General features: G+C 44.6%; 1 protein-coding gene and 2 long non-coding RNA genes across 4 annotated transcripts; 1 reads left to right on the top strand and 2 right to left on the bottom strand.

The window, feature by feature from the left end:
• Positions 1 to 65664: 65664 nt before the first annotated feature.
• Positions 65665 to 66408, bottom strand: LOC119802591. Its single transcript, XR_005283474.1, has 2 exons — positions 66314 to 66408; positions 65665 to 66090 (listed from the first exon to the last, which is right to left on the bottom strand). It is a non-coding gene; the product is annotated as an uncharacterized LOC119802591 (long non-coding RNA).
• Positions 66409 to 88255: 21847 nt separating this feature from the next.
• On the bottom strand, positions 88256 to 119605 carry LOC119802590. Its single transcript, XR_005283473.1, has 4 exons — positions 119421 to 119605; positions 115116 to 115176; positions 112685 to 112845; positions 88256 to 88414 (listed from the first exon to the last, which is right to left on the bottom strand). It is a non-coding gene; the product is annotated as an uncharacterized LOC119802590 (long non-coding RNA).
• Eed (embryonic ectoderm development) lies at positions 119204 to 143620 on the top strand. 2 transcript variants are annotated; one of them, XM_038313603.1, is made up of 12 exons: positions 119204 to 119835; positions 123114 to 123266; positions 127192 to 127284; positions 128252 to 128317; positions 129357 to 129482; positions 132068 to 132149; positions 133004 to 133095; positions 136684 to 136817; positions 139129 to 139234; positions 141967 to 142036; positions 142731 to 142804; positions 143222 to 143356. In XM_038313603.1, exons 1-11 carry the CDS (start codon positions 119722 to 119724, stop codon positions 142796 to 142798), a joined length of 1104 nt encoding a protein of 367 aa, XP_038169531.1. In that variant the 5' UTR covers positions 119204 to 119721; the 3' UTR covers positions 142799 to 142804; positions 143222 to 143356. The 2 variants fall into 2 exon arrangements, with proteins under 2 accessions (XP_038169531.1, XP_038169530.1); XM_038313602.2 differs by having other exon boundaries at positions 119212 to 119835; positions 141967 to 142125; positions 143222 to 143620.
• Positions 143621 to 144179: the final 559 nt, after the last annotated feature.

Raw genomic sequence — 144179 nt, 5'->3', positions numbered from 1 at the left:
ACCTATGGGAAGAGACTTGTCACCAAATATCCCTTTCAGGAATTCACAGATCATCTTGTTAAACCTGCACCAGGGTCTCCGCCATACAGAAGAGCCAGGTTTCAGCTGTGGCTACCACAGGGATTTTCTATACAAGAAAAATAAAGCGAGGGCAGTGGTGGCACAGGCATTTGATCCCAGCACTCAGGAGGCAGAGACAGGCAGATCTCTGTGAGTTCAAGGCCAGCCTGGACTACACAGAGAGTTTAAGACCAGCCAAGGATAAAGAGTGAGACCTTGCCGCAAAAAATAAAGTAAATCTAATTAAACCTGTTTTCAAAAAAGAAAGGAAAAAAATTAACAGAGAAAAAAATGGGACACACAGTTTGACTATAGCCAGCGAATTACTTCTTCAAAGTTCCAATCCAAACTCTAAGGAGATTGTTTTTTTCCTTACAACTATCTTTGTTTTCTCTTTTTCCTTTTTGTTTGTTTTGAGACAGTATCAATGTGTAGCCTTGGCTAACCTGGAACCCATTTTGTAGACCAGGCTAGCCTAGAAGAATTTACAGAGACCCACCTGCCTCTGCCTGTGAGTTTTGGGATTAAAGCCACATACCACCATGCCTGACACTATTGGAGATTTACTATTTAATTCAGACTGACCTTGTATTTGCTAAGTAATCCAGGCTAGCCTGGAACCCATGGTTTTCCTGCCTCAGCTTCCTGAGTGCTGAGATTATGGGCATGAGCCACCACACCCAGCTTCCACCCTCATATTTTATTTAATCCTCTATGAAATTTAGGCTTTAGTTTCCTTGTTCACGCAGACAGGTTTCACTATGTATCTGATGTTAGCTCGGAGTAGCCTAGTTCAGGGTAAACTCAAACTCTCTATTCTCCTGCCTTCACTTTTAGAATGCTGCATTATAGACATGTACTACTGTGCCAGGTTTCTAATATTTTAATTACAAATTTTAAATTAATATTTAATAATTCTTTTATGAGTACACTTTCTGTCAAGTCCTTCTGTTGAATCTTTTGTTATCTAAATGTCCTGGTCACACTAATATGAAAACAATTAGTTTACATATATCAAAATTTATTTTAATGAATTTCATCTATATTTAAATTTTTTCATTTATAGTATTTTTTAACTGAAATCGCTTTTGAGGAACCAAATACATAAAGTAAGAATGCTGGAGATGAGACGGGAATGCCATTTTTTTCAAGCAGAAACCCTCTTTGCCACACATGGCTTTAATTTTATGCATTTGCAATCTTGTTGAATCAATTTCTTTTAAAGGTATTCTCCACCCAAGGACTAGAACTCTGTGTACTTGTATCTGAAATGTGTCTATATCTGAGAAACATTTTCGACCTAGATTTTCAGCTTTGCATATTACACCACATTCTATCTGTATGTCAAGTGTAGCTACAGATAGAAATAGGTAGTTGGAAGTATTTCGTAGACAAATGTTAACTGTTCTGAGAAACGACTTCCTCTGTAAGCCACAAGTGTCTAGACACATCGTAATGTGTAATATAGATGTCCAAGGAATGCCTGCCATGGTCTCCCAAGACAAGGATTTAGCTCTCTGGAAACATCAGACATGATTACAAAGGCATCCTGTTGGCAAACATGTCTGCTTCCTTTTCTGACAGACCCTTAATTTAGCCCACAACCGAGCTGTACGCATGAGAGAGAATAGAAGTGTCCTGAAATAGTCAGGCAACTGGACTTGTTACGTGTCCCCACATGGGCATCTCATGAGTTTATTATGATTACCATGACTACAGTAGATACCAACCCCCTTAAACAAGTCTTAATCCTGCCTTTCCTAGCCTAGTAAATGGTGCCACTTACCCACATTCTCACTCAAACATACTGCTCATTCTGGCTTCCTGTTTGCTTGGTTTTCCAAATTCAATGGACCATCAGCACCTCCGAAATAAATCCCAAATTTCACCATCACCATCACAATCTCCAAAGCCATTGTCACCCACGTGGACCTCTGCAAAAGCCAGTTTTCATACGCTTCAATGCTCCATACAAAAGATGTCTTTTTTTTTTGCATTTGTTGCCAATCATGGTGACACACACCTTTAATCCTTGTAGTCAAAAGCAGAGACAAATCTCTGTGAGTTCAAGGCTAGCCTGGTCTACAGAGCAAGACCCTGTATCACCTCCTGCAAACTACACTTAATCATTTATTTTGTGTGTCAGGGGCGTTACATGTGCCACACTGTGGGTGTGGAGGTCAGAGGACAACTTGTAGGAGTCAGCGTTCTCCTTCTACCATGTGGTTCCCGGAGAATGAACTCCCGTCATCAGGCTTGGTAGAAAGCACCTTTACCAACTCCGAGTCAGCTCGCCAGCTCAGCCATCATCTTCTGAAGACAAAAATGGGGGGTCTGAAAAGATAGCAAAGTGCTTGTCGTACAAGTGTAAGGACCTGAGTTCAGTGCCCAGCACCTCTAAAAGCTGGGTGCAGCATGTGTCTGTAATCTCCAGAGCTGAAAAGAGCAGAGACTATCAGTCCCTGGGACTGTCTAGACAGCCAGGCCGAGCCTGATTGGGGAGCCCCAACTCCCACCAAGAGACCTTGTCTCAGGAATATAAAGAAGGTAGCTTCTGAGGCTGACCTCTGGTCTACACACACCTGAGCTCACACAAACACAGATATGTACACATCTCTGTGGACAAGTGCACGCACACGCAAAGTCCATATCTCTTTCTTGCTTAATCCAACTCTGACCATAGGCTCTCCCTGTAATTAGAACCAGTTTTGCCATACGCGGTGAAACTTTACACGACCTGCTTCCATCTGTCCCTTTGACCTCACTTCCTGTCTTACTTCTTTATTCAGCTGGGCTCAAGCACGTTGTACTCTTTTCCTTCCCAGGCTCCTTTGCCCCAGGACCTTTGGACTGCTGCTCCCTCTGCCCGATATGATTGTCCTCTGCTTCTCAGGGCTGTCACCCACGTTCACATCACAGGAGCTTCTCGGGGGGAGCCTTCCTCTCCTTTCCCTACTCATTAGACTTCCAAAATATTAGATGTGGATTTTATTCGCAAGTTAAGATTTAAAAAAAGTAAATATGAAAATAAACCAAATACTCTCTCTAGTCACTATTATGGAGCTCTGTTTTCTCTCCTGAAGCCGATATCTGAATTTCTATTCTTTGTGTACATGTCTGTTGATTGTACTTCGCAGCACAGTGTAAGCCATGGGAGAATGAGGGTTTGTTCCAGGGACCCTAGGACTGCCTTGCTGAACCAGTGCCTCCCAGCGCGTACAAGGCCTTGTAAACTGTAGATTTTTTTCAATACGTATTTGTTAAATGAATGGATTTCAATCATCCAAGAGACAAACAGTGCCCCTTTGACTGATGACGCTTGCATGCAAAAACTTGAAATATATTTTAACTAGATCTTTTGCTCAGTTTAGGTTTTGTCTATGAAGCTATTGTCACCAGTACCTGAGCAGACAATTCAGATGAGAAACTGTCAATGTTTGTACAGAGACTGCAACAGTGGAAAATAGGTTAGCATCCTTGCCAATGCTGAGTTCGTAGCATTCATAGCAAAGTGAACGCCGGAAGGCAAAAATCAATGTTGCTGTCAATGGGAAGGCTAACGCGTGGCTCTGCTTTCCAGGCAGCAGGGAAACTGCGGGATGGCTGCAGTGCGGCTGAGCTAGAGCTTGAGAATGCGCCAAGATGGTTTGCAGCACAGCAAGGTGGGAATTAAGAGGAAAAAAAACGACAGCGTGGCCCGGGGTGGCTTCAAAGGTTGCATGGATACCTTGGGTCTGGGCTGCCACCCATGGGTCTGGGGCCATGTTGGTGTTCGAGGGCCATGGCTCCACCAAGGCCAGGCAGATCTGGGTGGCCTGTGTTGCCCTACTGCAGCCAGGGTCTGACGTCCATGTTCCTGTTAACATGGAAGGCTGTGCGGACGCCCAGGGTATGGGCCACCACTGAGGCCATATTGGTTCCTGAGGGCTACTCTGTTGCTAGGGCCATGCAAATCTGAGTAGCCTGGCTGCCACCTGGAACCATGGTGACACCCTGGTCTGGGTTGTTGCTGAGGACCATGAGCATGAGAGAGTTGAGCCCAATAGTGTGGGCATAGGAGACCTGGCTCTGCCCCTAGCCTGAGGAGGCATGGTCCTATGCGGGCCTGAACTGACCAACTCAGCTACCACCCAAGCCCACATCCAGTGCTTTGAGTTGGCCCATTCTACCCCATCTATGACCTGCTAGAGCGCGTTAAGGGACTGGTCTGTGGAACCAAAGCCAAAGGATCTCCATGGCTGGGGTAACAGCAGGGTATCCAAGAAGTTTTGGGAAGGGTCCAGTAATGATGGTGTGCCAGAAGCCAGAGGCCTTGAACCAGATAACCAACTCATCACAATGAACATTTGCAAGCAAAGCTGTTTGGGCAAAAGGGCCTTCAGTGTGCTACACCACAGCTCCCAGCACCGCAGGTGAATGAGGAGGTGGTAGAGAGGCGGGGAAGATGGCGGACTGATGTGGGTTTGTTTTTAATTAATATCTTCATTTTGTAATTTTCTTTTGGAGGGGACACTGCAAGGGTAAAGGGCAGATATGGAGGGGCCAGGTAATGAGTGGAATTGTGGCACATTATGTGAAATTTCCAAGGAGTCAATAAAAAATGATGTTTAAAAAAAGAGGAAAGGACAAGCCAGCTTGAGACACGTGGTTAGGTTAAAATGAGAATTTGGTTTTGACTTGGAACTTCTACCTCTCTTGGATGGAGTGGCCTCTGTGTGCCTGGCTGTTGTCTTTAATTCTTACAGAAATCCCAATGGCAGCTGTATTTCCCTACTTCACAACAAGTAAAATGAAAATTAGGATTTTAAAAACTTACCAAAGCCATATAGCTGTGCTTCAAAGTGAGCCAACGGTGCAGGCTGGAGGTTTTTTTTTTTTTTTTTTTTTTTTTACATCCCAAAGCACGCCTTTTCCCATGCTGCCTTCTTTTACAATGGCATAGCACATTCCATCAATTTCTTTGACTCTGGGCACCAATTATAGAGTTTGGCATTGAACCCTGATAGAAACCCGCCAAGCCGAACAGCAAACGCCTCAGCTGCTATTGGAAGGGCAACTAAGGGGAATGTCCGAGCCAAATGGAATCTAACGTGTGCTGACTAAGCAGATCTCTCAACTCATGCTCACATCTCTTCTTCCCCATGTGCTTTCTCACCATCCATTGAGAGCTCAGCTAGGCTCGGGTGTCCCAGTGTCCACCGCGGCAGGCATCTCCCAGATGTTAGCGAGAACTTTACTGTGATGTGAAGGAAAGCAGCAGCTGGGCAAAACCCCGCTGAGAGCCTGGGCTCACTAGGCAGCATGATCTAAAGCACCGAGAAAAAAAAGGGCCAAACGCTAAACCAAAGACAGAGATAAGCAGAGGAGGAAAATCTGACAGAGATGAGTTAGTTGCAGGACTCACTCCTCACGGGAAGAGACCGCTCCGTTCCCTGAGTGGAGACTGTCTGATGGAAGACAGTGTGTGAGAGGGGCGTCGGAGGGCGGAGGGATCAATGATTAATCCGTGCTTTCTCCTCCTGAGTTTTATGAAGATAAATAAAGCATTTTAAAATGAAGGGAGAAATAAAAATGAAGGAATGGGGCCGACCACAATGATGAAGGACAAGGCATTTGGCCCTCGTGGTGAGTGAGGAAAATGGCTTCTTCCGATTGGGGAGCGCACAGGTAACTAGCTCAGACACTTGAATTCAGAGTTCAGGCTTAAGCAGTTACCATTTGTATGTACGTCAGCAAATCACTTATCCCCTTAAAGCAACAAAATAAGACCAGTACTCTACCTCGTTAGGTCATTTCTTGCTAGAAAATATAGATAACTTCATTGCAGATGGTCCTGGCGATGCTAGGATAACCCACAGAAGGAAAGGTACCTAGGGTTTAGTGAGCACCCAGTAATAACAATAGTTATTATTGAGGTTTGGCTTTCTGGAGAAGGGACTGTGTTTGGGTCATTACCAAGGTCACATCATGAGGTCAGTTCTTCCCTTTAAGTGGTGTCCCCTAGGTTTAATGACTTGTGTCAGTAGCCGATGTCATCTACGTTGTCTTGGCTTCAGTCTTACAGGAAAGATGAAGTCCAAACGTGATAAGTATCACCTCTAAGCCCAAACGAGCTTGCCAGACAACAGCTCAACCCATTCGTTACTCTGACTCATTCTGCAGATAAAGCCGTCTCCCCACAGAGGAGGGCTCTGAGCACAGGAGATAATGCTAATGACACTGTACATTTAACAGTCTTGCCTGGGAAAGGGTACTACCTTCATTTTATGCATGAAGGAACAAACGGAGAAGAAGCAACTCAAAATGACATTAGTGATTGGTCGGTCTGTGGAGCCGGAACCTCCCCGGCTCCTCTAAGGCTGGGTTGGTTTGCTTTGTCTGCTTGTTGCTGTTCGTTTTGTTTTAATTGTTTGTTTTTGTCCATGCTGAGGGTTAAGAGCAAGGACTCCCGAAAGCTAGGCAAGCGGGCTTCTACTAAGCCACATCCCTAGTCACTCTAAGGCTCTGCCATGTATCAGATACCGTGGGTGACATGAACAGGCTGAAAATTCTTACGGTCACATCAACAGATGTTTATAACATTAATATTTACTTACGAAAGAAAACGAAAGTTTATAAAAAAAAAAAAAAAACCTGTTTGAGATCAACTGCCTTGGGCTGGGGGTGTAGCTTAGTGGCAGTGTGCTTACACAGCCCTGTGCATGGTCCTGGGTCCCATGCCCAGCACTGAAAAAAGATTAGAACACCTGTCTCATGTCTCCAAAAAGTGTCCAGAGGCCCGGGGAGGCTAGGTCACTTACCTGCGTCTCCTAACCACCGAGAGGCAAAGCTAAGTCCTGCATTCAGTCTTTAATCATCTGCATGTTTGATAAGCATGTCATACGTGGCCTCATTCCCTGAGCATTTTCCTTCGAGAACCTCAGGCAAGCCACGGGGGAGAAACTGGCTCTTAATGTTAGCCTCTCCTGTTGACTCAGAAGGTGATGGCCAGTCAACGTGTCTCCAAGTTCTCAGTTTTTCTAGGCTCAGGAGGTTTAGACAGCTCTCAGTGAGTGCAGCCTGCTGTGACAGGGGTAGGAGAAGAAGCCATGAGGTTGCTGGGGGTTCTGCCAGGAAAGGAGACACACGTGATAAATCCAGTGTCTTACTGTTTACAAACGTCTGCCAGGAGTGTCACTGCCCCAGAGCTGATACCAGGCACATACCATCCTCATTAATCTGCCATTCTTCATCTGGAGGGTGAGGAGGTTTGTAGCCACCTTGGCCACTATGTGTTTGTAAGACAGCTTCAGAACTTCCTGTCACCTGGCTTTCTGCAGAGACCGGGACATCTCACTGCCTGCTTGGTGGGCAGTGGATTTAGACTGACTGCTCTTTATTTGACACAAAGGCAGCTATCTCTCAGAGAGTTCTAGAGCCAGGCTGGATCACAGGCCTTGTGGGAGGGTTGGTGTGTTTGGAAAGTTCCCACCCACCTGTCAGTTTCTCCTCATTAAATATGGAGTAGCTAGAATCCCAGGCCGCTGCTGGAAGCTGCCTAATGTGCTTGTGATCTCGGTCAAGCTGTTCTCCAAACTTCAGCATTCTTGCTTGTACCTTTTCCACCTCAGAGAAGTGGCAAGGATCAGAAGAGCAAGCCCAAGGAGAGTAAACTGCAGCCTTAAGCAAGACAGATAAAACTAGAGGCTCAGTTACCTTCTTGCTTAGCATTGTCAAAGGACAGTAAAGACATATTTCCAAGTAAAAGCATTTTATTTCAAAATAAAACCAAACGGCCTTCGTCAAAATTACACTCTTAAGTACCACAAATTTCTTTGTATTTTTTTAAAAATACTTTGAAACAAGGTCTCATTCTGAAGCCCAGGCTGGCCTGAAACTCACAATGTAGCCTATGCAGGCCTCTACTTCTTCACAGCACTCCCCGTGCCTCAGCTACGGAACGTTTGGATTACAGATGTGAACCAGGTGTCTGCCAAACTTCCAACTGCCTCACCGGCAGGGGTTTCTCAATGTACTCATGATGATGCTTCCAAAAGTCTGGGCCTCGTTTTCACTACACAGACAACCCAGCCGCAGAAGCCAAGCAGTATTCTAAGACTGCAGTATTTACTAATGGACGTCTGGCTAGAAGCAGTGTTGGCAGGATCCTGGCAGAGGCGCTGACTCTCTCTAATGATACGGAACTGGGCTGCATGACTATGTCCACTTGGATTAAGTCTCCTCCAGACTGCCATGTGTTGCAATGGAACCAGAAACGAGCACCCGCCCCGTGCCACAGCATTGGGATTGTCCTGCAATGACATCAGAACATCAGAACTTGTTCAGACATTCCCGAAATCTTCACCCAGCCGTTCGTTTCATTTTGGAACGTTACACAACTGGCTTCACATAGTACCACAGGCATCATTTTGTTTTATAGAATATTTTGTCCTAAGGATAGTGTGTACCATAAATATGATCCTGGGTCAGAAAAAACACCTTGGGGAAAGCACTATGTATTCTTGGATATATATTAACATATTCCTAAAATAGAAGGACGTGCTCCAGAAAAGCGATTGCCTGTTAGGCATCATCCGTTTCTTTTCTAGCTGTTCCTGAGACTACAAGCATCTGTACTTATTTATCTCTAAGGAAGAAAGACAAAGCCTGGCAAGTGGCTCTGTGACGGACTCGCCATGTGAGCGTGAGGACCTGAACTTGATCACTTCCCCTGTCTAGTGACCACCCCCCAAAAGCTGGGCACAGACAGCCTCAAAAGCCTATAATCCTATCGCTGAGGAGGTGGAAACAGGAGGTATGGCTGAATAAGTGAGCTTCAGGACCAGTGGCTCATCAGATCGCAATTATGTTTTCAGTAGAGACTGGACTCTGAAGCATCTGAAGTTGGAGTCCCTCCACAACTCCTCTAATGCTGTGTCTCCCTTTCAAAATAATGGTGTGTCTCCCTTTCAAAATAAATGATCACCACTCTCTGGTGGGTGAGGGGTAAAGACCAATTAAGGAAGACACCAGACATCGACTTCTGCTCCCCACATACGTGTGCACCTGCCCACACACCCATACACACACACACAGAGAGAGAGAGAGAGAGAGAGAGAGAGAGAGAGAGAGAGAGAGAAGAGGGGAGAGAGATGCGGACACATCAACAAACACAAAAAAGGGGAAGGGATAATAACAATCATTGGCTGCCTGAATATTGTTACTGAATTGCTACCTAGTTTTATGTCAACATTAGTATAAGCTGTAATCATTCTGGAAGAGGGAGCCTCAACTGAGAAAATAGCCCCGCCAGATTGTCTTGTGGGCAAGTCTCTGGTTCATTTTTTTAAATATTTATTTATTTATTTATTATGTATACAATATTCTCTCTACATGTATGCCTGAAGGCCAGAAGAGGGCACCAGACCTCATTACAGATGGTTGTGAGCCACCATGTGGTTGCTGGGAATTGAACTCAGGACCTTTGGAAGAGCAGGCAATGCTCTTAACCGCTGAGCCATCTCTCCAGCTCCTCTGGTGCATTTTTTGACGGATGGCTCCTACGGGGCATCCGGCCCACTGTGAGTGGCACTGTTCCTGGGCTGGTAATTCTGGATACTAGAAGAACTCAGGCTGAGCAAGCCACAAGAGCAAACTAGTAAGCAGCACTCTTCCCTGGCCTCTGCTTTGGTTCCTGCCTCCAGTTCCATGCCTTTAATTCCTGCTCTGGTTTCCTTAGTTGAGGGACTATGGCCTGAGATTTATAGGCTGGAATAAACCCTTTCCTCCCCAAGCTGCTTTTGGTCATGGTGTTTTATCACAGCAATGGAAACCCTAACTAAGACACTGTATCAGACTTCTGGGAAAATGTATTTTTCCCTATTAAAAGAGTTAGATTCCAAACTTAGATGAGGGAAAAGCATGTGCTTTTATTTGAATCCAAGTCATGCATATAGCCTCAAGAAATGAAAATTAATAAGGCATTAGGCCAGGGAAGTGGATAACAGCAAGCCTTTAAAATGGAAATCCTTAGAAGGAAGGAATAACTCTTATGATTATATTAATATTATTCAGGATTGAAGATGTCAAGACAGTGTTACCAGATTTCATACCCACTAGTTTCTAGAGCTCCACAGAGCTTTCAGTCCACTTGTGAAGTAAAATGCTGCCTCAAAGACTTTAAACACGAACCATGATGTAAAGATGCTAAAGAATTAACTTCTGTAGATTGCTATTAAATATATTTATCCTGTATTAATGACAATACTTATCAGATATTTTAAAGATACAGCTATTTTGGAACTATTCATGATCTAAACCCAAATATTATGACTATTTCAAGTGAATTAGAAAAACTTTCTCTCTCTCTCTCCCTCTCCCTCTGAGAGAGGGAGATGCAGGCTAGGCGAGCCTTAAACTCCTCCTACCTCTACCATTGAGAGTACTGGGATTTTAGGCATTTGACACCATGCATGCCTTCCTCTATTGACGTCGAGGTAACTGGAGATTAGTTCTGCTGAACACCATGGCTCACTGATGTAATCAAAGTCTGGTAGAACAACGAAGTTGAAGCCAGCTTGAACCCTGCCTCCGAAAAGGAAAAGCCATCCCTTTAATCGTTAACACTGTCTAAGTTAATACATATCCTTTCCTTTCCAACATGGTCAATGTTTACATAAACCTTTTAATTTTTAACACCACCAAAGTTAATATAACTCCACGAATGCGTTGCAGCTGGTCAAACACAGGAATGATCACTATGAACCGGTTGTGGCGGGAGATTTTCCAGTCAGCGGCCAGTACATTAGGGGATGTGGCACGGTGATTAAGGCCCACCCTAACAATTCAGTTTCAGCTGCATCACTTCCTCTGACGATCCTCTTCTCCACATAAGGTCACCGTGATGGTCGATCTTTTCCATGTGACAGTGTTTAGAGTCAACGTGGAAACAAACCTCTGGACATATCTGTCACGAGTATCTAGATAGTGTCCTTGGGGTAGGAAGATCCACTCCCAGGCTGCCTGGACTTCCTCGTCACAGACTGCAAACCAAAATAAAACTTTCCTTCTTTAAGTTAATTTCATCAGACATGTTGTCCCAGCAACGAGCCAAGTAACTAATACAGTAACATCCTGAGGTCCCAGGTTAAAGACTGGAGACGGGTACATAAGAGACGCACACAGGAGAGAGAAACCTCAGAGGAAGTGTTCTGTGCTACCGTAATGGAATCTGGTGACTATACCTAGGACAAGGCCTGACCATCTTCCTGCTTCTGGTTTGTCCTGGTACCGTGGCTTTCAGGCAGTTTATCTCTCTTTAGGGGCAGAAATTTAACAGCACATCTCTCTTTCTCTGTGTGGTGATAAATTATGCCAATTTGACAAGGTCCAGGGTGCCCAGGTAACTGGACATGGTGTTTCTGCAAGGGTGTTTTTAGATGAGATTAGTCAGCAGGCCAGTCTCAGCAACAGATGCTTCTGCCACTCTGTATATCTGTATTTCTCCCTGTCTGTCTCTTTGTCTCATTATTTCTGTATGTCTGTCTCTCTGTGTGTCTCTGTGTGTCCCTCCTTGTCCTTCTGTGCTCTCTGTCTCTCCCTTCTCTGTGACTCGGTCTCTCTCTGTGTCTCTCCCTGTGTGTGTGTGTCTGGGTGCATATGTGTGTGTGTTTCTCTGTCTCTGTTTTTCTCTTCCCCACTCTCTTCCTCTCACACAATGAAGAAAAATCACAACCTATCAGCCTTTCAGAATCAAATCTTCATCATGCTAAACACAGTCTTCAACTTCCCTAATCTGAAACCCCTCCATCGGGGTTATTCCTCTAGGTTTTAGTAATCTTGAGGCCTAGGATATGCCCCAAATTATTCTGGCAGAATAAAACAAGAGCCTTCCAAAGTAACTTCTGGCTGCCAATATTTTTAGTGCACTCGTGAATTAAGAAATACTGAGGTCCGAATTCAGAACATTCTAATTTCATGTACAATACTTCTTATGTATTCTTTACATATGTTTTGGGTCATTGGGAAATTCGAATCCTTTCTATTTCTACGTGTTATTCTGAGGAACTCAGATTCTTGTTATCTTATTTACTTAGAGTTTTATAAGTGACTAGAAAACAGGCTTTACCAACTGGGTTTTGTAGCTTAATAGTGTATATATGACTGTTTTGTAAAGTGGACTTGACTAATTAAGACCATACACAAAACCTCCAGAAACACACCAGAAAAAGCTGAATCAGTCTTGAGAGTTTCCACGTTAGAAAGGCTACCCCACTTCCCTGACTTTCCTCTCGGCATGGAGTACAGCCTAGAGTCTCCGTGCCACTCTGTCACCTACCCACTGCTCTTCTGAAGCTCCTTTAAAACCTTCAGCATGGACGAACATGTCTTCCCTTGACAAACCTGACTGATATTTTTCAAGAACAGCTTTTACTAAACATGAGGGAAAACAGAAAAGAAATAATTACAGAAAACATACAGAGTCTAAAAATAGCCATGTTCCCAACTGCAGGTCTCTACTTCTAAAAATCACGCTGGAAACAGGAAAGTTGTGTTGGGCACAAAGCACTTTCAGCCTTAGTGAACCACGTCCCTTCCTTCCCCGTGGTCCTGCTGGGATGCTGCCTCCCACTGGTACCTCGCCCATCTCTGAACCCCACCATCTTAAGCAACTAGCTTAAATTTTTGAATCCATATCTCAAAGAAAAAAATTTTTAAAAACCACAAGTACTAATACAGGACTGTCCTCATACTAGACTCACAACGAACCCCCAAAATGCTGGTTTATTAGACACTTGCAAGTTTTGCCACTTAAAAGCCATTAAGTTTTAGGCATCAGCCCCTCCAAATACCAGCATAAACTACACAGTGTGCTCTAAAAATTATTCCCAGAAGAACCGAGTTACTATACAACGGTGGGTCAGATCATGTATTTGAATTAATTTTAGGAGTACTGTGTGAAGATAATCTGTGCAATTTTCTCCACCATATAATTTTTGAAGGCTCTGCATGGACACAACACGTCTTTCTTGAGCATTGACAATGTGCTTGGTATGAGGAAACTCAGCGAAGGTGAACAAGGTAGCTGGAATGTTGTCAGCTGTGGCCTTGCAGAATTCCTGCTAGGTGAGATTAGCACGGAAAACTGAGCGTTTCAAATACTGATAAGGAAGCCTGCAAGCGGTGATGTTGCCAAGATTAACTGGAAGTGGTGAAATCCAAATACCTGGCAAGACAAAGTTTGGCGTGTTGGAGAAAGAGAAAGAAACCTGGGACCTGCCACTGAGTAACTAGGGAGGAAATTACAAAAGATGAGATTTGATCTCAGAGAATAAAGTAATATGCAGCGGGGGGGGGCAGGGGAGCTACTTGAAAAGTTTTGAGGCTTCACATAACACTATTTGAAAAAGAAAACTCTCACCTGGCGATGGTGGCGCGCACCTTTAATCCCAGCACTAGGGAGGCAGAGACAAGCAGATCTCTGTCTGAATTTAAGGACAGCCTGATCTACAGAGTGAGTTCGGGACAGCCAGGACTACACAGCGTAACCCTGTCTTGAAAAAGGGAAGACATTCTCCCCAGTTGATCTGTGGAGAAGGGAATTTAGGGGCGTAGACTGTAAGTGACAGTGGTTTTACAGTAAGTCTGAGAGGTGATGAGGGGTGTGTCTGTCGACGGCTCAGGGGGGTACAGACTGGGGGGGGCAAAGGCTTAAAGGGTGAAGTGAATCAAGATACTGCCTTATTTAAGTTCAAGATAACTACACATAGAAGAGGTACTATGGGGGGGGAGAGAGAGAGAGAGAGAGAGAGAGAGAGAGAAAGAGAGAGAGAGGAGATTCCTAAAGATGCCTCAGACCCCAGTAACTCCATAGTATCAGATGGGTTTTCCCTTTCAGTAATTCCTTGAGAGGTGTGTGTGTGTGTGTGTGTGTGTGTGTGTGTGTGTGTGTATTCATTTTCAGGCTTCTGAGTAGTTTCTATTCCTTACAGGCAAACGGCTCCTCACTAGAAATTTGGGGAGGGGGAGAATTATATAAATTCCTGAGACTAATGCCTAAGACTGCTGTCTTAGGTGCTTATCTGTTTTGTCCAGGTGGAGGAAAGCTAGATGGGAAAAAGGTGTTCTGGTATGGCGTGTGTTGGGGAGCCACACCTACATGCCAGTATCCCCCAAAAGTTATACACTTCACAGCAAAAAAAATAAAGGTCATCTATTTCCTTTGCCTTATCTTAGGAGCTCCATTGAACCCTCCTCCTCCACCACCAAAATGCTATGGCAAATATGGAGCATGGCAAAAGCTTGCCAGGGTGAGGTTGTGTCGGCAAGGCTACAAAGCGACAGCTCTCTTCTCAGTACCGTTGACCCATGTCTGCCTCCTGGTCTGGGGCCCGGGGCCTGGAAGCGGCATCTTGCTTAGCAGCAGATGGGCTTCTGTGAGAGCATTTCTCTGACTGCTTCAGCCCCTTTAGAACGCTGGTTCTCAACCGTCCTAACACTAGGACCCTGTAGAGTTCCTCATGCTGTAGTGACCGGCAACCGCCAAATTATTTCAGTGATACTTTGTAACTGTAGTCTTGCTACTGTTGTGAATCTTTTGGTTTGTTTTGTTCTTTGATTTTTCAGGACAGGGTTTGTTTCTTTACACAGCCAGGTGTAACTCTGGCTGTCCTGGAACTCACTCTGTGGACCAGACTGCCCTGGAACTCAGAGATCTGCCTGCCTCTGCTTCCCGAGTTAAAGGCATACGCCACCATCAGGCTATGACTCTTAATATAAATATCTGATATGCAGGATATCTGATGTTCAACCCCTGTGACAGGGTTGTTCAACCCCCAAGGGGGCCATGACCTACAGGTTGAGAACTGCTGTCTTAGGCGCTTATCTGTTTTGCCCAGGTGGAGGAAAGCTAGATGGGAAAAAGTATTTCCCAGATTATTTTCATTAGGAACAGCCTTTTAAGAGGCTATGTGGCACTGGGCAGTAGTGGCACTTGCCTTTAATTCCAGCACTTGGGAGGCAGAGGCAGGTGGATCTCAGTGAGTTTGAGGCCAGCCTGGTCTGCCAGTTCCAGGACAGCCAGGACTGTTTCGAAGAGAAACCTTGTCTCAAAAAAAAAAAAAAAAAAAAAAAAAAAAAAAAGAAAAGAAAAGAAAAAGAAAAAAAATAAAGAAAGAAAATTTAAAAATTACAAACTTTAAAAAAGATGCTATGTGGCAAAATGGTCCAAGGTGAAATACATTTGGGATATGCTGCCTCTGCATTTGCCTCTCCTGGAATCATGATGCACAGAAACATGTTGAAAGTCTCCTTCGTTGGCTCTTGTCTCTACCAGGTTCCAGAATTTAAAGTGCCTTGGGGTTTGGCTCTGGGCCTTAGCCGCTTTCCACGCCCTCTCCTCAGGTGAGCTCCTCCACATCCATAGCTTTACCCACCGTCTGTCTGCTGATAGCTTTCCTACTTTGTAGCTCAAACCCTTTGCCTAAACTGTAGGTCCATTTATAATCCCTCCCTCCCTCCCCCCTCCCTCCCTCCCTCCCCTCCTCCCTCCCTCCCCCCCTCCCTCCCTCCCTCCCTCCCTTTTTCTCTCCTCTGCTCCTTCTGTTGCACAAACCTGTACAGCCTCACAGAGACTTAGGAGCTTTACGGCCTTGCTTTCACAGCATCTCTGATGCCTCTTCTATTTTACAGTTATAGGCTAGGAAATAGAAATCAAAGTCTCTGCTTCTGCACATTATAATCCACGTAGACTCCATAAAGGGAAGACCAATACCCATGGAGGGGAGACACGACCCAGTGGAGGCAGTCCTGGATGGGTTTGTTAACCTGAATTCTGCTCCTATGTGGTAATAGGTAAGTAACTTCATCTGAGTCTCAGATGGGGAAGAGTAGAGCTGGCGTGGCCGCTCCTTAAACTAAGTGATTAAATATGAGGACCTGAGACCAGATCCCCACCAAGCACATAAAATGTTAAGAACCATGGTGCTTACCGGTAATCACAGTGCTGGGGAAGTAGATAGTTGGAGCTTCCTGGCCGAACTACTGACCAGTCAGTGGGCTCGGGATTCAGTGAATGGCTGTAGCTCAAAAATGTACCCCTGGGTTCCTTGTGCGAGCACACTGACATACACATGTGTACACACTGACACAGGACATGTACAAGAGAGAGAGAGAGAGAGAGAGAGAGAGAGAGAGAGAGATTGTGTGTGGAGGGAAAGGGATTGGATAGAAACAGCTGATCTCTGTGATGATCTCACAGAGTGACTGGGCAGTAGTCATCGTCCGATCATGGCAGAGCAGAGGACAGCTCTCCCGCAACCTGGTCCAGAGTCTGTTTTCATCACACCCTACTACATGGAAATGGAAACTTTTGGTTTTATCCTAACTCATTTTTCTGAGCTCCTTTGGATCTCTGAAAGTGCGGTAAGAAGGTAGCATGCCACAGCGAACCAAGTAGACGTTTTGAGAACAGAAAGATCAAGTTTTGTCCCGGTCTACTTTTGGACAACTCTTTCTCAGCCTGAGTTTTGTTACCTGTCACATGTGAACATGACACGCAACAGGGCTGCTGGTCAGATTCAGTGAGACCGTGTCTACAAATTGCTATGGACATAAGCAGATAAAACCTTTCACCTCCCATCCCATGTGTTTCTCTTCCTTAAATACGGGGGAGATAAGGGAATGAACTGATGACTTCGTTTTCCGTATAAGCAGGGTTTACACAGGGAAACATCTTGGTTCTGTTCTTCTTGATAACTTGATCCATGTTCCCCCTCTGGAAAATACACACTATCAACACAATAGAATCTTCCTTGATTCTTGAAGGCTATGCCATGATTTATTATTACAATGCTGAGCTTCATTCAAATTATCCAGCTGCTGAGACAAGCGCACAGAAGGTATAACACTTTGTTGGAATGTATTGCACTTAGGAAATCTTCTGAGAGTCTATTGCTTGTTTTGAATTGAAATTCTTGTTAACAATTTCTCTGTGGTTCACATTTTCCAAATAGTATGAACATTAAATGTATAGTAGAAGACGCTGGAAAATATTCTGTGGTTGAACAAACTTTTAAAGGCTAACTCTGTGGAGGCACTTTAGACAGAAAGAATTATAAAGACTAGTTTGCTGCGGGACATGGAGGGGCATGCCTGTAATCCCAACACTTGGGAGGTTGAGACAGAATGATGGCCACGATTTCAAAATCATCTTAGGCTACGTAGAGCTCTCTAGGCCTGCCTGGGCCTAGAGCATGGGGGTCCTACCTTAATAATAAAACCAGCAAGAAAGAGGTGTTTATGCTCACTTTTGAGTGAGGAGGTGGATTGGAAGCCATGGTTGGTACAACCGGATGAAAAGTGGGATTTAAAAAATAATAATAAGCCATTAAATGCTACACGAGACACTGTCCTTCATTTTCAAAGGTCCTATTCACATAGAGAAAGGGCTAGAGAAGCAGGGATGAGTCTGAGTAGGAGTTTCTCTGCAAAGCAGCAGCTGAGCTGTCTGCACCATGCTGTACTGTGCTGCTGTGCTAGCCAATGTTAGCAGTAACCGAGAGGCAAGTGCCTTGGGGAGGGAGAGAGAAGGTCCCCTGTGTACAAATGCAACCAGAGGCTGGGCCTGTGGGCCCAATGAGACATCTGAAGCAGAAGTGTAATGCAGAAGCCTGAAGCTGAAACAAGGAGACTTCTGCTAGAGAGGGCAGACCACACACACACACACACACACGCATACATGCACACATACATGCACACGCACATACATGCACATACATGCACATACGCAGTCACACACGTGCATGCACACACGCATACACACACATGCACACACACATACACACATATGTACACACAAAAATACATGCTTGCAGACACACGTGCACACATGTACACCCGTGCACACACACAGGCACACACATATGCACAAACACAAACATTGTGTTGGCGAGTTACATGGGATCGTGGGATGTGTGCTGCCAAACTTGGCTCAGTAACCTCCCTGGATTGATAAAGGCAAACACAGGCCTGCCCGCCTTCCACACCCCTTAGAGCCTCAGTCCCAGAAAGTCCTTGGTGTGGAAAGAATGATTCCCCAAATGCCAGAGATGAGGTCGTAATTTGCAGGCAGAGAGCCTCAGACTGGAGAATTCTGGCAGAATCCTTCTCATCTGGCAGGACACGCTGACTGCGTTATCTGGATCCTCCCCCGACCTGTGAAGGATGTTACAAAAGGCCATCCAGTGACAGAGAAACACCCCAATGAGGAAGAAATTCTGACCGACTTAATAATCATGTGTTTGATTTTATTGCCTAATTTAATTGTACGTATTTCTCTACACTTTTCTACTTTCTGGTTGTTCGGTGCTTGTGTCTCCCCAGAAAGGGCTTTCAGAGCTCTTCTCTCTGCGCCTACTGCACGCTGCTAGGATGTCTCACGCCTCTAACGCAGCTGGTATCATTCTTTTCCTTTCCCCATTCCGTTCCCTCTTCACTTAACTACTTAACTATCAATGCCTTTACTCTAAGAAGAACTATAAACTGCTTTCCCATCCCCTCCCCAAAGCAATTCCCTTTGCTGCCGTCCCTGAATCTCACTGGGGACACATGTGAAGTCTACAGGGTCTCCAGCAAGCTAATACAGGGACTGCTGTCACATCATTGGGTCTGCAAATTGACTTCCCAGCTACATGATATGAGAAAACATAAATCCAAATGAAGATGAGTCAGTAGAGGGACTCACATAAAACAAGCGAAAGGGGGGCAAAGTTTGGTCCAGGGCTCACTAGGGAACCTAAAACAGAGTGTGAAAAGGAAAAAAAAAAAAAAAGGATGCCCGGAGAACACATCCATCTCAACAGATGTGCAAGACAGCTTCAAAACAACTCAGTAGGGCATAGCCACAAGTTCACAGCTGCATAATACTGCAAACCCAAAGGAATGAGATAGCTGAAATTCCAGAAAGAGACTCAAAAGTCCTACTTTGGAAAAGAATAACTAGACACAGGACTTAAGCAAACTCATGAATACAGTAAGGAACATAATTCAAGACCTAGACAAGCAAAGTACCTAAATGGATAAGACAGTTATTGTAGAATATTATTTTAAGATGTATGATATTTGTTTATGTTGTTGAACATATGTTTAGTGATGCGAAGATGTGTTGCATTCTTTTATGTTCTTTTATGTTTTTGCTAAACTCGGTGAACTTTGCCTGTATAAAACACCTGATTGAATAAAGAGCTGAACGGCCAATAGCAAGGCAGGAGAAAGGACAGGTGGGGCTGGAAGGCAGAGCAAATAAATAGAAGGAGAAAAAGAGAAAAAAAACCAGACAGGAGAACCAATGGAACCAATCGAAGACACAGATATCAACCCATACACTTACGAACACCTGATTTTTGATAAAGAAGCAAAAACTATAAAACGGAAAAGGAAATCATCTACAACAAGTGGTGCTGGCATAACTGGATATCAACATGTAGAAAAATGAAAATAGATTCATATCTATCGTCATGCACAAAAGTCAAGTCCAAATGGATCAAAGACCTCAACATAAAGCTAGCCACACTGAACCTTATAGAAGAGAAAGTGGGAAATACACTTGAATGCATTGGCACAGGAGACTACTTCCTAATATAACTCCAGTAGCACAGACACTGAGAGAGACTATTAATAAATGGGACCTCCTGAAACTAAAAAGCTTCTGTAAAGCAAAGGATATGGTCAACAAGACAAAACAGCCTACAGAATGTGAAAAGATCTTCACCAACCCCACATAGGACAGAGGGCTGATCTCCAAAATATATAAAGAACTCAAGAAATTGGTCATCAAAAGAACAAATAATTCAATAAAAATTGGGGTACAGACCTAAACAGAGAACTCTCAACAGATAAATCTAAAATGGCTGAAAGACACTTAAGGAAATGCTCAACATCCTTAGCCACCAGAGAAATGCAAATCAAAACAACTCTGAGATTCCATCTTACACCTGTAAGAATGGCCAAGATCAAAAACACTGATGACACCTTATGCTGGAAAGGATGTGGGGTAAAGGGAACACTCCTGCATTGCTGGTGGGAGTGCAAGCTGGGACAGCCTCTTTGGATATCAGTATGGTGATTTCTCAGAAAATTAGGAAACAGCCTTCCTCAAGACCTAGCAATACCTCTTTTGGGTATATATCCAAAGGATGCTCAATCATGCCACAAGGACATGTGCTCAACTATGTTCGTAGCAGCTTTGTTTGTCATAACCAGAACCTGGAAACAACCTAAATGCCCCTCGACCAAAGAATGGATAAGGAAAATGTGGTACATTTATACAATGGAGTACTACACAGCAGAAAAAAATCTTGAAATTTGCAGGCAAATGGATGGAGCTAGAAAACACTATATTGAGTGAGTTAACCCAGACCCAGAAAGACAATTATCATATGTACTCACTCATAAGTGGTTTTTAAACATAAAGCAAAGAAAACCAGCCCAGAGAACGTAGACAACAATTAGGACCCTAAGAGAGACATACATGGATCTAATTTACATGGGAAGTAGAAAAAGACAAGATCTCCTGAGTAAATTGGGAGCATGGGACCATGGGAGAAGGCTGAAGGGGAGGGGAGAAGCAGGGAGGAGAGCAGAGAAAAATATATAACTCAATAGAATCAATTAAAAAAAAGAAACCAACCAAGCTAAGGCTGGGCATTTATAAGAAAGAATAAGGCCCTGTGTGATTTATTTTGGAGCTGGGTGGCAGGCTTCCCTAAAAGAATTTTAAAAAAACCCTACAGACAGTAATTTAAAAAAAGAATTTTTTCTAAATTTAGGAAAAATGAGCAAGGAAATATAGACTCTGTGGTGATTTGAATAAGAACGGCCCCCATAGGCTTATATATTTGAATGCTTAGTTGTCAGGGAGTGGCACTATTTGAAACAAATTAGGAGGTGTGACCTTGTCGGAGGAAGTGTGTCACTGAGGATGGACTTTGAGGTTTCAAAATCCCACACCAAGCACAGAGAATCACCCACAGGTCAAGCTACCGCTCCAGCAACCATGCCTGTCTACCACCATGCTCCCTGCCATGATAATAATGGGCTAAGCCTCCAGAGCGATAGTAAGTCCCCAGTTCAATTCTTTCATTTATGAGAATTGCTGTGATCATGTATTTCTTCCCAGCAACACAACAGTGACTAAGACAGGCTCTGAAAAAGAACTGGATAGAAATCCTGGCAATGAAGACTAAATCTAATTTTCAAACACAGTAAGGCTAAGTACATGGTTCAGCAGACAAAAGTGCCTGCCACACAAGCTCGATGACCTGAGTTCAGTATCAGGGACCCACATAAACTTAGAAAGAGGACTGAGACACGAAAGTCATCCTCTGACATCCACATGGTGCCAGTACACACATCACACACATCACACACACACACACACACACACACACACACACACACACACGGCAGGCAGGGGGATCATTAATAAACGTTACAAAGCCATGCAGAATGAATTTCAGAGATGGATGACAAGATCAAGACAATAATGCAAGTAGATAAAGCAAGAGAAAAGTTAGAAAAAGCGCATGGGGAGAGGAAACCTGAATTTATCTGTGATCATTAAAGCTGGCACAAGAAACTTAGTTTGAACATTTTTGTAGCTTGTTTTTGTGAGTTTTCCATTTTTATTTTATTTTTTTAATTTTGGGTCAGAGTCTCAGTCCGTAGGCCAGACTGCCCTTGACCTCATTATAATCCTCCTACCTTACCCTGCCAAGTGCTGGTATTACAGATGTGTGCCATCACGTTCAACTACATTCCTAGGTTCTGATAGCATGTACTGAACATCCAGATACCTGCGTGCTTCTCAGGCATCTGCAGTGATGAGAGACTGATCTGTTGTCATACATTCTTTTGTAAGCTACTTTACTGTCATGGGCGGATACTATGTCAATCAAAGAGAGTTACAGAAGCAGCGTGTTTGCTTCCTGTTTGAGGCCTAGATCCATCTGGTGGACACCAGACATGCCCAAAGTGACCATCAGCGCTACCGAGATCTGTTCTCCTTTCTAGAAAAACTTAAGGGATCTGGGACGTGTCTCATGCTTGGTTGCGTACTGTCCTTCCTTAAACCTTAAACCAGCCAGGAGTGTGGAGGAGGGAGAGAAACAGGTTCCTCTAACTTGCTCTCCACTTGGGTCACTTCCCCTTGTTTGTCAGATCAGCCTTCTTTTTTTTTTTTTTTTTTTTTTTTTGGTTTTTCGAGACAGGGTTTCTCTGTGGCTTTAGAGCCTGTCCTGGAACTAGCTCTTGTAGACCAGGCTGGTCTCGAACTCACAGAGATCCGCCTGCCTCTGCCTCCCGAGTGCTGGGATTAAAGGCGTGCGCCACCATCGCCCGGCTCAGATCAGCCTTCTACCCATTTCTATCACCCTGGAAACAAGACCATTTTTCTCAGAGGGAAAGAAGCATTTGACCAAATAGTCAACCCGTTTACATATTCCCTCTTTATGGAAAGTGTGAGCAAGGGGATGGTCTCTGAGCGCCCTAGTGTTTAGGACATAACTCGGCCAGCTTTGCTGAAGCCAACATTCCCAGCAGAGGTGAAAAGATACGTGAGGGTGACTTGGGCTCCACACTGCAGCATTGGGGCAGTGCCTTGTTGACGGTTGCTAGGTATATACTTTCGCAAACATTTCTAAGGACTGATCGTGTGCGTTCACAGACCCTGTAGCCTCTTTTGTGACTCCCAGAAATCAGGCCACGGCTCTCCCCTGTAGTCTGTTCATTAGGACAAAGAACTGGCAGGTGCAATGGTGTGACTGTCACTAGTACTCGGGTATTGGTAGAGATGGTACCCTGCTACCTAGGACAAAGGCAACTTTGAACTACAGTCCACCAGTGCTTGCCCCCATGAGATGGAATATGAAGCTTTCCTGTCCCCCGAAAACTCTAAGAGGGGCTAGGGAGATGGCTCAGGGGCTAAGAGCACTTGCTGCTCTCGTAGATGACATAGGTTCTGCTCTCTCTGACGTTTGAGAGCACAGGGTATGCATGAGCTCACACACATACATACAGGGTATGCATGAGCTCACACACATACATACAGGCAAGGCATTCATATACAGAAACTAACTAACAAAACCTTATAAAAACAAAACTGTAAGAGTCATGCCGGGAGACAAACCGATAGATAACCTTTCTGAGACACGTGGCAAGAAAACAGACTACACCAAGGAATGTAGTGGTTTGGGTGTTAGAGGCGTGACTGTTTCACGTGCGCGACACCTACCAGGGAAGGCGCTCTCCCTAGGCTTTCCTCTTGGCTGCTGTTTCCCACACCTGTCTTCTCGGTTCCTGCCCTTCCTTAACTTTCATTAGTAATCCAAATTCTTCCTGGTTTCATGAAAAATCCATTTCCTAACATGGATCTAGGTTAGAGTAGAAGTGAAATGGACTTAGGGGTCACTGGATTCGCCTCACTGGTCTCTGAGATGAGGAAAAGACCCAAAGAGAGAAAGTGGGCAAGGACTGTGGCTGTGGATGGATAGAGATAAAGCGAATGGTGTGTGTGGGGGGAGGGGGTCATGAGGTCAGTTATGCCGTGTTTTGTGGCTTTGCAGAGTGCTCTCAGACAAGGCTGTGACAAGAACGCTGAAGCTGTTGGCAGTGTTACAATTCCGTGTTTCAAACTCACAGTCTGAGACCCAAAGAAACCTGCTGTAAACGGGGCACACCTGCTTTCTCACCAGGGAGCAACCTGTGGCAAAGCCAGGGGCTCTGAAGTGCTGACCCACTAGGAGAGTGATGTTTACCAAGCCTCATAAGACACGCCTTCCCTAAGGACACAAACAAGGCCCCACTGTGCTGTGAAAATCTCAGAAGGGCTGTATACCCCACAGCCCTTTGACTCTCCTAAACACGGCTCCCTGCAGACCTCGGGAAGGGCCACCCGTTCTGCAGAGAGACCACATTTTAATCTGCACAAACTGAGCATCTCTGAGAGCTGACAAGTGAACAAGTTAAAGCTGGCTCAGGGGTAGGAGTTTAATTTAGAATGGGGGTATGATGGAGATGAACCGGGGGTTTCATCCTTGGACTTCTCTCTCTCTCTCTCTCTCTCTCTCTCTCTCTCTCTCTCTCTCTCTCTCTCTCTCTGTAGTACTCACTTTGGTGACCCTACTTTTTTTTTCAGTGTGATTCTTAATAGCCATTTCTTAGAAATTCTCACTACTTAGAAAAACTTACTATTGAACTACCATGGTAATTTCGTGCCAACTGAAGGGAAAAGTCCTGGTCCAAACTTTGCAAGTGTATGCAGGGCCATGCCATTACATGGAGTTCGGTGACCAAGGTCATGATGTAAGGTCAGAACCTGACATGACATTGTAACAGTCTTCAAAGGAACACTAATATTCTAAAGGAACGTGTATGTGCCTCTCCCTTTGGCTATCAAGCTATTGAAACAATAGTCCCCAAGAAACTGGAATTTCCCCAGAAGTCTCATGCTGGGAGAAGGAAAAGGCTGAGGTCCTGGCAGCAGCCAGAGGAAGAACTGGTCTCCAGTTAAGACTTATCAGGGGGCCCTGCATGGTAGACTGGAGCCGAGAGGATGGTGATGGCAGAAGCCACACTTAAATGTCCGTACCTCCGGCTTCCTATGTAAACCTAACCCATGTATCAGTGCCCCAAAGGCAGACTTGTTCTTCCCAGTGTGGTCACGCTGAACGAATCTCCTTACTCTGCTTTCCCTTACCACTTGTTTGCTGAATTGCTTTATTGAGGATGGGTGCCCTAAACCTGGCTCGTTAGGATACTGTAAAGGCTCAGGCTCTAATCCCAATAATATAATTTGATTAACTTATCATCCTAGACCGAGAATGTCACAAATGAGACCCTGGGTTTGGTCTCCAGTGTGGAAAGGAAACCAATGCCCTTCCATTGCTTCTTCTCCAAACTGCGTTGCCTTTCTCCACGCCTGTCTTTGTGACAAACTGAAGCTCGTGTGACATAAGGCGCAGAGGTGGTCTGTAAATATCTGGGAAGCCTTTCTGTGCTGAAGCCAAGATGACTTTCCTTCACTGGGTGACATTTTGCTTTCCGGACTCCGCTGTTCATTTTTCTACTCTCTCCCCCAGAAGCCGGGTTTCTAACACTGCCCACCGATTCTCCTGAACTCCGTGCACTCGGTGTAGCAGACCCGACACCTTGCTTCGGTGTCTGCCTTTTCTGTTCTTTGTGTTGGAAGATAAGGTCTGACTGTGCACTCTGGCTAGCTAGCGATCCTCCTGCCTCTGCCTCCTGAGTGCTGGGATTTCAGGTGCCTGCCACCGCACCTGACTCCCTTTCTCTTTTAAATGAAGATAGTGAAGTATAGTGAGCAAAAGATAAAACATTACAATCAAGCTGGGCAGTGTTGGTGCACACCTTTAATCCCAGCACTGGGGTGGGGGACAGAGGCAGGCAGATCTCTGGGAGTTCGAGGCCAGCCTTGTCTACAGAGTTAGTGCCAGGACAGCTAGGGTTGTTACACAGAGAAACCCTGTCTCTAATAAAAAAACAAAAAAAAATTACAGTCAGATTAGTCTGATGTTCAACTTCTCAACTGGAGCCCCAGTTTTCATTAACTGCTGTAAGAAGATAATACCTGTTAGTTTACAGACCTTCAAACTGCACGTTTCCTAGCCCAGAAACCTCACACCCTCCCACACCCTCTCCAGGCAGAGCTGATAAGAACCCCTTCCCTCCCTCTAGCAACTGAATAAGTTTCTGGTTCTAATCAGTGCCTGCTGCCTTCCTCGTCGCGCTGGCTAGGCCGGGCTGGGTCACGTGGTGTGCAACACCCCTGACTCCTTGAAAGCCTTTGCACCGGAAACTCCCGTCTTAGGGAACTGAAGGATCTCTGTCCCTTCATGCCCACTATTCCACCTCTGTGTGATGCTATTTCTCTTAGTATTCTGGGAACCAAAGGCTCTGTCTTCCTTCGGTCCCTACTGCACCATCCACGGCGCAATGCCCTAACTCTCTCTTGATGATTTCTCGCTTCAGGGTCTCATCATGGCTGGCGATGGTCATGAGCCTATAATTCTCCTAATAACATTCTTCCGCAGGGTAATGCCATGTCAGCTTCTTCCTATGAACATGAAAAAGGTCTAACAGCATCACCTCTCCTCATCACCGCTGATTGTCCTGTCAGCCGGGACCATGTGTTTGTTATTCTTCCTTTTAGCTCGTAGGCTGATTCAAAGCACGGCAACAGATGTGCCGTGTGCCTCCTCCATTAGACACGGCCATCTATGCGTCGTGAGATGGGGAGCGTTTGTGTTAAAAGGAAATCAAAGGCCTGTCAAGTACTGTGGCAGCACAAATCTAGTTGGCGGGACCCACTCTCTGCTTCTCCCCTGAAGTAACAGAAACGGCATCTTCCCTCTGAGGACCTTTCCTGAACCGAGCTTCGCGGTTCTCATCGGAGCTCTCTGGCAAGCCACCGCCATTCAGCGTGGGACGGTTGTGGGACGGTTTGGCTGTAGTGTAGCCTCAGCGTAAGTCAGGGAGCTGCTGTATGGATCTGCACGCTCTTTGTCTCTGGCTCTATTTCCTGCTCGAGTTCTAACAAGTGACAAAGCCTTTGAGCCAAGGAGTAAGCACCAGGGAAATCTTTGGCGAGCACAGAGGAAGGGTCTTATTGTAGTGGCTGTTTGGGGTAAGTATAGAACAAAGGACTTCCTGTTCTTTCGACTGTCTCTAGGGCAGTTCAGACGGCAGACCAATTTACTCTCTACACTCTTACCAAAATGCTTGTTCAGAGAATGGTGTAAGATTCCAGGGATGTAGAGGATAAAATAAAGGTTCTGTCTTAGGGCTTTTTCACCCACAAGCTGACTGGGGTGTGGGGTGCGGTAAGCTAACAGATAAGCTTGGATCTCTGCAAGAGCACATGAAGACTCATTGCCCAGGAAAGTGGTAGAGGGCCTAACTCATCTTCCTCCTGGGCTGATTCTCCCGAGAGGAGCCGTAGCTCTTCCAGGCAATAGAGGCCAGCTGCTTGTAGGAGCATAGAGCAGCAAACATAGGAACTAGCAAACAAGAACACAGAGGACTGTGAAAGGGATCAATGTCAGGAGAGGGACCTGAAGAGAAGCAAAGGCAAGGGAGGGAGCAGTATCTGGAGACCGACCGGAAGACAAGCAAAGCAGCTTGCTTCGAAGGAGTCTACGAAGGCCAATCATAACATGATGGAAGGATAGAATGATCTTCAGGGGATCAAAGGAAGTGCAGGGAACCGTGACTTGCCACTAGGCTAGGGAATCACACCAGTGACGTCAGGCTAATTGCAGTTGGTCCTTCTCTTACTGCTGGAATTCAAGGAGACTTCAAAAGATCTTCAGTGTAACTACCTGCTTGGCCATGCTCTCCTTGAGTTATAAATATAACTTATTAACGCTGCCGTTAAAACCCTAACATGCTCCCCAGTGTGACATCCATTCCTATTATGTAATATATCCCGGATTCTTCTCCACTCTCTAACTTGGCATCTAGGAGGTGATGGCTAAGTACTTGTTGAATCTGTCTTGTAAGTGATGGATTTTCACCCCAACAACTACACCCTGTAAACTTCTTTCTAGGAGTCTGTTGGTTATACACCTGGATTTCTAACTTAGGAAGTATGGTCATGGAACACACAGATGCAGCCGAGGCAGGCTTCAGGCTCATTTTCAGAAACTGCCCCTCCCCGTGTCAGCTAGAGTGCTCAGGTGGAGGGAGCAAAGAAATGTGGTTAGTGAGACTATACCATTTCTGGGCGGGTGGCCTCAGCCCCTCCCTTCTGTGTGGTTGGCTGCCCATGCGCTCTTAGACCTGGCCAGCTATTGTCTTGTTCTCTGCCCACTGAAGAGGCTTTGAGAATTGTGAGCAAAAGCAGAAAGCATTAGCATTTTGGAAAGGATGTAGCCGGAGCACTTGTGGCCTCACTTGGCCCTTCCAGAACTCCGTTTTGTAAAGAGGAAAGAGCGTCCTGTGTACAGACTTAGGAACCTGCAGACACTGCTCAGAAGGTAACATTTAACATGCTTGATTAGCATCCTCAAAGGGAGCCTCAGCGAACACCATTACCAACCCTGGGTGTCCTGTTTTATCTTTTTTTTTTTTATGTTTCCAGTTCTGTTCAATTTTAGGTTCAGGTGTGAAATTTTTGGGCGTACCCAGATTTTACTGTGAACTAAAAAAGAGGCTTCTCTTATATTCTGAGTTTTCGCAATGCATTTTTATTGCTCCTTGAACGGTTTGAAACCCTTCTGTATTTATAAAACAATAGAGAAAGCAGTCTCTCTTAGTGGGTATGCCTCCCCACACCACAATGGAGTCTGACTTTCCCCCTCCACTTCTCATGCCACTCCATCCCTGAGGCATCTCCAATCCACCCCAAAAATTATTCTCACATGTGTCTCTGTCTCTTCTTGTCCCAGATACAGACAAGACTCTCAGGACGGGTTATTCTATTCGTCTCTAATCTAACCTCCCTCACCTCAGAATCCCTTTATCAAGCCAGTGTGTGCACTGCCGTCTAACTGAACTCTCTAAAATACAGCATGGACCAGGGCTGAAGCTATAGGCAGTTTCTTATCTTATCGCATAGAGAATAAACTACAAAATGACCAGGCATTATTTTGAAATGGAAAATGAGTAGAAGAAAAACATTTATAAAATAGACCAAATATATAAATATAAATGTAAAAATTATTGTTCAAAAAAATCTACCACAAAAAGAACATGCCTGGGAGTCTGGCTTGGCAGTAGAGCAGTTGCCTAGTTCTATGAAGGCTCTAGTTCAATCTCTGATACTCCATGTCCAGTGCATATGTGTTTGTGTGTGCCTATGCATGTAGAGAGATGCCACAATATAATTAGAGGTTGCAAGGTCATTAGGTTTTCAGACAAACTATTCAATGTATACTTGTGAACACACAACAGAATATGTAGCATTTAAAAATATTCTATAATGCCAGTAAATAGGAAAACTATTGAAGCTAAAATGAATTTAAAGTAATATACTTTATTATATTAGTCCTGCCCCTGGAAGTGGTCTAAGAAGCAGAGAATCCCATCTGTCCCATAGCAAACACCTCCTACATGCTTACAACGTACCAGGTCCAGTTCTAAAAGCTTGTGAAATATCACCTTGATCTTATAACCTTGTAAAAATAGATATTATCTCCCCCATTTTGCAGGAAATTGCGCACAAGGAAGCTGGCTTTCCCACAGTCATACAGGAATGCTAAATGCAGGACTGGAGGGGGCTTGGTTCTAGAAGTTCTTGTTGTCAATGAAAGCCTGGCATTAGCTAGAAAGCTATTGGGAAGAGTTAAGACCAGTGACTAACCCTCTAAGGCTGCCAAGACAAGAGGGGATGAGGAGCAAAGCAGGGTAGTTGGACAGTTTGGCTGTAGGACTATCTCCTTCTAACTAGATTTCACAGCGCCTGCGAGAGGCTCTGTGCAGGCTGCAGAGGACAGAAAGGGTGCCAGTGATATCCCCACAGCCAACCCTACATGCTAAAATACGGATCTGCCAGGCAAGCTGTGCCCATGGCTGCATTATTGGAGTGAAAGTGGCAGGGGTAACAGCCAACTGCTCCTGGATTGACTTTGAGGTCTGATCCACAGGGAGGAATTCAGGGCTGGTGCTGTCAGCTTGCTCAAAATCCCATGGCTGGGGCAGTCATAAGCCCTAGGGAGGAATCTCTGACTGCTGGTTTGCTTAAACTACATGTTGTAAACTGCCTTATAAATATTTCTCTTATATCCATGGATTAGTGATGCCCTCAACCTTGGCCGGAGAAGCTTCTCTCCATCATGGGTAGAAGTTAACGCAAGGACTCATAACAGGTCAAATGCTAAGAATAAGTGTCTATTGAGTGTTCAGGACATCTCAATCAAGCCTCCAAGGATCAGGAAACACCAGAGAAGAGGGGTGAGCTGGGCAGTGGTGGCGCACGCCTTTAATCCCAGCACTTGGAGGCAGAGGCAGGCGGATCTCTGTGAGTTCGAGGTCAGCCTGGTTGACAGAGTGAGTTCCAGGTCAGCCAGGGCTTTTACACAGAGAAACCCCATCTCAAAAAACAAACAAACAAAAAAAAAAAAAAAACAAATGGGGGGTGTGTGAAAAGAAAGTAAGAGCCAGAAGACGGGGATGAGTGTTGTGGAGGGCTGTCTCTGGGACATGACTCAGCCATGGTACTTACGAACTCTCTGCAGCTACCATGATGTGTGCAATATCAGTCCCAAGTCAGCAACATCATTTGACATCCCAACAGGCAGCACTAGGTGGACATAGTGGGTTATTAACAAAAACAGAAGGCCGGTGAGAACAAGAAGTGAGGAGGGGGATCTTGTGGGTCTAACAGGGGTAATGGGAAGTTGGGGTGCATATGATCAAGATGTATCATTCACATAGTTGAAATCATCAAAGAGTATGTAAAAATATTCTATTTTTAAAACTAGGTAGTTGGGTTTTGGTATTTGGTATGCAACACTACATTTGGGCAATTTTAATGCTGATAACATTTCAATGTTCGTGTTATAAGTAAAAGCCATTAAAATTTTAGTTTCTAACCAGGTGTGGTGGTGCACGCCTTTAATCCCAGTGCTCGGGAGATAGAGGCAGGAGGATCTCTGTGCTTCTACAGAGCTAGTTCCAGGACAGCTAGAGCTGTTACACAGAGAAGCCCTGTCTTGACGTGATGGCCAGAAGGGAAAGTTAAAAAAGAGACTGGTAAAGTTTAGAATTGGGGTCACATGGGTAATTAGAATAATGTTTAATATTTGCTTTATTTTATGTGTTAGGGTGTTTTTCCTGCGTATCTCTCTATATACCATGTGTAAGCCTAGTTAGTGTTCAGGGAGGCCAGGAAAAGGCATTGATTGGATCTTCTGGAGTTGGAATTATAGATGACGGTGAGCCACATCGTAGGTGCAGGAAGTCAAATGCAGGTCCTCTGGAAGAGCAGCCAGTGTTCTTAACTACTGAGCCATCTCCCCAGCCCCATGGGCTCGTTTTTGAAAAGGGTCATTTGCTAGCATGTTTTTAAGGTTACGGCATTTCCGATGTGTAAAAAATGAAAACATTCTACTTCAAAGAGAGGCACGCTGGACAAAGAGACTCAAATAGATATCTGCAGTCCGTCTTGGGGAGTCACAAAGGAAGCCTCTGGCTAAGCGACAGAAGGGAAGTCACTCTGTTCCGCTTTGTCAAATAGGGGGAAAAATCAAAACAACACTTTTGCAATGGAGGAGTTTGCAAAATTGTGGGAGGTGTGACACAAGATGTTTTGGAAACATCTTTAGTCTCTCTATTCTTTGAATTATTTCCCATTGGAAGAGTAAGGTTGTTAGTGAAGGGGCTCTCTCCTGGCGCTGTCTTGGCACCTATATAAATACCCAGACATGTGTATGTGTGTGTGAGAGAGTTAAAAAAAAAAAAAAAAAAACAACTGGAATACCCAACCTTGTCCAAACCCAGGCTCTGCCACTCTCCAGATGCGGGTTTAGTCAAACCTCAACCCCTGTAAGCATCAGCTCCATTACTACTTAAAGAGAGGAAATACAGCGTCCTAAGTCTTGGGGTTGTTACAGGTCTGAGACTGCCTCACCAAATGAGCAGTCATTTGACAAAGATCCAGGGGGACTACTGGTGAGGGGCATTTGGTGGGGGTGGGGATGGAAAATTAGTCCAGTGAAAACTTCCTGGACCCTACAAGGGTGGCCCTATCGAGGACTCCTAGTGATGGAAGATGTGGAGCCTGGACCAGTCATCTTCCTGAATCAGGCTACCTCCCAGTTTGACTCAGATACCAATCCAGCCACAAAACCTTTGATCTACAACCTGTCCGGTCGGCAGGATGTGCTGGGGCAATGGTGGCTCAGAGTTTGTGGGAGTGGCCAACCAATGGCTTGCCTGTTGAGGCCCACTCCATGAAAGGGAGCCCATCCATGCCCGACACCGTCTGGAGGCCCAGAAACCGAAAACTGGATGGACTAGAGATACCGGGTACAAGCAAACATGACTGACCAAAAGAAAAACAAATAAATACAAATTTTAAAGTGAGTGAAATGATTTTCAATGATGTTCCACTATCCTCACAGATCAGGGCCTTGTCCAGTTGTCCTCAGAGAGGCTTCCTCCAGCAACTGATGGGAACAGATGCAGAGACCCATAGCCAAACATTAGGTGGAGCTCAGGGGTCCCCATGGAGGATGAGGAGGAAGGACTGTAGGAGCCAGAGGAGTTGAGGGCCCCAGGAGAACACAGCCCACAGCAGAATCAACTCAGCAGGGCTCAAAGGGGCCCACAGAGACCGAAGCGGCCACAGAGCCTGCCTGAGTCTGCGCTAGGTCCTGTGCATACTTGGTGCGGTTATTTAGCTTGGGGATTTTGTGAGATTCGGGGTTATCTCTGAGGCTTTTTGCCTGCTTTTGGAATCCTTTTTCCCCTACTGGGTTGCCTCATCCAGTCTTGATATGAGGGTTTGTGCTCAGTCTTACTGCATCTTGTCATGCCATGTTCAGTTGGTACCCCTGGGAGACCAGATCGTTTTGGAAGGGAAACAGAGGAGCAGTGTGTCTGGGGGCGGGGGGGGGGGGGGGATGGTTGCTGGGTGGGGGATTGGGGGCAGGGCAGGGGCGGGGCGCTGGGAGTAGTGGAGGGAGAGAAGGCTGTGGTTGGGATGTACTGTATGAAAGAAGAATAAATAAGTCATAAATAAAAACAGGAGGGATTGGTGGGATTATAAGTAATCGTCCATTCTACTTCTCTATATTTCTCATATTTTCTACCATGAAGTTTTGTTGCCTTTTGTATCTAGAAACAAACAAATGAACAAAAGCGATAGAATGTATTCTTAGAAAGGAAAGACAAAAGGTTCCCATTCTCCTTTTGCCCTCCCTCCTTTGCCTCCTCCTGTGTCTTGGCTGTTGGGCTGTTAAGCCCATCTCTTTCCCCTGCAGCAACCTTCAAAAGACTTCACGAGATGGCAATTACTCTGCATCCTCCAGGAGGCCGCTACTGAGGTCAACTCTAGACCAGGCCTGCAGCCCTTCCATCAGCCTGAGCTGAGTGAGAGCTCAGAGCCCACTGGGAGCTCTGTTCTATTGCTCTTCCATTCCGGCCCTGCTGCTCCCTCTCTGAGCCACACCGCAGCCTGTGCTCCTAGCCACCCCTGGTCCTCAGAGGGCTCCCCTCCCTGCCCCACTTAGTTCCTTTTATTCAGATCAAGGACTGGAAGCAACATGGGAGCAGAGCCTGCAATCGGTCTTTGGGAACAGCAAGAGTGGGGGTGAGTTACATTAACTGAAGAAAAAGCTCTGGCAGGAAATCAGCTTCTAATCTTGAAGCTCCCCATGGTTCTTTTCTTTTCCTTTATAATTCTATGTTTTTGTGTCCCTGATCCCCTTTTGCCTTTCTGGAGTTGCTTTAGCAGTAACAGGAGGAAAAAAGTAGACACCAAGACTTAGAACCAAGTTACTCTAGCGCCAGGCAGCACACACCGAGGCTCCGTCACGTTTGAAGCTATCTGGTTTGCCCACTGCTCTCGAGCACTGGGCCTATGCTCAGAGACATGAAGACACGGGGTGAACCGAAGGGCCGGGATCTTCTGGATGTGTGGGCTGTCAGAGCGCACGCAGTGTTCACCAGCTTCTTCTCCAGCCCACTCTTTCTGGCTGTTCCCATCTCACAAAAGGTTGCTGCCTTGACCCACCCAGCTGATACCAGAGATCTGGAGTTAGCCCTAACCGTTTTCCCTTTCCAATCCCATACCTAGCAGCGCGTGCCACCCTCCTTCTTCCCTCTCCCTTTGAGATTCTTTCTTTTTTTTTTTTTTTTTTTTTGGTTTTTTCGAGACAGGGTTTCTCTGCAGCTTTAGAGCCTGTCCTGGAGCTAGCTCTTGTAGACCAGGCTGGTCTCGAACTCACAGAGATCCGCCTGCCTCTGCCTCCCGAGTGCTGGGATTAAAGGCGTGCGCCACCACCGCCCAGCTTTTGAGATTCTATTTCCACTCCTACCAACTAGTTTGGACAATTACGCCTACAGTCTTTGTCAGGTTATTTGGTTGGTTAGTATGTGTGTGTGTGTGTTCGAGTATATATTCACAAGTGTGTGTAAGCGTGCATGCCCATGTATGCATGTTCATATGGAGGCCAGAGCCAATGTTGGTTATCTTTCTTAATCTACCCCTATCTTAATTTGTTTTGTTTTTGAAATAGGGACTTACTCTGCATCCAAGGCTGACCTCGAACTCATGATATTCCTGCCATAGCCTCTTGGGTGCTGGAATTGAAGGTATATGTCACATGTTTGGCTTCAACTGTATTCTCATCTCTATAACTGGCGTCCTCCATTAAAACAGTTATTTGAATGTTAGCCAGCTCCAAATGACAGCTAGAAAAGTGAAGAAGCATGGGAAGGCCACACACAGTCTGTTCTTTGGATTTACAGAACAAGACTCTCTTGTGGTCTGGATGAACCAGGCTTTGCAAAGATGCTTATGTCTCTCATCATTATCTGAGCATCTCTGCTAAATCCTCCTTGCCTCCTTTACGTGACAACGGAGTTATACCCCCACTCACTCTATAGAAGTTAGGAAAGAACCTTCACATAAACAAGATTACGTGCCTGATTCTCTCATACTAGATACAGGTACCATGTGACTGCAGAGCCACACTTTCTACCTTCCCAGCAATTCACTGTGCACATAACTCTGGGCAGCCTTGAAACAAGGACACCAACATTACCATTCACAAACTGGAGCTGATTATATTGATCTTTCAGGCTGATTGTATTAAGAGAGATCATGAGTGTTGTTAAACACCTCAACAAGCATTGACTGAATGCCAATCATGTCCTGGATGCTGTTTTGGATTCCTGGTGGAACATCATCCTGAAGAAGATAGAAAAAAATCTCCACTTTTATAAATCATATAGTCTACAGCTTGAATATGAGCAGCATTCTAAGGGTTGTATAGCTTGAACAGAAGCCAAGGAGTGCCCTGGAAGGAAGTTTCTGAGACTTAAGCTAGAAATTCAAAAGTGATACCCACTATGATAGTTGTTATGCTAGAGGAAGATGGAGCCATATGAATGTCACCGAAGCCTTTGGGTGTTGTAATTTCCTCATGAGAATCATGCTTTCAGAAAAAAAGATGAAAGTCTCCATTGCTATTTCTGGGGCATAATAGCCATTACATCAACCATTGTTTCAAGTTGTCTTGGAAACTCTTTCTTTCCCATAAATCAAGTTCCATGGTAATTGGGTTTGCTTCCACAGTATGATTGATTGCTCAGATCTGAACCGCTGTCTTGACTTGGTGAGCAGAATGCGACATTCTAGTGCAGTGAGCAGCATCACTGAGGGGAAAATGCTATTGCATTCACAAGAGCAGCACCAAGCCCCCTTCTCCTGACTGCTAGAACCACTGCCCAAAGTCGGCTTCAGCCATCCTCTTGCTCAGGATGCTATAGAGACAGAATTGCCTTCTGACATCAAGGATGCTTTCAGCTTTTCCAAGAGCTATATGTCTCAGCTTCCTTATCACCCGACATCACAGCGTTCTCATTTCTTGGTCAAGTAGTGGAGGTTATTTACTGTAAATTACGTAGTCCTCTTTCTGGGTGAAAGCCATTCTTCCTGTTTCTCTGCTCCTGGGTGGGGAGAGTATGAAACCACCACCTAGCATTCGGCTAGGGGAGGGGAGTGACCACAGGATGTCACCATGTGTGTCAGAAGTATGCAAGTATTTAACAGGAAGCACCCTACATTTTCCAGTAGAGCAGAGTTGCACATCTAGGAAGGTGTTCGGGATGGCCAGCATTGCTATCAAGTTAAGGCCACTTTCGATCTCACCTCCAGACCCACTTTCAAAATCATGGACCGACTCACTCTGTAGGCCTACAAGATTTCTTAACACTGTCTACATCTTTGTGCGTTGATCTTCATGGTATTTCCTTATTTTTTAAATTTATTTTGAGTTATATGTGAGTGTATGTTTGTACATATTTGTTATTCATTACTATGCTCCTCCCCACAGAGCAGAGCACCACTGGATCAATAAATGGTTTTTAAGTAAAAATATACAGCGTAAATTCAATCCCGAGCACTTTCCAAATCAAAATAAAAAACAAACACACATGTGTGAAAAACAGAATATAAAATTATAACTTGGATGTTTGGACCCTAGTACAAAATTACAGAAAGGCCTTCCCTTACCCTCTTTTTTTTTTAAAAAAAAAATCTATCTATCTGTCTGTCTTTCTGTCTGTCTGTCTGTCTACACTCAATACAAAGTGCATGTGGAGGCCAGAGGACAGCTTTGGGAGTCAGTTCTCTCCATCATGTGGACTTGGGGATTGAACTCAGGTCATTGGTCTTGCCAGCAAGCACCTTCACCCAGTGAGCCCAAGGCCTTCTTTTTTCTTTTTTTGTTTTTTGTTTTGTTTTTCGAGACAGGGTTTCTCTGCAGCTTTAGAGCCTGTCCTGGAGCTAGCTCTTGTAGACCAGGCTGGTCTCGAACTCACTGAGATCCGCCTGCCTCTGCCTCCCGAGTGCTGGGATTAAAGGCGTGCGCCACCACCGCCCGGCCAAGGCCTTCTTTTTTAAGATGACTAAGGAATCACGTCAATGTATGTAATCAGCATGCTGCTAGCATCGCAAAGGCTGAACAAGAAAGCCCTTTTCGCGGTGGTTAGAAATCACACATCCTCCTGTCCAAAGCCGGGAAGGACAGAACCCTTCCATTCTCAGTCTGCCTCTCTGAAGACATGCAATTCATATATGGGGAAAAAAAAGTGTCGATCTTTGGTTCCACATAGGAAGCAGTGTGCATTACTAAGCAAGGGGTGAACCAAAAACCTCTTCCCTATATCTAAAGTGGGCCTCCTTTGGAGCAGATGCAGAAAGGCAGGGTTCCCTCCTAACTGTTCCAACTTGCCCTCCTGACTCTTGAAAGTAGCTCTCCAACTGGGATGGAAGACGCATATAAGACATGGCTGGATAGGGATCAGCAAGCCAAGAAGAAGGCAGATGAAGCGTTAACAAGGACCCACAGTACTGAGGGCTTCCTGTGCACCAGACACACTCGTGTTCTTTGTTTTAATCCTTGTATGAGTCTGAGGGCTAGGTGTATTTTATATGCAGCACTGAAGTTTGCAGAAGTTGAGTAACTTGCTCAGTTTCGCCCAGTTGGTAGCTGTAGAGCCGACTGCATCTGAGCTACAACTCAGATCTAGCTGACTCCAACTCAAAACTCTCAGCCATTAATGCTAATTTTTAACAACGCTTAATGAACCATGTTATTTGTTCCTTGGTGAGCAAGGACTGGGGGCTGGTTACTAACATATCGTTACACATTATCAATTGTCATTCTTTACAATTATGCAGAAGACAGGTGTCATTCACGTTACAGAGTTTATTGTTTTGTTATTAACCCAAGTGCTGGGGTGGTAACCTTTGCTATATAACATACAGGGACATCTGAGCTAACAGCCCCAAACTGACAAGTTTGCTCAAGAAACAGTTGTGAGTTGACATACTAGATAAGCAGCACTTGTTGGCTGGGCCTGGCAAAAACTACCATTTGTCTCACATAATTGATAGAGTAGATTATGGTCTGCAAGGTATAGACAAAATAATTATAGAATATTATCTCTCATACAGGGAAGGAACTTTGTCCCAAATTATAAAATTAGTAAATGGTAAAACCAGGACCTGACACCTGGGAATCCAAATCCAAATAAACGGATTTCCAGCTCTGTAAGCAGGTAGGACCTATGCTCCATCTGATTCTATTGGAGCTTCAGTTTTTCCCATCTGTCAAAACAAGACTGAGGACTTGTCCATCGCGGGGCTGCAGATTTGATCCAGATTTGTCCACAGGACATTACAATAAAGTAAGAACAGGATAGACACAGAGTCTATTCTCCTAGAGATCCTACTCTGGTGATTGGAGGAGGGAGTGAACGCATTCGGCTGACGATTACACTTAGCTGTCAAATTCCAGTAATAAAGAGGGAAGGAAAGAGCTGGAGAGATGGCTCAGCAGTTAAGACCTTGCAGAGGACCCAGGTTCAGTTCCCAGCACCCTTGGGAGGCAGCTCATAAGCCTGACACTTCTGGAAAACCAGTTTACCCGTTCTTTCAGTTGGACAAATGAGCAAACATTTATTAAGCATGAACTATGTACCCAGCACCGTGTTGGCCCTGTGTTTTAGGAATTTACAGTATGGTGAAGAATAGGCCATGAATCTAAACCAACCACAACACTAGGATCTGTACTGAAGAAGCAGCAGAATGGAGTCACAGGGCTAAGACTCAGAGAAAGGGTTCGCAGAATTTACTAGACACGGTGTGTGCTCAGGAGATACATGATGGGAGGAGTAAAGTGTGAGCAGTTGAAGGATAAGGGGCAATGGAGTGGGCAGAGTAAGAGGAACAGTGAACACATTAGACCACAGATAAGGAAATAATTTGTAGTGGTCTCTTGAGATTATTTAATCAACAGTAAACTGGATGGGCTGAAACGGAAAGATTATAGTCCAGGAGGCGAGGAACCCCAGGATGGCGAGGGACTCCAGGATGGCAAGCCTGGCCCAAACAGAGGAGGAGAGTGGTCTTCTCTCAGCAGCAGCGGAGACGACATTGCATTTCCTCAGCGTTAGACTGCACTGGGCAGCAGCATGTCTGGCCTGTGAATGGTCTGTGCATTGCTCCATGGAACAATGCTTGCTCTCCCTAACACGGTGGCGAGCATCTCAGCTTCTGAAGTCCTTACAGGATCTAGTGGTGTGCGCTGAATGCCGCGCAAACGTTGATTCCTGAGCTGAGGTGGGAGGGAGTGGGGCTGGCAAAGGTGGTGTCAAAGGGCTTGCCATTATCTTAATTTTTTTCAAAAGTATACATGCCTATATTTGTTTCAACTTGATAACCTTTAAAGATAAGAAAGTCACTAAGGATCACTGCATTGCTTTGAATAGTGAAAGGCTTTAAATACCTAAATATCCATCAAGAGAAGAATAGCAGAATTGAATAAGGTCAAGATTTTGAGGTGCGGTCACTGATGAAGTGAAGTTAGTAATTTACAATTCTGCTCCAGAGGAAGCAGATACTAATTATCATGTTCTCAATCATCCCATTGATGTTAAGAAAACATGCATGGGAAGTTTGAGATGATTTTAGATGATGCTCATACTTGTTTTTGTTATCAGTAGGAATATGGTTGCTCTTTCTTTTCCTTTCTAACCTCTGACCCCAGTTATCCCTTGTGTACTTTTTCTAACCCCCAGATTTTTTTGTTGTAAAACCATGATTTCTAAAATCCTGTTGTTAAAAAAAAAAGGTAAATGAAGTGAAAGACAAAGAGTCAAACTGGAAGAAATAGGTGGTGATGAACGGGAAGAGAGAGAGAGAATGTAAGGGAAAGATGTGCTTAGGGGATTGGAAGAAAAAGGCCATATTTTCCAGCAAGTTAAGAAGGAAAATATTTTTGTTCTCAGAGTTTTTTAGTGTGCTTTCTAAGCCATGGCATTCCTAAATATAACCAAGGATGACCGTTACAGAAGTCAGCCAACGCAAACACAGCAGATGTTTATACTCCAACATTAACAACGTGACATCGGAACTGCAGAGGAGCTTTTAAGTTGGATATATTCTATTTTTCTCAAAATGTTCCATTCCGAGTCCTCCTTTACCATCCACCCTCCCCCCTCATCAGGACCTTGAGGTGTCAAGGAGAGGCAGGAATGGGAAGGAAGGGGCAAGGAGGGATGGCAGAAGACTCGCCATTTCTGGGCAATGGGAAGAGGGAAGAAGTTTCCTCTGTCTTAACTTACAGCCGAGCTACTGGAACATCAGTGTGCCTCTGGTTCGCCAGGCGCTTATTAAAATGCCGTCTTTGGTGAGACCCTAGGTAAAGCTCTTGCCAGCGGAGCATCCAGCCTTGAGGAATTTAGGAATTTTCCAACCCAGTCTTATCTCACACTGGAAAGCTCCAGATGCCACGACCTCTTATCTCACCAAATAGTTTCATTCTGTTTGTTTTTGTTTGGGGTTAAAACACCAAATAGTGAAACTTCTCAGAAAGACAGTTTGTCAAGAATAAGTTATAGTTCAAGATCCTGTATGAAAGTGAGTGAGATAAAAAAAAAAAAATAGGACAGGGAATGGGCAAGAGGCCCTGCCATACAAAGTCACACGCGGCGAGGAGTTGTGGGGCAGGGGTGGGGTGGGGGAGAAGCCCTAAAGCATTATCTGAGGACTGAGTTTCCATCCAAGAAACACAGACTAACTTTATGTTCTTGAGCTTCAGTTTTGTGTGTGGTTCAGCTTTATTTCCTCTCAGAATTGATAGGAAATCAGAATTGATCTCCACTACTTCTAAAATCTTTTCGACTCTGATACTTCAGGAGTCTGTAGAGGAGAAATCCTTTATTGATGTCAAGGAAGATAAAGAAGGCGGCATATTGCCAGGGATCCTGAGCATCTGATATTATAATGCTGGAAATTCCCTCTTGTCTGCCTAAATGCGGAAATGTTATTGGGATGACAGCCTGGGGAACTTGCCTGGTCTGAAACCCTAGTGCCCTGTCTTCCTGGTTTTGGCAACCTCCTCTTGGGACTCCTCTCAAGCCCTGTGACGTTCGGCAGATGTTAGAGTCAGGCCTTCTAAGGGTAGGTGTCGCACCTCAACATTCACGCTTCTCAGTACTCAGTCCTCAATTCGAAGGTCATCCTCTGTTGCCTGACCCCTTCCTCCAAACTGGCCAACAGGCAAGTCTGCACCCTCTTGCCTAAGGTCAGCCAAATGGCTCAAATCAGTTATGCCAGGGACTAAGACGCTTGCCGACAGCACCTTACTAGACTGAGTCTCCCAGACACTGCAGATTCCATTCAGCCCCGTGGCAGCCAAGCCTCCAGGACATGGGCAGCTTGGGAGGGGACACAACCTTCCCTGTGTTTAAGATAATACCCTGTATAAAGGGAGAAACAGCCCCTCCTACGATAAGCACTGGGTGAGAGAGGGACCTGCCGGCGTGAGATTACCCAGACTCTGCGTGCCGTTCTACCTCCTGCCTCAGAGGCTTGGCCTCCTTGACCTGAATCTACTGGACTGTCCTGCTCCCCAACTCACCAGTCCCTGTAAGCATGCCAGCTCCAGGCGGCTGTGCGGGGTTTCCTGAAGGCTCTGGGAAGGGCTACCCATTCCATCTACATTCTTGAGGTCTTCTCCCCCAGCTGAACCGCCTCCTGAGGTGCCTACTGGGCCCACGGCCCACGACTGAAGTTGTTATTTTTACTTCCCCAGCGGAGACCAGCCTGAATCATGTGGCTGGCGGGTACAAAGGCCGCTTTTTATAATGTTCCTCACTGGAATTTTTTGGTGTCTGGAGAGGACCCCCTTTCCTCCCACGGTTAGTTAACAACATCACACCGTTTCCTTTTCCTCCACACAAAGTCCATGCTCGCCCCTGAGGCCAGGCAGAGAGGGTCGCAGGGGTGGCTAAACACTCCTTGAGGTTAACCTCAAACTTAAGCTTTAGGGCCACAGTTTGGCTAGAAGGAGTGCGAAGTGCAGGGCAGCTTCCATTCTGGACGGAGCTGGAGAGTGGGCACACACCCAGGGCAAGTCAGGGACTTGTTTTTTGGTGCCCCAGTCAAGTGAGGGATGAGAGAAGAGGGTGGGGAACCAATGTGTGTTTGGCACATTTGTAAATTGTTTCTTCAACAAAGACGTCTAAAAAAACCCAACAGAGTGAAGCTTTATATGCGTGAATGAGAGGCGCACAAAAGAATGCATTGTCCTGAGACTTGCATGAGTAATGGTGGATGACTTCAGTCTTCCCGTTGAAATGTTGTTAGGATGATTGTGGGCATTCCAGCATTTTCAATGGGGGTGGGGGGGAAGGAGTTCTGAGGAAGGCAGGCTGAGCTCTAGTAAAACAGATTGGGAAGCCTGGGTCTGAGGCACTCTGCTGGGTCCTGTTGCTTGTTTGTTTGTTTTTGGGTTTGGGTTTTGGTTTTCTTTTCTTTCTTTCTTTCTTTTTTTTTTTTTTTTTTTTTTTTTTGCTTCAATTTAATTGAAGCTCTTCCTCCTACTTCCCACCTCTGCCTCCCCACTTATCACTTCTCTTCATATTTATCTCCTGACATTCCACTGTTTACTGAACTATGTTATAGTCAGCCACAGAATAGTGAGTGCTGTCCCCGAATCCACACTTGGCCAGATGTGTTACGCTGGGCAAGCTAATGATCCTTTCTCAGCTTCATCTACACAATAAGGATAATACCTACTTCCAGGGCTGTTGAGGGGTTACATGTGTTCATATGTGTAAGATTTAACACAACACCTGAAACATTGCATGCCCTCAATAAAAGCAGGATTATTTGTGACCCTACTTGTTAGATCATGTGTCACAGATCAGTGGTTTTCATCTTGTGTGTCAAACTTGCTTAAGGTGCTTTAAAAGGGCAAGGACCAAGGCTCCATGACTTTAGGAGTGAACGTAGCTAATGGAATTTTGAAGTTTCCCTGGACGATTATAGTAGACAGCCAGGCTGAGAATCAGGCACACCATGACTGTTCAGTGAGCGCATGAATAAACCGAGTGGGACCAGGAAGAACAAACCCAGGGTGTCCATCTTTATGGACATCAGACATGAGCCTGTCTCGTCTCTGAACTAACAGAGTGACCCAGAAGCTAAGAGGAGACATCAGAAAGTGTGTCATCGTCCCGTTTGTCTATACAGACTTATTGATCAGGGTTTGGAAGAACTCCAGCCAGAAGCTGAACTTTGAGCTTTCCTCCAGTTTTCCTGACTTCATTTTTTTCACCCAATATTTAGTTTAGTGGACATAATAGAAACCTTAAAGACCAGTCCCACTCTAATGTGTAATCATGCACAGATAGCAGCTTAATGGTAATTAACTGTGCTACCTAGTTGGCCCACAAAATGTACATTGATGGCTGCTTGTCAAATATTTTGGGGTAGCTAAACAGAAGCAAGAGTCTACAGCCAAAGAAACCCTCCCCCACCCCCGTGAATTATATGTTAATGCAAGGAGTAAAGATAAACACTTCCAAGAGGAGAGAAAATAAATATGACAGAAGTAGGCCATAGCAATGTAAACTGTAGGGCTTTAGAGTCAGATCTGGAGCCAGTTTGTGTCTGTGCCCTTCACCTACCTGAACCTTAGGTCTCTCATTTGCTAAAGGTGGCTCGTGTCTCTTTCCATTTTTGAGACAAAGAATAGGAGCTGTGAGTTATTAATATTACACGGCCTTCTACTAGTCATCAGAGTTATTAATATTAATACAGCCTTCTGAGCAACAGGTTCGGCTCCTCTGGCCTCTGCCTCAGAGAGCTTTAGTAATGTGTGGACACACATGTGCTTGTGTGTGCATGCATACGTGTGTCATATGTGGGAGAGAGGCCATAAAGTAATAAGATGCCTGTGTTGGGAAGGCGGCTACCTGGCTGTGAGAGCCAATGAATAAAGAGGACTAGGACTGACTGGCTGTGAGCCTGGCACTCTTACACACACAGAGGAAGGAGGGCTGTCGCTGCCTCTCACCCCTGTCAGTTGCATCTTCATCTAAGTAAAGGCCAAGGGTAGAGAGGACACTGATCCTCAAACCTTCTAGCCCTTGTGCATCTTACAGGGAAGCTCTCCGACCTAAAGAGTCCAGACTAAGCTTCCAGTCACCAGGGAGTCCTGGACGAAAATAAGTATCTCAGCACTGGCATTACAAAGTTGAACAGCATGCCCACTAACTAATACGCCCTCTGAAATAGACAGGAAGAGGAAACCCAGGATCACCGGATGCCCGAGGAAACCCAACTGTTTCAGAAAGAACAGAGATGAGCAAATTGGAAGCTAAGCCTAGAGGAAAGATGGGTGATCGTAGAGGCAATCACTGTCAGTAGCATCATCCTTAAAGAAGCCGGGGATATTGTGCAGGTTGCTATGGAAAAGAACAAATAAAGGAGGGGGGGGGAAGGAGGTTGAAAAGTAAAATAGTAAAACTAAATAAAGTAGTGGATGGGTTGACAAATGGAATATATGGGGAGGGGGAGCGAAGAAATGAATGATTCAAAAGCTAAGAAAGAAAAAAATACAGAAAGAATGGAAAATGTGAAAATTGACAGTGCTTTGAATTATGCCCCATCGCTATCTGTATGTTGACGCTCTACACACGTTCATATGTACACACACTGCACAGCGTGTCACTACATTTGCAGGTACGAGCTGTGTGGAGTCTACAAATGTTAAATGAGATCATAGGGTGGAGTCCAATCCAACATGGGGAGGAAGAAGAGAAAACTAGGCTTGTTTATTTGTTTTATTTTTCTGTGCTGGGTAAGGATATGGGCAGAAGAGAACTGTATGCAAGCAGGCAACAAACCCTTGCCAGAGAGTGACTGGGCCGGCACCAAAGCGCTGGCCTTCCCAGCCTCTAGAACTGAGAAAAGACATTTGGGATCCTGAAACCACCCAAGGTTCTGTGGCATCTGGTTAAGACAGCCCTAACAATGCAGAGTCACAGAGGATGGGTACAAAAGCCTCCTTCCTTTTGAAAGAGCAAAGCACAGCTTGTTAGGGAAGAGACTCACAGAGCAGTAATGGGAAGATGATCCAACCCAAGCAAGGCTCAGGGCTTCCCTGTGAACCACCCGAGTATCAGGTGAGATAAACTCTTGACAATCTTTACTCAGATAAATCCTAGGGACATTTCAGAGCCCAGAAAGGACAAAAAAAAAAAAGCTTTAGACACATCCAGAAAAGAGATACACATTACCAACAAGAAATAAAAATGAGATTGCTTTTCGGGTAACCGAATGTGGGATAGCAAGGGAAGCTTGGATTTAAAAGAAAATAATCTTTAAAAATTTTTAAATTTATTTTTTATGTGTATAGGTTTGGCCTATATGTCTATACACGCACAATGTACATTTCTGATGCCTGCAGAGGTCAGAAGAGGTCATCAAAGCCCATTAGAGCCACTGTGTGGGTGCTGAGACCAAAACCCCAGGTATCTAGGTAAGAGGGACCAGTGCTCTTAACCCCTGAGCCATCTATCTCTTTACCCCTCAACAAAGAAAAGACGCTTGAGTTTTGAGCTGTAGACTCTGCTGGCCACAGTGGCATTCAAATAAGATAGCAACACACGGGCATTTTCTAATCTGCAAGGATTCAAAACTTTTGCCTCCTGTGTACTCTCTCCTAAGAATGGTTTCCCTTCCAGTCTTAGTACATGTGCTGCTGAAGCCAGCACGCCCTAAATCCTAGAAGGGAAGATACTGGACACATGGAACAGTGGTCAGGAGAGAAGCTTGTGATGCACAGTTGTTGGTTAGTTCTTATGCCCAATGTGGGGGGGGGGGGGAAGTAACAACCTATAATCAATCTCAAGTGGAGAAAACACAGCCAGTGTTGGGGAGGAAGAGTCTGGTAAAAATATGATTGGAAAATTCATACTGTGTGAAAAGTAATTTCTCTCAAATACCTAAACCTGGGGGCCCGTGGCTTCGCTGACGAACAGTCAGAAATTACAGACGGCTGGAAGAGGTGGATCTCAGAGGGTGGAGGGGCTTGCCGTGCGAGCCTGACAGCCTGCGTTCAATCCCCAGCACCCACATAAAGACAGAGAGGACCAACCCTACAGAGCTGTCTTCCAACCTTCTGCAAGCACAGGTATGTCTGCGCACAGACAAAATAAATAGTAAATATATAAAGATCTCATGACCGCAGGTATGAACCATGCTCTTGGATGGAGTTCAGTTCTCCTTGAATTGATCATTAAACCTAATAAGATCTTGATTAAAAACTGGAAGTTTGAGTGGGTGGGCGGGGCATGGGGGAGACTTGGTGAGCTGATTCCTATAGCCCATCTGGAAGAGACAGGTGGGCAAGGCTTCCACTGAGCTCAAGTTTCAGTGAGCCAACAGCACAGGCTCAGTAAGTTCAATGGGACTCTTGATTTCCCCTCCTGCTCCCTGCCCCCAGCCTGATATGCAGCAGCAGCAGCAGCAGCAGCAGTGGAGTTAGACTGGGCCTCTGATAGCCATCCTGCTGAGGCCAGCACCTAGCACACACAGAACATGGTAAGCCCAGGTCCTGAAAATGGAACCGCCGAGAGCTGAGAGGAGGAGGGGAATGAGACTGCAGATGAGAAAAGAGTTTGCCGGGAAACTGGGGTGGGAGTGGGAGGGGCTGTTAAGTGGAAAAGAGAAGTTGGGGCGAGCGATGCTCACAGAACGTCTCATGGCCAGTAAAGGAAGTGGGAGAGGGGTAAGAACTAGATGTACAAAAAGTCTGAGTCTTAACTGTGAGAAATACATACATACAAACATTATATTTTATTGTATATAATATGTGAACATATAATATATGAAATATATTGTGATATTGAATATTATAATAAATATAAAGGTAAATGCATGGATTCATCACAAAGCAGGCCAATTAAATAATCAAATACCCTAGTGGTCCCCAGAGTGTTATAGTGAAGAACAGGGGAAGGACACGGGGCACAGCAGTGTGAATTTTACCTCTTAGTCTGGGTCCTTCTAAGCATCGAGTGAGTACAGAGAAGCAGCGTTTCCAGCCCTTTTCATCCGCTGCTCTTTCTCCTTCCATCAAAGCTCATCCCCTGCAGTCTGTCACTACCCAGTCATGGCCCAAACGAGCCTGATTAGATCCCTAGCGTTGGCAAGTGTGTGTTCTTTGCGGGCTGTGTTCTAAGTTTGTGTAGTGAAGTGCTCAGTCCTCATGATAACCCTGTGATGTAAATAAATTATCATTCCCAATTTACAAACGTGAAAATTTTAGGATCAAAGTCATTAAGTAATTTGCCCCAACAGCTCAGAGAATGAAGAGGGGCTCTAACCGGACAGCCCGTGATCTGCAGCACTTAACTGTACTCCTTCCCAATGAAAAGGCAGGAAGTAGAAAGCCAAGCCATCGCAAGGCCTGGTGGAGGCACTGATGGAGGGGGGCTCCGTCGGTGTGGGATCAGATGCCCGAGGAAGCTTCTAGAAATTCAGGTAGTGATATCTGAGGGGAACACTACTGCCAGAATGACGTCATAACACCCCTCAGGGCACTCTGAAGGTCTAAGGTGGCTCAGAGAGGATGCTAATCCCAGACACAGTCAGGATAAAGCTGTAGCTGGTCATATCGCCTCATATTTTGAAAGTGTCTTGAAATCTAGGAGTGCTGTGTGGTAATAAGTCCAAACAGAAAAGGCGGGGGTCAGGGAGCAGGCTGAACTAAACCAAGCTGAAGTTGGTCCATGTGTCCGCTGTACTGTTCACTCTACTTCAAAATGGTCAGTCCAGGGGCTGTGGATGAAAACCCCTGGGAAGAGGGGAGGAAAGGAGATGCTGTCTAGGGAAGACACACATACAAAACCAAGCAAAACCTAAAAGAAATGGCTGTGTCATCTATTCCGGCATTAATGTGTGCATGTGATACCTGTGTTTCAGATATCGTGTCTTGACCCTGTAACATTTTCAGTGTACCCTGAATTCACTGAGTTTCCTTTAAGTCTCCATCACTTTATTAAATATGAGGGCATAACACCAGGGAGAGAGGCACACTATACACGGCGCTGTCTTTCAGACAGACGGACCCTCTGCCCACTCCTGGTGGTACATTGTACGAGTGGATAGTAGTTATTGGTCATCGTCTCCAAGTAGGGTAGACTTGAGGAACCACATCAGGCCAAGTGGGGTCTAATTTAAGCAGGTGTAACTAATCAGCCTGTCCATTCTCAGATTCCTCTTATGCAAAAATGTTGTAAGCTTATGGATGTTTGTTTCTTTCATGCCGCTAAGTTCTGGTGGTGATTTGTTTTGCAATAACAGATAAGCAACATGGTGCTTGCTCTTTGTCCTTAGAGCATCCTGCTCCTCCTGAAAGGGCCCTTGCACGCGGTAGTGTAATTACCCATTTGCTTGTTTATCTCATCACACTCTGTGCTAAGGGAGATCTTATTTCCATTGCCTTTGCACCCTGACCACCTGGCACGCATCAAAGCGTGTTGTTGGATAAATAGCTTTCACTAGGGCTGAGTACTAGGACTGAAAAGGCATTCATGTTTTTAATGCTCTCATCTACTCCACAGGCAACCCTCAGAGGTCCGTACACACAGTCGTGGGAATCGAGACCTAGTCGGCAACTAATAAAATCAAGACTCCAACCCTAGTCACCCAGTTCCTAGTCTGTGCTCCTTCTCCCAAGCAGCTGCTCTCGATTCGCTGAGTGTAGAGGAAAAACTAAGAAATCAGTGTTACCCAGCAACGGGCAGAGCTCCACAGAAGAGATACTAGTTAAGAACTGGCTCATTTATGGGACTGGAGATGGTTCAGTGGTTAAGAGCACTGGCTGCTCTTCTAGAGGTCCTGGGTTCAATTCCCAGCACCCACATGGTGGCTCACAACCACTTATAATGGGATCAATGTCCTCTTATGCTGTGCAGATGGATATGCAAAGCACTGTATACACAGATAAATAAACTTAGTGGACGAAAGAAGCTCATTTGTGAGTTGATGGGTTCTGCAAGCTTCACTCTCCAAAACATTCAAAGTCCCCTTGAATGCTTATAGCGATTCTGAGACGAGACCATGAGTTCTTCTTTTGGGGGTAAAGAAATGAAGGCAGGATTTCACATCTATGCAGAGGCCCTTAGTCCCAAACATAATTGAACTCTGGTTCAAGGCTATTTTTAAATTTTTTACTTACTTTATGTGTGTGAGTGGGGGTTTTGATTGTTTTATTTTATTTTATTTTTCCCCTTCCATACTCTGCCATGTGTCATCTCAGCCTTCACTCTCTTTCAGATTTATGATCTCTTTTTCTTTCATTGTGTTATAGATAAACAGATAGATAGACAGATATGTACTTATGTCTAAATTCATAAAGGCATCCTGCTCTATCTGTATAATATTACTTGAATGTACGTTCAAGGGCTTTGGATAACCAACTGGTGTGCTCTTCTCTGGGGAAGATTGTTCCTCCCGATCTCAGCATTCTTTAGCTGCCTGTAGCTCTTTGTCTAGGGTTGAGGTGTCAGGAGCAAAATTTTCCCCATCCATGTTAGCATGCCTGTTGGTGCCATCCCTATTCAGGTCATGTTTAGGCAGCCATGTTGGTGCCCAAGGAGGCCAGAAAAAAGTGCTGGATCCCCTGGTACTGGAGTTATGGATGGTTGTTAACTGCTGGGTGGGTGCTTGGAATCAAACCTGAGTCCTCTGGAAGAAAAGCTGTGTTCTTAACCTCTGAGTCATCTCACCAACCCCAAAACTGCTTCCTTTCCCCTCAACACGGGTAGATTTCAGCTCCAAATCTAATTCCTGATTACATTAGCGGCACATGGAACAAGACCACAGCCTCAGACCTGTGCAAAGCAAAGACACTACCTGTATGGCCATGTTCTGTCTCATCTACATGCTAGGCTCCTATCACCAACACTTGGGACCAGGGCCAATGCGTTATATTGTTGTGTTGGTCAAAGAAGAGAAACACACTATTTTGCCTGGAGACTTTTTCATTTTGCATACCTTGAAAATGGAAAAAATGATTACAGTGATGATCAAATGAGATTTCGGTTTCGGTTTTCGTTTTGAGTTTTTGTTTTTTGAGACAGGGTCTATCTATGTAACCCTGGCTGTCCTGGAGCCATGTAGACCAGGCTGGCTTTGAACTCACAGAGGTCCATCTGCCTCTGGCTCCCAAGTGCCAGGCTTAAAGGCATGCACCACCATGCCCAGTGAGAAGATTTTTTTTAAATGTGTACACACACACACACACACACACACACACAAACACCCATCTCTGTGTGTGTGCATACAGGTACATGAGTATATACACAAATGTTAAGGTGTGCACGCACACACACAGTGGCCAGAAGAAGGCACAGGATCCCTGGAGTCAGACTTACAGGAAATCGTGAGCTGCCCAATGTGTGCGCTGGGTAATGAGCTGTGGTCCTCTGCAAAAGCAGCAGGCACGCTTAACTGCTGGACCAGCTCTCCGGCCCCCACGTGGTGCTTCGGAGACAGGGTCTCTTACTGGCCCAAGAGCCCCAAGAATCTCTCTACTTCTCCAGCACTTGGGTTATGAGCCTGTGCCACCATGCCTGGCTTGGCGGTCAGGGTAGGGTGTTGTTGTTTTTCTAGGCAATCATTTTACCAACTGATTTCACCCCAGCCTGAGAAGGGCATATTTTAAATGGCTATCACACAAAGTAGGCATTCACAAGCATATTTACATTCTTCTCTTCCTCTGGCTGTCTCCCGTGTTCTGCTTTTTGGGACAAGAACGCACACCCTTTGGGGAGCCTCTCTTCTCTACTGGAAGCTGAAAGCTCAGCAGCAGGTGCAAAAGGCAAAAGTGGAAACTCGTCAGGGCCTCGTCCAGCCTCCAGTCTGCAGAGAGCTCCGCCGTAAGAGTTTCCCATTCTGCAGCTGTGCAGTGGGGCTGGAGACCTCTGCCCTCGGAGGGCAAGTCTTCTGAGGAGTCAGACACGGGGTAAGCCTCAGCTGCTCTGCAGGACATAGTGGAATGTGGCTCAGAGCTGTCTGATGCCATGCAGAGTTGGGTAAATCTGGTCTGTTCTCATCCCTCCAAGAGACCTTTCACCTTGAGGGTTCAGCGACTAGAACATTTCAGGAGTCAACAGCTTCACATTCCCCAGTGAGCCATGGAGCAGACTGTTGCTGGCTGGATATCAGGCCAAACCTATGAATGTGAGAGGGGACGCCCATCTGATCCCAGGGAACCGAGAGCCTGATTTTCATCGACCTCGTCAATGTAGTTCAGGGAAGTTAACCAAGCAAGACCCAGTAGGTCCAAGTGTCTGGGGAAGCATGGTATTGTGAGATGGACATTGTCCTAAACGTTCGAGAAGCTTCTGCTTAAGTACTGCTCTCCCACCTCCTATTCTTAGAGAAGATAACACTGGGGCTGGAGAGGTGGTTCTGGGGTTTAGAGCACTCGTTGTTCTTGTAGAGAACCCAGATTCGGTTCCCAGCACCATCACGGCAGCTCCAGAAGGATCCAATGCTCTCTCTGGCCTTCACTGGTACCAGGAGCACATGTGGTGCACATGTGGTACATATATGTACATGATGACCAAACGCTCATACATACAAAATAAATAAACTGAAAAAAATTGTCAAAAAGAAAAGATACCTACCGTGTTCAGCCTTAGTTCTCTTACCTGTAAAGTGATAGAGATAGGATTGCCTGGTTTGCAAGTCAGAGATAAAAACCACACGGCATTACCAAATGTAAAGGGCGGCGTTCAGTCATTTATTTTACATTCCACTTGGAAGGAGGTGAATAACGGTCACAGTTGGGGGCAGTACATGTAAAATTCCGTGTAACTCATTTGACTTGTTTCAGCCAGCATCTGTTGGAGACCGCCTACGCGCTCACACGTTGATAATGAACGACCTTTGGACTAAAGGGGCTCATGCTTTTGTGACTGAGACAGATGGGTGAGTTAGCAGATTATTTCCATCAGGGTGACTGGTGATAAACACAGCGAAGATGCCCCAGGAGAAGAGTGGAGGCGGTGCTTACACATCTTGGGGAGACAGGGGAGGGAGGGAGAGCTTGCTGAGGAAGCAACTCTTGGATTCTGAGGACTGGGTTTTAAACAATGACCAAGCAGGAATTCACCCGCTGGAGTGACCGGACGTTGTTGTGATTCCCTTAAGAGTGTGAAGAAAAAGCACAGAAGGAGGAAAGCTCGCTGTGAGGGAGGGGCGTGGAGTAGCTGGCCTATCGGTAATACAGTTGAGTATAATCAGCCACAAGGTGTTCCCAGAAGACCTAGCCTGCTAAAGAGACAGGCTTTGCTCTGCAGACAACAAGGGGGCAAAAATGATTGATCTGTGCATGTACATGTGTGTGTGCGTGTGCACTGGCATACAGGCGTGTGTGTGTGTGTGTGTGTGTGTGTCTGTGTGTGCGTGTGTTGAGAGGGGGATTCACTATCTAGCCCAGGCTGTTCTCTTAACTCATGGCAGCCTTCCTGTTCCAGTCTCCCGAGTGTTGCGATTACAGGACATATAACTACCATATACAGCAATTAATTTTTTTCAAGAAAAATAACTGAGTATAGAATGAGTACAAAGGGGGAAGAGGCCAAGAGCCTAGAAGCCCGTGGAGATGAGCTACCCATCTAAGCTTAGTTTCTGAACGACTTTTCCATGATGAGAGAGCACGACGATCCCTCCACTTTGTGCGTGACTACCAGGTAGCTGATGGCATTTGCCCTGTGAGAGGTGTCTGCATTCAACATTGTTTTGAGTGAGGCACACGCTGTCACCATTTTCCCGAGTACACTCTCTTCATGGGTTTTTGTGACATTCCCTTCTCTGAAATTGCCACCTACCTTTTGGCAGCCTCCTTAATAAAGGTCTGTCATGATACTTGTCATACTCGGTGTTTTAACCATCTGTCTATTTTGGTCCTCCCACCAGAAAAAACCTCAGTGGCCTACTCATTTTTCTCCTCTAGCTCCTACACATGGTGATATCAATTAATATTTGAAGAATGAATGGATTAGTAAAGGAATGGACAGAAGTCTTTAGAACAGGTTTCTATAAACAGAACATTACTCTACAGGTAAGAATGCTACACAGGGGGCTGGGGAGATGGCTCAACAGTTAAGAGAACTGCCTGTTCATCCACATGGGAGCTCACACCTGTTTGTAACTCCAGTTCCAGGACGTCTGACAGCCTCACACAGTCATACGTATCCACAGGCAAAACACCAATGATCATAAAAATTAAAAAAAAAAATGCTTCACAGAAGTGGATGGGGGTACACACCTTTAATCCCAATAGTCAGGAGGCAGAATCCGGAAGATCTCTGAGTTCAAGCCCAGCCAGAGCCAGTCCCAGGACAGCCAGGGCTACACAGAGAACCTCTCTTTTGGGAAAAAGAAAAGAATGCCACACAGAAGAGATCACAGTTGAGACTTACTTACACCCCTGCCCTGTATGAAAGGCCTGTGTATGCACAGCCTGTCAGCAGTTTTCTCCAAGATCAAAATACTTCATCTTCCAGGGGAACTCCTTAAGATAGAAGAGGAATAACTCAAGATGGCTTCAGGAAGTCCCCGAAACTGACCAGATCCACTAGGCCCCTCCTTCTCAGGATGAGTAAGCAATAAAGATTGCTGAGCCAAGCCAAGCTGCAAAGAAAACTGAAAAAAGACCAGCTCCCTGGAAGAAGCAGAGCTGGTGGATTGACCTGTAAGAGGCTTAGGTCAACTGATTGACCTGGAAGGATCCTCCCCAACCTGTTGAGCTGTCTGCAGGTGTGCAGTGTGCTCCAAGTTCCCGCTTTGTGAGCAGCTGTCTTTGAGTCATTTCTGCTTCTATATGTAAACCCCTTACCCATATTCTTGTAAGCAGTCACTGCACAACTCACAGGTTCACCAGTTCACCAGGCTGGACTTTGGTGATATCTGTACTTTGTTCTGTTGTAGGATCCCTATCTGGGATGAGTAGACATGTGTGCATGCATGTGTGTGTGTGTGCATGTGTGTGTGCACGCGTGCGCGTGCATGTGTGCATGTGCATGCATGCCTGGGGGGGGGTGGAGGTTACATCATCCTGGGAAGTCACAGAAAACCTGGATCTTGAGTTAGTCATGAGAAAGATGCTATTTCAGAGAGCAGAGAGAAGACAATATCTTGGACTTTAATTGCTTTGGGTCCTGTCTGTCCTCATTTCTCCAGGCCCAGTTCTTTGGGCCTGTGCTACTTTGTATGACTCTTATTCATGAACTAAGTCCTATTAATGAGACATTGCTTGACCTAAATTTTGCCTCAACATTAATGCAGTAGAAATCACCAAAGAGAAGTAAATTAAAGTTAGTACTCACTGAAAAGAAATGACTAGTCTCTGGCTTATTATTAGAACTGACCTTCAATCTAATTTTTTTAATAGTAAGATCAAAAATACTAAGAAATCTGACTGCCTAGCCATGCACACCATATGCTAGGAGTCCTCAGCCAAGGCCAAATATGGGAAAAGTCAAATGGCGTACAGGAAACAAATAAATGAATCACAGTGTTGGGTAAACTGCAATTTGGCATAGACCCATGAACACAAACCAAAGAAGTCTCTGTGAAGATAGAAGAAATAGCTTTGGAAACGTTTCAGGGAGGGATTTGAATTTGACCCAAAGAACTGACTACAGCTGAACCTTGTCCTGTGAGCCCAGTACCAAATGTTTTCCACCAGTTCATGTTTGCTCATCGGTTTGTTCATGGATCATCGGTGAGGCTCCCTGCGGAGGGAACTGTGCTCAAGATGACACTGGCCTGCCTACCCGAGCCAGGCTGATCCCTGGCTGTGGGAAGCAAAGATAACGCAGTCTAAAAGCTGAGCAGTGCAGCAAGCTCTGGGCTCAAGTCCGCAGCTATACAGTTTGGTCTAATATCTGATTTATCGCTTAGAGATAATGGGTTGTTTTAGTTTATGGAATATTATGACTGAAGTCACCTCGTGAATAAGCAGAACCAAAAGGAGGAAAAGAATGTGGGCCTAAGTTTTTCTAAACACATCAAATTTTGTTCTGGACCCAAAAGGAAATACAAAAATGACAAGGTACAAATCCTCCTGTCTCGAGAACTATAGGGGAGATTGGGAGATTGCTTAGTGGCTTGCTGCACACATGAGAGGGATCAAGTTTAGACTCAACACACGGATGGAAAAAGCTGAATGTGGGGGCAGGGAGATGGCTCAGTGGTTAAGAGCACTTGCTGCTTTTCCAGAGGGCCAGAGTTCAATTACCAACACCCATATCAGGTAGCTCACAACTGCCTGTGACGCAAGCTCTAGCAAATTCAACACTCTACACCCATCCCCCCCCCCACACACACACATCAGGCGGTCCACAACTGCCTATATCTCTAGTGCTGTTGGATCTGTTGCCCTCATCTGGATTCTGAAGGCACCCACACACGTGGAAAATACACATACATAAGTAAACTGGGGTAGCGTTTTTGCTTCCCCACTGCCCAGTCCCAAAATAATTACACAAAAGCTTAATATTAATTACCAACTCATGATTTTACCTGTGGTCTAGGACATCTTGTTACTCCAGGGGCTGGCTAGCATCTCCTAGACTCCGCCCTTCTATCTCCCTATATTTTCAATTTGGCCTTCCTACCTGGCTTTCTGCCTTGCTATAGGCCAAATCAGCTTCTTTATTAACCAATGGGAATAAAACATACAGCAAAAAGAAGGGTTATCCCACAATACAAATATACAAAAAAAACCCAAATATTTTAAAAAATAGCTAGACACAAATGTAAACCCAGTGTTGGGGTGGTGGAGACAGGGACATTCCAAGGGTTTATGGTCATATAACCTAGCTAAAGCAACAAACTCCAGATTCCATGAGAGATCTTATCTCAAAAAGTAAAATAGATAGTAATAGATGAAGATATCCAATGTCTACCTCTGGCCTCCACTTGAACATACACGGGTGCATGAACCTGCACATGCAAGTGCATACACATACATGCAATACACATGCACTCACATGTCCTAACAAACAAATAGACTAAAGAATTGCAGAGTCCAGGAGGGAACGCAGGATAGAAATTATACATGTAATATACAGGAGAAGAGTTACGATCGCGTCATGTATTAAACGTTCACTACAGGCAAGGCACTGTTCTAAATGCTAGATGCTTTGTCGTCTCATTGAAATGTAACAGGGACCAGATGAGGTAAAAACTGCCCACAGGTCTGTTTTACAGATGAAGAAAAGTGTTTTCTTATTTTCAACTTGCCCCAAATTATATTGTTGACAATCCCTGGGGATCTAAATTTGAGCACAGTAACTGTTGGTGCCTGGGTCGTTCTGGGAGGGATCTTATAAGATGTGGGTTATGATTGAGATATGGCTTGTCCCCCAAAAGTTAGAAGCTTGGAGGTAGAAGAGAGAGAGGATGGGGTCTTGCGGTGTGTAGCTAAGTTACAAAGGTTTTATGCTCATGAATGGAATGGAACTCAGTTCGTTACTGAAGAGTTGGTTACTATAAGTGAATTTGGCATCCCTTTGGAATCCATATTCTGAGTGTGCAACTTACCCTGCTTGTACACCGCCCTCTCCATGTATGACCTCCACTAAAAGGAGCTCACTAAAGCCAAGCACATAGCAAGCCTCAACCTTGAATTCTCCAAACCAGGGTCTCAATAAACCTCTTTCCTTTATGAAGTCTCCAGGCTCAAACATTTTGCTACAGAAACGTAAAATGGCCCAAGAAAAGCACATACACAAAAATGTCTGGACAAATCAGGTATGGTATACTGTAATCTTAGTACTCAGGAAGTGTGTGTTGTGCTTGTGGCTATCCTGGGCTACATTAAGAAACCCCGTGTCAAAAAAAATAAACAAAGACAAACAAACAAACAAACAAAAACAACAACAAAAACCCACCACCAACAACAACAAAACAAAGCTAGGCGGTGGTGGCGCACGCCTTTAATCCCAGAATTTGGGAGGCAGAAGCAGGTGGATCTCTGTGAGTTCAGGGCCAGACTGGTCTACAGAATGAGTTCCAGAACACAGAGAAATCCTGTCTTAAAAAACAAACAAAAAGCAAGTCCTGGAAGTTCAACGGAGTGGGATGTTTGCTCCATCAGAGGAGAAAGACCACACGTACTTGTCCACTAACCCAAGGGCAAGGAAGATTTAAGCTGTACAGAGTGGGAACAAGAGTGAAGGAAGAATTCAGAGATAAGGAGAGAAGTGTACACTCTGGAAAGAGTAACATTAGAAAAACACGTAAGCTTGGGCTGCTGAGACAGCTCAGTAGGTGAGAAGCACACAAGCCAGATGATCTGAGTTTAGTCCCTAGAACACACACATACACACATACACATGCACATGGATGCAAGTGCACATACACGCTCACACATGCAATACACAAACACACAATGTGCACACACATGCACACACGCACACACAAGTAGATTTTAAAATAAAACAAAAATTTTAATAGTTTTAAAAAGAAAAAAAGGATGATCTGTAAAGAGATGCGAAAACATCCAGACCAGATCGGCTGGGCTGTGTTAGAAGACACAGAAGCAAGCAGAGGGGAAGAGAATTGAGAGTAAGCCAGGGCCTGGCTGGAAAGGTTCACTCGTAACGAGCGTCTTTTCTAATCTAGTCTCGGTTCACTGCCAAACTGTAGAGCCAAAAATCATGCCTCGAGAAAAACTTGACAAGATAATTAAACAAATGAGACAGTTCAAAGTAAAGAGATCAGTCTGTTCTGGAGATCGAAAAGGGCAAGGGGACAGTGTGTCTCAGTCCTCATTCCAGCTTTCTGTGTGTCAACTGTGAGCATCTTCCCAGATGGCCCAGGACTGTAGAGTCCACTGGATAAATGCTCACACATGGCAGTCGTAGATGGAAGTCACATGTGAGGCAAGAGTCCTCAATTATCATGCGACCTTTTAAGGCTTCTCCAGAAATAGTAGGGGTGTGGCTTACTGCCATAACACAATATGTAATTACATATTGCCTCTGTACTTATTTTAGAACTGATGGGGCCTTTAGAAATCGTGCCATCTTTACCCAGCTCTTTTGCAGATGAAGCTAAATTGGTTAAATGGATTGACTTAAAGTAACCCAGGAAATCAATAGTAAAGTAATGTGTTTAACACAGACTATTATTTGGGGTAGATGTGCGTGTTGGTAAATCTCCAACCCTAATAAGTGGTACGTCTAATAAGATAATCTTCCTGTGTGTCATGGCTGATAAATTTTGCTGCACTTTGCTTTGTTTAGTTTAGCTTATGTTTTGTTTAGTCAAAATCTCAGTATCTGTTAGAGACTTTTAGTTGCTCTTAGAAGAATGTGTTCCTCCCAGGACAGTGACCGTCAAATGTATGTTTTATTCTAAGTGAAGCCTACTTGATTCCTCTGGGATCCAAAGCAGGAAGGAGTCCAGGGTCTTAAAAAGTTGTACTTGGTCTGTCCTAAGGCCCAGTCCACTGCTCTGCTCAACTCCTCTTTGTCTTCTACTTACAAATAAATATCAAGGACTCAGTACATCAGTGATCTTGAGTAGATTGCCAGTCCAATTGCTGCGGCAATTGAGAGGTTGTGTGGCAAGTCAAGACGGCTCAGCAGGTAAAAACACTTATTGCACAGCCTGGTAACTTGAGTCTGATCCCAGAGCCCATAGTGGAAGGAGAGAATCAATTTTCAAAAGTTATTCTCTTTTCCAAAATCAGTTTCCAATGTTGCCCCACACACGCATGCCCACTCTCACCCATCATATCCATACAATGAAACATGTTTTTTTTAAGAAATGTATTTCTGGTGCAAACACACAATCCTTTGTGTTCCTACCATCTCTCATCTGTTGCCAGAATTACTCTAAAAACTCCTAAATCTTCAAGCATCTAACCCCAAATCTTTCAATCCTCTGAATTTCAATTTCTCTTTAAATGAACCACGTCGGTCCTCTCATCTGAAATCTGGGATGGCTCAGCACTGCCAACAGAATAGAACCCACAGCCAAGCACAGTGTCCATCCCCCCACCAACTGGTACCTTCAGAACCTGATATTTAATAGAGGGATGACCACTGTCTATGCAGAGAGCCTTTTGCCAGCATCTCCACGCTGGTATCAACAATCAAATTTAGTACATGCCCCACAATGTGTTGAATATTTGTTGTTATTTTGGGTGTTCTGTTTTGTGCTGGGGTTTTTTGTTTGTTTCTTTATCTTTTGAGACAGGGTCTCTTACAACAGAGGCTGGCCCTGAACTTAATATGTGGCCAAGGCTGGCTTTGATTTCCTGATCCTCCTAATTCTACCTCCCAAGTGTTGGGATAACAAGAGATCGCCCCCACGCCTGGCCTCAGTGTGCTGGATACAAATAATGATTATTTTATCATAGGGAAATGCAAAGAAACGAGGACCTAGAATTTAGAGTTCTGCCTTTGGCGACAGTACCGGCCTTTCCAGGGAGCCTCCTTGGTTTCTCTGTCTGTGTAGTAACGGGTAGAGACAAATGATCCATAAGGGCCTATGGTCCCTGATGCTAGCTAGAATCCTCTTGAAGATGGAACCAGGAATGTTAACCGGCAGCCAGCCAGAATTGAGCCACACAGCTAACTCCCAGTTCAGTGGCTTTACGTCACCTTACTATGTCCCCTGCATCCCCTCTCACTACCTCTCAGGGTCTCCTCATTCGTGGCAGCAGAACTCAAAGGTTCACTGTGATGGACAGACAGAAGAGCTCTCCACACCTTCAGCCGTGACTCCATCTTCTGACCATGAGAAAAGGGAACGTTGTGGGTAAAATGCTTGCCTCAGTTCGTACCTAAACCTACAGTTTTAAGAAGACAGACAAGGCTGCATACACTTGTAACCCATCTCTGGGGAGGTGGATTCCTGGGGTTTACTGTCCAGCCAGACTTAACTGATGACTTTCCGGCAAACAAAATAAAGCACACACAAGAAAAGGGAAAAAAGAGGCTGGAGAGGGGGGGCTCAGCAGTTAAGAGCACTGACTGCTCTTCCTAGAGGACCCAAGTTCAGTTCCCAGCACACACATAGGAGCTCACAACTGTCCGTAACTCCAGTTCCAAGGAATCCAACACTCACAGAGGCATGCATGGAGGCAAAACAGCAATGCACATAAAATAAAATAAAAAGTTTAAAAACGGTGGCGGAAAGCGCCTGAGACTCCCATCTAGCCTCCACATATGTACACGCATGTACAAATGCGCCCTCACATATACACATGTGTAGAGAGGGGGCATGGGATTAAAAAGAGATGGCTCAGCGGTTAAGTAAATATGTTTGCTGCCAAGCGTACTGGCCTGCATTTGACCACTGAGACCCACACGGCAGAAAAAGAGAACTGGCTCCCATAAGCCGTCCTCTGACCTCCGCACGAGCACAGAGGCATGCACGTGCCCACACACCAAGTAAGTAAGTAAATGCATAAATACATAAAAGGGAAAAGACAGAGAGGAGGAAAAAAGAATACTGGCTCCAGGAAGTGCTAATGCTGACTCAGTATGCTGTAGGCCCGGAATTGGAGCAGGAAGGCTGTGGAGACCTGAGAGGGCCTTGCGGGCTTATGTAAGAATGAGAGGAAAAGGTCAAATAAGAAAAAAAAAAGTCCTGAAGGGGGAATTTTTTAGAAGGCAGGAAGGGCTTTGGGGATTCCCATTTGGGGGAAGTTTCTGTATATGAGATCCCACCGTCCTCGGTGGTTGTCCCTGCCAGTCAGGCATGTCCTTCTTATTTCCAGCTGGGAAATCCAAGGCCCTGATGAAATTTCCAAAAATCAAAACTGATAAATAACCATGGGGTTCAAATGTATCTCTCTAAGGACCTGCGTTCTTAGTTTTGCACAGCCCAGGGAAGCATCTGAAAGGTATTAAGGAAGCCCCCAAGAGAAAGACTACGCGCTCAGGGCCCACTCTGTGTAAGGAAATGGGCACTGTACTAATGAGATAATACTGAACCCGAAAGCACAGACATCAGCCACAGGAAAAGGTAGAATTACAGTCACCGTGCTAAATAGCTTTAGGTCATGAAAGAATCCGCGTTCCTCCGGAAAGACAAAATGGCATTACTAATTCCCTAAGTGTGAGTGTGGCTAATGGGCTGGGTGCGGCAGCGAGCATCTTGCCCATAGCTGTCTGAGCAGGCTCATCTCTGCTGGGAGGTGCGACTGCTGTCTGCACGGTGACTGCCCAGTCACAGCCTCCCGCCGGAGATGACCCTGCTGTCTGCCCGGTGACATGCTGCTGTTGGATCTCCCGGCTTCACAGTGAGCTTAACATTTTGCTGAGTCTGTCTCACTCTCTCCCAAGCCTCAGTTGTTCTGAGCCAGTGTGGACTTCTTTTGCAGTTGGCCTATTAGAAGAAACCAAGAATGTTGGTGTCGGAACTCCCTTCCAACTACTTTAGAAGTCACCTACTACGACCCCTTCATGAGAAAGCGAGCCCCAGATGAGGCTTTTCCATGTCTTGTTTGAATGGGATGGGTCTAGGGATGAGGCGCGGAGGGACCTCAGCAACAGAGCCTGTAGGGAGGAAGGGGAAAGGTGGGAGTGGGCAAACCTGTGGCTACCGACGCCGCCTCTGCTGTGGGGCTACCCGGCCTGGAGCGGATCACTGGGCGTAGACCCAACCCTCTGGAAGAATGGGTTGTGTCAGCAAAGCAGCGTCAGGAAGTAAGCCAGGCAGTCTGAAGTTCAAGGCAGGGCTTCTGTCCAAGCAGGGAAATGTGAGGGTGAATCAGGCTGAAGGTCACTTAGGAAAACCAGGCCAACATGTCCAGTAGGGTGAGAGGGTACAGAGAACAATGAGAAAAGTGGTTCCTCAGACTGTGAGGGTATATGAAGTTCACCGGAGGTGTGAGGAACTCCCCTCCCCTCCTTTTCACGGGGAGGGTTGATTTAAGACAGAGTCTCACTGTCTCACCTTGGAATGTGCTGTGTAGATCAGGCTGGCCTTGATCCACCTGCCTCTGCCTCCTGGATGGTGGGATTAAAAGTGTCCTTGGCCCCTAGTCTTAATGTTCCTCTTCAACCTGCACTCATAGAATTTAGCCATCTACCAAGGCTAGGTCAGAAGATACCAGCTCTCTGAGGTGGTGCTTTTGAAGGCAGATCATGCCCACTCCCGAACCGGAATAGATTTTTTTTTTAAGGCCTAACTGTTGGGGCAGGGGAGTCAATTTTGGAGTCAGTTTTCTTCATGGGGTAGGCACTGGAAGGTCACCCATGCCCAGGGGATGAGCTCATATTCATGTACATATGAGCAGCACAAATTGGACTCAGTGACTATATTTTTTTAAATATAAAAAAAGATCTGAAGCTGGAAGAAAATATTTGGGAAGGAATGGGTTTCAAAGACTAATTTTTTTAAAAAAATAAATGACCTGGAAACCCCCTAGAGAATCAACAGCAATGGGAATCTGGAACACGCAATTCTGGACTCTTAGTTTATCATCCCTTGGGGTTTGCACACGGCTGCAACCAAACCAAACAGTAATGTGCCACCATCAGCCACCCAGCTGTCAGCTGGAAGACTTCCTGAATGGTTCCTGACCTTGTGAGCGAGGGAGCGCTTACAGACCTAACGGGAAGGGAGGGTGGAGCCAAAAAAGTGTGAAATGTGGCATAGGGGGTGTACATATGACCAACTCTATCATCTTGCCAGGAAACAAGGAGGGGGGAAGGAATCGTGGTAGGATTAAGAACAGCTATACCAAGGACTGACATCTGAGATGACTCACGGGGACTGTAATCTGATAATAAAGGAAACTTACATTTGAATAGATAAAGTACTGTCACATAGATGACCTCATTTAATTTGCAGCCAACCCTGGGACAGAGGGCGCTGTGCATGGACCCCCCAATGCATCTGTACACACAGTGTTGTTATAAGCTTCTCTTTACAGGGATGACCAAATCTCTGACAGAGGTGACATGACAAATGCCAGCTGCTCCTGAATGATGCTAGAAGCAAGTCTTCTAGTCTCCTGGTCCAAAGCCATGATGGGCGGCTTTTAAGAATGAGGAAGCCCTGGGGGGTGGGGGGGTAGTGGTACAGCCAGGCAGTGGTAGAGCCTGCCTCTAATGCCAGCACTTGGGGCACAGAGGCAGGCGGATCTCTGTGAGCTCAAGGCCAGTCTGGTCAACAGAGCCAGTTCCAGGACAGGCTCCAAAGCTCCAGAGAGAAGCCCTGTCTCAAAAACATCAACAAGAAAAGATGAGGCTGCTCCTCTGACCCGGAAGCCGGAGAAGCCTTTTAAAATCAAACAGGATGACATGCAGGTTTTTCTCTGAGGTATGACTCAGAGGGATTCTCAGCGAACTACTAACTTTTCTAGGTTGTTTTATAATAAAGATAGAAAGCCATTAGTCAGCTGGATTCGCAGAGAGTTCCCTGATAGAGAGCAAATCTCTGCTTGAAGCAGGCAAGGCTTGCCTGGACCAGAGAATCTGGGGCGAGAGAGAAGAAAGAGCAAGGGCAGTTATTTCTTACCTGCTGGGGGCCATAGAGGGTGACCAAGGAGCACCCTGATGCTGAGCTATTGGGTCAACTCCAGACACACACAGAGGAAGCTTCAGGGAGGTGGGATGGAACCAAGAGAGGCTGCTGAGCTGGTCCCCCTCTCAGCTCGGGTCCATCAGAACCTGCAAACACCGCGAGAAGTGTGCTTGCGGGTGGGTCAGGGAGAAGACACTGTTAGGAAGCTGGGATGGAGCCGTGATAGCAATGGGTATCTATGATTCTAGAGCCGGGACGGCTCACACCACAGACAGGCTCTACAGGCCATTCTGTGTTATTTAAGCAGAACACAGCTCTGTCTCCCAATCTACAGTGTGCCCCTCAGAGGCACAGAATTAGTTTAAATAATTTGATGCTGTGATGCACATCTCTGTATAAAACAAATTTTACAAAGTTTATAAAACTACAACAAGAATTTCATTTTTGCTTTTAAAACATCTTTTACCAGAACTTGGGAGGTAGAGGCAGATGAATCTCTTGAGTTCAAGGCTAGCCTGGTCTACAAAGTGAGACCTTGTCTCAAAAAAAAATGTCTTTTTTTATACCTACACAGGATGAGATTCCTCAATTTACTGTCTCCCTCACAAAAATTACCTTGTTAATTTTTACTAAGCTTTGAATCTGAAATGTCCCCACAGGTTGAACGCTTGTTCCTCAGCTGAGGGGGCTGTTTTGGAAGGCTTTAGAACCTCTTTAGCTGACAGAAGTCACCAAGGACAAGCTTTTTGAGCCGCCTGCCTCATTCCCTCCGCTCCCCAGCTGTGATCTCCCACTCCCACAGAGGGAGCCTGTCTTCCTTGCCACCACTAGAGTACTAGATAGCAAACCCTCTGAAACAGTCCGCCAAAGCCAGGATCCTCCCCCTGCGTGTTGTTTCCGCGGGAAACGTGACTTCGGTTTTGCTAAAGCAACAGATGCAGGTTTCAAAGAATAGTCACCCACCCAACACCACTCTTACCGAGCTTAAGCATTCCTATTCAAGAAGTATAGCCCGGGCAAGGAAGATATGCTGGCGGAGGAATGAATCCTTGCGTGTAAAACCATTCATGGGGTGAATTCGGGGTCCTAGAAGTTCAGAATTTCGGCAAGGGACCCCGCCCCCAGAAGCCAGGGCCCTAGAAACCCATTACAGGGAGTTAAGAGAAGAAACACCCTAGCTCCAAAGGTCTGTGCTTGCAACTCTGCTCTACCAAGTCTCTCTGAAAGAAGAACGTCTTTGGTTTCTGGATTTCCCTTTTCTTCATCTAGGAAACAGGAGGAAATCATTAAGGCTGAGAGTCCTCATTTTCCAAACTAGCCTTCTAATTCTAATGTTTCTGTCTGCCTGGTGGTTCCATCTTTTCTGGAATTTCTTTCATCTCCTTTGATGCTGATGCATTGTGGGGCTCAGTACCATGCAGGCCTTCGGTGCAATGGGTTGATGCTGATGCATTGTGGGGCTCAGTACCATGCAGGCCTTCGGTGCAATGGGTTGATGCTGATGTATTGTGGGGCTCAGTACCTACCATGCAGGCCTTCAATGCAGTGGGTCTCCCAGCAACTGGCATTCACACAACTACTTTGGAATTCTGCTATAAACCGAGGTTATTAAAAAATTCAACTTATACTATTACAATGGTTAACTTATGTCAGCTTTCCTTGGTCACAGGGCCCGGATATTTGCACGAACATGATTTTGGATGTTCCTTTGAGAACATTTTGGAGGCAATCAACATTTACATTTGCGGACTCTGAGTGAAAGAAGATCCTAACGTGGCGGGCCTTCCCCAGTTAGTTGAAAGCCTGAAAAGAGCAAAACCCTAGCTTCCTCTGAGCTGGGGAAAAAAATCACAGCAGAGGATCTTCAGACTTGGGTTGCCGCTCTGGCTCTCTCCGGGGTCTGCAGCTGGCAGGCTATCCTGCAGACTCAAGCCTTGTCAGCATATAGCTTGAGTTGATTCTGGAGAGATGGTTCAGGGGTTAAGAGCACTGATTGCTCTTTCAGGGAACCTGGGCTCAATTTCCGGTACCCACATGGTGACTCACAACTACCTGTAACTCTAGTCTTGAAGGATCTGATGCCCTCTGGCAACAGGCATTGCATACAGTATACAGATATGCATGCAGGCAAAACAACCATGCACGTAAAATACAATAGAAGAAAGAAATTTAAAATGAAACTTCTCCCTGTCTCTCCTTGTCCGTATCTGTCTCTGTCTCTGTTTCTCCTCTCTCTCTCTCTCTCTCTCTCTCTCTCTCTCTCTCTCTCTCTCTCTCTTTCTCTCTCTGTCGCGTACACACACGCACACACAGGCCTGGAGAATCCTGACTAAGAAAAATGTGGCCGGGATTTCTTATCTACGATGTTTTCTGGCAGAAGGCTGACATATATTGCTTCCTATGGAAAATCAAAACTCAGGAGCAGTGTATTTTCCGTGACTCTTGGTTTCCACTCCTAAAACTGAGTGCCTTGGTGGAGGTGTGGAGTTGACAAAGGATGTAGAAGAAGCAGGTCCAGAGAATGAAGAAACTGATTTATTACTAACAGACCATACTTAGTGTGTAGAAAAATACTTTCTCCGATAACCAAAAACCAAAGAAAAAGACTGAACTGGAACATAGGGAGAGAGACATAATGCCCTTCCTGGCCTCCTGGGTGACCTCAGATCAACATCTTAACTGAAAAGTAGAAGTCGTTTAGTGTGTGGCTTGGCAATGAAGCTGACGTGTGACCATCAGCAGACATGCTAGGTGACTGGATGAGATGTTCAGTATGGAAAACCAGGGCACCCTGTCAAACAGGATTGCTCTTCTCGGAAGGATTTGCTGTCCAAACACAGAGTATGGTGAAAAGACAGCCTTCAGCTCCCAGTGCCTTCTGTTTGTCCCAGCTGCAGGAGATCAGTTCACCCTAGACCGACTGGTGAGTGCCCAGGCACCTGTGGTAAAAGGATCCAGTCAGATGCCCTGGAGGACAGCGTATACCCCAGAGCCTTTCCTGAGAGTGGAGGCTCTCTCAGGCCCTCTGTGAAGCCGGACTTCCTCCTCTCTGCCCTCCACATCCTCCCTTCACACATATTGATCCCTAACATATACCCAATCCCATTTCCCTGAGAACCTGCTTCCAAAGAAACCAGCCTGTGACACTCGTAGGGCAGTTACCTTCATCGCAGGCAGACTATGAGGAAATGTATTGTGGCCATGAAAGCACACTCAGGGAGATGCTCGTTAGTGAGAATCCCAGTTTTATATAGATCTGGGGGCAGAAAATTAGTGAATTAGCTGAAAGGGAAATGTTTCATTAAGAATCAGGGCTCTTATGGAATTCATTTGTCAATAGTTAATGGAAATTATCAAAAACTAAACCTCTCTCCCCCTACTCCCCACCTCTTCCTCTCTATCTCCTCCCCGATTTCTTTCTATTTCCCATTCATTGTGGTACCTTGTCTGTGTTTTTTGTGTTAGATCCAATCTTCCTTATTTCTTTACAATTTATTTTTTGTGTGTGTTAGCGTGTACTCATGCATGTGTGTCATGTGTGTGCTTCCAAACTCCACATGAGAGGTCATGGGAGACCCTCTGTGTGCTGTGGAATATTATTTTAACTAGGCAAAGGTGTGTTACATTTGTTTATGCTGTGGAATATTACTTTATGTGGCGATGTGTTACATTTGTTTTGCAGTTCATTTATTTAATTATGTAAAGATGTGTTGGTGTGGGGGCTGGAGAGATGGCTCAGCAGTTAAGAGCATAACCTGCTCTTCCAAAGGTCCTGAATTCAATTCCCAGCAACCACATGGTGGCTGACAACCATCTATAATGAGGTCTGGTGCCCTCTTCTGGCATGAAGGCATACATACAGACAGAATATTGTATACATAATAAATAAATATTTTTTTTAAAAAGATGTGCTGCTGTTTCACCTTACCTGCCTAAGGCATCTGATTGGTCTAATAAAAAGCTGAATGGCCAATAGCTAGGCAGAAGAGGGATAGGCAGGACTGGTGGGCAGAGAGAATAAAAATAGGAGGGGATATATAGACTCGAGAGAAAAGAGGGGGAAGAGAACGAGGGAGGAAGAGAGGGACACGCCCAGGGCCAGAAGTCAGACAGCTGCCAGACAGAGAGACTGGAGAAGCAGGAAAGAAGGACAGACAGGAAGAAAGAAAGGTAAAAAGCACCAAGGCAAAACATAGATGAAGAGAATCAGGTTAAATTAAGTTATATGAGCTAGTGGGTCAAGCATATGATAAGGCCAAGCATTCAACACTAATAATAAGTCTCTATGTCATGAGTTGAGAGCTGGTTGGTAGACAAAAGAAAAGACCTGGTACATTTAGCCCAGGTCCTCTACAAGAGCTAGTGACTCTAACTGCTGAATATCTATCTACTCTTAGAGCTTATCAAATCACATACCCCCCCCCCAAACAGAAAGCCCAGAATATCAGGCTCGGTGACCCTATTCTCTGTTACCTTAGAGGATCAGAGCCTGTGGCCAGCTGATCATCTCTCTGAATTCCCAGGTAAGTACCGACCTGGCTTGCTCCTCAGCCATCAACTGTGGCCAGAGACTCCATCATTTGGAATGGAGAGCTACCCTCTTCCTAAGGTTGTAGATAGATTATCTTCTAAGAAGAGGATGTGAGAGCGAGACGGGCATCTCTAGCACAAGCGCTCACCGCTACGATGCAGTGGAAGAGATGCCCAGCTTTGAAGTCGGATGGTCAGTTCGGAGTTCTTTCTCTACCACCTTGTTGTTGCACTAAACTGAAGAGAGTCAGTTAATGCTGATCCTGCTTCCTCAGCTGAAACATAGGGATAGGGATAATTCTTCTGGTTCAACGGCATTTTTAAAATTGGTTTACTTTTTAAAAATGACTTTACATTTTGTTTGTTTTTCAAGACAAGGTTTCTCTGTGTAGCCCTGTCTGTCCTGGAACTCAGTCTGTAGATGAGGCTGACCTCAAACTCACAGAGATCCATCTACCTCTACTCTCCTGAGTGCTGGGATTAAAGGCATACATCACTGCTGTCTGGCAAAAAAAAAAAAAAAAAAAAAAAAAAAAGGTTTTACAATTTTAAAAGTCAGGTGCTAAGATATGCACCAGAAAAACAGAAGTAAGATACAGTTTCTGCTGTAGACAGATGTCTTCATTCTCATGGGGGGGGGGGGGGGGGGAAGAGAGCACATAATTACGGTCCTAGGTGACATGCAGTGGAAGAGAAAAACATACCTGGGTTAGGTGTCCTCCCTGCGTGCCCTAGGTATGTGTATTTGTGTGATATAGACAGAAAAGAAAAAAGAGGAAGAATGGAAAAGGCTTGCAGAAGAGATAAACCTGAGTAGAGGCTTGACAAGCAGGAGAAAGAACTCTATGGAGGACATCCATGTGAGCATGTCATGGGTTGGATTCAAACGTGTGAGAGATTGGCCAATTTCAGAGACGTGACAATGGGTGAGCGGGACGAAATAAAAGTCAGCATCTAGCATGGCACCAGATTCGAGAAGAGGCTGCACTAGAGATGAAGCTGGGTCAACACAGCTTCTCTGAGAAACAAGAAGTGAAACTGTATGTGGGGAGCACTCTGCAACCAGAAGTGAATCCAGACGTACCAGCGCCCAGCACCGCACAGAAGGGCTCCAGACATACCAGCACCCAGCCCCGCACAGAAGGAGTCCAGACATACCAGGGCCCGGCTCAGCACAGAAGGGCTCCAGACATACCAGGCACCACACAGAAGGGTTCCAGACATATCAGTGCCCAGCCCCACACTGGTTATATGTCAGGAATTATATGTCTCATGAATGTGTCTCTGGGAGAAAAGTAATATCATCTTTCTTGTGCAGGACTTGATTTGAATAATTTCCCCAAGTGCACCTGGTATCTTGGTTAGGATCCCCAGGAGCAAACTGCGGGAACAGAAGTTAATTGTCAGTGGTTTATTTTGGAGGCGATCCCAGAAAAACAAAACAAAACAAAAACCCAGTTGGCAAGTAGAAACATGAGGCAGAGAAGGGAAGGGTTATGGGATATTTTGTCCTATCAAGCAGGTCACCACCAAGGGTACCTGAAGCTAAATCCCACTGACATTGACAAATAGGGCTCAAAGTCACTTCCAACAGGAGATGAGGCCAGGCCACTTCTCCACTAGTCTCACTGGTATTGCTGTTTCGGGTTTGTTTTTCACGGTGTTTACTCCAGCATTATCAGTTTTCTGGCACACTCTTCAGGCAGGGTCAACAGGTATTCTCAGTAAGCGGTGCTCAGCGTATGGAGGTGTGAGCTAAGAGGTGTCTGGCAACACACACCACTGTAAGTAACAAGTCAGACCATCAGTTTGGCTTTTATATTGATGACTTTCATCATCAGTCTGCCAGTATGGGAAGAGCGTGGTAGAGCCGAGCGATTCCCATGGCAGTGGTCAGGAAGTAGAAAGAGAGGCAGGAAACAGAGAAGAGGCAGGGTCAGGGATGATATACCTCCAAAAACGTACTCCTACTGACTAAACTCCTCCAGCTAGGTCTCACCTCTTTTAGGTTTAGAACGTCCCCAAATGGAACCAGCCATTCTTCTGCAAATAGGAGTACGGGAGGGGGAAGGGAGACAAGCAGTCCAAGTTGGTTTTGAACTTATGACTCTCCTGCCCCCACCTCTTGCGTGCTGTCCTTACAGGTGTGTTCCAGACTTTTTTTTTTAGAGTGCATATCCACTATTATTACATCATTCTGCTTTTGCCCCACTAGGCAGCTGAAGTCAATAGAGCGTTTCCCTTCATGACCCTGTGGGAGCAATCTACCCCCCAAAAAATTGAGTTCACAATTTGACAACTTTGCACCCTAAAACTTGTGATGCCTGGGATCTGGCCAATCCTTTGGACGCCTTCAAAATAGCTTTCCTATTTTCCCAGGGAAAGTGTTTCTCCTTCTCCCCTTTCTCTTCCTTTTCTTGCTAACTTTAACAGCACTAAGCTCTGTGATACTATATCTCAGTGAAAGCACACCTCCTTCAAACTTCTCTGCACTTTTTGCTCCTGAATCTTGCTGTGAACCTGACTAAAAGTATCCAAAAATAATGGTGCCACATCTCAAATGCTCTCCTTTCATGGAATTTCCCCTACCAAACCACTCTGCCATTTTTAAAGTTGGCTTCCCATTAAGTTGCAGGGCACTGACAAAGCAGAGACAGATCCCGTGGCCTCTACAGAGAGGTGTGTTCCAGTTCCCTACAGAGATGTGTCTCCTCTGAAACTCCACTAAGTGCAAACACGACTGTCCACATTTCTCCTTTTTCTTCTCCTTCCTTTCCTTCTCCTTTTAATTTTATATGCTTAGGTGTTTTGCCTGTGCATTATGATTGTGCACCATTTACATACCTGGTGCCAAGAGGGCTGTTGGATTCCCTAGAATTGGAGTTACAGACAGGAGTGAGCATAGGTCCTCTAGTAGAGATGCCAGTGTTCCTAACCTCTCAGCCATCTCTAGCCCTACATCTCTTAGTCCACATTTCTAACAGCGTTCTTTCTTCTGCGCTCGCAGGAGAATTGCCTATTCATCTCTGCTTGCAGATTTTCTTTTTTTCTTTTTTCTTTTTTTGGTTTTTCGAGACAGGGTTTCTCTGCAGCTTTTTTAGAGCCTGTCCTGGAACTAGCTCTTGTAGACCAGGCTGGCCTCGAACTCGCAGAGATCCGCCTGCCTCTGCCTCCCGAGTGCTGGGATTAAAGGCGTGCGCCACCACCGCCCGGCTCTGCTTGCAGATTTTCATCACCTACCTCTCCAAACTCTTCTCCCAAAAACCAGTTTCACAGTGGGTGAGTCTTCCCACCTCAATTCATCTAACCAAGGCGATCGATCCCTCATCATGCCTATTCCCACCTCAGTCTAACCAAGGCGATCGACCCCTCATCATGCCTATTCCCACCTCAGTCTAACCAAGGCGATCGACCCCTCATCATGCCTATTCCCACCTCAGTCTAATCAAGGCGATCGACCCCTCATCGTGCCTATTCCCACCTCAGTCTAATCAAGGCGATCCCTTACTTCCATCATGCCTATTCCCACCTCAGTCTAACCAAGGCGATCCCTCATCATGCCTATTCCCACCTCAGTCTAACCAAGGCGATCGATCCCTCATCATGCCTATTCCCACCTCAGTCTAACCAAGGCGATCGATCCCTCATCATGCCTATTCCCACCTCAGTCTAACCAAGGCGATCCCTCATCATGCCTATTCCTACCTCAATTCATCTAACCAAGGCGATTGATCCCTCATCATGCCTATTCCCACCTCAATTCATCTAACCAAGGCGATCGATCCCTCATCATGCCTATTCCCACCTCAGTCTAATCAAGGCGATCCCTTACTTCCATCATGCCTAGCGACATGATTCAAGTTGACAATTGGGACTGACCATCGAAATAATCATACTTTCTAGAAAACACAACATGTCCTGATAAATGACAGACACATAATTGAAGGTTAGTGAATATTTGTGGATGAATTTATTAAGCCAATACAAATTAATCATTTAGTATTATTTTCGCTATAAAAATGCCTTAAGGGGGAATCAGGAGGTTTGGAAATTAGGCAATTTGGAGACCTCCCCCACTTCGACAGGGAACTTAGAGAGGCTGTTTAGATTTATCAAGCTTTACTTATCCAATCTTCAAACCTTGTTTTATTGCCTGCCCCACCCACCGCAGTTAAGGTTTTGAGAAGGAGTATGAGAAGATAAAAGCGCAGCAAAGGAGTTGGTTTTTCCATATCTCTGTCTTGGATGTGGATCAGAGTTAGATATTTGTTGACCTTTGGATCCCCATTATCTAAGACTAAATATTTTGAGGTTGTTGAATTTATTAGCCAAGCCTTTTAATTGCAAAAAACAAAACAAAACAAACTCAAAAACAACCAACCAAATAAACAAACAAACAAAAACCCCAGAAACAAATTCTGGCTAATGTAATCAAAACAGATTTGGGGGGCTCACAGAAGTGGGTCTCCTCCACCTTGACTGAAGGGCAGAGCTTAAACCTACTCTTGTTCTTTCAAATTATTGCCAAGAGGTCTGACTTAAGGAGTCGCTACAAACAAGATATCCTGACCTAGGGTGTGGTTACTTGGTGTTTTGGATATTAAGATGGCCCACAGAGGTGGATCTGCTCCTCTTGACCAAATGTCAGAGAATTCAAGCCTATTCCTGCTCCTTCAAGGCTATGACAGGAGGTTTGACCCAGGGAGTGGCTGCCTACAGGATACTTGGTCTAAGGTGTAGTCACTGCTTGTCCTGCCTAAAACAACAGAATGCTTAACTCAGGATAAAAACAGTGGCTTGATGTTTAAAGCATTGAGGCAGGTAACTGTTCTGGTTGTCCTTTGAGTCATGTTAAAGCAGTCTTTTGTCTTCTTCTCCCCCTTTTGAAGTTGGGGCGTATAAGCATATGGAAAATAAATGTGAGTGTATTCAGTATTCACTGGATGGCCCTCTCCGCTCTATCCAATGTCTCTGTGTTTCTTTTGTAACTATGTTCCTCCTATCCAATGTTTCTAATCTACATGCCCCTACCCTGGAATGTGCAAACCCCATCAAGGCTGGACCCCAGCAAATAGGAGTTCATTGGTGGGTACCTCGAAGGTCTCAGAATAGACAGAATTCTTAAATGATGACAGGGAACGCAGGTAAGATAACACCACAGAAGCATGCCAGTTAGAGCACTCTATACACATCACTGTGCAGTGCATGTCGGTACTACCAGTAGCCCAAATGCTAAACTTTCCAAGGTTTTTAAGTCATTCTACTTCAAATTTGGGTTCTTCAGTAAGACTGGGTCTTATGCTCCAACCGCCATGACTGCAGAAGGTGGCTGGCTTCTTCCAATTTCCATAAGTGGAAGATGTACTCTCTCATTCTGTGTTGTAAAAATAGCAGTTTTCCCAGGTATGGGAAGGGAGCTTATAGGCTAAGCAGCCAATAAGAATGCCAGTCCCAGCCAAGACAGGATGTAAAGGAAATGAGATACTAAAGGAAACTGCGGAACTGAGACTAGGAAAAGGGCATCAATTATTGAGAAGGAACACTGACTTGAGACTTTGCTAGGTGGTGCGAGGCCCTGGGTACAAAGACACAGTCTCAAGGTGCTTAGCCAGCTAAGAAACACAATAGCACCACGGTAACCAAGGAAAGGCTGTAGCCAAGCTATGACAGAAGACAGTGGAGCACAGAGCAAAGAATTGGTTCTAGAAAGCATACGGCTTCTCAGAAAAGCTCTCAGGGATGAGACGGGCCTTGGAGGACTGCGTTAGAAGCAGAGCCAGCTCTGGTATTTGCTACTCTCACTCATGAGCCAGAATCTGGGTCATGGCATTTCCTGCTCAGTCCTTTCCTGTGGCCACCAACCACAATGCACATGCTATTACAGTTAAGGTCTAAAATTAGCATTACGAGGGCCCCAGAGTTATTAGGGTTCTGCTTGTACCTGTGTTTTCGTCCTTTGCTCTCCCCAAGTTTTGACAATAGCCAAACTTAATGGCTGCTTTTTCGTTATTTTAGCTGTACGTGTATACTCAGAACCAGCATCGAATAACAGCTCAGCCACGGACTGCTGATATGATCTCCCGAAGACCTAATACCTCAAAGATAAAACAGGAATGAAAAATATTCACCTCCCAGAACCACGGTGGGGGTTAACTGGGGAGAGTTCCTGGGAGAGTTAGTATGTTGGCCATTAGCAGGCAGAAGCAGCTCACGCATCTGTGGGGCTGAGGATGCCTCTCTGTTCTTCCCCCTTTGGCTTAGGGGGTTGCAGCGGAGGTGCTACCAGGAGAAAATGTCTTCCAGGAAAGCAGGGACCCAGAGACTGTGCCAAACATGTAAGACTGCTGGAGTAAAGAAGAAGTGGACAGAAGTCTCTCTTGGGCTATGGGACCACCCCCCCCCCAACACCTGCCTCATGGTAGCACCGAGAGCCTGGCTCCTGGGTTTTGTGAGGCCTTCCAGTCCTATGAGAATGATTTCAAAAACAGCTGTCCTGGCTCCAGGAAGGCCCGTCTCTGTAGTTTATGAGGAAAAAAAAATGATGTACCCAGATGCCGGCCAGGGCAGGCTCCCTTCTATATCAAGATCTCGGAAGGGTGGAGAACAGAGCATCCACTAAGACGACATTGTCACACGCTGTCCCCACAACATCTGGAAACTGTGCAGAACAGCAGGTTGAATGGCCTTGGGGTGGGGTGGGGGCAGCTCTCTGCCCTGTCTGGATAAGCACAATATATGAAGAGTATGTGCCACAGGCTGAAGAAATTTAATAAAGGCTAGCTGCAGACGTAAACATGCTATGCGGCTTGGAACAGACAGTGAAGTGCAGCGTGTGAATTTAAATCTCCTTTCTGAGAGCCCTTGAGTGTAATTTAGGAGCCTCTTCTTGCCGATAGGTCATGATGTTCCCTTCTAACCTGGAAGTTCCGAGTAAATTCTGGTCCTTTATTCCTGACAGCCGGGCATTGAGGACTCAAACCATTCCAGGCACTGGAGGGACTCATGGGGTTTCGGGTCTTGTGCTAAGAAAGGACAGGAAGCTGCTTTGTAAAAATTCAGGCTCCTCCTTTTGAACATCATTTGTGGTGAAGGGTGACTGCCTCTCTCGAGTACATATGGAGAAAATAATTTCATGCAGAGAAGCTTAGTTCTGGTGTTTGCCAAGCTCCTCATCCCATCTGGGGGCAAGCCCAGGACTGGGAGCAACAGAGCCACAGAACATGTTGCCATGGTAACTTGGCATCACACACCTTTGCTCCTTTGTGTCAGCCTCCCCCAACCCCAAACCTCCAAATTACCTTTATCACTAGCGTACCTTTTCAGAATATTGAAATATTTTCTTAATTCCCACACAGACAGTTATAAAGACATTTTTCAAGACACTGGGGCACAGGGACAGGGCTTCCTTTTGAAGGCTGAGGCTCCGTTGAGTTTGCTTCCTGGCACACAACTGCATAACTGAGACCCAGACTAGCTTATCGCCTATGGAAGATTTCCCTTTCAAATTCTCTTCATAGGTTAGTGGACCTTGTCACCATCTTGTTTTAACCTCATCCTTAAACAACCCTGCAAGAAAATGAGCTCATTGAACATGCTGTGCCTAGGAACATCCAAGTGAGGTAGAACTCATTTTCCTACTTTACAAATGGAGAAATTAAATTGAATGGTCACCGAGCAGTAGCATGAGGGATTGGTGAGCGGGTGAGACGGGTCCGTGGATAAGGTACCTGCTGCTGAGGCTAAGGACCTGGATTCGAGGCTTCTAAAAGTTGTTACCTGACCTCTACAAGCATGCTACGGCATGCATGCATCTGTGCATTCATGCACATGCATGAGCGCATGTACACACCCACATCCACCCCCACGCCCCCCCACACAAATCAGTATAAAAATATTGTACAAGGGGCTGGAGAGATGGATCAGTGGTTAAGAGCACTGGCTGCTCATCCAGAGAACCCAGGTTCAATTCCCAGCACCCACATGACAGCTCACAACTATTTGTAACTCCAAGATCTGACATCCTCACACAGACACACGTGGGCAAAACAAATAAATAATTAAAAAATATTTCAAAAAAATATTGTACAAATGTACAATACAACAATTTTTAAAATGTTTAAGTTGAAGCTGGGATGATTCACTTGCTGTGCAGTTTTGCCCACTTGAAACCTATACCCTAACCATTTTCAATATCTCCGCAGAGTTGTACAACGATAACCACCATAAATGTTAGAACATGTGTATTATCTCAAAAAGAAACCAAAGATCATTTGGCTGTTACTCCCAATCAATTGTCCCACACCCACTTCTATGCCCAAGCCATAAGCAACCACTAATACACTTTGAATCCCTATAACTTTTCCCATTCTGGCACTTAAGATTAATGGGTGTGTGTGTGTGTGTGTGTGTGTGTGTCTTTCTTCATGACTGCCTTTTACTAAGCATAATGTTTTCAAAGTTCATCCATGTTTGGATGTGATAGCATGGCCAAGCGGTATGGCACGTTGGTGGACGTCTGGGTTGTCGCTGTACCTGTTGCTGTGAGATGTTGCTATGGATGTTGGTGTATCACTTTTTGTGTGGAGCTGTGGTTTTCATTTCTTTTAGTTTATGCCTAGGAGTGGTCCAGCAGGACCAAATGATAATTCTGCACACTGCCAGACTGTTTCCCACGGTAATTTTTATCATCTTCTATCCTTCTATGAACGCATACAAATTCCAGTTTCTCCACACCCTTGCCATCATTTGGTGAGATTCAATTTGTTTTTGCCTCATTTTATTTCCCAGTTGCGTTTCCACATCTAGATGGTTATCACATTGGAGGGTTACAAGGTGTTCTGTGTCCGTTGGTGTGCAACCGGTTGTTTAATCACAGCTTTGAGGCGGAGGCTTTGGATCTTGTCCAGTTTCAAACTGTTATAAACCATGGGACCCGACTTACACCATTTACTACATTTCTCCCTTAGTCTCTTCCTTTGATGTATGTTCCAGAACAAACAATGGATATGCACAGGTTTGATATGGCTTCTCAGATTACTCTACACATAAGTTATCTGTATGTAAAATGCCACCAGCAGGGCTGGTGCCTGCCGCCCTTCCCGCAGCCCCCATGAACCAAAAAGGCTTTACCTCCTTACTCAGGGGCACTAATAACACAGGTAGATTGTGTAAAAGAACCATAGGTTGCTTTGATTTGCGTTGCTTTCACTGTTGGGAACTTAGAACATTCAACGGCCATCAGATAGCCCAGTTGAGTCACTGAGCCAAAGAAACCAGGCAGTGCAAGAAAGCCCAGGGGATCAAAGCCGGGGAGTTGAAAGAAATTCCCTGGGTGTGGGTGACCGGGTCAGTGCTAATGGATGGGTAGCTGCAAATGAAGAGGCTGGAGGGAGGGCTGCTGAGCTGATCTAGACACGCCCTCCTCCAACACCCGCTTCATTCTGCACCTTTCCTGGCCCTGCTTCTCTCTCTCTCTCTCTCTCTCTCTCTCTCTCTCTCTCTCTCTCTCTCTCTCTCTCTCTCTCTCTCTCTCTCTCTCTCCCTCATTAACTATTCCTTCTCATCTTGAGAGTTTTCCCCATCACTTCCTTCTGACATTGGTATTCTCTAGAATTCCATTCCTGGATTCTTCTCTTCAGACATCCTGTGAGTCTTCTTTCTGAGGAAGCATTAATGCTATGCAAATTCCAGAAGCTCCCATCTAGTAGCCTCCAGCTCAGGTTTTTCTCCCTGAGTTCCCGCTCCCTAACTTACTGAACAGCTCTCTCCATGGGAACTCGTCTGGGTACTTCAAGCCCAGTGTTTCTTCTTAGACCCCTTCTTTCTTATATGTCCTGTCTTCAGTAGCAACAAGGATCCCATCTCCTCAAGCCAGGAAACTGTTCCAAACTCTCCCCTACAGCAAATACTCCCAACTCTACAGGGTTTTCTCCCCAAACCTACCAGACTAGTTTGATTTGTGTTTTCACTATTTCTCCCAATGATTGTGGCACCATGGCACACATGAGAGGTGTATTGGTGGAAACTGTCACCTCAGGAAGGAAAGTAAGACTGAACTGAACAACACGGACATAGAATGAAGGTATACTCACCGTGGGCAGGCAGCCTTCACACAGTTCCACAGGCTTCAGCAGAAACGGGGGTTTCCTGGACCCTTCTCTGTAGGGTCTACATCAAGGGTGACTTGGTTGTGATAATGTTAGACCCCATGGTTCAAATTTTCTAGGGAGCTTGAAGACCAACACAGGTTAAGAAAGTAGGGGAGGCTGAGGGAGTTCTTGATGCAAGAAGAGCTGCGGAGAAAGACCCTAGGGTAATAAAGGCATTTATCAGGAGGAAGGAGCTGGCAATGAGACAGGTAACCTTTCCAGAAGCTCTCTGCCACATGGCGTGACCTCAGGCCAGTCCTTTTGCTTCTAGTTTTATCCTCCACTAACCCATATTCTGCCACAATGATCTTCCACAATTCAAGTCAGAGAGAAAGTGTAGACTTTGAAATCCTTACTCAGGTCTTAGCAGGTTGGGAGGTGTGGAGGGTGTGCTTAGAGCGACACCAGCTTCCATTTACCTGAGACCACCACCCCTTTCCACTCCAGCAAAACCTTCCCGACGATTATTGTTAGGAATATTTTCTAACCGCACCACTCCGCTGACGCAAAATAATCCCAATCAAACCAAATCAGACCAAATTAAAAGAAACCCAGGTTTAATTAGTCATCTGCACTCCCGGGTAGCCCAGAGGGGAAACGAGAAGCCATCAATGTGACTACTGGAGGGGAAAAGGGATAACCACGAGTTTGGGGTTTTTTTCCCGGGGGGGGGGGGGGAGCAGTTTAAATAGCCTGTGGGAGTGGTCTTGACCTTTCCTGGGGAGGGCTCAAGGTTTGGCAGGCTACCTTGACCCTTCTCGGGGAGGGGCCTCCAAAGATGGGATTACAATTTTGTCTACTCTTCCTGAGAGTGCCACATCTAACAAGGTGCACTTAGTATGCAAAAGCAGCAGCGGCTGAGAGGTGGAAGGAATTAGGAAGACTGTCCTAGGGCGGACGACACCAACCTCACCCCACCAGTTATATGGTTGTGCAGTGCAAAGGCTCAAAAGCAGGGTTTTGTGCCTGCTAGGTGATCACGCTATCCACTGAGCTAGATCCTCAGCCCCAGCACAGGTTTTCTCGTGATGAAACATACATTTCTCCACGTACATATGCTCTTGGATAACTTACTTCCGCTCTAAGCCTCCATTTTTCTATCTGAAGAATAAGCATAATAAAATGGTACCCACACTTTTGCGAGACTCAAATGGCATAGCCCATGGAAAGCACTTAGAAGTTATCTATAATTAACACTGTGAATACCCCCTGAATTCTCCCGCTGGTTTAGTCATGACTCCCCCACACACACCCCTCCCCGACTTCTAGCAACTGAATCATCTCATCAGCCTTCCTGTTCTGTCTGTGTGTCCGTCAATTCTGCTGCACTGACCAGACGTTAAGATCAGGAGCTCAGCCAGCCCCTTCCACGTCCCTAGCACACGCTTGACCAGACGTTAAGATCAGGAGCTCAGCCAGCCCCTTCCACGTCCCTAGCACACGCTTGAATACAGAGCAGTTGTGTTTACCGAAGCAAAATAGGAAAACGCAGTCTCGGGGGAACACAAGGCTAAGTCTATTCTTGGATTGCTTCTTTAAAACGCTCATTCCATTCTTCTCTTCCTGCAGCGCCGGCCTTAAAATACTTCATTTGTCTGCGCCACACAGACAACACCTACCCCATTGGGCCCGTTTCCTTCTGTCTTCCTTTGTTCTAGCCACTTCCTCTCTCTCTTGTTTCTTTCTCCTTCCTGCTGAAGCTCATCTCCTGCTGCCTCAGGTTTCCCTCTCTTTTGTTTTTGTTGGTGCTAAGAGACTTTTCCCTAAAATTCACCTCGTTGCAGGCTTCCCAGAAATTCGTGGAGAGTTACTGTAATGGGGGAAGCTCCACCCTTCCTTTCCCCCCTCCTGCAGCAGCAAGTCCTTGAGGCCTCAGAATATCTGCCGCCTGAGCGTGGAGTCAGCCTGATTTCCCTCTTCCTCCAGCAGGATATGGGCCTGTAAACATTTGACTCAGAGTGAGTGTGCCCAGCCACACAGTCAGAAATTCTGAGATGTCTAGGGTAGCTTAGGCCTCTCCACCCCGAGCTCAAATGTGAAGTTGTAGCATTATCAAATAGATTCACAAAATCTTCTGCGTGGGCTTCACAAAGATCTGAATTCTATTTAACCCTTTCTTTGAAGTCCAGTCTTGAATAGCCCCCAAATAAGGGCTTGTCACCTGATGATGGACCCAATACCAATAATTATCCTGATCTGCCTATAATTTAATCTGGACTATTTGATCTATAAACATTAACCAAAGATATGCCTGGCATATCTTTAATCCCACCATTTGGGAGGCAGAGGCAAGCAAATCCCTGTGAGTTCAAGGCCAGCCTGGCCTACAAGAGCTAGTTCCAGGATAGGCTCCAAAGCTACAGAGAAAAGATAAAAGCCAAAAAAGAAAAAAAAAAAAAAACATTAAACAAAGTACAAGATTGAATGGAACTAAACATACTAGATGGACACGTGCCTTCAATCCCAGCACTGCAGGAGGGCAAATCTCTTGGAGTTGGAAATCGGCCTGGTTTGCAGTGACCAGCCAGCTACATATTGAGACCCCATCTCAACGGAAAACAACGATGGAATGTAATACAGTATCGCTGGGAAAGAAAAGACAGTAAGGGGTCGTTAGAAGGAGACGAGGTTTAAGACACCCAGAATGTTTTCTTTGTTGCACTTAGGTTAGCAATGGCTTTTCACCATGGTCTCTGCATATATATGAAGACACTTAGATTCTGCTTCCAGCTGCCACTATTAGTAGAGTACTGGCCGAGTCTCACAACCTCTACTATTAAACTAAAGGGTTATTCAGTATGACATCAAAGAGAACTTTGAACTCTGCGCTTGAGAGCGATGTAAGGAGGAGGAAGGGAGAGAGCTCTTTGGCTAGGGTTTGCTATGCCGGTCTCGCTGAGGGAAATGAGCCTTAAAGCCATGAGGGGTTTCTGAGGGAAGAGAACAGAAGAACGCCGTGGAGCTGCAGATGAAAGCGGCTGTTCAAACCAGGCGGCAGGAGCATTCAGACACAGCAAATTCAGAATACAAGTACTCGTGAGCTGTGGGAAGGGCTGGATGGGCAGGCTGTGAGAGGTGCTGTTGGATACGAAGCCGCAGCTCATAATGGAGCCTGAGGAAGGGAGGAAGGAGAAACCAGCTCCTAAGAGCTGTCTTTGGACTTTCACACGCAGCGTGGGGCGGCGCAGAAGTCCCGCCATTTACGCACGCACATAAACATGAGATAAAATACACAAACAGATTTTGTTCCTCAAATGTTTTATGAACACTTAAAATTTTTTATTCTATGTGTATTTGTACATGTCTATGCACCATGTATGCGCCTGGTGCCCAAGGAGATCGTGGGCGGGGGAGGGGGCGGGAGTATCAGATTCCCTGGAACTAGAGTTACAGATATTTGTTAGCCGCCTCGTGGGTGTTGGGAACCGAAACTGGGTCCTTTGCAAGAGGAGTCAGTGATTTTTGACTTCTGTAGTTTCACTTCTGGCTAAGTGTTCTTGTTAACTGAAGTATGTCAAGCTAGAATGCGGTTTTTTTTTTTTTTTTTTTTTTTTTTTTTTTTTTTTTTTTTTTTTTTTTTTTTTTTTGTCCTTAAATGCTTACCCTGAGAAAGGCTCCGGGCTATCTGGGATCCCGCGTGTAGTCGCAGTCCAGCTAATAAAGACTTTCTTTTGGCTTGAACCTGTGTCTGAGTAGCATTCTCTGGTAAATACCCTACGATACAACCCCGACAGGAGCAAGTTGTTTTGTATTTTTTTTGTTCTTTCTCCCCTTTACTTTATTTTTGATTGTGAGTGTGAGTGTGCCTCTCTGTGTACGTGTGCAAGACAGCAGTACATGACCACGGAGGGCGAAGCATTGAATGCCCTTTACCACTGAAGTTCCAGGCTGAGCTGCCAGATCTGGGTGCTGGGACATGAACTCTGCCTGAGCCGGATGTACTTTTAAAGCTCTGAACCTTACCTCCCCGCTCCCCTTCAGCGCTAAGTGTTCTTTGCTAGGGGGAAAAACCAATAGTTAAAGCACTCTCTGCCCTTCTTGGCGCCTGAGGTCCCACTCCCTTCCTTCTCTAGGAAGACTCAGCCCCCTCTGTGCGGTTTGCCCTTCCTTCCCACCGCTTCACTTCCTCAGCGCTCAGCACGTAAGATGATCCGCAGGCCAACAAGCAGCAGGCAAACAGCACATATTACCCAGTCTGTTGTTTGTTCTTTCTGACTCTCATTGGCCGGCTACCCTGATTTTCAGTCTGTAACATCCTATGAATTGTTGACTGGTTAATTCTGGTGAGAGGGGCTCCACCTTTGTATCCGAATTCCACAGAACTCTCTGAATCTCGGATAGAGACGATCACGACCACCCTCTGCATGAAGATCCTGTGTTTGTTCTTGCATGTCATTCTCCTGCCCATGATATCCTTACTCATGATTAGCAGGCCGTGCATATCCAGACATTGCTAACCCACTGACAGATACTAGGTTTGATGCAATTGACTCAGTTTTAGTTACATTGAAGTAGATCTTGGTCCATAATTACACTTACTAGACCTTTGCTCTCATCTAGAAAAAAGGAATATGCTACAAATACATTAAAATACAATTTTTCTGGTTACTTTTCTACTTCTTACTTCCTGTGTTGCAATCTAGTATTATTGTTTGTTTATTTATACCACATCCCCTCTCTCTCTCTCTCTCTCTCTCTCTCTCTCTCTCTCTCTCTCTCTCTCTCTCTCTCTCTCTCTCTCTCTGTTTCCTTTCTTTCTTTTTCTTAGAAGAGAGACCTTAATCTACTGAGATAGAATTACAAATAAAACAAATAACTTAAGGGGTTAGAGAGATGGCTCAGTGGTTAAGAGCATCGGCTGCTCTTCCAGAGGTCCTGGGTTCAATTCCTAGAAAGCACAGGGCAGCTCACAACCATCTGTAGCTCAAGTTCCAAAGACTCTGATGCCCTCTCTTGGCCTCCATATGCATTAACCAAGCATGTGGTACACAGATATGCATTCAGGCAAAACATTCAAACATATAAAATTAAAACACACACAGAATAAAACAAATAACCTCAGAGGTACCTGTTCCGGGGACCTTCATCTAATACTGTGGGACTAGTTCTGGGAGAGAAAGAGTTCTGTTACTCTTTCTCTCCTGCCCGCCAGTTCCTGAATAACCACTCTGAGGCTTAATATTCATTTCAAACTGTTTGGTTCAGGTTTATTATTAACTAGCTCTTACAACTTCAGTCAATCCGTTTCTACTATTCTATATGTTACCACTAGGCTCGCCACTTTGTTACTTCACATCTTGTTTCCCTGGCAGCGCTGGCATCTCCCCGACTCTGCCTTCTTCCTCCCTGTATCTGTTTGGATTTCCCACCTGGCTCTATTCTGCCCTGTGATGGGCCAAAGAGGCTTCTTTATTAACCAGTGGCAATAAAACATATTCACAGCATACAGAGGGGCATCCCACATCAGAACACAACCCAGTCTTAGGGAGGAGCAAACACACCCAGAAGAGTTGGGAGCACAACCAGTATCTTTGTTTGTTTTCTGAAACTAGGTTTCTCTGTGTAACAAACTTTGCTGACCTAGAACTCACTATGTAGACCAGGCTTGCCTCTGCCTCCTGAGCGCTGGGACTGAAAGTGTGTGCCACCACGTCCTGCCTTATTTCTGAAGCTTATGTGAGCTACACTTAGAACCCCCAAGAATACCTGGTGAGCTGAAAGAGGGTGACACTCAGCACCACTTGTAAGACCTGAAGAATTCTGTGAATGGCAAGAGGGATATAGCCCTTACTGCAGCTACTTCCTGTCCCCTCCCTTAGGACATTATTGACAGTTCATTTTCATTTCCTGTTACTGTGTGTCCTCAACATTGGAATAAGGCTGGCTAGGTGCTTCAGTGGGTGCTAGCCCCAAGACCCACATGGTTGAAGGAGAGAACCAACTCACACATGTTGCCTTCTCTGCTTTTTATTTAAGCCATGATATGTACATGTACACACATGCACACACACATACACATACACCTCAATAAATAACTCATAAATGCAATTAAAGAAATCTTTTAAATATCATAATAACTTTGATTATGTAAACCTAAAGAAAAAGACGCTCTTATTAGTTTACTGCAACACCTTCTGGCCCAGATACCAGCTGGGAGACAGCAAAGTTTGGCTGAACCACATCATCCTGCACTGTACTTATTTTGTAGGAAACAAAGGAAATGCTCTAAAGTACCATACGTTCAAGCCTTCGTGGCCCTCTATCAGAATGGAGGTCTATACAAAGAGAAAACAGAAGATGGGCATCTCTGATACCCTAGATCGCCTCTGTATCCAAATCCTGTTCCAGAGGGAGAACAGCAGAAACAAGGCTCCGGAGGCGAAACCTCTTCTCCCTCTCTGTGCAGCTCCTTGTCAGCTCTATAACCTTTCACTTAGCCAAGTGACCAAAAAGAAGGAGACCAAACTTTGAACTTCCTGTCATCCATATGCTTCTACGCCTGCAGCACTCCTCATAAGGGAAATGCTTAGACCCTTGAAGACATTTAGAACCTGTGTATCTTTCACAATTTTGGACCTTTAACAATACTAAGAGAAAATGGGAAGTCACTTTGAGGACATATCTCAATTTACTAGTAACTTTCAGACCTTAGCATCATCTTTGATCTTACAGGGTAACCTAGTCTTAGTTCCAATCACTTGGCTGTACCAAGTAGAAACCCAAGCTGTGAAAGGAAGCTCAGAAGCATGCACACAAGCCATGCATTCAGAATCCTGCTGGGCTGGCGTTCAGACCCATCGCAGCCAGGAAGCAGCTGCTCAGGATTGCAACAACACAGCAGGAAACCTACAGATGCAGGACGATGATACAATCTCATCACGAGGACAGAAGTTTTTATCAAGAAACCTGTTGGGCTAGAGAGATGACTCAGGGCTTAAGAGTGTTTGCCGAGCTTGCTTGAGAGAAGGCTCAATGGAGGGAAGAGTGGAGCCGTGTGACTAGCCTGTCACAATGGTGCCATCATGAGACAAGCCCGTGTAATGGGAAAAGTGAGAGAGGAAACAGAAACTCTGAGTGAAGACCACACGGCCAAAAGCTACAAAGCCCTGCCAGCCCCCTCTTGATTCACAGCATGGACACCAAATGCACCTCGTGAACACACACGTGCCTCATCTGTCTTAAGTGTGCAAAGCAAGTTGAAGAGTAAATCTCTACTCTGTCCTTTATATGAATGCGCTCAGATTTTAAGTTCATTTCCACAGCCCCGGTAAAAAGTAAACACTATCCGTCCCCCATGGAGGCAGCCTTTATTTTTATTTTTTTAATATATAATTTGTTTTTATTTTATGTGCATTTGTCTTTTGCCTATGTGTGTATGTCTATGTGAGGGTGTCAGAAACCCTGGAACTGAAGTTCCAGACAGGTGTGAGCTGCCACGTGGGTTCTGGAAATTGAATTCAAGTCCCTGGAAATATAGCCAGTGCTCTTAACCACTAAGCTATCTCTCCAGCCCCCAGCTTTTATATATAATAAGGATTTATGCATTTTTGGTTCCTGGCACACAGCTTCTAAAATGATAGGAACTGCTGGGATCCTAAGTATCTCTTGTCTATTAATGACATGGCTGGTGGTCAAGAGTCCTTCGGCAGACTTCAGGTTGGGGACTAGGAGGTAGAAAGCCTTGATTTGAAGCATAAAACCTTCAGCCCTGTCCCTAAACTCTGGGACAGAGAGGATGGAGACTGACCTCAACCACCAATGGCAAAATGACATAGTGATCACATCTACTTAATTAAAACTTCATGAAAACCCCAGCACAATGGGTTTGGGTAGCTTCTCAGCTGGCAAACACGTTTACCACCACTCTGTGGTCAGAGTCCTTATGCTTCGGACCCTCTGAACCTTGTTCTCTGTGCTTAGGGACCCTCTGAACCTTGTTCTCTGTGCTTAGAGCCCCTCTGAACCTTGTCCTCTGTGGTAGGGACCTTCTGGACCTTGTCCTCTGTGCTTAGGGTCCTCTGGACCTTGTCCTCTGTGCTTTCCACCTGGTTGCTCATTTGTAGCCTTTAAAACAGACTCAGAAATGTAAATAATGACCCCTCCTAAATTCTGTGAAACATTCTAGCAAATTATCAAGCCCCCAAACAGAGAGGAACAAAGGAAAGGCAGCCTGAACAGGATTAAGACCAGGAGTTACACCTTCAGTGACCCGTTTCCCCTGAGTAGGCTCATCTCTAGAAGTGTCTGCCACCTCTCAATAATGCCACCAGTGATTCCGTCAGTGGACTAACCCATATGTGCAAAGAGACCCCGCCAGATCCCACACTGCCCCAAAGTGCCACACCTCTGAGCATTGTAGCGGAGACCATTACATAGCATTGCACTGTGAGTCTTTTTGAAAGAAAATTCATATATAAATCATCAAATTACCTGAACAGACATTTTTTACAAAGAAGATATAAAAGTGGCCAATAGGTACATAAAAAAATTCTCAAGATCACTAATCACCGGAGAAATGCAAGCTAAAACCATAACAATGGACTAGAGCAATGGCCCCAGTGTACATGCCGATCTTGCAGAGAACCCGGGTTCAGTCTCCAGCACCGCCATGGCACCTGTCCATAACGCCAATATCCTGTCTGGCTCTGTGGGCACAAGGCCTGCAGACAGTGCACACATACACGTATATAGAGGTGAACACTCATGCCCATAAAATAAAAATAGAAACCTTAAAAAAATAAAGAAAATCAGAGTGAAATATTACCTTACACCCGTTAGAATAGAATTATTGAGGAGGTAAAAAAAATAGTATAGATGAGGATTGTAGAAAGAAAGCCCCCACGCACTGCTGGGCAGTGGGAAAAGAAAGCCCCCACGCACTGCTGGGCAGTGGGAAAAGAAAGTCCCCACGCACTGCTGGGCAGTGGGTGAACTGACAGAGGCAGTATGAGAAGCCGCACGAAAGTGCCTCAAAAATTAGAAATAGCACAACTATATGATCCGGAAATCTCACGACTGGGTATATACATCACCAAAGAACCTGAAATCAGTGAGCTAATGAAATGTTTGCATTTGTTTCACCTTTGCGATATTATTTACAGTCGCCAAGCTATGGAACCCACCGTCTGTCAACAGATGAATAGATAGAGAAAATGTGACACACAAGCTCCTAGAAATAAATCTCACCGTTTGCGACTGTTCACAGAAACTTGCAGGATATTGTGCTAAGTGAAGCAAGCCAGGGATAGAAAGACAAATACTGAAAGGTTTCTCTGTGTGCAAACTGAACAAGAAGCAGAATGTAGAGCGACGGCGGCCAGGGTCTAGAGGTGGAGGAAGAGGAATATAGCGACATTGGATGATGAATCCAGTTTAGGTTAGACAGGGAGGCCAGGTCGCTAAGCTCTATTGTATAGCATGGTGACCACGGTTAATAAGAAATATTATTTGTCTGAACGTCCCTGGAAGAGTAGATCATAAGTGTCCTTACCATACAAAAACGTGGTGGATGGATCTGTCAGTGGGTACATATATCAAATCCTCATAGTGCATACTATAAATCGATACATCTTTTACTCCTGTACTCCACGCTCCTCTCTAGGAGAATGGCGTGATCTGGCATTGTGACTGGCATCTGAGCTGTAAACCTGGAGTCTGATACTAGTTCTTGGCAATTAATGCCAGATGTAAGTGACTGCTTGGAGACACTGCTAGTGTCCAAAGAGTTGGGGAATCAGTTGCTGTGAAGTGGTGCGGGAGAATTGTCTGTATTCTGTCAATCATGTTTTAAATAAACGCTGATTGGTCAGGCAGGAAGTATAGGTGGGAAAACCAGACAGGAAGTAGAAATGATGTAATGAGAACAGGAGAATTCTGGGAAGGAGGAAGCTGATTCCTCCCACTCCTGCCCAGATCACCAAAGCAGCAGGATGTGATCTGCCCAACTGAAAAAGGTACTGAGCCACATGGCTAACATAGATCAGAAAAATGGGTTAATCAAGATGTGAGAGTTAGCCAGTAAGAGGCTAGAGCTAATGGGCCAATCAGCTTTATAAATTATAGAGATCTCTGTATGATTTTTCTTTGGGGCTTGCCGGCTGTGGGGGACCTGGTGGGAGGCCAGAAACCCCAACAAGCAGGCCCCTTCATGTTACAGTGAAGTTAGAGAAAACATCGATATTTGGTGAGCCAAAATAGATTGTCATGGATTAAACATATCTGTTTGGGGGAGGGAGACAAAAGAAAAAGAAAACACTAATACAGGTATCCCCAGAATTTCCCAAATGTTCTCTCCCCCGACTATGTGTGTGTGTGTGTGTGTACGTGTACCTAAGGAGTTGAAAACAGTGTTTCTAGTAGTAGACACTAGGGTACACTGCATTGCCTTTTCTCTGTTACAGGTCAAGATTTAATAATTTCTGCATTGTTTTCTTTATTTCCTTCATTTCCCTCTGGCAAATGTCAAGCAAACTCACGGTTTGGAGGTCAGCCCCGCCTCCTTTTGGTTCTGTCATACACTCCACTTTCCAGCACGTTCTGTATGGCAGAGACTATGATGAACGTTGCCATGTGATTCAAGAAAGCCCTATGGAACACAAATTTGAAGACAGAATTTGCTAGAGTCTGTTTCGCATACCCAACCATGTTGATCTTTGGTATCTACTCCTTTATTTCCCATTTCTGGACTCACACATATTCAATGCCACCATCCCCTGACCACCTAGAATGAGCACCTCTTAGGGGTAGGGGTGGGGGACGTTTTACCTGTCCCTTAGGGTTTCTAGTGCTGCGAAGAGACACCATGACCACAGCAGCTCTTATAAAGGAAAACATGTAGTTGAGGTGGCAGCTTACAGTTCAGAGGTTCCGCTCACTATCATCACCGTGGAGAGCACAGCAGCGGGGAGCATGGCAGACATGATGCCGGCTACACCTTGATCAGAAGGCAACAGGAAGTGGAACTGTTTCACTGAGCAAAGCTTAAGCATAGGAGACCTCAAAGCCCGCCCCCACAGTGACACACTTGCTTCAAAAAGGCCACACCTCCCAAGACTGCCACTCCCTGTGAGCTTATGGAGGTCAGTTGCATTCAAGGTACCACAACCTGCATAAGGTCTGTATACTGCTTGTGCTCCTAGCACCCATGGAGGCCAGAAGAGGGTGTCAGATTCCCTGAGGCTAGAGTTAGAGATGGTTGTCAGTCTCCAAGAGGGTGCCAGGGATTGGGCTCTTACCAGAGCCATTATCTCTCCGCCCCCTCTCGTTGCTCTTCACGCTGCTATGCCGTATCCTCTGCTTTTTTGTTCCATCTGCTTGTTAATCCACTGAGTATATTCAGCTCTGTTTTCTTTCCTTTCCTTTTCTTTCTTTTTTACAAAAATACTCACAAAATGCTATGGATTTAGGAAAGCAAAAAGTGGTGCGTGGTAATTCGTATTTTGCCTAAACAGAAATAAGTGCTCAGATCCGTGATTCTTAGCCCCAGAATCAGAACCACCTGTGAGGTTTTTCCAACGGCAAAACATCTCCTGTCTCACATAATTTTGTCACTCCAAGCTGTATGTAAAGATGTGCCATTTCAAAAACCTTGTCAAGAATTCGACTGTCAGGGACTGGGACCCACAGAACATGCTGAGCAGGAAGGATACTGAAACCTGGAAACGTTGGACACGCGTCACGTTGAGCTTTAAATTGCGTGCGGACGGCAGGGCAGCTTTCCAGGTGAATAGCATTCCAGAAGAAGGGAGACCGAGAGCCTAAACTCAAGGCAGCTGTCTTGATCAGTATAAATTTTCTAATTCACAAGGAGAAGATGAGTGGAAGACTCACCAAGGAGTCACCATCATGCAGGCTAGCCATGGAATTTGGAGGCTCGGAGATGCCTTTATTCTTACGCATAGATGCAATTAATACACAGAACAGTAATGATTAGATTTATACACCTAGTTTCTTTCTACAAATTAGGAATCTTCTCAAGAAGCACATGTGCATTTCAGCATTTGATATCCTGCGATTGATGTACACTAGATTTTATTTTCCTCAAGACAGGGTTTTACTGTGTATCTCTGGCTGACCAAGAACTTTTTCTAGACATTGGACTGACCTTAAATTCACAGAGTATGCGCTTCTGCCTCCTGGGGTTAAAGGTGTGTACCCGCAGCCTCTGTAGTAGAGTTTTAATCCACAGGTGTTGACGGAATTAATGATAGTGTCAGCCTGAGAGAGCAGATACATACATGTGAGCACTCGTGAAGCATGCAAGAATGACCTGGTTTCTGTCTACACATTATGACCATGTTTTGAAATATCCCAAACTGAGCCATTTTTGGCAAAAGAGTATATTGATTTTCCATTATATACCAGACCACATACTTGTATATGTTCTCAAAATGATATAATTTCCTTTGCACTGTGTGTGTAGGGTTCCTCTCCTACCACTGTTCTTGTTAGTGTTTATAGATAAAAAGATGGCTAACCAGAAGATACAAGACCCAAGCTCCTGCGGCCCATGGGTGGATTTGAACCTAGCTTTGTTTTCCTTTAAAGCACAGGACCATTTCTTCACCCTGTACGACTGTTGGGTTAATCCAAAGACAGTTATAAGACTAAGCAGGTTGTTGGTAAATACTGTTAAATATACAAGTGAGGTCAGATCTGAAACGGAGCCCATGCGGCCCAAATCAGGTGTTTGCTTTAAACTACATTAGGGCTGAAGAAACAGCTCAATTAGTGAAGTGTTTGCCTTACAGGCACGAGGTCCTATTCGATCACCAGAATCCACATGGTAAAATTTAAAAGCCAACTGTAATGGCATGCACTTGTAATCTGGAGAAGCAAAGACAAGTGGACCCCAGGGCTCACTGGGCAACCAGCTTAACCTTCGTGGTAAGCACCAAGACCAGTTGAGAGACCGGTGTTTTTGTCTGTTTCTTTGTTTCTGTTTATCTCTTTGTTCAAGACAGGGTTTCTCTGTAGCTTTGGAGCCTGTCCTGGAACTCACAGAGTCCAGGCTGGCCTCGAACTCACAGAGATCTGCCTGACTCTGCCTCCTGTGTGCTGGAATGAAAGACTTGGGCCACCGCTGCTCAGCTGAGAGACTGGGGCCTGTGATGCCAATACTTGCGAAGCAGAAGCAGGAGGATTAGGAAAGAGTTCTAGGCCAGTTTACATTATATAGGGAGTTTGAGGTCAACTTGGGTCATGTGAGATCCTATATCAAAAATGACAACAGCAAACAAGGAGTAACAGGAGACTGAGGGTACTAGGTGTGTGTGTGTTCATGTGTGCGTGTGCATGTGTAGGTGTGTGTACGTGTGTGAGTGTGTGTACGTGTGTGAGTGTGTGTACGTGTGTGCGTGTGTGTGTGTGTGTGTGCCTTGCTTTTTTAAGACAGGGTCTCTCAGCTGAGCAGTGGTGGTGGCACAGTTTGAGTGGGGGGAGGGGTACTGTCTAAGCACAAGAATAAGATGAGTAGACCCACCACCCCCTCAGAGTTAGCAATCACCTCAAAGAAGCAATGAGGTGGAGAAAGAAGCCCTGAACTCTGGTGTCAAACCCAAGAACCAGGGAATATCTCTGGGCTCATCAGAGGAAAACAAACAAAAAGTAGAGATGACCAAGTTGAAGAAATGGCTCTCCTGGCAGGTTCTCTGGACCTGAGAAGAAGGGGGCTATCCCAGTATACTTCCTGGGCATAGATCAGCGTTCTACTTTTGATCTGGGTATCATTTTTTTTCCTTTAAAGTCACTTTGTGCTGACTTGCTCTTATCCATTACGTAATGGTTAGTTTTCATCAAATCTGAGCTCTGCTGCTGTCTGTATTCTACTCACACTGAACGAGATGGAAACAAACCCCTCAGCTGATATGTCTTTGCCAAGGCATGACAGCAAATTCTGGTCTTTGTTAAAATTCTAACACTACATGCCCTTGAATGAGTCATTTAACATTATTTCTCTAAGATTAAGTTTTTCTCCTTATAAAATGAGAATAATAAAATATCACAAATCGTTAAGGAGATTAAATGAGATGGATATATGGTAAAGTCTTAAACCAGTGTCCACATGAGGAAGCTTCACAAATGTTAGCCTCTGTTCCTTTCTTTACCATTGTAGCTTTAAATTTCAGGAAGCACCACCACACACAGTTCTCATTGGAGCTACGCATTTAGGGTTTACACACAGGGCTATACAGAGGTCAAGATGGAGGCTGGTCAAGGAAGAAAACCTGGAAAAGAGAGATACCTGCCTCTCCTTGCTTTGGCTTTAATGCTCAATAAAGTTTCTAAGCCGTCCTAACACTCCAGATCTCATGCATTCATACATTCTCCCTCAGTTCTCTCTCAGGGGCTTTCGGCTCCTCTCCTAATTCCGTGGTTGGACTGCCACGACATCCACGCTGCCACGTTACTGCTCCACCACGTCACCTGTCCCGTCACTTAGTCATGGGGGCCTTCTCCATCTTAATCAGAAAAAGCTGGGCGAGCCCCCCCGCCATTGAGGGCGGCAAGGGCTCCCCCCTCACCCACAGGCTCAGCATGTAAGCAGGGCCTCTTTCTCTTGGGGGATGCCCAGTGCAGTGAGAGTCTCCGTCTTCTCTTTGCTTGGGGCTTCTCTAGTCATCTGGGAAAGCCCAGCTCGCTCATCTCGTAAGATCTCTTAACTAAGATATTGATTTTACCCTGTGGTTGCCTTTGGTGGGTAGAGAGAGCTGAAGTAAGCGTCCCCACCTACACCTAACATTTACCACTGATCTACGTAAGCTCTACAGAATTTTCAGTCTTCTGTAAGGCCTGCCCCGTCATGCCCAAATTAGTAGGAGCCATTAACGTGCAGGAATTCTTTCTCAAACAATGAGCAACATAACTCAAGTGTCCTCTACTTCAGGCTAAAGGGATACTCCCTGCCCAAGTCCTTTGACAAAATTTCTTTAAGGACTTTAGAAAATAGACTTAATAAATGTTTTTATGGAGGAGTGCTATGAAAGCCCAGAGCAAGATCAGTGGATTGGAGAGAATAACAGCTGCGACTCTGCCTGCTCATATTGTCCCCTCTCCATCCTTGATAATAGCACATGAAGGCTGGTCCAGCTTACTTCTTGCTATGCTACTTAAAACAGAGAAATATTAGGTCGGGCTGATACTGCAACCCTTTAATCTCAGCGGCTTAGGAGACTGGGATTTTAGGTTCACAAGTTCAAGGTCTGTCTGGGCTACAGAGTGAGTTCCAGCCCAGTCCACATAAGTTAGTAAAACTCTTGTCTCAAAATAAAAAGGAGAGAGAGAGAGAGAGAGAGAGAGAGAGAGAGAGAGAGAGAGAGAGAGAGAGAGAGAGAGAGAGAGAGAGAGAGAGAGAGAGAGAGAGAGCTGGAGATATACCATGGGGTTAAAGCACTTGGCTTGTATATGTAAAGCCCTAGCTTCAATACCATTTTAAAAATATATATTAAACAATATTAAAGAGATTGTAGGGAGGCCCCCACAATCAACTAACCTGGACTCACAGGGGCTCACAGAGATTGAACCAACCACTAGTGAGCCTGCATGAGGCTGACCTAGGCCCTCTGAGTATCTGTTACAGTTGTGTAGCTTGGTCCTCTTATGGAACCCCTAACAACAGGAACAGGGGCTGTCTCTGACTCTTTTTTTAAATATAATTTATTCATTTTTTTATTTAATACACATTATTGTTTTGGCTATATGTACAACATATAGAGGTTCACTGGCTCCCAGAAGAACCCATAAAATGTGAGTCCCTGGATCAAGGAGAGACCTTGTCTCCAAGAAATAAGCAGAGAGTGACAGAAGACTAACTCCAGTGCCCTCTTCCGGCTCCTGCACTCGGGCAGGGCCTTATGGACCTTCACACACGTGTGCCCCTACACATGGGCACACAGTCACACACAAAGACACATCCACAAATATATAAATGTTTTTAAAATGTTAACGAGCTTGATTGGTAGACTCCAATGAGTAAGTACATGAAATTAGCAGGTAGATTGTGAAAGTTCAAAATCCCCTGTGCCACCAAAGCCCTGATTTCTCAGATGTCCTTCACCTTGCTCATGGTTGTCAGGGATACCAGGAAGCTCTCTGGAGCAGCATCTGTCAAGCCTTTGACCAGGCTGCTCTGGTCCATTGTGCCTTTGGCTCTTGCTTTGGATCTGAGTTCTGGGTACCATTTCTTTTCTTTTCTTTGAGACAGAGTCTCCCTATGTAGCCTGGAAATCACTGTACAGATCACTCCATGGGCTTTGACTCATAGAGATCGATCTTGTTTCTGCCTCCTCACTGCTGGGGTTAAAGGTGTGTGCCACCCCGCCCACCAGGTATCATTTCCTATTGCACCATCCTGGACAGTCTCAGTCTAAGCAGCCCAAAACACTGGAAATCCACAGCCCATATACAGAACACTCAAACCCCAATGTGACCGGTTTATTTTTTATCTCCCAATCTGACATACCAACATTAGCTAAGCTGTTATCTTCCAGAAAAAGCAACCGACTTTAGGGCTGATCCTCTTTGAAGATTTTCTCTACTCCCTTTCTCCTATGAATCAGTGGGAATGCCACCCCCACCATCCGAGACAGCAGCTGTGGCTCAATAATGACCACTAAAAGATTTCCCGGAAGCCGCAAATGCTGTCATATTTGATTTTAAAAACAAAGGTTGGGTGGTTCAGACATGATTAATTTAAAGACCTTAGGCTGGGGGGAGTACCCTGTATTACCTGGGTAGAACCTGTCTGCTTCCTACGTGTCTTCATAAGACAGACTTGACATATGGAGAATCTAGTATGTTTTGTACTTTCCCAATTGATTCTCCCATCAATTAACCAAAACCTCGGTAACCATCAGCATGAGGACATTCTTTATACCAATACCCTGAAAACACTGGGGAGCCCTGAAACATTTTCCAAGATACCGAAGGCTAAAACGTACTGATTTCTGTCTATTCCGAGCCAAAGAACAGCCGTTGGGTTCATCTGGGTCACCGGAGTGCGTTCAGGTGACTCTGAAAGAGTCAGCAGCCTGGAGGCTGGTGGCACGAGGAACAAGGGAAGTGTCCAAGGGTCAGCATCCTTGATGCGTGCTAGCCAAGGCAGAGGGAAGAGGGCGGGATAAGCAGGACAAGCAGAGGAGCTTAAGAGCTGGCAGGATTTGAGGGTTGGAGCTTTTGTGGGTGCTGAGGCCAGAGGCTTGAGAAGGATTGATTTGGGAGCTTAAGGAAAGCAAGATAACAGCACTTAGCGGTCACCGGGTCTTGGAAATGAAGAGTGAGGAGCAGTCTCTAAGATACTGAGTGTGTCTAGGATATGTGGATTCAGGACACTGAGTGTGTCTAGGATATGTGAATTCGGGACACTGAGTGTGTCTAGGATATGTGGATTCGGGACACTGAGTGTGTCTAGGATATACGAATTCAGGACACAGATTGAAGAAAGAAGAAAGACACTCCCCAGGCAGAGAAAAGGCTTTGATAATATTCAAGCTGAAATTTGTACTTATTTATAGAGTATCGTATTATAATTCAGTACAACTCTATACTATACAAAAAGAATCGAAATGGGATAATTAGTGTATCTCCTCAAAAATCACTTCCTTGAGTTGGGAACTTTCAGACTCTAATTATTTTAAATGTATACTCCTCCTCCCTTCCTGCCTTCTAATTTGCTTCTATTCTATCATCTACTCTAAATGATCAGTTGCTTTTTAGCTTCCGCAGATGGGCTTGTGTGAAGCACTCGTCTTTCTGTGCCTGGCTCTATGTGATGCTAGCGACAGAGGCTGCCGTGCAGCTCTGCGCTGGAGCCCTTGCCTGGCATATCCAAGGCCCCGCGTTAGCTCCCCAGCAACGCGATGGTGGTGGACGAGAGGGTGGTATCTGTGGGGACCAGTGTTGAGGCTTTCCAATAAAGCCAGCCAGAGCAAGCAGTGGGGGTGGTGGGATGTCCAAAAAAGGCTTTTGTTGTTGTTGTTTTGTTTTCTCATAAGCTAGGATGGGTGAGAGAAGAGGAAACAGCATGAGAAGCTGGTAAAGTCGCGGTTAGGGGGTTATTAATGGAACTTCAAAGTGGCAGTTACCACATGAAGCTAAAAAGCTAGTATTCTCAAAGCCTTCCTCTCAAGCTGGGTGTGGGGACACGCACCTTCAATCCCAGCGCTTCCCAGGCAGAGACAGGTGGATCTCTGAGTTTCCAGGCCACCACAGGGTACATAGTGAGACCCTGCCTCAAGCGGGTGTTTATGACAAACCAAAGATGCTGTGGGACATTTTGATTGCATTCTGACACTCCCAAGACTGACGATAAAGTTAACCTTCAATCAGAGGGTGGGGCTAGCTAGCTGCTAGTGGACCAAAATTAGCCATCGAGGTTCTGGAGGACCCAGGACATGTAGAGACACAGGAAGCAGTAGGGAGAGGCTTAGAAAGAGGTTTGGCCCTTTTGGATCGAGGAAGGAGAGAGAGAGGAAGTCACTGGTTGCTTTTCTGCCTCTTCTCTCAGGTTTTTACCCTGATATTTGACTCCTGAGGTTTTATTAATAAAGAATAATTAGATAAACACTACATTTGGTTCCCAAAACTCAGCATGTAAATCCACATAAGGCCTGAGAAAGCTGGGGGTGGGGGAAGGTAGGTTCTATGCTTGTGGCTTTACAGAGGCACGGCTCTCCTTGGCCGCAGGAGACCAGGTAAAAATGCCTGTTGCAATGTGGATCCAGAAATTCCCAGAGCTGGCTCAATAGACTGGGTCAATAGACTGGCTCCCTCCTGGGGCCCACAGGGATGAAGCTCAGCTCTCACTGACCCAGAGGGGGCAGAGCCAGCCCCCAGGCCACTTAGCAGTTTAAAGTTTGGTTTATACACCAGAGAATGCTGCAAGTGTGTGGCTATAGGCACAGAGAAAATCAGGTCCAGATCGAGAAAACCTCTAAACAGGTGTAGTATGCTTTAAAATGTGCTTAGATACTGAAGAAAGAAAAGAAAATGGATATAGACAGTCATAGAAAAATACACAGTCTAAAAGTAATCAAGAGAAGTCTTTAAAGAGAGAATAAAAAAAATAAGCCCCATAAGGATGGGAACTACACAAGGCACCTGGATCCTGTATGTTGCTTTGCTGACTTGGACAGTTTTAAATGCTGATGAGGGAGTGGCAGCAGCTGAGAGACACTGAATTATGGAAGGGACTGCTGAGCTAAACCAGCCTATGTCCTTTAGGAATAAATGTCTTGACTTCAGAACGGAAGTTGGGAAATGTGTTGCATGGGGGAGAGGTCGTGCTTTTGCTTGCACAGGAAATGGAAAATCTATGGATTCCTTCGAAATTAACAAGACTAGATTTGACCCGGGGAGAACTCCTGAGAATCTTGCCTACCGATGTGAGGGAGGAAGCCAGGAATGACTAAGGGACAAGTGACATGTATGCTGAGATTCTTGCCTACCGATGTGAGGGAGGAAGCCAGGAATGACTAAGGGACAAGTGACATGTATGCTGATCCCTTTGCATGGGAAGAACTCTGAGACTGGATGAGACATGATAAATCCTGGTGGCTACAGAGTCCTCCTAACAGTTTGGTTACACAGTCCAAATGGACATGTGCAGTAGACAGATGCCTTTCACCTGCTCAAACATAGAACAAAAAGTCATCTTTAACTGACTTGTGCATATCACACATTCCATGCTTGTCTTGATGCAGATATGTATGTTACCTTTAAAAGTTTGTCTGTTTTCAGAACAAAAGGACTAGACACCCATGAAGACGAGTAGCCCGGGTGATCCAGGCTCTCAGATGCCTCTGTTGCAGTTTCCTCAGAATTCTGCATCCAGGACAATTTCAAAGCTGCTAGTTGAGATGGTCCAGCCCCACGCACAACTCCAGTCAGGACTTCAGATAAGCCCTACACTTTCCCATTACACAGAGACTGGACAACAAATAATTCAGCTAGCTCTCCCAGGACTTGAGCATTATCTCAAATTTCTCAGGGTCCCCTAGAGATGAAAGAAGCAGTTTAGAGAACATCACACCCCCAGACAACAGGAAGCAGTCTGGAGAACATAACACCCACATTCCCAAAAGGTGGGATGGGTGGTTTTGGTTGTTCTATGGATTATATATGTTTATTGTTGTTTGGTGGGGGGTTGGTTGCAAATTGTTACTAGTCATGGTAAGGGAAGAAACTAAGCAAAGGAGACTGGATTTAAGAATCTCTTTCTAAAAAGAAAAAGGGAGATATGAATAAGACAGAATAAAAGAGTAGATTACTGAGTCTACTTTAAACTAAAAAGCAACTATTAATCTCAAATAATTTAAATTGGTATGGATTTTTGTATATTGATACAAATTTAAGGTTATTTTTGTTAGAACATACTCTCTATATGTTTCTACTATTTCTTAAGATATTTTTGTATATTTATGCAAATTTAAGGTTATTTTTGTTATCTGTATATATGTTTCAACTCTTGTTTATAATATTGTACTTATACAGCTTATTTTAAAATGTAGTGTATAATTAAATACAGGTTAGTAGTTAGTTATCTACAATAATCAAACTTGTAATCCTGTTAGGTTTTATTTTGGTGTTAAACAGATATATTTTAGATAGGTGGTGTTCAAACTCTTCAGAGACCTATAGGATATGGCTTTTAAGATGTTTTAGTAACCTAAGGCTTTTCATGACAGTGAGACATGTCTGCTCCTGGCAGCATCAATTTACTTCAAGAATGGATGGTGGGCATTGAAGAACCTCCATATGGAGTTTGCTTTTATTGTGGCAAAGTTATCCACTGGGCAAGAAACTGCCCTCTTCTCAACTGCTGATAGTATGTTGTCCAAACTAGACAAACACGGTACAAAAGAAAGCAACTGCTGAACTTTGCCAAGACAAGGGAAGAGTTCTTCTAAAATCCCTGCTTCACAGAAAAGTCTGTCAGATATTCTTGGATGCCCCAATGTTGCAGAAATGTCCAGACAGCCAGATGTCTCTGTCATTTATGTAGTTTTGGTTTGGAAGTTGCTTGCTCTATACTTCCTGTTTACTCACGTAATATTTTATCCTTCTTAGGCCTCTGATGAGGTGGAAGACTAGATAGTTATAGTTACAGTTTTTCTTGTTGCCAAATTCAGAAAAGAAACACAAAAGAGATGTGTATAAGGTTGAGAGACATAAAAGCTTATGTTATTTATCCAAGAAAATGGTTTTAGGTCTAAGAAGATGGTTTTAGGTCTAAAAAGTTATTCTTTAGGATGATAATACAAGTTATGATAGAAAATGGTTTAGGTATAAAACTTTGGAGTCTCCAAGATAGAATAGATAATGAAGTAATTTCTCTGAATTTGCCAAGTACAAATGGACTGAATATTGTAAATGTAATTGTGATCTGATAATTGTTCTTATTGTATATCATTTTACTATGTAATGTTAAAACACTTCCTTTTTATTCAGACAAAAAGGGGGAAATGTTGAGGGATACTTTTACACTGTGTGAAGATTGCTGTGATTGGTGTAATAAAAAGCTGAATGGCCAATAGCTAGGCAGGAGGTGTAGGCAGGACTTCTGGGGAGAGAGAGAAAGAACTCTGGAAGAAGAAAGGTGGAGCTGCCAGCCAGAGGTGTAGGAAACAGGACATGCAGGAGGAGAGCTAACAGCTACAAGCAATGTGGCGGGAGGTAGGTTAATAGAAATTGGTTAATTGTGTTATAAGAACTAGTTAGGGGGGCTGGAGAGATGGCTCAGAGGTTAAAAGCACTGGTTTTTCTTCCAGAGGTCCTGAGTTCAATTCCCAGCAATCTCATGGTGGCTCACAACCACCTGTAATGAGATCTGGTGCCCTCTTCTGGCCTGCAGACATATATGCAGGCAGAATACTGTATATGTAATAAATAAGTAAATAAATTAATAAATAGACAGATAAATAAATAAATCTTAAAAAGAAAAAGAACTAGTTAGGAACAAGCCTAAGCTATAGACCAAGCTTTCAACATTTATAATAAGTTTTTGGGTCATTATTTGTGGGCTGGCAGTTGTGACGAGAAAGTACAATGAAAGAACCACACACCTTACTCTACCAACTCCTTTGCCTCCTGGACTCCATAAAAGGAAGCCCCAAATAATAAGTAGATACCCTTGAACTCAAGAACTCAAGGAGCCTGCTGCTTTCTTGCTGTGCATGTGATCTGCTCTTCCCTCTCAGTAGACTTTCCTTGCCAGTTTGCCATCTGTGGGCAGTGGTTTGACTGAGAGTGGCTCCCATAGGCTCCCATATGACTTCTTAGTCATCAGGGAGTGGCACTACTTGAGAAGGATTAGGAGGTGTGCTCTTGTTGGAGTAAGTGTGTCACTGGAGGCAGGCTTTGAGGTTCCAAATGCTCAAGCTAAGCCCAAAGTCTTCTCTTCCTGCTGCCTGCTCATCTAGATGTAGAACTCTCAGCTCCTTCTCCAGCACACTGCCTGTATGCTGCCGTGCTCCCCACTTTGGCGGTAAATCCTAGTATTTCTTTGAATCATAAGCCAGCCCCAATTAAATGCTTTCTCTTACAAGTATTGCCTTGGTCATGGTGTCTCTTCACAGCAATAGAACAGTGACTAAGACCTTGAGTGTTTCTTCACTTCTTTGAAGATGACATCAAGAACCTGGAAACGGTAGAGACATAGGACTCCTACCACAACAAAAGGGAAGGTATCTCAGATAAAGTGATGGGAAAACAACCTAAATCTTTTTTTTTTTTTTTTTTTTTTTGGTTTTTCGAGACAGGGTTTCTCTGTGGCTTTGGAGCCTGTCCTGGAACTAGCTCTTGTAGACCAGGCTGGTCTCGAACTCACAGAGATCCGCCTGCCTCTGCCTCCCGAGTGCTGGGATTAAAGGCGCGCGCCACCACCGCCCGGCTAACCTAAATCTTTTAAATAGGCAATAAATATAAACAGTCTATTTATGGAAGAAATATAAGTGACCAATTAACATTAAAAATGTTGAAATAATTATCAAATAAGTGAGGCCTCTTAAGACTTAGATGCCATAGTCATTTATAGAATACATGATTTTACCAGGCAGTTTGTCAACAGATATCAAAACCTTTAAAATGTGTGCACTCTTTGAGTACCAATTCTGCTTTTAGGAATTTACACTTGGAAAGTAATCCAGAGGAGTAACTGGGTCATAAAAGGAATGTTTAAAATGCTCTCAGTGTGCAGTAAAAAAAAAAGATAAAAAAATGTTTCAGGTAAATTGGCAGAGGTGACACATCCTTTAATTCCAGCACTTGGGGGGAGGGCAGAGGCAGGCAAATCTCTGAGTTCGAGGCGAGAGTGAGTTCCAGGACAGCCAGAGCTTCACAGAGAATCTCCCTACCTCAAAAACCCAAAAACCAACTAAACAAACAAATGTTAAGGTTAAAATCGTGACGTTCAGACACCAGCATGTGACCGAGTGTCTAATACCTGGGCAGTAAGCACCTCTCTGGGCTAGTAAAACTGAGCATGGGTACCAGCGGCACCTCTTTGTGTCACGCACCGGTGCCCTCCATTCCTTCAGATCAACCACCTTTCAGGATCCTAGATTTATACCATCCTTTGTTAGAAGCATTCCCTGTCTGTTCTGAGACACAGTCTTGTAGGCTATGTAGCCCAGGATGGCCTCACTCTTGAGATCCTCCTGCCTCAGCTTCCAGACTGCGGGCTTCACAGGCATGCAGCAGCGCAGCCAATTGCTCCTAGTGTTTCTATTTTTTCTCTCCGAAACTGAACAAAGGTTTCTCTACCCGAGGACACATTCTGTTTGTAAGTGAGGTGCCTACAAAATAGCTCAGATCTGGCCCTGCGTTCCTTAGATTGCCAGACATCCTGGACAGCTTATTCTAGGCACTGAAGAGGTCGGACTTGGCTCTGTATTTGAGGGATGGAGCCTCACAAATGTGCAGGCAGTTTTTCAACAGTACTCTTTCTTTCTGCCCATCTTCCACCCTCGGTTTTTTTTTTTTTTTTTTTTTTTTTTTTTAAAGGCAAGTTCTCACGATGTCGTCCTAGCTGGCCTGGAACTTGCTGTGTAGACCCGGCTAGCCTCTATCTCTCAGAGATCCGTGTGGTTCTGCCTCTAGTGCTGGCATTAAAGGTATGCGCCACCACTCCTGGCTTCTCAAGGGTACCATTCCCAGCACTGGAAATAGGTTTGCTTCTCTGCTTTGGAGCCACTAATCAAAGCTTGGTTGCGGTCCTCTCATCAAGAATCATGCCCATCAATTCCCTGCTTCCAAAATTCTGCTTCTCTCTACCAGCTTCATACATTAGCAAGTGGAAACATTCTGGCCGGGACCCTGAATCATGCGAGTGATTCTCATCGTTTCTTCCCCAACAGTGCACAAACGCTGCTGGGAGCAGCGGCTCATTCCTTCCTTTCAGCTCAGGCCAGGTCCCAAACATAGCAAGCCTCTGGTACAGTAGCTGGCAGAACAAAGGCCTCCAAGGATACTTCCTCCCTAGTGACTTCATGTCCTAGCCATCAATCAAAGACAGGGCAGAGATAAAATATAAAAGCATTACGCGAGTCACTCACAGCATCCTCAGAGATTATTAATGAGGAAAATCTCTCAGCTCCCTTCCATTAACCTTTGTACCTCTTCTACACCCCCTTCCCCTTTCATCTCGTTCTGGATTCTTTTTAGCCATCGCTTTAGAATGAAGGATGGAGAACTTGGGCGCCCCCTTGAGGCAGAAGTGTGCTAGTATGTCTCCTTGTAGGGCTTCTTGAGTTCTCCTGTCTTACTATCAGCCTCCCTAAACTGAGGTGTTTGGTTTTACTCATTTTTATTTCAGGGAGACTGGCTACAAATCCCATGGCATCTGACTGGCAGTTCCACACTCTTTGTGTCTTAGATACTCTGAGTTTGACAGCTGAGAGGGTTCCTGGCCTGAGGCATACGTTAGCATAAGTTTTCTAGTTTTTTTCTTTCCAAAACATACTACTCAGCTCCATGTCTCTCTGTCTTGCATTGCTCCCTTCCTCTGGGCCTATGCATCTCTTCATTTTGCATACAATTCTTTTCCTGACATTTTCTCAGCCGTTTGAAATTAAATCCTTCCTTTCTTCAAAAGTCTAACTCACATGACACCTTTCCACACACCTCTGTAAATTTTGCTTACAAGGCTCTTGCCAAGTGCCTTAATTGTAGCTATCTCTCTCTGTTTTGCTTTAATATCCCACTGGTAAGAACACGGCTTCTAGCCCATGGGAGAATCATTAGCTAAATACTGAATTAAGTTGTTGGATGATTTCAAACACCCAATTTTCCATAAGCAAATATAACTTCATTTTTTTAAGATAAAAAAAGGAAAGTATGAAAGAGAGAGAAAGGAGATGGCAGAACAGGAAAAATAAAAACAGAAAGAAAAGTGCCTGAAAGGCAAAAGTTACGAGACTCACAGGTTGTTCCAGAAACGGCACTGGCGGAAGAATCCGGAAACTGTGCTCCGGATGCTAATGAGTCAAACGGCAACCAAAGAACTCTCTGAGCCCTGGTTCTCTAGAGGAGAAAAGCCCTGAGTGATGTGCACACTGAAACTGTGTGACCATCTCCCGACCCCGAGCACACCAATGGCTGACTGAGCTAAATAGCCGTCAGGAGGCCAGTGGGATGGCTCGGTGGGTAAGGACATTTGCCACTAAGCTGAAGGACCTGAGTTCAATCCCTGGGCTTTACACTGTGGGAGGAGAGAACCAAGTCTTGGAGGTTGTCCTTGGACACCACACACATACCGTGGCAAGCCCTTCCATCCCAAATAAAACACACATTTTAAAACGGGAAAGAATTTAAATAATAAATATAAGAAGAAATATGAGCCCAGAGAATTACACTGTAACTTCTGGGACTGGTGTAAATATTCAGGATCTTACAGTCTCTTATGCTAAGAGACTTGTGTGATTTTTATTAAAGTTTAATTTTTTGTGTGTTTTTGAAAGGCTGCTCTGAATTTGTTGTTCTTACAATGCTTTCCTGACCTCTTTCAGGCAATTCTAGAAATTATGTCTATGTGTCTAGGTAGGGACTTGTGCACGTAAACCCAGGTGCCCACAGAATCCAGAAAACACATTTTATGGAGCTGGAATTATAGTGCTTTCGTTAGGGTTTCTATTGCTGTGAAGAGACACCCTGACCACGGCAACTCTTATAGCGGGAAAATATTAAATTGGCTTAGATTTTCAGAGGCTCAGTCCATTATCATCATGGGGAGACACGGTGATGGGCAGGCAGACAGGGTCCCCACTCCTTTTGGGGCATTTTCTTTTTCTTTCTTTCTTTCTTTTTTGGTTTTTTCAAAACAGGGTTTCTCTGTGTAACAGTCCTGGCTGACCTGGAACTTGCTTTGTAGAGCCTCGAACTCACTAACATCCACCTGCCTCTACCTCCCAAGTGCAGGGATTAAAGGGGTGCACCACCACCACCCAGCACCATATATACAGTTGTGAACCACCCGATGTGGTGCTGGGAACTGAACTCAATCCTCTGAAAAAGCATTAAGTGCTCTTAAGCACTGAGCCATCTCTCTTGTTCCTCTTTAAGGGATTTCAAAACTACCCACCGTCCTTGCAAATGAGTGTGCTTGATGCCCCTCTGAGCCTTCATGTGTGCTGTGCCCTTCTGGAAACCTCTTCTACCCTTTCCCTCAGCCTACTTCGGCCTTTGTGAAGACAACACAAAACCACTCACTCCATTGTTCTCTCAGCCTAGACACACACGATCCCATCGTCTTCACGGTCACTGCAGCCATAACTGGGTGACATGAGGCAGTCAGGATGGTACTTGAGAAGGGAATAGATTGGTGCCGCGGAACTCAAGTGTGAGAAACTAAGGCTTTTCTTTGCAGAGCAGCCAACGTTCACGACTGCAGGAGTCACCACTGACACAGCTGCCCAGCCTGTAGCCCTGGGACTTCCTCTCTCTCAGGGACCTTCACTCAGACAGAAGAGATCCTTGGCTTTGAGGAAGGTCAGAATTTCGAGACTAGCCAAAACAAAGCACAGCTGGGAGGGGGGGGTTATAATCCCCACAAATTGATGTTTTTGGTATCAGTTAAGGTTAAGCAAGAAGCCCAAGGAGAAAATAAGACAGGCTTAAGCATGGATTCATCTGAAGTCTGTTGTCTTTACAGTGTAGATTCGATCAGTTCCGTCAAGTCCTGGGACAGCACTACTTCCGACTGACCATGGTGTTTGATAACTTATAGGAATGGCTCACAGATCCCTCGAAGACAATGTATTTATGTTTACAAGTTTATTGTAAAGAATATGGCGAATATCTGGTTGAGGAGATATATAAGGTGAGATCTAGAGGGACCTCAGAAGCAGAAGCCCCTGTCTCCATAAAGTAAGGGGGTACAGACACCTCTTTCTCAGCACCTTGATGTGTCACTGGCTGGAAAGCTGCCCATCAACATCATTGAGTGATATTTCTGGAGGTTTTGTAACATGAGCATGAATAACTAAATCACTGATCAGTAGTGAATGAACTCCATCTCCAGGCCTTCTCCCATCTCTGAAGCTAGGTCTGGACTAAAATTTTACATTTCTAAGCAAGGCTTAGACTTTCAGGTGCCAGTCTCCATCCTGAAGCTATCTTGGAGGCAAAAGATGCTTCATTAGATCAAGAAATGCTATCACCCTTATTACTCAGGAAATTATAAGGGTTTTAGGATCTCTGTGCCAGGAACCTGGACAAAGATCAAATATCTTTCTATAATACCATAAAGTGGCAGTGAAGTCAAGGGCATAAATTCCAGGGTATATTCAGTTAATAAGCAGTTTGTAATGATGAAGCCAGCAATGTTTCTAACTATGCTTCAGAGGTAATGATAAATCATTAGGTTGCACTTAGGTTTCATTGCAACTTATTTCCCACTAACTTCTTAAACTGACAAATTAATGACATCAGCATATCTTTACTCAGTAATTACAAGCCTGCCCTTCCCCCTTTCATCGAGCTCGAGCACTATCTGACTCTGAGTCATTTATTTGATTATTAGATGTTTCACGTACTCATGGGACTGTGTGGCTGAACTGGGTATTCTGATGCTGTATTCCACTGTTATTGGATTCCACAGATGCTGTATTCCACAATGCTGTATTCCATGGATGCTGTATTCCACGGATGCTGTATTCCATGGATGCTATATTCCACAGATGCTGTATTTCACAGATACTGTATTCCACGGATGCTGTATTCCACTGATGCTGTATTCCATGGATGCTGTATTTCACAGATACTGTATTCCATGGATGCTATAGTCCACGGATGCTGTATTCCATGGATGCTGTATTCCACTGATGCTGTATTCCATGGATGCTGTATTCCATGGATGCTGTACTCCACAGATGCTGTATTCCACTGATGCTGTACTCCACAGATGCTGTATTCCACTGATATTGTATTCCATGACTGCTGTATTCCCCTGACGCTGTATTCCAAATAGCTTTTCGAAGGAGAGGTGGGAGCTGTTTAACCTTGGCTTGCTCACAAGACCTCAGAGTTTAGATCCACAGTTTGTGTCTATGCACCAACACTTACCCTAACAAAACACATGTTCTTGCACAACAAACTAGGCATAAGTTAGTATTTTAAAAGATTTATAAGTGTGTGTGTGTGTGTGTGTGTGTGTGTGTGTGTCTAAGCATGCATATGTGAGTGTAGTTGCCTGTGGAATCCAGAAGAGGGTATCTGGTTGATCTCCTGTAGCTGGAGTTACAAGCAGTTCTGAGCCACTTGACATGGGTGCTGGAACCAAATGTGGGTCCTCTGCAAGAGCAGTTTGTTGACAGAGGGTTCTGTCCCACCAGCTCCCACATCCATTTAGTCCCAAATAAACACACGTGACTTGGTATGTTTTTCAGCGAGGCAGTCACATCTTGCTTGCTCTGTGTCTGGGTGATGACCGCAGACTGAGCTCCTCTTCCCAGCATTCATCACCCCGCCTCTACGTCCTTCCTGCCCTCCCCCCTCCCCGTCTATACTTCCTGCTTAGCTACTGGCCAATCAGCGTTTATTTAAAACACAAGTAACGGGGTACAGAGCATTGTCCCACAGCAGCAGTTCTTGTTCTTAACTTCTGAGCCATCTCTTTAACCTCAATAAATCAATAATTTAAGGGAATAAACCAGACCCTGCTGATCTACATACTCATGCTCAAAACTGTTCCTGACAGGGTTATAAAAAGTAGAAAGGTCCCTCTTTCTTCCTCATGAAGAGGGCACTAAGAAGGCTATCCATAATCCAGAAAGAGAGCAACAGAGGCAACTAGAAGTGGTATTAGAAATCACAGATTATATTCACCAAGATCTCAAAAGAAGGTGGGCATGGAGTACCATAACCACACAGGCAACTGGAATACCAACCTCAAGGTCCCCAAGAACACTGGCGTGAAGTAGCATTTTGATCATCAGAACCATCTCTGCCAGGCTGTGAGCAAGCCAAGGGCAAAGGAACTGATTGGTGACAAACTGAAAAAGTTGAGGAACAATCCAAGGGGCCATCAGTGAGCACCAGAGACTCAGTGCTGGCAGTGTCACCACCGACTGCCCCCTTCCAGTGCAGTAAGCTCAAGGGGAATCATGCTCCTCTATGCAGGCACAGATAGTTCATGGCTGCTTTCCTTTGATGACCTCTAGAAGTCGTCGTACTAAGGCCACTCGCAGGGACAGCGGTGATAAAGATGGGAAATAAGGAGGACACATTAAGCCGTGCCCACTTCAGGGAAAATGAACCAAAACAAAAATGAGATCAAATCGCAAGTCAGCTATGGTGACACAAACCCATACTCCCAGCACTTGGGAGGAGACAGGAAGGTCAGGAGTTCAAAGCCAGCTTTGAAAGACACCGAAAGTTCAAAGACAGTCCGAGCTAAATTAAACCCCTTCTCAACAAACAGGTATGGCGAGACTGCTCAGGGGGTGGAGGTGTCTGTGCACAAGCCTAAGGGACTGAGTGCAGTCTTCCAATCTCAGACATGGATTCTGCTACAGCTTAAGAATATAGGTTAGATTTAAAAAATTTAGAACGAAAAGAATCAAACTCATCCAGGAGAACTAGACTTCAGGAAATAATCAAATTGAGAGCTGAAATCACCAAAATAGAAACAAACAAAAACAATACAAAGAATCAGTGAGACAAAGAGTTGGTTCTTCGAGAAAATCGACAAAATAGACAAACCTTTATCCAAACTAACCAAAAGGCAGAGAGAGAATATCCAAATTAACAAAATCAGAAATGAAAAGGGGGATATAACAACAGACATGGAGGAAATACAGAGGATCATCAGGTCATATTTCAAAAACCTGTACTCCACAAAATTGGAAAACTTAAAGGAAATGGACAACTTTCTGGATAAATATCACTTACCAAAATTAAATCAAGACCAGATAAGCAAATTAAATGGACCTATAACTGCTAAAGAAATAGAAACAGTCATCAAAACTCTCCCAACCAAAAAAAGCCCAGGACCAGATGGTTTCAGCTCAGAATTCTACAAGATTTTCAAAGAACTAGTACCAATACTCCTCAAATTGTTCCACACAATAGAAACAGAAGGAACATTGCCAAACTTTTTATGAGGCTACAATTACCCTGATACCCAAACCACAGAAAGAAATTACTAAAAAAAGAGAGTTACAGATCAATCTTACTCATGAACATTGATGCAAAAATATTCAATAAAATACTGGCAAATCAAATCCAAGAACATTATCAGAAAAATCATCCACCATGATCAAGTTGGCTTCATCCCAGAGATGCAGGGATGGTTCAACACACAAAAATCTGTCAATGCAATCCACTATATAAACAAACAGAAAAATAAAAACCACATGATCATCTCATTAGATGCTGAAAAAGCCTTTGGCAAAATACAACATCCCTTCATGATAAAGGTCTTGGAGAGAGCAGGGATACAAGGAACATACCTAAATATAATAAAGGCAATATACAGCAAGCCAACAGCCAACATCAAACTAAATGGAGAGAAACTCACAATGATTTCACTGAAATCAGGAACAAGACAAGGTTGTCCACTCTCTCCATATCTATTCAATATAATTTTTGAGGTCCTAACTAGAATAATAAGACAACAAAAAAGAGATCAAGGGGATACAAATCGGAAAAGAAGTCAAACTCTCACTATTTGCTGATGATATGATAGTTTACATAAGCAACCTCAAAAATTCTACAAAAGAACTTCTACAACTCATAAACATTTTCAGCAATGTAGCAGGATACAACATTAACTCAAAAAAATCAGGAGCCCTCTTGTACACAGATGATAAATGGGTTGAGAAAGAAATCAGAGAAACATCATTCTTCACAATAGCCACAAAAAGCATAAAATATCTCAGAGTAACTTTAACCAAACAAGTGGAAGGCTTGTATGACAAGGACTTTAAATCTTTGAAGAAAGAAATTGAAGAAGACACCAGAAAATGGAAAGATCTTCCATGCTCTTAGGTAGGTAATATTAACATAGTAAAAATGGCAATCTTACCAAAAGCAATCTACAGATTCTACGCAATGCCCATCAAAATCCTAGCAAAATTCTTCACAGACCTCAAAAGAACAATACTCAATTTCATATGGAAAAGCGAAAAACCCAGGATAGCCAAAACAATTCTGTACAAAAAAAAAAAACAAAAAACAAAAAACAAAAAAAAAACTTCTAGAGGCATCACAATCCCTGACTTCAAACTCTACTACAGAACTACAGTACTGAAAACAGCCTGGTATTGGCATAAGAACAGACAGGAGGACCAATGGAACCAAATCAAAGACCCAGATATTAATCCACACACCTACGAACACCTGATTTTTGATAAATAAGCAAAAAATATAAAATGAAAAAAAAGAAAGCATAGCCAACAAGTGGTGCTGGCATAACTGGATATCAACATGTAGAAGAATGAAAATAGATCCATGTCTATTACCACGCACAAAACTCAAGTCCAAATGGATCAAAAACCTCAACTTTAAGCCAACCACACTGAACCTCATAGAAGAGAAAGTGGGAAGTACACTTGAATGCATTGGCACAGGAGACCACTTCCTAAATATAATCCAGTAGCACAGACACTGAGAAAACAATTAATAAATGGGACCTCCTGAAACCGAAAAGCTTCTGTAAAGCAAAGGACACGGTCAACAAGACAAAGCGGCCGCCTACAGAATGTGAAAAGATCTTCACTAACCCCACATCAGTCTGATCTCCAAAATATACAAAGAACTCAAGAAATTGGTCATCAAAAGAACAAATAATTCATTGAAAAAAATGGAGTACAGACCTAAACAGAGACCTCTCAACAGGGAAATCTAAAATGACTGAAAGACACTTAAGGAAATGTTCAACATCTTTAGCCATCAGAAAAATGTAAATCAAAACAACTAACTCTGAGATTCCATCTTATACCTGAAAGAATGGCCAAGATCAAAAACACTGATGACAACTTATGCTGGAGAGGTTGTGGAGTAAAGGGAACACTCCTGCATTGCTGGTGGAAGTGCAAGCTAATACAGCTTCTTTGGATATCAATAGGGCAATTTCTCAGAAAATTAGGAAACAACCTACCTCAAGACCCAGTAATACCACTTTTGGATAAATACTCAAAGGATGCTCAATCGTACCACAGGGACATGTACTCAACTATGTTCATAGCAGCATTGTTTGTCATAGCCAGAACCTGGAAACAACCTAGATGCCCCTCGACCGATAATGTAGGAAAACAACATGTTCATTGTCTATTGTCATAATTGCTTATAAAATTAGAGCATGGTTGGGAATGTACCTCAGTTGACAGAATGCCTGATAGCATGCGGAAGCTTTTTTGGGTTTGATTCCCAGCACCATGTAAACCTGGGATAGTGGTGCATGCCTGTAATCCCATGGACTCAGGAGGTTGAAGCCAGAAGAGCAGAAGTTCTAGGTCATCCTTTGCTACATAGACTAGCCTGGACTATATAATATCCTGTTTCAAAAAAAAAAAAAAACCACACACCAATAAACCCCATGTTATCAGTTATATTTTCCAAATGTGTATGTATCCATGTCTCTGTGTACATATAAAAAGACTAGATGGAAACATCAGGTATGGCTATCTCCAAACAGTGGGATTATGGGAGCTTTTTATTTTCTCTGTGCTTTTCTTATATTTAACAAATTATACAAAACATTCACCTTACGCTTGTCGTTCCAAACAAATTCTATTTTAAGAAGAACCCCCCAAAACTGCTTTACTTTCTTTGTGTAAAAATGTCTCAACCTAATTCCCCAAGGGCCTGAACGGAAGGCTATTTCAGGATGCCAACTGTGCAGACTGAACACATACCTCAGGGAACTTGTATTTGGAGACAAAGAAAGAAGTTCTTTCATATCCTGCCCGGGGTGCACTCACAAGAGCTGCAGGGAGTGTTTGAAGCCCTTCACATTGTTATAATGGTTCAAGTTTTAAAATTTTATTTATAATATGTATGTTTGGTACAAGTTGGTGTGTTCCGTTTGCACGCAGATGCCTGCAGAGGCCAGAAGAGGGTGTCATATCCCTTATGAGTGGTCTTACACATGGCTGTGAGTCTGGCGTGGATATTGGAAACTGAACTTGGGGTTCTCCAAAAGAGCAGCAAGTGCTTTTAACCAATGAGGCATCTTTCCACCCATTCAAGGGTTTTTAATTCTGGTATCTCTGGGATTAAGAAGAAGTAAGAAGTCTCTCCAAGTATACCAGGCAGCTGTGTGCTAAAAGGATCACTGATAATCTTGGGTAATAACCTAGAGTTTCTGAGAGAGACAGGCAAAGTCGATCTTATATCAGGAGGCAGAGTAGTATAACTGTTAAGAGCTCAGACTCTGTAGTCAAACATACCTTAGCATCCTAACATTGAAACTGGTAGTTTGTGTGACCTTAGATTCTTCTCTTAATCTCTCTGTCTGTCTCAGTTTCTTCATCCATCAACAAGAGTGTAATAGCATCTATTTATAATGTGTCAGTGATAACTGAAGTACTGTTGCATGTTAAATACTTAGCACACTTTCGTACACTGTAAGTAGGAACACAGAGACATTATCTAGTTACTATAATAAGTAACACAAGAGAGATCAAATAAGCGCCTAAGATCGAGAAAGGGCATTGTGGTTGGTTTGAATGAGAATGGCTCCCGTAGGCTCATATACTTAAATGCATGGACCCCAGTTGGTAGAGATGTGGTCATTTCAAAACAGATAGTTGTATTTGTGTGCACTAGTGTTTTGCCAGAGTGTATGTTTATATGAGGGTATTCTGATTTCCTGGAAATGGAGTTACAGACAGTTGTGAGCGTCCATGTGAGTTCTGGGAACTGAACCTGGGTCCTTTGCGAGAGCAGCCAGAGCTCGTAGCTGCTGAGCCATCTATCCAGTTCAGAAGATGTGGTCTTATTAAATATGGTATGTCAGTCATGGGGGGTAGGCTTTGGGTTTTAAAAGACTCATTCTGGCCGGGCGGTGGTGGCGCACGCCTTTAATCCCAGCACTCGGGAGGCAGAGGCAGGCGGATCTCTGTGAGTTCGAGGCCAGCCTGGTCTACAAGAGCTAGTTCCAGGACAGGCTCTAAAAAAGCTGCAGAGAAACCCTGTCTCGAAAAAAAACAAAACAACAAAAAAAAAAGACTCATTCTGTTCCCAGAGAACTCTCTGCCTTGTGGTTTTAGATCAAGATATGAGCGCTCAGCTATTCCTTCGCTCTGCCATTGGACTGTAACTCCGAGATCAATAGCCACGTCAAACACGCTCTTTTATAAGTTGCCTTGGTCATGGTGTGTCATCACAGCAACAGACCAGTAATTAAAACACACATACTCACTCTGACTGAAAAGATGGTAAAAGTTTTCACAAATGGGAATCTAAACATTCCAAGGTGAAGGATGGAGATATTTCGGGAGGTGGAACTATCAGCGCGTAGAGGTGAGGCCGTCCAAGAGTGTGTGTTGAACAGCTCTAACGTCACCATCACCTATTAGAAGACTGTGAGGAGATAAGAAGAGCAGGAAGAGGGTTTAACTTAGCTCATGGAAGTTAATAGATGTCCCACTACTTGTTCTGATCTTCATCCTCAAACCACCGTTTTGAGACAGTCTCTCTACGCAGCTCTGGGCATCCTGGAACTTCACATATGGATGAAGCTAGTCACTCCACAGATATCTCCCTGTTTCTGTCTCCATGGTGCTGGGGTTTAAGGGGCACGCCACCATGCTTGGCCCTCAACAATTTTTGTTACATCACACCGGCCTTTCTTTTTGCAATTACTCTCATCTGAACATGTACTGAAATGCCTCCCCGCCCTCTTCATGATCCCTTACACTCACTAGACAAAACCAAATTTCAGCCAGTGTTAATCTCCTCTCCAAAGTGTAAAGTCATCTCTGGAGACAGGAAAAACTAAAATAATAGGTAAGGGAACTATAAACCTTTCTTTTCATAGCTGTGTGGGCAGTTTAAGGTTTGGGAAGCATCCTAGTTACCTTTCTCTTGCCATATAAAACACCAGGGCTGGGAGCCACCTGAGGAGGAAAGGGTTTGTTTGGCCTGTAGGTTACAGTCCGTCATCAAGAGATGCCAGGGCTGGAACTCACGCAGAGACAATGGAAGAAAGTTTCTTTCGAACTTGCTCCTCCTGACTTGCTCAGCTTGCTTTGTTATACACTCTAGGACCACCTGCCCAGGGATGGCATCACCCGTACGAGGCTGGGCCCTCCCCCATCAGTCATAAATCAAGAAAATGCCCCACCGGCATGTCTATAGGCCAGTCTGATGGAGGCATTTTCTCCTCTGAGATTCCCTGTTCCCAGATATGTCTAGGTTTGTGTCAAGTTAACCAAAACCGAGACCATAACAGAGACTGCATTAAGGTAGTTACTGTAGATTTTGCATTTTCCAATCTTCATAATTGTATGACTCAATCTTAAAATATATGTATGCATGTGTGAATACATATACACATAAATATACACACACACATATATATATATATACACACATATATATATATATAAAATACGTATACATACTTATACATGGCTGTCCTTCTTTTAGGAAGAATCATAACATACACTTGTGTTGGAACCACATTGAAACAGTCCCTGAGGGAAGGGAGGGAAGAAAGAGCTCGACTGAACTCAGGAAACTGACAAGTTTATACTGTTGTATAAACAGTAAGCAAATATTGGGGAAGAGGAGCACCTTGGGTGGAGGGGCCTCACACTGTTTTATAAAATCTGTGTAGTTTAATCTATGCAATTACCCCTCCAACACAAGAACTTCCCTGATGTTGACTTACTTCAACAAAAACAGCACTATCTGATCCAATTGGGCAAATCCTATGTAATAGAGCAATAGGAGCACAGCTAGAAAAAGGAGAACCAGGTTTTACAAAGAAATGGAAACCCAAGTGTGGACTTCTCAGGGGCTACTGGGATGTTAATAGCTAATAGTTGGTTTCATCACCTGCTGGATGTTAGCTTTGATTGCTAGGTAACAGTTACTTGCTTGCTTGCTTGCTTCTTTCTTTTTTCTTTTCAAGACAGGGTTTCTCTGTGTAGCCCTGGCTGTCCTAGAATGCATTCTGTAGACCAGGCTGGCCTCAAACTCACACTCACAGAGATCCGCCTGCCTCTGTGTCCCAAGTGCTGGGATTAAGGCGTGAGCCACTACTCCTGGCTTGATTTTGTAGCCAAAACAAAAAAGCAAGGATTTACTCCTTAAAATCAACATCCGGCATGGAGGTGTCTTGATTTTCAGCAAATAAAGGAGAATTGGGCAGTTTTTCTTTTTGCATATGAGTGCTCTACTTGAATGCATGCCTGCCTGACAGAAGAGGACATCAGATCCCATTACAGATGGTTGTGAGCCCCCAAGTGGGTGCTGGGAATTGAACTCAGGACCTCCAGAAGAGCAGCCAATACTTTTAACTGCTCTCTCCAGCCCAGGAGAATTAGGCTATTTAAGATATTAAGAGTGCTTTTGAAGTTAAAACAACCGTTTCTCTTCCTTCAAATCTAATCCATGCTTATTACCAGAAAGACAGAGAAAAAGAAAGACAGAGGTGATGGGGATGGGGATGGGGCTTGAAGGCACAGCACCTGTCTGGTGTGTGTGTGATGGGCCACGGGTTAGATCTCCAGCAAGAGAGGAAGTGGATTAGAAGGAAGATGAGCAGGTCTGCAGCTTAGGGATGAGCCATCTGTGCTGGGGAAGGAACAGGCCCCAGAGCTAAACTGTATGGATTCAGACCTCACCATTCCACACGCCACCCTCAGGACTTGGAGCTGTTGGATTTCTTTGCCTCTGCTTCCTTACCTATAAGTAAAATGGTATTATTAAAAATTAGATAAATTGTGCAACAAGCCTTAACTGAAAGTGACCTCTGGACAGAACTTTATGGGTCCTTTGTGTTCTAGTATCTTAAAATGGGGATTTTCTGGGTTTGATCCATTTGAAACACACACCTTACATCTCAAAGTCACTTTCAATCAAACTGTTTTCCCTGCTTCTTTTTGTCTACTACATAGAAGGGGAAATATATACATATACAGATAAAATCTTTTTTTAAAAAAGATTTATTTATTTATTAAGTATACAGTGGTCTGCCTGGCCTGCAGGCCAGAAGAGGGCACCAGATCTCATTACAGGTGGTTATGAGCCACCATGTGGTTGCTGGGAATTGAACTCAGGACCTTTGGAAGAGCAGGCAGTGCTCTTAACCACTGAGCCATCTCTCCAGCCCTAAAAATATTTATTTGTTATGTATACAGCATTCTTTCCATGTGTGCTTACACACCAGAAGAGGGCGCCACATCTCATTATAGATGACTGTGAGCCACCATGTGGTTGCTGGGAATTTAACTCATGACTTCTGGAAGAGCAGCCAGTGCTCTTAGCCTCTGAGCCATCTCTCCAGCCCCTACAGATAAAATATTACTCATAAAATTAATACTAGTCACAGTAAACAAGGTAGAGATCTTTGCTTCAAAATTCCAAGTTTATCTTTCAGCAACTTGTCCGAGCTTTTTCATATCAATGGTCTCCTTTAGCTTACACACACTTCCTCTGAGAGATCAAGAATCACATCTATTGTTTGAGCCAATCCCTTCTTAAGATAGGGAGAGACCACTGCTGACTATTTGAACTCAGTAAGGAAAATTACGATTTGTCTGTCTTCTCAACCCTGAAATGAAAGATTTCCAACCGTGACTTCTACCTTCGCTATCTCAGTGACACCGACATCCAGGAAGTCAGTCGACACTAGGCTGGCTGGTTAGATATCTGTCCAATATATATACTCTTGCTTCGACTCTGGCATTCTAAAAATTATTGGGATGTTTCTTAAACACCTCCAGAAGCCACCCTTTGCTAGCTAGCGTTTATTTATTAACTTGTTATTTATTTGAAACAGGGTTTTCTATAGCTCAGGCTGGTCTACAGAACTTCCTAACCCTCCTAGCCCCCCGCCCCCCCCCCCAGTACTAGGATTATAGGTGTGAATTACCATGCTCGAGTATGAAACAGTTAATAAAAAAGTGCTGGGCATGGCGGTGCATACTTTTAATCCCAGCACTTGGCAGGTGGATCTCCATGAGTTTGAAGCCAACCTTGTCTCAAAACAACTACGACAACAAAGTGTGTGTGTGTGTCTGAGAAAAATTGCAACTCGTACATCTTCTCAATGCTAAAAATGGAAGTGGACACATTGTTGGAAGTCACAGGAAGACAGAAGAAGGCATCCTGTCCAATCACTCTGTGCCTTATCTATTCCCTTGAGACAAGGTCTCTCACTGAACCTGGCACTGGCTGGGAGCCAGCAAGCCCCCCCCCCACATCTGTCCTCCACAGCTGGACCTAGCTCTTTATGAAACTACTAGAGATTCAAACTCACGTCTTGGAGCTCTGTAAGTGTTCTTATCCACTAAGCTATCACCCTAGCCCAACACCTCTTTCTCTCTCTCTCTCTCTCTCTCTCTCTCTCTCTCTCTCTCTCTCTCTCTCTCTCTCTCTCTCTCTCTCTCTCTCTCTCTCTTTCTTTCTTTGCTGGAAGAATGTTGAGATCTTTGACGGTGTACCCAGTCTCATTTTCCCTTTTATGACATGTCCCACCTGAAATTATAGACTGCACATAAATAGCATTTCTGATTTCTAAATTCTTACATAGCCATTTCTTTTTCAGTTTTTTTTTAAATTATTTTTGTGTATGGGTGTTTTGCCTGAGTGTATGTCTATGCACCATGTGCAGTCCAGGGGGCCGGAAGAGGGCTTTGGACACCTTGGAACTGGGCTCTTACGCCCTGAGCCATCTCTCCAGCCCCAGTGATCTCTTTTTAGCTGCAACATTTCCCTCCTGGTGGGAAGCCTAAATTTAGAATCAGTCATCAAAACCTACAAGACTGCAGAAGTAAATAAAAACAGAAGGCTCATGAAGCTCCTGAAAGAAGCCATAAGCCCCCGACATACACAGTGAAAATTTGCCAGGGAGGGGGGTGACTCCAATTGGTTGAGCCTCCTGTACGTCATTGTTCCTTTTCTTGCACACACCAGCCAAGAGTTCTCTCGAAAAGGAAGAGCAGTGCAGATAATGAAGCCGATGAGCTCACGGTAAAGATGTCAAAGTGTTTTTGTTTGCTTGGTTGGTTTTTGTTTTGTTTTGGAGACAGGGCTTTTCTGTAGTTTTTGGAGCCTGTCCTGGAACCAGCTCTTGTAAATCAGGCTGGCCTTGAACTCATAGAGATCCTCCTGCCTCTGCCTCCCTAGTGCTATGATTAAAGGTGTGTGCCATTTAAAGATCGAAGTCTTTAAGTAAACTGGCGTGCAATGGATGGTGCACTCCTTTGGGAGATGCAATGAGGTCTAAGAAGAAACACATAGGCTATTAAGTGGGTGCCCAGCAAATGGGCGGTCCTTCTCTACCTCACATTTAATAGATAAAGATATGCACAGTTCTGTCTAGAACTGAGGAGGGAGGAAGCCCCTCATTCAGTCTTTCATGGGCCTCAGCGATGCACCCACCAAATCCATAAGGCTCACAAATCGAGTGTCACCTGTCTGGAGTGTACCTGAGGGGGCTGCTGAGATAGCTCGTGGTTAAGATCACTGGTTAACTGGTCTACAAGAGCTAGCTCCAGGACAGGCTCTAAAGCTGCAGAGAAACCCTGCCTCGAAAAAACAAAAACAAAAACAAAAAAAAAGATCACTGGTTATTCTTCCAGAGGCCCCACACAGGGTGGTTCAGAACCATTAGTAACTCTTGTCCTAGTGCTCTAACACCCCCATCTGACCTCCTCGTGCGTGCACTAGGCACACACGATACAAACATACATGTGAGTGAAACACACACACACACAAGAAAACTAAAGAAAAAGGTTTTGTGTGCTACAGGCAATACTTTAGCCAGCTATTTGGTTACCTTTTCCTATATAAAAATTGCCTTTTTCCTTAGTCTTGCAGGCAGCTGCTCACACAGATCTGTAGACTTTGTCAGTTTCCTAGGGCCTCGGTTTTCAACAGCTAAAAACATTTCCACTATAAATCATGGTAATTTAGAACCATGTGATTTGGGTTTTTATTTTATTTATTTTTGGAGATAGGGCTTATTACACAGCCCTGGCCGACCCGAGATTCCACTCAAACTCACAGCAATCCACCTGCGTCTGTCACCCTAGTGCTGGGATCAAAGGCATGCACCACCACACCTGGCCAAACTATAATTTTAAGACTGTTTTTCGGATAGCTTTTTAATAAACAGCCCTTGGTTCGCTCGGAACTTTCTACGTAGACCAGGATGATCTAGAGATTGAGGCGATCAGGTGATATTCCTGTTGCTGCCTCTCCAGTGCTGGAAATTGTGACATGCATCGTGCACCGCAAGGTATTTTTACTTACGCCTAAATATGCAATTTAAAATATAGCTTTACTTAAGCCAATACTGGCACCAACCGGTTGATTATAATCATTCATTGTAATTAATAGTCATTAGATGAAATATCTGCCCAGAATTTAGGCGTGTCCGGAGGTACTGAGTCGGTACCGTTTAGAAATCCTTCCCGGAGCTTTGGGAACCGGTGGAAGACCACCTGGTTCAGCAAACAAGAACCGAGAAGAGGAGGGGCCTGGAGGCCGGCTCCCCCATCCCAGCGCGAGAATACGCCTCGGCGCATGCGCACCTCCGGGCGGGTCCCTTCCATCTGCCAGATGGGGGTAACAGCAGAAAACAACCTATAGGTTTTTCCATTTCTGCCTTCAAGAAAGAGCGTAGGTTGGGAGGAGTTCCATGAACTGCACTACCAGGTCATCCTCCAGACTCGGCACAGGGACCTTTGGCACAGACGCCCCAGACGAGGGGGGGAACCCCTCGTCCCTCCCCCCTCCCTCTGGGACAGTGGTGGTCTGCTCCGGGCCACAGACTTTCGCTCGTTTGCAGCGGGTCGGAGATCGAAGGATCGAGCCAATTGCGGAGCAAACGTCTTGGCCGGGAAGGGGGTGAGGGAGCAGCCCTTTGAGTCCCGCCTCCCCCCTAGGCGCTGGCGGGGCAGGGGGACGTGGGGAAGCCTGACCTCTGAGCCCGCCGACCCCGACGCCTCCGGGCCAAGTGCCGAGAGGACGGCGGGAAAAGCGCCCGTCGGGAGCCGGGGACGGGAAGGCGCCGGGCAGCCGTGCGGGAGGGCGGGCGCGCGCGCGCGCCCCTTTTTCAGCAGTGTGGCGGGGTCGCACGCCCGCCCGCCTCGGCGGCTGGGCGCGATTTGCGACAGTGGGGGGAGCGGCGGCGGCGGCGGTGGCGGCGCCGGCGGCAGCTTTACGGCGGCGTGGCGGAGGCCCCGCCCGAGGCGGCAGGAACCTGGAGGGAGGCGGAGGAATATGTCCGAGAGGGAAGTGTCGACAGCGCCGGCGGGAACAGACATGCCTGCTGCCAAGAAGCAGAAGTTGAGCAGCGACGAGAACAGCAACCCGGACCTCTCGGGAGACGAGAATGTGAGTGCAGCCCTGGCTGTCCTGGGACCGCGGAGTTGCAAGTTTCAGGATTTTTGGAAACTGAGCGCGCGGGGCGAGCGAGCGAGCGGGCGGGAGGGCGGCCGTGGGGGCAGGGAAAGGTGTCACCCCGCGCTCAGGAAAACGCGGGCGTGCGGGGAAATCCAACTTGTCCGAGGGATTTGAATTGTCCGGGGCTGCGGCTTCCGTTAGCAAGCGGAAAGTTGGTGAAGGAGCGGATTGAGGGTCCCGAGTTCGGCGAGGTCTGCTCCGATCCTCCTTGCGGGGGAGGAGGAGTGAGTTTGCGCCTTTGGGGGACTTGCCGGGGACTGCGAATCTGAGATTGTCCGAGTTTCAGAGGCATGTTCCGGGTAAGAGATTGTGTTTCCCGAGGAAAGTTGGTAGGTCTTCCAGAGGGAGGGACTGCGTCACTCCGTAGAGCCCTGCGGGATCAGGTTGGGAAGGAGAGAGCCCTTTGGCTTGGGTGTGCGTGACTGGGCTTCTGCATGCTCCTTTCCGCGAAAGTGGGGCGTGCCTTCGCGTCAGAGAAGATCGTGGAGGGGGAACCACCTTTGATTACGACAAGAGAGGGGACAATTTGAAAGTTTTTTTTACTTAATGTAAAGAGATTGGAAGATTTTTTCAGGCATTCGTGGTAAAGACCGGTGTATTTGAGCGAGTATGAAGATTAGCAAAGTCATACTGCTTAGAGAAATGCTGCCCCGTAAAAAGTGCTGTACAAGTGTTGTGAAAAGTACTGTACACGTGTTCTAATAATTACTTAGATTATGATTGCGTAGTGTGGAGTTAGGCGTTGGCTTTTTCATATGCTTAATTACCCAGAATTTAATGAAAATGTCAGTTTGTTTAGGAGGAGGAAATTGGCAGGGGGAAAATTAAGAGAAAGCGCATTTTCTTTTTACAGACTCTTAAGGGGAATATATTATTTTTAATGCTTTCTAAAACTACCCATAACCGAATGATTGATAGGAACGAAATTGAAGTTTTGGTATGGGATCGTCTCCGAAAAAAAAAAAAATTGTCTTTTTTGAGTCAGAATCTCCCTATGTAGCACAGACAACCCACCCTCAAACCTGTTATCTTCGTACCTTAACCCTATCAGTACCCAGAATTCATTCGTGCACCACCAGGCCCTGCAGAATACCATAGATACATAGAGAAAGTATATAAGATGAGGAAACAAATCAAGAATAAGACATTAGAATCTATTTAATAAATTCTTTATAACGCTGGAGACGTTAAGTGCGTTTGTAAAGAACATGGCGGCCATATAGGAGTCCTCAGGTTAAGTCCTCTGCCAAAGGTGTTCTTCCCCGTGTTGTATTTGGTTTTATTTCTTTAATTAAATTTCTAGTTTTCGAAACAGGTGAAGGGTGTCTCACCTTGCATCCGTGGTGGGCCTGGAGTCTGCCGTGTCCAGGTTGGCCTTGAACTCGTAGAGATCCATTTGCCCCTGCCAACCAAGTGCTGGAATCAAGACCTGAGCCACCATAACTTGCTCCCCATTTAGATGGAGTAATGTATGTATTTCTTGGCACAGTAAATACCAGGTTTTGCCGGAATCATTGGTAGAAGTGATAGGCTGATTTAAAAAAAAATCTGCAGCAATTATAATAGGGGATGGAACCTCAGAATCCCAAATGAGAACTTTTTGCATATAAGAACAATTAACAGGTGAGGAACAGCTAAAAAGTGATTTATTTTATTTTATTTTTTTATTCAGGATCTTGTTATGTCCAGCTGGCTGGGTTCCTTCTGCCATTACTTCCCAATTGCTGGGGAAACACGTGCCTAGCCAAAATTGATTGCAATTTAGGAACCCAGTTTAAGCTTGTGACATTTTAAATTTCCATAGAAACTAATTATACATTTACATTAAATTGCAATTCAAATATTTATTAAGCACCTACTTTGTTGGGAGTACTTCCTTTTTGGGGTGTTTTTGTTAGAGTCTCACAGGCTAACTTCAAACTAAGCATTCTGGGTACAGGAATTATAGGCATGAGATACTATGCCTAGTTTCCGTTCTTTTTTCTGGTGTTAGATAATATGTTCTAGAATGGTGTATTGTTTTGGGCCAATGTGAAGTTTGAAAAACCTTAAGAACTAATGTTTTTAAACGAATTAGTGATTTTTTTTAAAAAAAATACATTTTGACACTTCGGTTTTTTTAAGATTTATTTATTTATTATGTATACAGCATTTTTTCCATGTGTGCTTACACACCAGAAGAGGGCGCCACATCTCATTATAGATGACTGTGAGCCACCATGTGGTTGCTGGGAATTTAACTCATGACTTCTGGAAGAGCAGCCAGTGCTCTTAACCTCTGAGCCATTTCTCCAGCTCCCTTCAATTTATTTTTAACCTTTTTGTAGTGTAAAGCAGTAAGTTAGATCACAAAGGCAGTGTAGACTTCCTGGCTTCAACTTAATAGCTATTAGACTCACTCTGACTAAGGATTCCTCTGGAATGGTTTAGGGACTACTGACTGCCCCAGGGCAATAGATGGAAATCTTCGTATTCCAGAGAAGACTTGAGTGTAGGTTCTCAACTGCAGCTAAGTTGGAAGAGTTTCCAGTTTTTCCTCAAGCCATGTCCACGTCTGCACAGATGACTGTGTACAGAGTTCACATGTGTGGAGTAGTGTTCAGACTATGAGGCGAATGCCTTTACACATGGTGTGGACCAGACCGCGTGAGACTTCTTTAAACGTCCTTAAAATTCTGAGTGGTTTGTGTTATAAATTAGCGTGAGCACTCCTGCCGCGCTGACCGTGTGGTGTCTACACTGGCTTCCACTTGAGCTGTAGTCAAATTATGAAGATGTGTCGACCAGTCGGATTTATAAATTTACACGGTTATTTGTTAGTGAGGTACTGAATCCTAGCAGCTCCTCACCAGCAGGACAGTTAGTTTTTCTGAATAAGATTTCCTTGTCTAATTAGTGGCTTTTCCACAGAGCTGTGTAAGACAAATGGTGTTAATTGTTTTAGTGTCTCTGGCATAGGCCAGCTTCTTATTTAAAGCTAAATTACTTTTTTGCTATCTTTCTTACACTTTGTTGTTGCTTTCACTGCCGTGTAAACTACCCACCAGTGTCCTAATGCATAACTGGCTTTTCCTTCCTAAATCTCCAGCTGCAGCCAGGGGGGCATGTCCCATTTTTTTTTTCACGCTTTTAAGTTAGTCATTATCTTCTAAATACCTTGCACGTATCTCTCTGCCTGATGAATTTGTGCCTGGTTTTACTGCACACAGGATGATGCTGTCAGTATCGAGAGTGGCACAAACACAGAACGCCCCGACACACCTACAAATACACCTAACGCGCCTGGAAGGAAAAGCTGGGGAAAGGGAAAATGGAAGTCAAAGAAATGCAAATATTCTTTCAAATGTGTGAACAGCCTCAAGGTATGTACAGGAAGTGGGGCTTGCACTCAGCTGTCCCGAGCCACAACTTCGGGGCCACGGTCCCCAGAAAGTCCCCTTTCCCCGCAGGGCACCCCTCTCTGTGTCCAGGGTACTCCTGGCTTCAGGTCGGCCATTGCCACAGCGTTTAAGTCTGGTCTGGGACCCTGCGCGCTGCCTCCACCCCGAGGTTTGCTCGGTGCGACTTTTCAGGGACATACAGGACGCCCTTAGGTTTAAAATATCTTAAAATGACAGTGTTTGAAAGGTTTGTTTAAACTGAATGTGGCGATCCATACATGTAGTCGTTTGAGCTCTACTTGTGCTTTCTTTTCACTCTATAGTACTGGGTTGCAGGCTGTTGTTGCTTTATCTGTTAATCCAGTTTAAACATAGCTGAGTGCTCTGTTAACCGGACCCTAGTAAACTTCACCATGCCTGCACTGCTACAGTTGTAAAACATTTTCCACATTTGCTTCAAGTGGTCTCATAGGAAAACAGTGTGACATGTAAAAAGCTTTTGGGTTTGGGGGCCAGCCAGATGGCTTAGTGGGTAAGGGTGTTTGCTAAGCCTGAGAACTTGAGTTTTGTCCTTGGAGCCCAGATGGTGGAACGAGAGAGCTGATTCCTGAGGTCGTTCTCTGACTGCCCTATGGGTGGCAAGTGGGCCTCTGTACGCACACGAAACCAGTGTATTCTTATTTACTTAGGTTTTATGTACGTTGGTGTTTTGCCCGCATGTATGTTGGTGTGAGAGGGTCGGTTCCCCTGTTACTGGAGTTTAGAGAGTTGTCATCCCTCTTGTGAGGGGTCCCTGCAGGTGTCATACAGGGAAGCAAACCATGAGAAGAGATGAGAATGGAAACCCAGTGCAGATTGACGTCATCAAGCCTGGGTCAGACTTGAGGGAGTCTAGACCAGGAGGTTTACTGTAGGCCTTTTTGTTTGTTTTTGAGTCAGGGTTCTCTGTGTAGTTTTGGAGCCTGTCCTGGAACTTGCTCTGTAGACCACAGTATTGTATGCATATTTAAACACAATAGCATTTGGAAAAGGGTCTCCGGGCAACAATAATTCCCATGTGTTCCTGGTGCACAATAGCCCTTAAGGTGTGACTACATGGTGACTCTTTCATAAAATACACATGACCGTGAGAGTGGGTTCTGTAGCTAAAAGGCCTAGAATCTAGTGTGGTCTCTGACTGATAGCGCAGAGGTCAGCAGCCATAAGTACTTGAACATCTAAGGATGGGTAATGGTTAGGGAGGAAAGAGTCTGGTTCTGGAAATTAGGGTGAAGTCTGTCCCTTCAGATAGCAAAATGGTTACCAGGTTGTTTAAAAACCCCCACTCAGCTTTCTGGATGGAGTGCAGGTATTTGATTTTTAACTCCTCCATCGAGGTGACACCCCTGTGTGGCTAGCATTCCTGGTTCTCTTAGTACTTCTCTGAGGACAGGGTCCCAGTGCACGCTACAGTGTGGGCGCTGGGACTGAATCTTGGTGTAGCTCTGGCTGTTCACAACTCTCAATCCGCCTGTCTCTGCCTCTCAAGTGCTGGGGTTAAAGGTGTATACTACCACTTCCTGCTGCCACTTCGTGGTAACGTATTTTTTTTAAGATAGGTCTCACTATGTAACCTAGGCTGTCTTGAGACAGGCAGAAAGGTTTCTCTGTGTAGCCCTGGCTGTTCTGAAACTCACTGTATAGACCGCCACCACTGCCTGGCACAGCTCAGTCTTCAGTGTGCTGTGATTGTAGGTGTGAGCACTGTGCCGAGTTTAATTCCTTAAGTGTGCAGTAATATTTAGGGGAGAGGAGGAGTTGGAGTTAAATTAATTGTGTCCTCAGTAGCATTTTCATTAGTTTATAAAAAGAAACCACTGGGGGTAAGGTCTTTTGCAGCTTACTTTAAATGTTTTCTATGTTCATTTAATGTTTTCTAAATTTTGAGGGCTTTTTTTTTTCTTGAAGAAATATATACACTATCTTCTATAGATGTAAGTTTAAACTTTTTGATAAAACCTTTATTTTCTATACATTAATATCTAGAACATACAAATGATTTTTAAAAATTACTCCTGTTAAGTATTTTCTTAAACAAAGGCAAGTAATCCCAATCACACCAAATCAGGCTGAATTAAAAGATGCCCATGTTTAATAGATGACAGTATTCCCAAAACCAAACAAAACCTTTTCTGAAAATTTTTTAAATACTTATGTTAACTCACTGGTTTTAGATACTGTCTCTTTCTGGAAGATGTTTTTGTTGATGTATTATGTGTATGGGTGTCTTATGGGGCTGTGTGCATGGGGTAGAGGCTGTGGGTTCCCTTGGAAATGTTACAGGAGGTTATGAGCCCCCTTTCCCATCGGTGCCCGGAGTTGGGTCTTCTGCAAAACTGCTGAGTCATCTCTCAAGCTCTGGGAGATGTTTTTAGGTGCTTTAAAAAATATTTCCAAAGCATAAAGCCCTGGATTTTTTTTAAGTATTTATTTATTTGTTTGTTTATTTAGTATACAATATTCTGTCTGGCTTGTATGCATGCAGGCCAGAAGAGGGCACCAGACCTCATTACAGATGGTTTGACCCACCGTGTGGTTGCTGGGAATTGAACTCAGGGCCTTTGGAAGAGGAGGCAATGCTCTTAACCGCTGAGCCATCTCTCCAGCCCAAAGCCCTGGATTTTTAAGAGATAAGAAAATAAAAGCTAGAAGACAGTAAAAGTCAGGGGTGGGGAGGAGCGGGAGGGGAGTGCTTTCACGTGACCTTGGAAGTCAGTGTTGGGCACAGAGATTGCAGTAAAGCCCTGAGTCTGAAATGCTACTTGGAGAACAAAAGTCAACAGCCGGCTAGTGTGCTTATCTACTGTGCAGATTAAGCCCCGGTTTTAATACAAGCACTAAAACAAATTGTACAGATTGTTCTCCCGTTGCTTATCTGAAGGCACAGCTCATCCCCCTCCCTAAGTCCTTACTTTCCTATGATCCAAATCCAAGTGGAATTTTTTTTATGTTATTGTTTTTTGAGGCAGGGTTTCTCTGTATAGCCCTGGCTGTCCTGAAACTGTAGACCAACTAGGCTGGCCTCCAACACAGATTCACCTGCCTCTGCCTCCCGAGTGCTGGGATAAAGGTGTGTGCCACACTGCCTGGTACAAATCCAAGGTTATTTAAAGATTGCTCACAATAACTCAAATTTGTTTGTATAGGACTAATAAAGTAGTGGCTGGGATGGAGTGTGATATGCCCCACTTCAAGGAAAAAGTCAATTCTAATAAAATCCAAAGTCATTTGTTAGTTTGTTATATGAGAGAAATAACTGTCCTCTGGGCTCAAGACCTTAAAATGTATCTACCAAATGTTCTCAGTTTATTACAGTTCAGAAAGATGGTTGGCTTTGAGAAAACAAAAAGACTCAAGTGTTCCCAGGGTAGCGTATGGTGTAAATCTTTGTTAAAAATCATTCACATAGTTTAAGATGCGGGCGCTTGCGAGGTGTCTTAGTTTCAATGTCAGAAGCAGCGTGTGCGCGATCGTCTCAGTCAGTGCTCTCTTGCTGTGAAGAGACCATGACAGTGACACCCTCTTAAAAAAAGCATTTCACGGGGACTTGCCTTCAGAGGTTCAGCCCAAAGGTAATGACTGGAAGCATGGAGGCCTGCAGGCAGACATGCTGGAGAGGTAGCTGAGAGTTCTACATCTGGATCCTCCAGTGTCACATTGTCTCCAACAAAGCCACAGCTACTAATCCTTTCAAATAGAGCTGCTCCCCAAGCTTTCAAATATACAGCCCTGTGGGCCCATCCTTATTCAAACCACACGGTATGGAGGGGGGGGCTGAATTTGGGGATGAAAAAGAAGGGAAGGTTAACGACAGTTTGCTAGTGTTTTCAGAAATCTGTTACAGTTCTCCTGTTTCCTGGATTTGTAGGAGGATCATAACCAGCCATTGTTTGGAGTTCAGTTTAACTGGCACAGTAAGGAAGGGGATCCTCTGGTGTTCGCGACCGTGGGAAGCAACAGAGTGAGTGTCAAGGGGGCGGCTTGGCGATGGGATTATTTTGCATCATGGAATGATTTTAGAATAAATTCTGAATAGCTGGCTTAACAGTATAATTCTTTTGTGTAAGAGTGCAGCTTTTGAGAAATAGGTTAAAACTAATATGACTGGAAAACATTTTTATTGACATTTGTTATGAAGCAGGCTTTATAGTTTTGTTTATAAATATTTTGACTATCTGAAAGAATTGACTGCTATTTATCATTCAAACATGAAAGAAATCTGTACTTGTATTTTCAAAGTCTCATTTTCTGCCTGTACGTCGGTCTGCACCACGTGGCTGCCTGCATGTCGGTCTGTGCACCACGTGGCTGCCTGCATGTCGGTCTGTGCACCACGTGCATGCAGTGCTCCTGGGAGCCAGAGGGCATCAGAGCCTCTGGAACTGGAGGTGCTATGTGGGTCCTGGGAACAGACCCCTCTGGGAGAGCAAATACCCATGTCATTAAGCCGGATCTCCATCCCAGAAGCCTGTTGTTTAAAAAAAAAGTTGTGATTAATTGTTCTATAAGGAAAGCATAAATCCAGTGGATTTAAGTAATAATTTTGAAAGTGTTAATTATACATAGTTATTAAAAATTGTACATATTTATGGGGCATCAGGTGGTGTTTTGGTACATGTATATGTTATGTGGTGTTCTTTAATCGTTTTATGGTACTAAAGATGTTTTGTTACAAAGTTAATTAAAGGAGGATAAACCATAATTATTTTAAAATTTTCAACTTTGTTCACTTTGAAAAAGGTGTGTTTACATGGATGAAATGTATATTTAAATATTTGGTAATAGCAACTACTATTACCTGGCTATTAGGTAAGCTTACAGAGCTGCTTCGAGCAGTTTCTGTAATGTCATTAAGTTGTAATTGTGACTAGAATGTTTAAGAGCCAGAGAATGTTTATCTGAGATGACACACATCTTTGTTTCACTAGGTGACCTTATATGAATGCCATTCGCAAGGGGAAATCCGGTTATTGCAGTCCTATGTAGATGCTGATGTATCCTTTTCTTACTGTCTTTGTATCTCTGGTTTAAGACATTTGTTTTGATAAGCACACTAAAACTTTAAAAAGTTCCCTAAAGGTACTGTCCCATCTTTAGCTAGGAGTATTGTCATCGTTACCCCAGGATCAGTCCTCGAATCTTGTTCACCTGATCTTCAGTTTGTCACGTGGTAGATGGGGTTGCGGGTGCAAGATGAGTGGGGTTGAGCCTTAGAAATCCATGGTAGAAATGGTCAGCAGGGACCAGCTAAGCCTGGAGTTTTCAGTTTCAGTGTAGTCTTGATGCTTAGCTGGCACTCATTCCAAGTATTTGCTCAACAACACCGAAATAGAAAAATAAGTGTGTGCCGTTTAGGAAATGATTGGGGCGTGAGCTACGAAGAAAAGGAAGATCTTAATTTAAAAGCCAAATTTTAAAGGAATTTTAAAAAACTGAATGGTGAGATGTTTCTCCCAGATCCTTTTGCAAAAGCACAAAAGGCGAAGGAAGGTGACATTGACTCTGTAGAGGACATGGAAGTGAGTGAACAGCTGCCACGTCAGGACTCTGGAAAATGAACCGTTTAGGTTCCCGGCAGCATCAGGACAGATCGGTAATGCGAAGCCTGCAGGCTCACCTTGGCCTTGTAGGTAAAGGTTCACTGGCGGACAGTCCTGCCTGCTGCCTGCTGTGTCGGCGGTGCTCCAGTGGGTGTAGCTCTGCAGGCAGCCAAAGAGAAGTGTGTTAGCGTGAGCACAAGGAAGGCGCTCATTTGGATTTTAGACCTAAAACCGCCGCCACTTATTACTTATTTATTTTTGAGCATAGGCATTTTCTGAGTAGCCCTAGCTGACCTTTACTTTGAGAAAATCATCCAGTGTCTGTCTCTTGAGTTCTGGGACACCTGGCTATCACTATGCAAATTTTGTATGACGAGAAATGAACACTTAAATATCCAAAGACTTAGCAGTTTGGAAGGTTCTTGTCATTGTAAACATTAGCATGTTTATTTTTCAAAATAAATTCTTATTTCTTAACTCTGGCATTTCTTAGGCAGATGAAAACTTTTATACTTGTGCGTGGACGTACGATAGCAACACCAGCCACCCTCTGCTCGCTGTTGCTGGCTCTAGAGGCATAATAAGGATAATTAACCCCATAACCATGCAGTGTATAAAGGTACATCTTCTGGTCAGACTGTAGACTTGTTGCTTTTGAATACTCACAGGTTACAACGAATACCTCATCTGGTTTGTTATTTTCTCTCTCGCTGTGTTTATTCACTTCGGGTGTGTGGTGCAGGTGTATATGAGCGTGTGGACGTGCACAGTCAGAGGTGTCAGTTCCCACCTTCCAGATGCTTTCCTTTCCGCCGTGCCAGCCCCACCTTGGTACTAAGCCATCTTGCTAGTTCCATTTCTTTCTTTAGAGCAGTCCTTTGAAGCCTCTGTGACAATTAGATGATATAAATTAAGGAATACATAGGAAAGTGTTCATACTCACTATTTTTCTTTTGTGTTTTTTTAAATTCCTCTTCTTTTGCTTTAAACGTCTTTTTTTTAATGAATTTGTTTTATATCCCAACCGAAGTTTCTCCCCCTTCTCCTCCCAGTCCTGTCCCCACCCTACCCCACCCCACCCCCAGTCCACTCCTCCTTCATTTCTGTTCAGAAAAGGGCAGGCTTCCCATGGGTACCAACAAAACATGGCATGTCAAGTTACAGTAGGATTAAGCACCTCAGCTTGGTAGTAGTGCAGTAGCGCACGCCTTTAATCCCAGCACTGGGGAGGCAAGTGGCAGGCGGATCTGTGTTTGAGGCCAGCCTGGTCTATGAAAGCTAGTTCCAGGACAGGCACCAAAGCTACAGACAAACCCTGTCTCAAAAAACAAAAACAGAGAGAGACAGAGAGACACTAATCACCTTCCCTTGTCTTAAGTGTGAAGAGTAGGGTCTTGAAATCAGGCAAAGGAGACAGCCCTGCTTCCACTGTTAGGACTCCCAAGAAGACCAAGCTACACAACTGTCATCTATTCAGAAGGCCTACACCATTCCCTTGCAGGCTCCTAGTTGTTATTTGAGACTCTCTGAGCTCCTATGAGCCCAAGTTAGTTGATTCTGAGGGTTTTCTTGTGATTGCTTTGGGTGTCTTTAACTGAAAAGTAACTGTTGGAAGGAGCCACTTGTTCATTCCCGACTGCTCAGCCCCTAAATAATCACACAAACTGTATTTATTAAATCACTGCTTGGCCCATTAGCTCTAGCTTCTTATTGGCTAACTCTTACATATTAATTTAACCCATTTCTATTAATCTATTAAGCCACGTGCTGTGCCTTACCAGGTAAAGTTCCCAGCGTTAGTCTCCGGCAGCTCCATGGCTTTTCCCTGACTCCGCCCTTCTTTCTCCCAGCATTCAGCCTAGCTTTCCCCACCTAGTTCTGTTCTTCCCTGCCATAGGCTCAAAGTAACACACAGACAGAAGGACCTCCCACACCAAGTAACCACTCTTTTCAAGGGACCCCAGAGTTGTGGGCTCCAGGGCACCCTTCCAGGGACAGGCTGGTAAAGACATGAAGCTGATGAGAAGGCACACTGTGGATGCTACTGTTTTTCACCTGGGGCTCGTTGATATCCTGGAGGCTATCTTAAACAATGCTGCTAGCTGAGTGGTGACCAGTTGGTCCCATTTTCCTTTCTTTAAAGTTTTTGAGTGATTTGAGTGTGTCCAAGGGTGAGAAGAACTTAAATGATACTTTCTGTTTGGGAGGCAGAGGGCAGCTTTGCTGGAGATTGAATGTAAGGGACCAGCCTCAACAAAAATAACCTCTCGCCAGGGTAGAGGCTGGGGGATTTAGAAATATAGTAAAAAGGGGCTGGGGAGGTGGCTCAGTGGTTAAGAGCGCTGCCTGCTCTTCTGAAGGTCCTGGGTTCGATTCCCAGCGGCCACATGGTGGCTCACAACCATCAGTAATGAGAACTGGTGCCCTCTTCTGGCCTGCAAGCATATATACAGGCAGAACACTGTATACATAAATAAATCTTTTAAAAAAAGAAATATAGTAAAGAATATGAAGATGCAAACGAAAATAATATAGGATAGAGAAACAAAGTATTGGGAAGGAATTCTATTGAGTACTGAAATTTGCCCACATTTAAGCTGCATTTAATTTCCAACTCCTTAAAATACCCCTGACCCCAAAAGGTAGGAGTGAGACAAACTACATTAACATGATACTAGGAAAGGAACCCAACTATTGAAGGTCCTGGGCTACACCCAGGTAACATTGCGTTACTAGAACAAAACAAATCACTCTCATGTCCTAGACCAAGCATTCTGTAGGCAAACCACTCTCTGGGTGGAATCCTAAGTTACCTCCATAACGGAACTGGAACTTTGTTGGAGCCTTAGACTCTTGTTTGAGGTAGAAAGAATCTACTTCTCTATTTCTGGAGTAGCCACACCTGTTGACAGTAACCTTGAGAGAGCCCTGTCTCTCAAACCTCAGCTGGCAGGACCTCTGTTTGAGGTAGCCGCACAATAACTTTGAGGGAACTAGAGGTAAGTTCCTACTTTCTGACCTTAGGTTGGCGTGGAAATAGGCTCACATTTCCGGGCCTCCACAAATGAACCTTTGACCTTGAGTCTACTAGGCTAGTGGTCTACCACTGAGCTGCCCCTCCAGCCTTTTGTTTCTCTTAAGGTTTATGAAAGAGAATTTATTGGCTTTTAAGATATGAAACAAAATGTTTTCAATTTATTATAGCACTATGTTGGCCATGGAAATGCTATCAATGAGCTGAAATTCCACCCACGAGACCCAAATCTTCTCCTGTCAGTAAGTAAAGGTAAGCTCACAGAAACAGATGTTTCCTTAGCTCAGATTGTTTTGGAATAATTGTTTTAAAGAGACAGTTGTATTATAAGGGAAAATAACCAAGATTAAAAGAAAAAAAAGGGGGTTTAGTAGAAAAAAATAGCCTATATTAGCATCTCATAAACCAAGACTTAGAGAACAAACCTCACTTATTATAGTGTGATAGTTCTAGAACCTTATCCTCACCTGAAGAGTTACATTGAGTTATCAGGATTGAATGACATACCACCATGTTAGGATTTTCAAGACGTGTTTCTTTGTTTGGTTTTTGAAGATAGGGTTTCTCTGTGTTGCCCTAGCTGTCCTGGAATTTATACTCTGTAGACCAGTCTAGCCTTGAACTGCCTTTCCCTGCCTCCGGAGTGCTGGGATTGAAAGGCACGTGCCACCACAATTTGTTTGGGATGGATGGATGGATGGATGGATGGATGGATGGATGGATGGATGGATGGATGGATGGGGAGGGGGATGGATGCATGCCAACCAGCCAGCCCAGGTTGGCTTTGAGCTCAAGGCAGTCCTCTTGCTTCACATGCCCTCTCAGTGCTGAGATTAGGTTAAGGGCATATTAGGTGTGCCCTGAGCACATCCTCAGTGTCTGCTGTAATTTTCATTTAATTTGTTTTTGAGGCAGTCTTAATTTACTTAACATCACCGTATCTCTAATTCATTCTACATGTGGTATATTTTAAGTTGGTATATGTCATAGATAATAGTTTTAGTATGCATAATCTAAATTTTCACAACTTTTACATATTAAGACCATACTAAAAGTTTGCAGTTGTGAGTGATAAACTTCTATCTTAACTTTCTGTGTTATAATAGATCATGCTTTACGATTATGGAATATCCAAACGGACACACTTGTGGCAATATTCGGAGGCGTGGAAGGACACAGAGATGAAGTTCTGAGTGCTGTAAGTTGAAGCTGGGATATGTGGTGTGAATACTGAACCTTTTCCTCCGTAGATGCACGGCTGGGCCTGCTTCATGCAGCCTGCCAGGCAGTCATTTCAGCGGGTTGACATAAAGACTTTGACACCGCACATGAAAGGATAGAGCAGGTTGAGCCACTTTCAGTTTTGTAGAAATGACTCGGGTTTTATGCAGCACCATGATCATTGTGGAAGACGTCACAGGCGCGCCTTTTGTCAGTCTGCTGTTGGCGTTGGAGATGATAAGGTTTTACCTCGTAACTTGGGCTGCTGGCTTTGGAGATGATAGGGTTTTACCTCGTAACTCGGGCTGCTGGCTTTGGAGATAGGGTTTTACCGCGTAACTCGGGCTGCTGTTGGAATCTCCAGCCTCTGTCTCAGCCTCCTGGGTGCTGGGATTACAGACATGGTCCACCAGACCCAACTTTTTCCATTTAATCTAAAAATCACCAAGTTATTTTTTTTCTTGTTGTCCCTGATGTTAAAGAACAAAAATTTAACTATTCATAAGAGTTTTTTTTTTTTTTTTTTTTTTTTTTTATGTGAAGGTGAAATAAGTGATTCACTTTAGGAAGTCTTGTGTGTCTGTTTTTTTAAATTTATTTATTTGTTTGTTTGTTTGTTTGTTTGTTTTGTTATGTGTACAGCATTCCTTCCATGTGTGCCCACAAGCCAAAAGGGGGCGCTAGGTCTCATTACAGATGGCTGTGAGCCACCATGTGGTTGCTGGGAATTGAACTTAGGACCTCTGGAAGAGCTCAGTGCTCTTAACCACTGAGCTGTCTCTCCAGCCCGTTGTGTCTATTTTTTAAATGTTGCTTTGTGTTTTGCAAGCAAGGTTTCAGTATAATACCATCTGACCTAAAACATTCTGTGGCATCTTGGCATCTGACTACAGATAGCCCGCCTGTGCCTCGTAAGTGATGGGAGTAAAGGCTGTGTCTTTTTAGTGTTTATTGTGTGTGTGTACTTGAGTAGGTGTGTCTTAGTTAGGGTTTCTCTTGCTGCATTGAAAACACCATGACCAAAAGGAAGTTGGAGAGGAAAGGATTTATTTGGCTTTTACTTCCATATTGCTGTTCTTCCCTGAAGGAAGTCAGGACAGTACTCAAGCAGGGTGGGATTCTGAAGGCAGAAGCTGATGGTGAAGCCATGGAGGGGTGCTGCTTACTGATTGTTTCCCCTCGCTTGCTCAGCCAGGACCACCAGTACAGGAGTGGAACCACCCAAAGTGGGCTGCCTCACCACCACCCCGTCAATAACTAATTAAGAAAATGCCTTACAGCCTGACTTTTATGGAGGCATTTTCTCAAGTAAGGTTCCTTCCTTTCAGATAACTAGTTTGCGTGTCAGCCTGACATAAGACCAGGTAGTACAAAGTGGATGTAGTAAGCCACAGTGGACAAAGCCATCCATAATGCTTCCCCATGTAGAGATGAGAAGACAGGGTGCTGGAGCCTCTTCCCTGTTTCTGTCATGTGTTTCCAGGGACCAAACTCTGGTCTTTAAGCTTGGTAACAGGTTCCTTTTACAGCAGACATCTCTTACTGCCCTGATTGCTTAAAAACAAATATGTACTATCTTTATACTGATATATTGTAATCTGTCAGCTTTATTAAGTATTCAAGTTTTTAACATTATTGTATATTTTGTATGTTGATTTTTTCTAAACTTTGTTTCTCTGCAAATTTTTTTTTCCTAATTTAACTACCTAATGATGAATCACTTGTGCTAGAGCAATGGCTAAAGGTTTAAGAGCACTGGCTGCTCTTCCAGAAGTCATGAGTTCAATTCCTCACACCCACTTGGTGACTCACAACCATCTGTAATGAGGTCTGGCGCCCTCTTCTGGCGTATAGGCAGACATGCAGACAGAACACTATAAAGTCGGGCTTATCTACCTCTGAAGATCGTGACTACCTAATGCTACCTTGTCAGCTTGGATTTTTCTAGAAGTTATATCATTAAAGAAATCTGACTTAGAGGGGCTGGACCATCTGTAACTCTGGTCCCAGGGGATCTGGTATCCTCTTCTGTCCGCCACAGACACTGCACACATATACAGAGCGCAGGCATACTCGCAAAACACCAGGAATCTTTTTAAAAAGGAATTCTAACAGAGCCATAGACTTTAAGGGTCCCTTGTTGACAGTTATCTAGAATTAGTGGCGCGTAGATTTGTGAAATCAGTAAACACCATGTTATGGTAAAATAGTTTTCAAGTTTGAGTCACTATAGAATACTTAAATTGATATAGAAATCGCTTCTTGGATAGAATTTTTTTAAGATTTATTTATTATGTATACAGTGTTCTGTCTGCATATATGCCTGCATGTCAGAAGGGGGCGCCAGATCTCATTACAGATGGTTATGAGCCGGTTGCTAGTATTGAACTCACGACCCCTTTGGAGAGCAGCCTGTCCGCTTAACCGCTGAGCCATCTCTCCAGCCCTTGGATAGAATTCTTTACTGTTACTTCTTTCTTTGTTTTCTGTTTTCTCTCTCTTTGGAGACAGGGTCTTTCCATAGCCCTTGATAACCTGGAACTCAAATTTGTAGACCAGACTGACCTCGAACTCAGCAATCCACCTGCTTCTGCCTCCCAAGGGCTGGGACTAAAGGTGTATGCCGCCACGTTGTTGGGGGAGAAGGGTCAATATGAACAAGGATGTATTATGAAATAACAACTCCTAGAGCATTCCCTCTCCCTCTCCTCCTCCACACCCAGTCCAGATCGTGTTAGTTGGCATGGGCATGGGGCGTGCCCTGGAGTGTGGTAAATACACCCGGTGCCGCGCCACTAGAGAACTGACTGTCAGAGCGGCCCTCAGCTAGGAGTGGGACTTCATGTCCACTTCCATATCTCTGTGCTGGGATTCAGTAAATGGAATATGAAGTAGTCCAAAAAAAAGTATAATTTCAACTGTGGAAGGACCCGTGTAGTGTGTGAGCAAATGCCACGTTAGTTCCCTATTGCAGCAAGATGGAAAGCAGTAGAGCTTCAGCTCTTTCTGTCAGGCTGATTGTGTCCGCGGTTGATTTTTCCCTTAAAGTTGAGGAAGGTATTTAAATAAAGTTGCATGGATGAACATAAGTTCATGTAACTTATTTTTGCCTTCATTCTGCACTCTGCTGGCGATGACAAAGTAATGAGATCCCAGTGTGGCTTGCGATGTGCAGAGGTGAAGCCCCAGCTGTAGTTAGGGCTGTGGTCTGAAATGCAGTGTTCACTGTGTCGTGTGCCAGGTGAAGCCCCAGCTGCAGTTAGGGCTGTGGTCTGAGATGCAGTGTTCACTGTGTCGTGCGCCAGGTGAAGCCCCAGCTGCAGTTAGGGCTGTGGTCTGAGATGCAGTGTTCACTGTGTCGTGCGCCAGGTGAAGCCCCAGCTGCAGTTAGGGCTGTGGTCTGAGATGCAGTGTTCACTGTGTCGTGCGCCAGGTGAAGCCCCAGCTGCAGTTAGGGCTGTGGTCTGAGATGCAGTGTTCACTGTGTCGTGCGCCAGGTGAAGGCTGGATAAGCAGCCGTTGAGACTGCAACTTATTTACTCGCACTGCTCTGTTCTATTCCTAGGACTATGATCTTCTGGGTGAAAAAATAATGTCCTGCGGTATGGATCACTCCCTCAAACTCTGGAGAATCAACTCAAAGAGAATGATGAACGCAATTAAGGAATCTTACGATTATAACCCAAATAAAACTAACAGGTGACAGTTCCGATGCTTTGCTGTTGTGTAGATGTGTCTCCCTTCCCCTCGAGTATTGAGAAATACCTTAGAAGCCCTTCTTTAATATCTTATAATTCCCAGGTATCATTGCCTGCCATCAAATTCACCTCTTTCAAAAGGAATCCCTTCTTTAAATTTTTTCAGTCTTATTTGAATGAATTGTTTTTGTCTAATTTGATGGTACATTTTCACTTTCTTTCATTTATGTATTCATGTTCTTGACTCAGTAAGTTGGAAGTACTAAAGTTTTAAATCACCTGAACCTATTGTGGACTAGAGAAGGAGGAAGACAAATAGTAAATTCTAATTCACTATAGTAGACTATGGTTTTCAATTGGCTTTCTAGCTACAGTTCATGATGATAGATACTTTCCTGCTGGGCATGACTGTAAACACCTTTAGTTTGAGCACAGAGGAAGCAGAAGCAGGGACATTTCTGTCAGTTGTGATATTAGAAGCCAGCCTGGCCTACAGAGCAAATTTCAGGCCAGTTAGGGCCTATATACATAGTGAGACCCGATAGATAGATAGATGATAGATAGATAGATAGATAGATAGATAGATAGATAGATAGATAGATAGATACATACATACATACATACATACATACATACATACATACATACATACATACTGATATTTTCCTATAAGTACTTACTGGGTTGTCAGTGGTCTTTCACTATAAACATGTGTACATGTATGTGCATGTATGTACGTGTATTACTCTTTCACTGTAAGCATCATATGTTTAAATATGCTAACTTGGTATTGCTGTTTTATTCGAGAGTTTTCAAGTCCAGTTATGACTGGGTTGCTAATTTTGCGAGCTCTAGTAAGCACTGGATTGCACTCACTCACCTCCTTAACTTTTCAGGATCTCAGCTTTAGGTTTCTGCCTTTCAGTGTCAGTGCAATGTTAAATTTATGTTTGAACCAAAGTTATACAGAGAAACCCTGTTTTGAAATGATTGTTAGATCTGTGGAATAAATAATAAATTATATTTCACAGTTTCTGTGATCTTTCTGAAAGGCTTTAACTGATAACATAATACACATTTGACTAGAAAGCAGCTGAACTGGAACGGTTAATCATTCATGTCAAGTTGGCTTGGTGGGATGGGGAAGAGCATTTGCTGTAAAAGCAGAAAGGCCTGAGTTCAAATCTCCAGCACCCGATAATCCTGCTTGGCTCTGACTTCCTGTATTCCCTAGGCTGGGGAATGGAGAGCTTGGAGCTTCCAAGCCTAGAAACCCTCTGGCTCCAAGTTCAGTCAAAGACCTTGTTTCAGAAATCAGGTGGAGAACGATGCGGGAAGATGCGCGAGGCCCCCTCTGGTCTCTCCTGCACCTTCATGGGCACGCGCATACGCTGTCTTTGTCTAGTCCTTAACAGCATTTTATCATCTTAGCAGGAGACGTGAAGTGGAAGGGTTTGAGATGACAAGTTTAATCTGCCTTTTTACATGTTGCCATCACAGGTCTATGATTAATATAAAAAGTGAATCACAGCCTGGCAGAGGTGACTCCTGCCTTTAATCCCACACTCAGGAGGCAGAGGCAGGCAGATCTCTGGGTTCCAGTACCACAGCCAGGGATACACAGAGAAACCCTGTCTCGAAAAGGAAAAAAGGAATCACAAAGATGGGGTATGGCTGTGGATGAACACCTGTCTGACAAGGGTGATGCTGTGGGTTGTGGCCCCCAAAAAAATGAAAAAAAAAAGCATATGAATACCATAGAATCACGTACTAGATTAGAAATGTTAGGTGTGCTTTTAATTTACCACCTCCAAAATATCTTGTTTATTGTTTGTTTGTTTTTTTTTTTTTTTTCACAAAAACAATATCAGCAAAAATGGAGATCAGAGGACAACTATGGAGTTACTTCTCATCTTCCCCTTGTTTGTGGGTCCCATACATTGAACTCAGGTCAGGCTTGTGTGGCAAGTGCTTTTACCATCCCACCTGCCCCAAGTTTAGAAAGGAAAGTTAAACATATCAGAAAGCTGATAATGAAAGAAAATAAAAATGAAAAATGGATACTTTATCTCCAAAAAACAGATCAATGGATACATTCTATTTTGAAGCATAGAGAAATTAATAATCCTATTCTGTGGAGTTTTCAAAATGGAACCGGCAGATGAAGCTCAGTAGGCTGAGCGCTTGCCTGGCGTCTGTGAAGCCCTCGGTTTGGTCCTGAGCATTGCAGTGTATGAATCCCAGACTGAAAAAGCAGTGTGATCTACTATACTTTTTTTCTTTTAACTTTTACATTTCCATTCTTCCTTCAGGCCATTTATTTCCCAGAAAATCCACTTTCCTGACTTTTCTACCAGAGACATACATAGGAATTATGTTGACTGTGTGCGATGGCTAGGCGATTTGATACTTTCCAAGGTACGGAAAACTAGTTCAGCTGTACTTGCATTGCGTGGGGGAGGGGGGAGTGTCTTTGAAGGAACCATTTATATACAATTTGTTAATAGCAGAGAGAAACTGTTTTAAAGAGTCTTGGTAGACTGTCGAACTTACTTAAGGAGAAAAAGTTCTCTAGACTGTAGTTCTTTACACTCGAGTAAGACGAGAAGTGAGCTTGCACGGCGCGACTGTTCCTGGGGGTCCATGATGTTGAAAATAATGACTCAGACCAGCGGGAATGCTCCTGTTTGTGCTTGTCTCGGTAGCCCTTGTTTGTAAGAACAGGGGCTAGAGCCCTTGGCTTGCAGGCCGCAGTTTGCTCACTGCTCTGCCTTGTTGGTGGATACGGATGCACAGCCCTGTGTATCCATGGAGTCCACATCTTTTGATTGAATCTGTGGCTGACGAGAAGTCTTTGGATAGAAGGACTGCATCAGTACTGGCCACACAGGACAGTTAATGTTCACATTCTGTTGTATGGGCTTCATAAGTACAGTCATGGCTGAGGGTGCATGGGGTATGTGCACATACGACGCCATTCAGTAAGGCCCTGGAGCCTTCGGTTCTTCCAGAGAATTGAGGGGTGACGTCGTCTTCCTTTTGTTTTGTTTTTCCAGCTGGTCATCTAGAGGGCTGATCCGTGTTCTCCGAACGTGTAGGCTTGTCTGAGTTAGAGAGATTCCATCTCATTTCCCTTTGGGTTTAGATTTACTTTTGTTGGTTTCATGTTCCCTTCCTTAAACTCTTGATCTTGGAATAGACTACAGGAAGTGTTAAAGATGGTTCAGAGAGGTTCAGCATAACCGTTACCCACTTTGTCTCAGTATTATGTCTCAGTAACTAGTATAGTATATATTTCTTATGCGTGTGAGTGTTTTGCCTGCATGTATGTCTGTATACGCTGTTGTCTGGTTCCCTCAGGCCAGAAGAAGGCATTGGAACTGGAGCTGTAAATCGGTAGTTATACTGCTGTGCTCCCACAAACCTAGAAAAAGAACGTTCCTATGCTGTGTGTTTGGTTCCTTATCATTTTGTCACATGGATTTTGTCATTTCAAAAATGCTATGATTGTTTTTACTCAATGAGATTGACTGGACATCCATCCAGGTTGCTGCTTGTGAAGTGGTTCTTCGTTTCCATTGCTGAGTCATATTCCATGGTATCACTGTGTCATCCCAATTAGTTAATTAGTTTTTATGTATTCGTTTATTTTAAGAGAGAATCTATTGATGCATTGGCTTGCCTGGAATTTGCCGTGCAGGCCTCAGGCTCTGCCTGCCTCTGCCTCCCAAGTGCTGGGATTAGAGGTGTGCACTACCATGCCCAAGCTTCATCACAGTTAGTTTAACACCATCTTATGGGCTGCGCTTGTTCTTTACAGTTTGGGGCTGCAGCATACTTGCTGATGGACAGTTGTGTGCAGAATTTTATAAGACTTGACTTTCTGTTTCTCTGTGATAAACGCTTTGGAGAGTAATTGTTGGGTGATGGTTAAGTTTTTAAGAAGCTACTAAACTGTTTTCCAGAGTGCCATTTACACCCTCATTAGCAAAGTATCCAGTGTTTCTGTATTATTACCAGTATTTAGTATTACCACTATTTTTTATTTAGTTAGTTCCAACAGACGTGTAGTGAAACCTCATCGTGGTCTTGCTTTGCGTTCTCTCTAGTGATGCTGTTGAGCATCTTTACATTTGTGTATTTACCTTCTGTATTCAGGGTTCCATGTATATATGGAATTCATTAGAATGGCTTCAGGCGGTAGTCCAGCTAATCCAACAATGTCTGCCTATCAGTGCAAGGTCCAAGAATCTAGTGGGCCACAAGACTAGATGTTTCAGCTGGTCTTAAGAAATCAGGGCTGAAAAATGATGTAGTTCAAGTTCGAGACAAAATATTCCTCTCCTATATAAACCTGGGGCAAGATGAGTCTTTAAAGAAAAGTCTCACTCAGCATTTGAGCAACATTGGGTCAGTGATGTCAGATGCTGTGCAGTTAGTGACTGTGTAGGAGATGTCACTTAGTTTGAGCATTTCCACATTTGAAGAAAGTAGAGGAGAGTCTTTCTCTGAACCTGCGGTTTAAATGTTTGAATGTAGAGCTGCTGTCAGACTGAGAACTGCAGTGTTGATCATCTGGGTACTGTTGAGGTTGGTCGGGCTTGGAGGAGAGGTTGCTGATGTATAGCAACATCTCTTGCTTTTATCAACTAGAGGCCAGACACATTGTCAAAAACCCGCTGGTGTGGGCCGCTGACTGAGACAGTGATTGGAACAGTGGCCACAGGGAGACTGGGACTGTGTTATCTTCTAAGCAGCTACCATGTGGTGCCCACCCTATGCAGGAAGCTCGGTAGATAATAAGGCCCAGGGAACCACTCCTGGTTACAGGTGGGTTGGGAAACCAATGGGCAGATTCAGAAAGCCTTCTGTCGCAGTACTACAGTTTTCTGATTTTCTGTCGCTCCTCAAGTCTCTGGGTGCCAGCCTACCTGGAGCCACACTGAATTTTTTTTCTGGAAGAGAAAGGGTTCCAAATGATTCTTTTGTGTTGTTAATTCTTTTGCTAGTCATATCTCTTGTGATTGGGTGTAAGCCTTGGCACGATAGTGTATGGTCCTGGAAAGCGGGCTCTTTGACCTGGTCTAAAATGGTAAGCACTTTTATTTTCGAAATTCAGTTCTAATACATGTCTCTCATTTCTCCTTTAGTCTTGTGAAAATGCCATTGTATGCTGGAAACCTGGCAAAATGGAGGATGATATAGATAAAATTAAACCCAGTGAGTCTAATGTGACTATTCTTGGGCGCTTTGATTACAGCCAGTGTGACATTTGGTACATGAGGTTTTCTATGGATTTCTGGCAAAAGGTAGCACATACTTTTACATTTGGAATTGTCTTCTGAAACACCGTGTCGTTGTCCCCTTTCCTGTTCTGTCCATGCTCCTCGTCCTCGCGCTTTGGTTGTACTGGTCCTGTGTTGATGGCTTTGGCACTGCACATTATCTACAGTGTTTAGAAAGAAACGGGCAGTTAGGTGTTGTAACGTTACGTTCCTGATGCCTGTTTAAGATACAATGTTTTAATGTGTTTGTCATCTTACCTAGCTTTTCTTCTAGAAAAACTTAGAGAAAAATCAATATGGAAGGTAGAATAACTATTATCCAAAGCATTAAATTCTGCTGCTGCAGTTTTGTCTGATGACTATTTCTCTAAGAAAACTTGGGAAGAGCACCCTACTCTGTGTGACTCTAAAGTAGAGAAAGAGTACTGTAACACCAACGTTCATGTAGTGGGGCAGAGCCCTAGATTTCTCAAGATGCCAAAGAAATAGTAATTGCTACTTACAAATCTGTAACATAAGATGCAGAACTCAGTTAAGGGGGCCACCAAGGCTGGAGCTGAGGCTTCTCTAGCAAATACCCTAGAGCTTGGTACTGTGTTGATTTTATGTTTTCCACTCTGTTTACACAGATGCTTGCATTGGGCAATCAGGTTGGCAAACTTTATGTTTGGGATTTAGAAGTAGAAGATCCTCATAAAGCCAAGTAAGTAACTGTGGCCTTTTATGTCAGCCTTAATAAGCAATAGCTGTGGCCCTCTCTGCACCTGCCATGTCCCCAGCATGTAGGTCACAGGACGTCCTGCAGGAGCCGGTTCTCACCTTCCACCATGTGGCTTCCATGGATCTGGCTCTGGGCCATGTAACCAAGTGCATCACCACTGAGGTGATGCCGTGGCCCAGTCATTTTAACAGCTGCGGGATTTAGAGTTTAGGTATTTTTCATATTTCAATTAACTTGTGTTTATACTGTGGTGAGTAGATAAATATACCAAACTTGATGAAATTTAGAATGAAGGATGCTATTCTTAATGACGATGGCTCTGAGCTGCATTTTCTCATTCACTCTTTAATGTTAACACTGGTATGTGTGCCATTAACCTCTTGTCATGTTTCTCCCCAGGTGTACGACACTGACTCACCATAAATGTGGGGCTGCGATCCGACAAACCAGCTTTAGCAGGGATAGCAGCATCCTCATAGCTGTCTGTGATGATGCCAGCATTTGGCGTTGGGATCGACTTCGATAAACTATTTTTTCCTGGAAAACTAGAATATGTTGTCTTTGTAAAATAGAATTAATGTATCTTGCTAGTAAGGGCAATAGAGCATTTAGACTTGTTTTTCAGCATTCAATCAGGCTGAGCTGAATGTAGTGATGTGTACCTTGTTTACATTCTTTGTACTGTCTTCCTGCTCAGACTTTACGGCTTTTAATAAAAATTTATTTTTGTAAAGCTGTGTTATTTTTATTGTGATGAAAAATTAAAGTTGGAAGTAATAAAATTATACTCTATCTTTTTGTAATGGTTTCTTTAACTGGAGTAAGCTATTTACTATGGAGACTTTTAAGTGTAAATTGTATACCTAAACTAAACTTAAATCTTGGCTCTGCCACCAAGTAACTTTGGTTACTGTCAGTCACTTACTGGTCGTGTACTGTGAAGAGACCTGACCAAGGCAACTCTTAGAAAGCCTTGAATTGGGGTCTTTCATAGGCTTCATCCGTTATCATCGCGGTGGGGAACATGGCAGCATGCAGGCAGGTGTTGGAAGTAACTGGGTGTTACATCCTGATCCACAGGCAGAGAGAGACGGACTCTGGACGTGGCTTGGGTTTTGAGACCTTGATGCCCACCCTCAGTGGCACACTTCCTCCAACAAGGACCACACCTACTCCTTTCAAATAGTGCCACTCTGGTGACTAAAAATGCAAACATGAGCCTCTGGGGACCATTCTTACTCAAACCACCACAGATAGGTAATTTCATATCATGTACTTTAATTTTCTTATGTGTAAAACAGGCATACCTACCTTAAGGAAGTCAAATTAATGATGTATGAGGCATTTTGAACATCAT

Source organism: Arvicola amphibius, chromosome 12, assembly GCF_903992535.2.
Source record: "Arvicola amphibius chromosome 12, mArvAmp1.2, whole genome shotgun sequence".
NCBI classification, from domain to species: Eukaryota; Metazoa; Chordata; class Mammalia; order Rodentia; family Cricetidae; genus Arvicola; species Arvicola amphibius.
This window is presented reverse-complemented; position numbering and strand designations above follow the sequence as displayed.

Bases quoted from the DNA above. Each gene is read 5' to 3' on its own strand.
- Eed (XM_038313602.2), top strand. From the start codon at position 119,722: ATGTCCGAGAGGGAAGTGTCGACAGCGCCGGCGGGAACAGACATGCCT. The intron at 119,836-123,113 runs GTGAGTGCAGCC...TACTGCACACAG, and splicing joins ACCTCTCGGGAGACGAGAAT to GATGATGCTGTCAGTATCGA. The intron at 132,150-133,003 runs GTAAGCTCACAG...GTGTTATAATAG, and splicing joins TCTCCTGTCAGTAAGTAAAG to ATCATGCTTTACGATTATGG.